The sequence below is a fragment of the Toxotes jaculatrix genome, chromosome 2 (genome assembly GCF_017976425.1).
Source record: "Toxotes jaculatrix isolate fToxJac2 chromosome 2, fToxJac2.pri, whole genome shotgun sequence".
In the NCBI taxonomy this organism is placed as follows: Eukaryota; Metazoa; Chordata; class Actinopteri; family Toxotidae; genus Toxotes; species Toxotes jaculatrix.
In genome coordinates, this window is record NC_054395.1 from 18997709 (window position 1) to 19125436 (window position 127728).

Genomic DNA, 127728 nt, shown 5'->3' on the forward strand with positions numbered 1-127728 from the left:
CTAACGTCATGCCATGACTACAAGTCCCATCTGGCCCTGCGTGAACTTTGGATTAGCCTATACTCGCGAAGGCACGGGGGTGAAAAAAATATTCGTCGTTGTAAACAAGTAACATACAATTAAATTATGCAGTAGCGTAGAATTCAATACATTTTACTCTATGGACACTGTTTTTGAATACTATAGTTGAATAAAAGAACGTAATTATGATAACTCAATCAGGGGGACATATCGGTGAACCCTCTGGGCCGGAATGATGGTTGTGCCTGTAACGTGCACATGTTGCTGCTTTGCTTGGCTTTCAACTGAAATAGAGTGAGGGGAAACGGTTCGGGAACAGCCGGGCAGGCAGCCGTCCAGCGGAAAAACTCACACTGAGCCCGCCACTCTGACACACTTTTCAGTTTGCAATCAACGGCACTGTTGAATTGACACGTTGTTTGTTAGGTTTCTTGCTTAAATACAAGCCGTTTTTAATACTACAGATCAGGCCGAGTAATATCGGATGTGGTAAGTTCTGCACACTTGTGTAAGCTCTCATCTTCGTAATGTTAGCCCCAGCTAGTTGGCTAGCGTTAGCTACTTAGCTAACATAGCGGCACAAGAAGGAAAAAGTCGTTGGGTGGCTAGATAGCTTGAAAGCTAGCTGCACACAAGCTAACAACTACGCAGTCGTTTGATCTGCGTTATTGGTAGTCGTTAACGTTTGTTGCCGTCGGCTATCTGAACAATTTCAGCTCTCAGTCTCGGCTAACCGTAGCTAACAAACCACTGTCACCTAACTGTTAAAGTGAAATTAGCATTTGCACATTTTATGTGCACGAGAGTGCTATGTTAATATTCAGTGATAAATAACGTTAACAGTAGCTGGAAAGCTAGTTGGCTACAAATATTAGGTGGACGTTATGTTGAGAGGCAGTCACTAGCTAACTTGCATCACGCAACCTAGAACATGCAGGGAATATTTCATCTCGATTGATGTATTTTGTTAGGTTAACGTTACGGTTGCACGACAATCGATGTTACCCCAGTAACGTATTATTGGATGGTGTCTCTTGTTAGCTTGCCAAGTTAGGCAGCCTGTTAACGTGACATTGGTATTCATACGTTTCAGCTCCGATAGGCTGGTGGAAAATTTTGTTTTTTTTATCACTTCGCTCTACGGAGATGAGAATGGGGATCCCCTCGACATGTGAACCCGAGAATATGCGGCCCACTCTTTCCTGGGCCTTTGTCATTTGCCAGGCACCCCCTCCCCCAATACTCCTCCTTTGCAAGGAATGCTCACCCCTAACCTCAATGTGACTGAGGGCCCAGACGCTCAGCATCACTATAGCTAGCAAGTAGCCTACCCAGTGTTGTACCTGTCTTAATTATCATTGCAGCACCATCAGACTCAATAAGTCATGTTTTGTCTGACTGAGGAAACCACAATACACCGTTTGTTATTGGAAGTGAGAATGTATCCAATAGGGCTGTACCATAAGATGTTATTTTTTTTGAAAATGCATTGTGGCACGCTTGGTGTAAGCTTTGTATATGCAGCCTACCTCCACAACGAAACGACTTCTCACTGAAACAAAGATGCTGTTATTGATGGATTTCATTCTGCACCGGTAGACGGGCCTTTATTTTGAAAGGATAACTAAATAGTCAGTAGTCTAGACTCTCTTTTCTTGCATTGTGTGCGTTTTTAGAAGAATTGCATGGTGTTTCGTACATGTATTGCTGGAGGTCCTGCAGTTCATTGTACAGTAATGTACATGGCATGCATCTTCTGGTAGCAGGGGCGGGATGAGCGTGCGCTGGCTTCAGCCTCCTAACCAATGAACTGTGCGCCTGGCTGAGCAGCGTGCTCCCAGCCACCCTTTCCTGTTGAATATTTCAGCCCATGCGTCACAGCTCCTCCGCCCCCTTCTCCCCATCTGCCATTTTGGTTTTGTTCCCGTCTGCAGTCGCAAAGCCAGCAACGCAATTGCATAGGAGAGACTCAGCTCAACGACATAGTGACTCGACAATATAGTGCAGACCACCCTAATCACGCATCGCGTTTCTTATCTTCGTACAAATCGTCGAATTTACAATCATCGTTAATACTGACGTCTAGACACTGCGTGAGAGGAGCGGGTTCGCATTGGGAAGGGACCGAGAAGCATTATTGGTAAGGAAAGAGAAATCAATGGGGCACGAGTGTAATGGCTAGTCTTTCATTCGCAAAAAATGCTCACATACAGCGGTAAAGTTAGATGTTGTTGTTTTTTTTGTTAGGTGCTGAAACATGAAACCATATCAATGTAGGTGCTGTGGTAGCTAGCTGTCAAAATAAACCCGCTGCTGTTATTTGCGAGCAGGTTGCAATATAGCTACACCCGCTAGCTTGTAAAGTTGTGTTCCGCACTGGGGTAAGACGGGCCTAGGCCGAGCGGCTAATAGACTGACAGCGGTGTTTTCTTGCCTCTAAGTTATTAATGTTCCGACCCTGTCCCCTTGCCAAATCACTTAACTGATTAGTGCCAACCTACTTAACCGGTTTCCTCTTGGTGGTGTTAACTGACATTTGACTCACCTTTCTTCCACGCTGAAAGCGTTAAAATGGTCAATTGCCGGCTAACGTTATGTATTAGGCTGTGCAAAGGAACTAGCAATAACACTACTTACGGGGGGGCTTAGTGCTTTGCTGTATCATTCCGGATGCCTTCATTTTCATTTTTGACGAACAGCAACATTAAACTGTTAATTTTATTTGTGCCGGTTGTAACGTTATCTGTTAAAATGTTGGTCCAACTCCCTTTATTGTGTGTAGTTGCAGAAAGGTTTTAAAACGGTAAAGTTTGACTTTTGGGGCGCAGTCAAGTTAGCTGCATTGGATGCGGAAATTGTGGCTGATCGTGTTCGTCAAGCGGTGGGAATGTGTTCCAGATACTGCGGCCTATTTTAGTTACCGAAGTGGCGGATTTTGTCCAGAAAATTGTGCTAATCACATTATACTTGGATGTCATTTGAAAAAATATAATCTCTAACAAACGCATCCGTTTTATATTGTAATTACCGAGGATAGTTCAGCCGGTACAGTGTGATCCTTGTGTCCACACCTGCCAGGCAGCGTGAGGTATTGCTCACTTTACCGCAGTGAAGTTTTAATGATTCAGCTGTTTTTGTTGAAAGAATGTTGGCGGTCCTTAAAAACTGGTATAATAAACAATAGAGGCACATGAACAAGCGAGCGCTGTCTCTGAGCATGAAAAGGACTGATAATGCTGTTATTCTTGTCTCTTCCTAGGCTCAGTTCGTTTTCTAGCAGATTTGCGTTTGGCCTGTAGCCAGCCCAGCTGCTCTCTAGACTAGAAATCCTCTCTCTTCAACATGAAGAGGATTAGGTAGCCTTTAGCTTGAATACTCGTCTTAATGGGACCATAGCGATGAATTATATATTTGTCACTCATTTGAATCTAAATTTTAATCTGTCTTTTGAAGCCTTCTCAGTGCAATGCATGCATGTGGCCACCAGCCTGCCTTCAGTTGCTTCGTACATGTAATTGTTGAAGCTGTAAAATTTAAATTCTTTCATGTCATTCACTGTAAATGAATTCATATAAATTGGTAAAGGGGAAATGTGAAGCCACAGTATCGGTCAGCTTGATGTTCTAATGGTGCTGGTTGATTTACAGATGTCCAGCTCGCCGCTGTCCAAGAAGCGTCGCTTGTCAGGAACAGAGACGAAGACGGGATCCCACTGCTCCTCCTCTAACTCTGTCAGAACTGATCTGTCCCACACACCTGCCAACGTAAGTGCCAACACATACACCGTATACCTTTGAACAGAACTTGTAACATAAACTGATTGCACCTCCTGCTGTCTTTCCTTAGGGCATGGCTAAGAATGGCAATGATGCTGAGATCGATGAAGGCCTGTACTCCAGACAACTGTAAGTCTTCTCTCAGTAGAAGTCCAAACTTAAAGTACTTTTTTATTGGACTGGTTGTTAAACAATGCATAGTTGTGCTGATGGTACTTTCTCTCCTTCTGTAGATATGTGTTGGGCCATGATGCTATGAAGCGCATGCAGAACTCCAATGTCCTTATCTCTGGTATGAGAGGTCTTGGAGTGGAGATTGCGAAGAATGTCATCCTGGGAGGAGTTAGAAGTGTCACTGTACATGACCAAGGAGTTGCAGAATGGAGAGACCTCTCCTCTCAGGTGGGGAACATGCACGGATATTCCCCTTTTGCAGTAGTATAGCGATTTATGTATTTATTTATTTTTCAATTTGTTCATGCAGACATTGGTTCACTCAGTCATGGTACTTTATAGGTGATGCCTTTGAGCCTGCCTTTGAGCCCAGTTCCAAAGTGTAGTGTGGCTCTGTTATGAGTCACTGGCTGTGTTGTATTGTTGCCATCCAAAAAGAGTACTGCCGCCACCCCCAGCCATGTTAACCATGGGCTGACCCAGATTTATCAGTGGGTGGCCTCCCCCTGGGTCTTAATAATCATAGTAGAGCTAAAGCCTGTTTTAGAACACCGTTACAGTGGACAGGCTGTTTTGCTATATCAGCCTGAGACCTGGAATTCTGATGTCTATTTAAGGTCAGGCAAATAAATGTGTGAATAGACTGCTCAGGTGTTCAGTCAGGAGGTTCAGCAGAGATTTCCTTTTTTGTGACCTTAGAGAAGTGTATGATTGTTATTAGAGCCATGTGTCAGCTGTATCTGTTATCATCCAATCTGGCTTTAACCTTGTGCTCTCAAACGTTTCTATTTCAGCCACTGTCATTTGCCACAGTGTCCTCTCTCATTCAAGCTGAAATAAAGAGCCTGTGTCACTTAATTGTCATGTCATCCATCCTCTGTGGGAATTTGCCTTTAATCAACCACTGGAGCTCAGACCTTGTCCAAACTAGGCTAAATTTGAAATCCCATCTGTTCTTCCTGATTTGTCATTTCCTCCAGTCTAATAACACCTGTGCAAAGAGCTTTCCAAGAAATCTCCTAGCTGGATAAACCAGACAGTGTTTTACATTTGCATTTTCCTAAACAATGTCATATTCCTGAACATATATGGTTGTGTGCAGTGAATCTCAGTATAGCCAGTTACTTACTGTTACTAATGACCTGCATGACAACTGCTCTTGTAAAAAAATTAGTGAAGTGACAAAAACAGAAATCTGTTATTGCCTCTATTCTGCTTTTATTGCCATATTTAGCACTCATTCACTGGTATTGGTAGTTACTACTTTACTGACTTCCCTTTTGTGTGTTTTGTGTGGTCAGTTTTATCTCCGGGAGGAGGATCTGGGGAAGAACAGGGCAGAGGTTAGCCAGCCCCGTTTGGCTGAACTCAATAACTACGTTCCTGTGACCGCCTACACCGGAGCACTCACTGAAGACTACCTGACCAAGTTCCAGGTATAACTTGGGTGGAAGCCTGTACCCCACACATTTTCAGCTTTCAGACATGAAAGAAAAGTTGGTGTTTAAATTCTCTTTTTGCAACCTAGGTGGTAGTGCTGACTAACTCAACTCTTGACGAGCAGCAGCATGTGGGGGAGTTCTGCCACAGCAAAGGAATCAAGCTGATCATCGCAGACACACGTGGTCTGTTTGGGTAAGATTTTGACCCTTCCTGTTTATTTAATGCTTCTCATGGAATGTATACCCATTTGTGTGTTTGTCACTGTCTAACATTTATGTGCATAATGTGATCTGTTTTGTAGCCAGCTTTTCTGTGACTTTAGTGAAGAGATGATTGTGTACGACACCAACGGGGAGCAGCCGCTGAGTGCCATGATTTCCATGATCACCAAGGTTAGTCCTCAGCCAGTCCTGTTAGTCTTGCTGTGAATGTTTTTCAAAACAGTTGCCGCTTTTCAGGAATCAGGTCAGGCTTCAAGACAGCTTTTATTTTCACACAAAAAGTGACTTATTTTTGGTTTTTCCAGGACAATCCAGGGGTTGTGACATGCCTGGATGAGGCTCGTCATGGCTTTGAGAGTGGGGACTATGTCACCTTCACAGAGGTTCAGGGTATGACAGAGCTCAATGGCTGCCAGCCAGTGGAAATCAAAGTTCTGGGTAAGACCCGTTCCATTTAAGAAAAAGACACATTTTGTTTAGTCTGATTATGGCTGTTCCAAACTGACACAACTTGCTCTGTTCAGGTCCCTACACCTTCAGCATCTGTGACACAGCTGGCTTTACAGATTATGTACGAGGAGGAATCGTCTCCCAGGTCAAGATGCCCAAGAAGATCTCTTTTGTAAGTGACATATTTTGCCATTTTCCACACCATTATAAATGTGTGGAGTGCAAACCTCTTTTTCTCTGTTTCTTTCCCCGTTATTGTCACTGATCACCAAAACAACAATGTCTAAACTTATCACATTATTTGCTGTTGCTGTGACCAGTGGAAAAATCCAGCTCTCCCCTCACTATCTCACATGTTTCCTTTTGCAGAAATCCATCTCTTCCTCCATGGCTGAGCCAGAGTTCGTGATGACAGACTTTGCCAAGTTCGACCGTCCAGGGCAGCTGCATGTGGGCTTCCAGGCTATCCACGCCTTCCAGAAGAAACACAGCCACCTTCCTGCACCTTGGAACCAGGTGAATATCATTCATGATAGTGAAAATACTGTCAGTGGGAATATCACACTGGCTTGAAGTTACTTAATATTACTTTTTTGATTGTTATTACACTTATTTGGAAAGCTGGTGTTATTAAGTAATGTGGGCTCTTTGAATGAAATGAGCCTCTATTATTACATACAGAAAGTACAATCACGGTAGAATTCAGCTTAAAATATTGTGCAGGATACAGTCCTCCAAGTCAGTCTTTTTTTTTTTCTAACATGCTGAGCTGTGTGTGTTTCAGGCTGATGGTGATGAGCTGTTGACATTGGCCAAGGAGGTGAACTCTGCCCAGACGGGATCTGCCAAAGTGGAGCAGTTGGATGAAGCTCTTATCAAAAAGATGTCATTTGTTGGTGCTGGTGATCTGGCCCCTGTCAATGCCTTCATTGGGGGACTGGCTGCACAGGAAGTGATGAAGGTCAGTGGCGTGCTGTGTGTAAATTGAACCTGATGGCCCAGTCCTATCAATATCTGCTGTGATTATGCATTTTTGTATGCTTACAGTCATCTTTTGGTATACTGCTGTGTAAGTCAAGGAAATCGGTTATCAAGATTAGTGTGATTTTACTCTTATCTATGATTAGACATGTTTGGACCTGTACTATACTAACTTGCTCAAAGCTAATCAATTCAGTCTGTCACGAATGCTTCTTTATTTTATTGTTGTTTTTTTTAACGTGTTCTCTGTTCTTTAGGCATGTACAGGAAAGTTTATGCCAATAATGCAGTGGCTGTACTTTGATGCCCTGGAGTGCCTGGCTGAAGAGGAAGGAGTTATGCTCACAGAGGAAGAGTGTGCCCCAGTAGGTGTTCATAGCAATTCACACACGCTGATGCTGAAGACAGTTGCATGAGGGCGATAAACGATGGTGTTAAACCTGTTTTTCTGCCTTCCTTTTCTCCCAGAGGAACAGTCGATACGATGGGCAGATTGCAGTGTTTGGCACCAAGCTGCAGGATATGCTTGCCAAACAGCGCTACTTCCTGGTGAGTTGGCCAATGGGAAAACTTTCCAACACCTCTTCTGGCATCCTGTTGCTAAGGGAGGTTTAAAGGACAAGTCTGGTGATATTCTCTATTCTTATTGTCAACAAATCACACAAAAGTAGCAGATTTGATCCCGTTAAGAAGAATTTCCTGTTTTGCCAAAACCTGATAGAACACATTATTCTTGTACTCATCTGTTTTACAAAAACTCTTAGCATTTTTAAAAAAATTATATTTCTTTGGCAGCAGCCTGGTTTTAATTTTTGTTGGTGATTGTATCAGGATGGAGGCTTGTAGCTGTCATTTATTTTTGTATATACTTGGTCTAAAAGTTAAATATATATAAATACATACGCCTTTTGAAGATTTGTCTTAAGTAAAAACAATAGGCTTAAGGCTGAGGGAAGTTGAAAAGTCTTAAGAGATATATCAACACATCTTGGTTTTGGTCTTTTAATCATGTTTGTTCACAATAGGAGAAGTATAGAATGTCACCACTCTGACCCTTTTTGAAGTCTGTTTATAACACATGCCTAAATTATTTTGTCTCCCCTCAAGACAGCAAATATCAAGACAATGTCCATAAAAATTTCATTTATCTGGAATTGAGTGACACATAATAGAGTACTTGAATGTCTCTACAGAGTAGTGTAAATGGATGGTGATTGATGGTGTCTTTGCAGTGAACTTAGACAGCTTTACTCACTGAGTGACCTCTAATTATTCCAGGTTGGAGCTGGTGCCATTGGCTGTGAGCTGTTGAAAAACTTTGCCATGATTGGCCTGGCTGGCGGAGAGGGTGAGGTCATTGTGACAGACATGGACACCATAGAGAAGTCCAACCTCAACAGACAGTTCCTCTTCAGACCCTCGGACGTTACGGTCAGTATCATCATCTCTGCTCACCCCTGTGTTGTTGGTGGATATGAAGGAGGTAGTGAATACAAGTCGGCCATTTATTGATTGAATTTGATATTTTCCCAGCAGCGCTACATATGGATTTCCTGTTCATTGTAACTGATCCTGAGTGCTCTTAATGTAACCGCTGCTGATGGATGATGTAATGGTACAGCATTAGATGGGGGGCACAGGATGCCTGGGGCTATAATGGCCCGTTCTTGATGTATTAGAGTATTGGTTATTTAATGTAGTGATGAATGAAATGCACTGACCTTTCAAAGTACACATTGGTACTGGAACACTATTATTGCTACACAACATTTGTTTGCCTCACTTTATTCATGGCTGACATTATGTTTTAAAAAAATTGTGGTTGGAGGAACCCACAACTGACAGACGTGCTGTGGGCCATAATTATTGTTGAAATGCCCTTAATGATGGCGCCATGCACAGATATGTTGAGTGTTTTTGTGTAAATAATAGACTCAGTCAAGTAATCAACAAGTATGACCACTATATTAATCACCACTCAGCTGCTACACTGGTATTTGACTGGAAAGTGAAAAGGTCATTTTTATTAATTTGTGTGAATGTGTGATAACAGAAAATGAAGAGTGACACGGCAGCAGCAGCAGTGAAGCAGATGAACCCTTCCATCAGGATCACAGGTCACCAGAACAGAGTGGGCCCCGACACAGAGAGAATCTACGACGACGACTTCTTTGAGAGCCTTGATGGAGTGGCTAATGCACTGGACAATGTTGACGCACGTAAGGGACACAGAAGTTTCAGTTATTTTAAATCTTTTCAACAGTGTTTTTTACTTGCTGAAAAAAACGGAAATAAAACCATATATTTTCTTTTCCGTGCCCTCTGTATTTGAGCTGTGGTCCTCCTTTGCATGTTTGCCCAATGTGCAGGTATGTACATGGATCGGAGGTGTGTGTACTACCGTAAGCCCTTACTGGAGTCTGGTACTCTGGGTACCAAAGGCAATGTCCAGGTCGTGATTCCCTTCCTCACAGAGTCATACAGCTCTAGCCAAGACCCACCGGAGAAGTCCATCCCCATCTGTACACTGAAGAACTTCCCAAATGCCATTGAACATACACTGCAGGTCAGTAGACGCACATAGGCACACGTTTGCACGTATGCTAAACACAGGCAGAGGAGTGAGTGGTGATTTTTTTTTTTTTTTTTTTTTTTAATTGCAATAATTATGACAGCATTCTGTTTTGCTGTGTTTTGCACTGGGTCAAATCTGTTCTTAGGTATTTTGCTAGAGCTCATGTTTTATGTATGATTATTGAAGATCTCATGCGGTAACAGCTTCTGGTAAAAATTTACTTAGTCATTCATTCAGACATGACAACTCAATGCGGCAGTATCTCTATGAAAATTGTCAAAATATGATTAAATGGAGAAATTAGTCATTTTATTTAATTTTTCAGCCCTAAGTGATGCCACTACTTCACTCTGAATGAACAGTTTTAGGTCTCACACACACTGTGTTTCTGATTTGATGAATTGAGTGTATTGTTAATCTGTTGTCAATATCTTCCTCTGTTCAGTGGGCCCGTGATGAGTTCGAGGGACTATTCAAACAGCCACCAGAGAATGCCATGCAGTACCTCACGTAAGTTGCCTTCTTTGTCATCCTAATGTATGTTTGTCAACACTGACAGAACAAGTTCTCTTTGCATTAATGAGCCGAGAGACACTAGACTTACTTTTGTCAGCAGCTCATGATGTTTGTGATCATTGTTCTTGCAGAGATCCTAAGTTCATGGAGCGTACCCTGAAGCTTCCCGGAGCTCAGCCTGCGGAGGTGCTGGACGCTGTTTACAAAAGTCTCGTCACAGACTGCCCCCACAGCTGGGCTGACTGTGTAGCCTGGGCACGCAATCACTGGCAGTGCCAGTACAGCAACAACATCCGCCAGCTACTGCACAACTTCCCTCCAGATCAGGTACACATTGAGCTTTATTCAGTTTCAGCTTATCGAATTTCTGTTCCCATAACATCTTGACAACCATTCAGTCCATTTCAGTGCAGCTGTTTGTGAGTGATGTATAGTTACATGGTGATGAAGCTGCATTCATTACTTAGCAATGAGTAAGCATTGTTCTTGGAGTTTAAATACATAACAATGAAACAAGTAGGTGTTGGACAGAGGAGATTGGGTCTATGACCACTACATTCTGATTGCTTCTGTTTGATTGAGCTGCAGTGAAGCTGTTCTCATTCCTCATAGAATTAAGTTGATTTCATGACTCCTGCATTCGTCACACTGTATTAGAATCTCCTGGACTAATGCACACAACCCTATGTAGAGTTTTGTAATTTTCTGTGAAATTGTACAACACAATGTAATGAACATGGCTTCAGGCCTGCCATAGACTAGACTGATCTGTTGTGAATGGTCTCTAACCTTTTGTCAGTCTGGGATTGGCACCAGCCCCCTTGTAAAGTGTGGTTGATAGAATCAGAGCTCAATTTTGTTTCAGAGATGATGCAAATGTAATGCATGAGTAGGGGGCGCCCTGGTTACACAGAGGTTAAAGTACAGACCATGAACCACAACCGCTTTGCGTCTGGCATCTCTCCCCCCATTTCCTGTCATTTCCTTACTGTTGTTTGTCTATTGAAGACAATGTTCAAAGAGCCCAAGCTTTTTTTTTTTTTTTTGTAAAAGAGGTTTGCATGTTAGTATCTGTAAAGCATAAATTTGTCACCTGTATTTCAGCTCACCAGCTCTGGTGCCCCCTTCTGGTCTGGCCCAAAGAGATGTCCTCACCCCCTAGAATTCAGCACCAGCAATGTAAGTATCCATTCTTAAGGAGCTATGTTTGCCTATTTCCTACTTGAAGCATTATCTACTCTTAACTAATCAGTCCAGTCTCAAAGTAATGACAGAACTTCTTCCCCTTATAGGAGCTGCACATGGATTATGTAGTGGCAGCAGCCAACCTGTTTGCTCAGACATACGGCCTGCAAGGCAGCACTGATCGTGCAGGTGTAGTCAAGATCTTGCAGGAGGTTAAAGTGCCACCCTTTACCCCTCGTTCAGGTGTTAAAATCCACGTTTCTGATCAGGAGCTGCAGAATAGCAATTCCTCTGTCGGTAAGACCCACAAATCTCTACATTTGCAACAAAACATTCAAGGTCACGAAATCTGTTTTTTTTTTTTTTTTTTTTGCCTTGTGTTTATGTGAAAGAATTGGGAGGGGGGCTCATTGTGAATACTTTGAGAAAAATGTAACCACAAATCTCTGGGTGTATAGATGACTCCAGACTGGAGGAGCTAAAGACCCAGCTGCCTTCCCCTGAGTCTTCCCAGTTCAAACTCTGCCCCATTGACTTTGAGAAGGTACGCCATCTTTTCTTCTTTAAATATCTAAATGTCTATACTATCACTGAAAGTCTGCCACTGTCCCTCTGTTTAACCTCACCCTGCACTAATTGTGGTACTGTTTGTGTGACTGGGATGTGCTAACAGGATGATGACACCAACTTCCACATGGACTTCATTGTGGCAGCATCCAACCTGAGAGCAGAGAACTATGACATTCCCCCTACAGACAGGCACAAGGTGGGGCACACATTATGTAGATCATGTTTTAGTCATGGCATTGTGTTGTGATGGAAAAAAACAAAAAACAAAACCAACCTGCAGACTCGTGACCCCTCATGGCAACTGCTCTAGATCTGTTCCTGAAAATCAGAAATTTACTTGGAAAAAATTACACAACTAAAATGGCAAGAGAGCTTTCAAGCCACTAAAAAAGTTCAATATTGTATTTTCTCATTTGTTTTACTGATGTGTTGTTTTACTGCTACTGCTAAGTTAACTCTTAAAATAATAATGAAGTTCCTTTTCTTAATTGCTCTTCTATTCATCTCCATCCAATACAGAGCAAACTGATAGCTGGCAAGATCATACCTGCCATTGCCACTACCACAGCTGCAGTGGTGGGCCTGGTGTGTCTGGAGCTCATCAAGATTGTCCAGGGTCACAAGAAGCTGGAGACGTACAAAAATGGCTTCATGAACTTGGCCCTGCCTTTCTTTGCCTTCTCTGAACCCATTGCTGCTCCCAAACACAAGGTAGGCACCTGCTCGTTTTGAGCTTTTTAGAAATTCAAAATTATGGTGGACTGTACAATGTGTCCCCACTGTGGGAAAATGTTTCCATTAATTCTCCAGTTGCCAAGCGTCCTCTACAAAAGGCTAACCGTACAGACTCACTAGATGTCTTTAGCTCCGATGATGATCCAGCCATGCTAATACTGATGCACCAGGCAGATGCAGTGTGTCTGCCTGGGTGCAAGTGAGTTCAACTCACCTTCTCACGCTGATGGGATCAGTGTGTGCTGAGGAGAATAATTATGTTTTCAAAAGTGTTTATTTTTTAATGACTTGTCTCTTTTTTTTTTATTTTAGCAACAAACAGCAATCAGTAGCTGCTGTTTGATCAAAAAGCATCATGTGTTTGTGACATCTTCATCTCACATTCCCCACTCCTCATCATTTTTTTTTTTTTTGCAGTACTATGAAATTGATTGGACGTTGTGGGATCGCTTTGAGGTCACAGGTTTGCAGCCCAATGGGGAGGAGATGACACTCCGGCAGTTCTTGGACTACTTTAAAGTACGTTCTCGTCAGCTCATCTCTTCAGTTTGCCACTGTGTTGTTTCTGGCTGACAATTAACAAAATCCCATCTTTCTTCTGTTTGGTCATTAGAATGAGCATAAGTTGGAGATCACCATGCTTTCTCAGGGAGTGTCCATGCTCTATTCCTTCTTCATGCCTGCTGCCAAACTCAAAGAGAGACTGGACCTGCCGTGAGTACTCTACTTTCATGAGGCACATAAAATGTGAGCGAGTGTTTTATCCATTGCCATAACTCTATTCTTCTGCGTGTGTCCTGTAGGATGACAGAGATTGTGACTAAGGTGTCCAAAAAGAAGCTGGGCAAGCACGTGAAGGCCCTGGTGTTTGAGCTATGCTGTAACGACCTGTCAGACGAGGATGTGGAAGTGCCCTATGTCAGATACACCATCCGCTGAGCTCCACACTGAACCCACCCACAGAGGAGGGTGGGGATTGCAGGGGGGAGACAGGGGGTGGGTGTTCTAAGCAAGGATTTGAGGTGGGGAATTGGGGGTGGGTGGGTTGATCCAGGTCAGCTCTATTGGATCAATCAGTTTTTTTTTAGGCCTGTGGTTTGTGTAAACCTGTGCCTGAGTGTACATAGCCCCAGTAAGCTGACTTAAGGATACCTGTATGTGTGTTAGGGACCCAGTTGTTGCTCGGCTGTGGGAACAGGGGTGTCACTGGAGGAAGGGAGCATGTATACTGGACCTCCTGATGTTTCTCAGTAGCAGAACTTCTCTGCTCAGTTTAATGCTAAGCCTTAGTGTTCTCTTGGTACTCCATAGCCCAACTAGTGTCCCTCTGAAACATCCTCACACTCTCACTAGCCTTCAGCACTAAAGGAGGGATGATTATTTTTTTTTTAAATTCAGCCGACTGTCTCCCCTCTGCTCTACTTGCTCTTGTTCCTCCTCCAACCCCTGTTTCAAAGACCTGGTCCCACATTACTGTTTTTTCTTCAAAGATGCACCTCATTAAGTAAAGGAAATTCAACTAAGAATCCCCCGAGTAGTGACACATTTATTGAGAATCCACTTTGCCCTAAGGTCATATCACTGCCCTTAATTCTACCTGAGACCCTGGATTTTAAACAGCAGAGGCGCCTGAAGGCACAGTTAAACCCGAGTCAACAGCCTCTCCTGACTGGAAAATAATATCACTCCAGCAGAACAGGAACCCTTGCTGGTTTGAAGCGCCCCTACACCCACCTCATCCAGCGCTCTGTGGCTTTGGAGGGGCTCTTGCACATGACATCAGTTTTCTCTTTATTCTCTTTATATTTCATGTGTTTTGTTATTTTCTATTTTATTTTTTTTGGGTGGGGAGGGGGGGTAAGGGAGTGGACAAAATTTTTGGCGCACACACCTTGTAGATCATAAACTGTCTTCTTTCTACTTTGTTAACTCCAAATGAAATTACAGTGTAAGAGCAAGGCAATGAGATGTATCTTGAAATGCGAGCACTTAGTGTGATAGTGAATAAACATGTAAAAACATTTCTGAATTTGTGTGATTATTTGAGTTTTTGTTAGGCTGTTTAGGTAAAAATTTAATTATATTGCTAAGTAAATCTGTCATATCTGGTTTAACACTAACAAGAGTTAGCTATAGATGTGTTTTTCCTGTCTGACCTGCTTCAGGCTCTTCAGAAGTTTCACAATAACACATATCCGGGAAGCATGGCCTGAATCAGCTAAACGCCTACCTGTGAACTTACAATGAAAACCCGCAATGAGAAGATGGAGGGTTTTTAACAGGATTCAAGTAATCATCTATTTCTAGCTCTTGCTGTGCTAATGTACCTATTGACCTAGTGTCCATAGATCATTAGTTCATTCAAAAGGACATTTGTTGAGTAGTAAATGAGTTAAAAATTTGCTGTCACTTCCTCTTGTCATACAGAATATTTTAATGTGTTCAGTCAGGTGCTCTAGTCTGCAAAGTATTGTTAAAAGCTCCATTAATTGTCAGGTTTAAGAAATAAGTTTAAAGCAGTGTTTTGAACCCTCCTCCCTGAGAAGAGCGGATACATGAGTATGTGCAACCCGAAAGGATGTGGTTGCGTCTGAGATGAGGAAGAAAGTGAGGAGGAAGAAGCGCATGTAACGCTGACAAGCTCTCTGCGAACAAACCGTACATTATTGAAACAGAGTAAAAACTAAATTTGGATTATTTTTCAACGTTTCTCGTTTTGAGACCGTGGCACGATTCTGTGAAGATGCATTGAAGACAAAAGATGGAAGTGGAGGAGACTGGTAAAACAAGGACTTCCTGGTATGATACCTTTTAAATTATCACTAACTGTTTCCACCCTAGGGTGCCACGTACTGTCTATTAATGCTGAGAACTGACTGGGATCAACACACAAACATAATATGCTTTACAGTGTAGGAGGCAGGAATGGTATTTGAAGTTGTTACACAGCTGACACCATGGTGCTAAAATTCAGCTCTTTGTTATCACTGTCCAGTACTCGCTGAAAATGATTGGAACAAAATTCGAAACTTCTGTAATCAATGATGTACATTTATATATCCTGAGTCACAAAAATAAAATGAAAATCTGACAAATCAGTCGCTTCAGTCACTGGTTTCTAAGATCCCATTCAGCTACTCAAGGTGTTTTTTTTTTTTTTTTATTTAAAGTAAAATAACATAACTGTGTGTGTGGATGTTTGCTTTGTGCTCATTAACAGTTTTGCCCTTTTTAGGTCACCGCCAGGAGAGACGCACTCCCTCTTCTGTGACCATGCTGGGGTATGTTACACCATCCATCTTTTTTATTTCACCTCCTTTCTCCTGCCTGAAACCTATATCTTGGCACTCTCCTAAAAACCAAGAAACTCATTTTCAAATAAATTTCTGCTTTTAGAAGAAGAGAAAACAAGACCCAGCTCCTGAACCTGTGATCAGAATCACAGAAGTGAGTATTTTGTCTTATTTGATATGTGATAAGTGTGTGTTGCAGTGCCTCTTCTTCATCTCCTTGCGTCTCTGTGTTTCTCTGTAACTAGCGGAAGTTAGTCAACCTTACCTTTGCGACCACAATGCTGGTTGCAGAGCCGATGAGAGATGTGAACACTGTGTTCTGCTGTGCAGCCACAGACCCACTCTGAATTCACAGACCTTTGCATGTTTTAATATCACATCTTGTCACATTTCAGCCACCGTGATTTTACACTTCCAAACAGTTTTCCTGTTTTTCTCTCATCCTTTTTGTGACCGTTGTCATGCACAGATATGTCTCACTTTGTTACAGCATTAACTACACAGCTGATGTGGTTAGTGTGGCAAAAACAGGCAGACATCTTGTATTTTACTACAGAGGCACAGTTTCAACCTTCTTCCTCTTTGAAAGAGTCACACAGGAAATGAGAGATCTGCACCGTGTAATATCTCACCCCTCTCGATATCTCTCTTTCCTCTCTTCCCCCCTAATTTATTCTGTTATGTTACCTGTTCTGTTTTATCAGAATGAAGAGGAAGAAGAGGAGGATGAAATGACGTCCGACCACATGAAGGATTCAGAGGTGAGGTGTTCCTCTTATGCAGGTGCCAGATGTGTGTTCAGTTTTTTTTTTTTTTTTTTAAAAGTCTTCTAATGTGTAGCCAGCAACAGTTTGATGAATGATCCACCCAGATATGCTTGTGGAGCAGTTTTACACATTTCATACAAGTTTTATTATTGATTTCATTTTAGGAGCCCAGTAATAAAAGGGTCAAACCTGTGTCAAAGTCCAACAGCCTAACAGGTGTCATAACCCCAGTGAAGACCCCTGCTCTGAAACGCATCGGACAGTCCATTTCGGTAACAGTGCACAAACACAAATTCCTGTTGTTATATGAAATGAACAACCAATCGCTTGTGCATGTAGACAATCGCATACTCTGCTCTTTTCACAGCGGTCCATTAGTTTTCGCACAGAAGCTCGACCTTTGACCCCGGCTCCCCTGCGCACACGCACAAAGGCCTCGTCATTTCCACGCCGGCGCAACAGCCAATGCTGGAGTGACACCGTGGAGAGTCATGACCTCACAGCAAAGGAGATCAAACGTCAAGAGGTGCACAGGGGCAGTGGGCTGTGTTAAGTTCATCTGCACTAACTAAAGTCTCTATTTGTGTGTGTAATATAAAGCTATGTGCTTATTTGAGGGTATGTGGGTCAAGCTGTGGGGCTGTGGTTGCAGCGTGGGCGGGTTTATTAGTGAGTACTCCTCATTTCTGTGAAGCAGCTCTACACGGGGATTATGAAAGAGGATGTGAGTTGGCACTGGAGGCTCAACTTCCTTAATTGAACAATCAGCTGTGAAAACTCAGTCTAGCTGTGTTTTAAACCTTGTGCAAGTGTGTGTTTGCATTCACACACTGGTGTCCACAGATGCAACCAGTTGTCCTGTTGTCTTAAAAATGCTGACCGGTTTTGGGTCCCCCCTGTAGGTGATCTACGAGCTGACTCAGGGGGAGAGACAACTTATTGAGGACCTCAGTCTGGTTAAGAAGGTACTTGTCCACCAAACGCCTCCACCTGAGTAGAAACCATTGAATATATTTGAACTTCTCTACATTGTAACCAGTCATTCCAACTTCTCACACCTTCATACTCCTGTTTCTGTACCTCACTTGGTTCTCTCTTCACCTTGGCCTCCTGCCCTGTGTGTGCTGCCAGGTGTACTATGAGCCCATGCTGAAGTTGGACATCATGACAGAGAGTGAGCTTGGGCAGATCTTTGGTACTCTGGACTCTCTCATTCCTCTACATGAAGGTAAATCATCTCTCTGCTTTTGCACTCTCTCTCCTCTTATCTCGATTTCCACCCATGCATCAGCATACCTCCTCATTTCCTGGTAAGGTGTAAGGCAGGTTTAGCTGCACAAAAATTAGTCATTGTCAGTTGTTGAGTTTCAGTGGAATCATATCTATCTATCATATCTATATTATTCACGTTCTCTCTTCACAGAATTCTGACCAAATTAATTGTTCAAAGCAAACAGGAATTTAAGTTCAATACTCTATTGTAAAAAGTAAACACTTAAAAGACTTTGTATCAGCTTATAGCTACAATGCATGTGTTCATAGTCCTTTATTAAATGTATATATATCGCTCATAAATATTTTTTTTGGGGGGGGGGGGTGGTTAAAACATTATACAACTGGGTAATAGTGGAACACAATTCGCTGCTTTGAACAATATTTTATTTGTGAGTTTACACACCTTTGCCATGTGTTGACTGTGTGCAATATATTAATTTTGGAAGTCTTGTGGTTTATATTGTGATATTAATTTTAATAACATTGCCCAGCCCCAAAATCAAGTGTGTAAAGCCACACAGGGAGAGTGTTCATTGATTCACTTGTGGTTACATGTGAACTACACAACAGATGTCGTTTCTTTTTTAGGCACTGAAAGTTTGATGAGTTTAGTCTGATATTTCTGTATCTGTTTTCGAGCAGTGTTAACATCCAGCTCTCAAAAGTCAGTACGAATTTCTTTCTGAATATTCTGTTTTTCATTTCACATCAGATCTTCTGAGTCGTCTTGAGCGGCTGAGGGGATCAGAGAAGACAGTCGGAGAGGTGGGGCCTACTCTCATGGACTGGGTGAGTATCTCCATGGAAACCACAGAGAGAAGAGAAGAAGAGAAAATGGCACAATCCACCTTCACTCTTTCCAGTTCCTGTATTTCCTCTATTATGTTCCTCTCTATCTGGAGTCACAGAGTTCAGTCTGTGTACATCTCTGCTTTGATCTGACTTGAAATTTCTTGCCTCATTGCTCCATCCACCCCCCACCCTCACTATTCCTCTCTGCAGTTCCCTTGCTTGGAGGCCTATGTTACATATTGCTGTAACCAAGTGGGGGCCAAAGCTCTTCTGGACCAGAAAAAGCATGAGAAGAGAGTGGAGCACTTCCTGCGCCTGTGTCAGGAGTCTTCATTCAGCAGGAAGCTGGACCTGTGGAATTTCCTGGATCTCCCTCGAAGCCGTTTGGTCAAATACCCCCTTTTGCTGAAAGAGATACAGAAGTGCACACCGCCAGAGCACCCTGATGAGGACACACTGCCTGATGCTGTGAGTTAGTGTGCTACACATTCACGTACACATGCATACACACGTGAAGGATAATCATAATCATAATCATAATCATAATAATAATAATAATAATAATAATAATAATAATAATAATAATAATAATAATAATAATAATGACAATTGATTGCTGAGTCAAAATGTCCATCCTCTGGACTTGCAGACTTTGGTGTTAGATGCTGCGAAATGTCCGAGGGCACAGAGACGGGAGACGATGAAATGCACAAGATGGACAGTTCAGATTTCGCTTGTTTCCGTGGCTATAACAAACCTCACTCAGGATCTGTAATTTATATCCACACTGGCACTTTATGCAAGAAGTGTGCAGAGTCTGCTGCTTTAGGTGGACCTGATTTTGATGGAGCATGAACACTGACATTTGTCTGTCTGACTCTCTAGATTATAACATATAAATCCAAATCATTAAATCCTAAAACTGTTATTATATGTGTGTGCAATATCAAATATCAATCAGTATCAAATAAATGTTTTACATTTAGGCTTTTAGGTAGTGGCTTAAACAGAGCAGTGTACCCACTGTTCTTTTTCCAGATTATAGGTGTGGGAACATGCAGACATATAAATCTGCCATCTGCACAGTGGCACCTCCACATGGCAGCAAGAGATAACTGTTTTATGAAACATGAACTTCACCAAGCAGTGGTCCTTTGATGTGCTATTAATAACTTGACAATAGTTGTATTCATAAACTTGTAATTACTTTATACCAAAGAACACTCAAGTAATTATAAATGAAAAAAATCTGTTGCTGTTGAGGAGATAGTCTGCCTCTTTCTGTAGACATTTAAGGTTTACATATTACTACATGTGTAATTCACACACATTTTGCTAGTATTTTGCAAGTATTGTGAGAGTGGTATCCTATTTAACTCCAGCCCAGAATTCCCATTTCAACACTATAGTGTCTCAGTTGAGGTTGCGGATGCTGTGTAACACTTTGCTCTGCTCAGTTGGAGCTCATCCAGAGCATTGTGGCGGAGGTGAACAAGAAGACGGGGGAGGCTGAGTGTCAGTTCTACAGGCGGGGTCTTACCTACCTCGAAGAGAGCCAGAGGCTACCAGAGATCCAGCAGTCCCGCTTCCTCTACTGCCATGGAGAGCTCAAGAACAACAAGGGCCAGGTAGCGACTCTCCATTTTTGTGTTGAACTCTTCTGGTTTTGATTTGTTGTCAGGGTGGATGTATATTCTTACAGCCCTTAGGCCCCTCACAGACGTGTTGCATTAACCTTTATTTTGAAAGTGCACTCTGTATCATCTCCTTGATATTTTGATTACAACATTGCTCAGATGTAATTTATAAAAATGCAAATTTTTTTATATGGTCATCCTTATAAAGATGTTACCGTAATATCTGAACAATAGGCTAACATACATTTTAATACAGTGGTAAATATCCTTATAAGGCCATATCACTCACTTTATATGTGTCTGTCTCCTCTGTCAGCGTCTGCACGTATTCCTGTTTGAGCTGGCTTTGGTGCTGACCAGACCCGGAGAGGGAAGTCATGTGTTCCATGTGTACAGACAACCTCTGCCCAATGCCTTGATAAATCTGGAGGAGATCCCAGATGGAGAGGCTAGTGGAGGGGGCACCTTCAGAGGAGCCTTCACTGGTGGAAATGATAAAGGTAACACATACATATAGATACCTTATGCATGTTGTATTAGTTGCTAAATTAGGAAGGCGGTGCTGTAGGGCTGCAACTAACAATTATTTTCATTAGCCTGTGGTTGCATGTGTTTAGTTAATGGATTAATCTATAAATAAAAGTAAAAAATGTCTCAGTACCTCATGTTTCTATAGCTCAAGCTAATATTGTCAAATGGCTTGTTTTGTCTGAAGAGTTGTCTGATCCCCTCAAATATTTAATTTACAAAGAGAGAAGAGCAGCAAGTCATCAAACGTGTGCTTCAAATACTTTATCATTTCATACAGACCTGTGTATTTTATTTCAGGGTTATTTACACTTCCTGTTTCATGTTTGCTTGGTGAAGAGGGGGATAAAAGAGTTAAATTTAGGTTACAATTAAGCCGCTAGATTAAGAGAAATCCGTGCCACGCCACTCCATTAGTTGAAGTGAAACCCACAACCTTGATTGCATTATATTTCGCTCCTTCCCCTCTCTGTCTCTCTCATCTCTTAGTGAAGAACTGTTTCCGTGTGAGCAGCAGAGGGCGCTCCAAAGCTCACCCTTACAGTCTGCAGGCCAATGACTCCTTCAGCAAGCAGCAGTGGATCACCTGTCTGCGCCAAGCGATTGTCCAGTCACGAGACAGGAATGCTCACACCAGCCAGTCGCAGATCTCCCCACACCCTGATCCCGCCCTGTATCACATAGCCGAGCTCAGCCTCAGCTCGGACACAGAAATGGCAGAACATACCAGTCGCTGACTGTCAGACTGATCACCAGGAGGCCTGTGGAGTCTCCACAGATGTATACATTGACATTGGAGAAAATAAAAAGGACTGTTTGTGAGAGATGATTGTGCTTAGACACACATATAGAATTTCCTACATGGATAATTTTCTTTTCTTGCTCTTTCTGATGGATTGTGTGATTGTGGTGATGCGTACTGTACAGCTTGAGAACAGTCGTTCTGAATGTGAGTTTACCATGCTATCATTGTGTTTTGTTTTGTTTTGTTTCATTTTTTTTAATAAACTGACACTTAAAAGTTCATTGAAGTACTTGTAGAAAAGTACACAAAGAAAAGTCTAAGCATAGCCAGCGAGATCTACTGAGAAAAGATTAGAGATGATTATCCTCCCTCCCTCTCCCCTTCTTTCTCTCACTCTCCCTCTGACACTGGTGACAGGGCAGGGGAGAGAGGTAGACTTTCAGTTCTAGCCTACACACACACAGTGAAACAGTAGACGTCCCCTTATGCATTTTTAACAGCTCAGCAGGTGATGGGAACAGTTTGGTTGGGACAGTTTGTCCACAGATAGAGTGACCAAGTGATCAGGTGAGTCCAGACTGCTCTGTTTATTTGCTAATGCTTCATTGTTTTCTAGGAATTATCTGGGAACTAACTTTGTTTGCATAATTTTACCCTGTTACCTGCACTGAACCTGAGTGAGAGTGTAGATTTGGTGTGGATGAGATCACAGAACATACCTTGGTTGTGAGATTTGCATGTTCCATTTTACGGTTTATATAATTGCCTCTTTTAAGTAAATTCAGGCTAGTTTTACGGCTTAATCAAATGACTCGATTAAAAATTAAATTCTCTTTGTAACTATGTGCCTTTAACATTATATGTTGATATCTGGATTCACGGAAGTCTCCGTAAGACAGTGGCTTTACGAGGTGCTCTGCATGCTGTAATTACGAGAGACAGAATTGTGTGCCAGAGTGGATCAAGTCGATCTATTCAAGATAAGGATTTACCTTAAGGGGATGCTCATTCACAAATAAATCCTGTTCTTTTGCCCTCAGCTGTGAATGACGTCTTTCGTCACTTTCCTGGAAAGAAAGGATAATACTCCATCGTACTTCATTCACTGAAAAAGGGCACTCTCTCTCTCTCTTTCAGAGCGTTTCTGACCACATCCTGCTCACCGTTGACCTTGCATGTGAAAAAAACTGTGGTGCACCTTACTCAGTCCAAGGTGCAAACCACCTGGCTTGCGTTTTTTTTTTTTGGGGGGGGGGGCTCTTGAATCTGTCTCAGGATCTCCTTCGGGAGACACTTGTGAGGTTTACCAATAATATAGGATGCCTGGAGCCAGTGGTGTCAACGTGGAGGGGTCTTGTGAGGCCCTGTGTCGAACCCTGGTGTCTCAGAAGGGCCTCCAGAGAGAGACGGCTGACATCTCCCAGTCTGTCCTCTACACCTCACTGATGGGTCTGCTCCTGGTTGCTGACAATGAGGTGTGCAAAACACAGCACCACATAAACCTTTGATTTAATGCTCAAACCTTCAAGTCTGGCGGTCTTGGAAGTTTGTTCTTAATGTGGAACTGATGGGACACTAATGACACAAACGTAAACACAAATTATATGAAGGAATTAATGGAGAGTACATATCAACACACGTGTTTAAGCACCTGTCAGCACTCCTTGGTCACTAATAGGATGAATGCTTGAGGCTGACCTCCTTTTAGCCTCTCTTGTTATGCTAATGAGATAAGAAGACTAAATCTGTCCTACCAATGTTACACACACACTGACATGACGGGGTTAAGGCAGACAGACAGTTGTACAGACAAAGCCAAGGGTCAAATAGTAGGACACATGCAGTGAGGTACATATGTATACTTTTTTTGGACACATTATATACACCTACATATTGTACTTGCAGATTTAGCAGGTCTACAGTAATGCTCAGTAGCTTCCTATGTTCTTTTTATTTTACAGAAAGAACAGCTCACCTTAGGAAGTGGAAGAGTTGGCCTTAGAAACATAGGAAACACAGTAAGTGCTGAGGCGGGAAAGTCCTTGAAAAAATGACTGTACCTCCAGAATTGCCAGAATAATTTTTTGCATTATCATGCTCACCTTCCCCTTTTACTTGGTCTCCGACTTAGTGTTTCCTGAATGCAGTAGTCCAGTGTTTGTCTCACACACATGGCCTGCGGGACTACTGCCTCCTCAAGTCCTACAGGCATGAGAAGTTCTCCAAAGAGGAGGCTAAGCTCATGGAAGGTTTGTCCCTCTCCCCCGATGTTCTCTCCTCTACACGTCCCTTCTGGCTCATAATGTTTGTGGCGGGTTTTTTGTCATTTTTGCATTGTGCCCTTGTCTTCCTGTACCAGCTTTCTCTCAGGTGCTGTCAGGCCTTTGGGATGTAAATGAAGGAGACACAGTTGTAAATCCTCGACAGTTTTACAATATTTTCAAAGAAGCGGTGCCTCACTTCAGTGGTTACAGGTGAGAATATTGATGATTTTTCTCTTTGCCTACATCTTCCCAAGAGACATTACTCAGAAGCTATTCAAAAGTGTTAATCTTGTCAAGTAATGTGCAATAAATAGAATGCAACATGCAGTCCACTTCTGTATCAGCACAACTGTTTCAAGGACAAGAGAAACTATTTCAATGAACTTCCTACTTTGCAAACAGTAGAGATGATACTTTTTGGTTTTATAGCAGTAGCAGCCTGTGACAGTGACATTAAGAAATGTCTCTGTGTCTCTATCTCTCAACCCAGTCAACAGGATGCTCAGGAGTTTCTCAGGTTCCTGTTGGACAAACTGCACACAGAAATCAACCGCAGACCCTACGTTCGACGAACGGGGAATGAGCTTGAACAAAAATATGCCAGATTTAGGTGTGTATATTTATGTGGAAAAGATTCTATCTTTAAAAATGTAATGGCCTTCATGTGACCAAATTTTGTTTTCTCTGTTTCCCCACATCTCTCGTCCTCCTGTAGACTTTCAGAAGAGGCAGTTGCCATGTGGAAGAAGCACTTAGAGAGGGACGACAGCAGAATAGTAGGTGAGGAGGGAAATTCAGTCACAGTCATCTATCAGCATCATCTGCAGCGTACGCTCAGTGTAGGTGACCACTGATGTTTCTTGCCACTTTATCCTTCTGACAGATCTGTTCTCAGGCCAGCTGCGGAGCTCGCTGCATTGCTCTGTGTGCTCCCACTACTCCAACACATTCGATGTGTTCTGTGATCTGTCGCTGCCCATCCCCAAGAGAAGCTCTGCAGGGGAGGTCACGCTGAGGGAGTGCCTGGACCTCTTCTCACAGGAGGAAAAACTGGACAAGGAGAATTCACCAGTAGGTTAACACAAAGAGTGTAAAAGCAATGGACTGTGACACATCAGTGTTTTTTTCTCTGTATGGTCAAAGTTCATTGACACTAACAGTGCAAACTAGGAATGGTTTGATCCAAAACCATATTTTTCTATCCATCCATAACCACTACTTTTTACTAAAAATATTAGTTAAGGGTTACCTTTTCCTCTGTCTTTCTTTAGTTGTTTGCAAAATTAAAACGTCATGGTAAAAGACATGACCTGGGCCTGGACCCAGATAAGCGGCAGATGGTGACATGACATGGTAAAAGACATACAGCGATAGAGCATCAACAGATATGAGCAGGGGAAGAAGGAAACCAAAGGTCTTACACAAAAGGGCCTACCCAAAATACAACAATCAAAAAAACATAAAAGAGGAAACTATCAAAAACAAGAGTAAAGGTTAAATAAGACAAATAAAAGGTTATAAAAGAGCAGGACCTCTATAGTCAGTGGTATCTTCATTTTGAGAACTAAGATAGTAAGTTAAAGAAAAATTCTTTCTGACAATTGGTCTGAGAATTGACTTGCAAAGTGTCAGGTACAAATACATACTTACACATGAATAAATGTGTTAAAAGTATTGACATCAATTTGATTTCCTGTGGGGCAGGGGAGTCATAACTACATGAATTTGTTTTTTAAAGCCTCTTTACAAGATGAAATATTCATGACTAAATAACCTCCAATCAAAGGTAAAGTTTGAAAAGAAAGTTATTCTCCATTACTGTTCAGAAAAACGTATCTATTTTGAAAGGGCTGTGGCAACAGAAACAAACCACCTCACAGCTGTCATCACATTTTGACTCAACTGTTGCTAAATTCTGATTGCAGCATAGATCTACTGGCTTAGCCCCACCTACTTCAAACCAGGAAAAAGGGCACAGACAAAACAATACAGACTGAAATCTTTCATGTGAAATCAAAACAGTTTCATCCTTCATAGAAAATTAAATGTTCATTTAGGAACCCCTCATTCATAATATGAAGCAGATTGAAAATAATATTTAGTAATCAGATCTTGTTGTGTAAAATGTTGAGGTGTGTGTCTGTTCGTTCATGTGTGTTTCAGATGTGTGAGAGGTGCAACAGGCGTACAGAGTGCACCAAGCGGCTGTCCATCCAGAGGTTTCCCCAGGTTATTGTGATCCGTATCCTTGGCAACAACTCCTACTTACTGTATCAACCTTACTAACAAGTGATGTTTATGTGCAGGAAGTTAAGGTGATACTTAACAGTCTCGATCAGATCTGAATCGTTTCACCACATCACGGTGGTCTATCAGTAAAAGCACAGTGTATGTGTCCTTCCCACTCACGAACCTGGACCTTGGACCCTATGGACCTGTTGACTGTGGTAACACTACCAAACTCTTCTCTCAATTTACCCTCGTACACGTCTGATTTATTCCTCCATCCATGCATGATCTACTTTGTGTCATTTAATTTATTTTGGGAATGCAGTGAAAAGTTGAAATAATAAAAATGTGCAGGAGAGGTTAAACAACAAGGAGCTTGTCAAGGTTCTACTTTTTAAAAGAAAGAAAATGAGCCACACATGGGTGAAGGTACTTCATTTTGACAAAAGGAAGCAGATTACCCAATAACAAGAGCTTTGCAAGCTGGCATTTTATTTTGATAGTTGGGAGTTGCCAAGAGTGGAGGATTTAAAAAAAAGAAAAACGATGCCCTCCTTAATTCACAAACTTGTAAAACTGACACAACGTGGTTCTGAATAACAGAATAAGTCATTATATTCATGTATGTCCCCACAGGCCCAGTTCTGTATAATTTATATGCAATATGTAACCATGCTGGGACGGTGAACATGGGCCACTACACAGCCTGCTGTTCAGATGAAAACGGCTGGTGCTTCTATAATGATTCCAGGTGAGACTCACCCTGCACCCAAATCATTTTGTTTGACATACAATGGTCTGTCAACTTCATGTCAAAGACGTTCTGTTTGTTTAAATGGCTGTTTTATCTATGGACCATCTGTATTGAGCTGTTTCTCACGATTGCTCTCCCTCTATTCACCTACAGTGTGACTACAGTCTCAGAGAACCAGCTTCAGACGAATCAAGCCTATGTGCTGTTCTACCAGCGCAGCAACAGCACTGCCACCGTCAGGAAGTAGACCTCAGACTGGTTGAATCCGGCAGCCAATCAGAGCAACTTTACCTCCAGTGTCCATAGAAACAAATAGAAGCAGCAGCGCTGTAACTCTGGCATCCGTGAACTTCTCAATCTCAGTGAGCATGCCCTTAAATAAACTCTCAGGAGGAGGAGGAGAGAGGCCATGCCCACTTTAAGGGGGCTTGAGGAGTTGACCACCCAGCCCAAAACATGAGGATGCTTTTGAAGAGTCTCAGTGAGAGGGCTGAGACAGCTCAGACAATAGCCTTAAGAAGTCTCTGTGCCCTAGTTCTCAGGCAGGCGTGAATGAGCTGTGTATGTGAACATGATGCAGAGCTCTTAATATAAGATAATGGTAATTCATGCTTGCTATCATAAACCCAAACAAATAAAATTGGGTGGAATAGAAATTAGGCAACATTTCATGACAGTTGTGACACAGAAATTGTTCAAATCGTTTTACTGTTTAAATTTTATGATTTGAGTTTTCTGAAAATATACTTTCATGTGTAAATATCTATCCTATGCTGTCTTATCTTAACCTCCTTCCACATGGACATTTAACTCTGAAACTTGAAAACATTAAAATAGGATATATTTTCTTGCTAAGCAAATGATAATTTCCATGTATATATATTCATATGTGTATGTTGTTGTTGTTTTTTTTTTTACATTTGTCTCTATTGCAAAAGAATATAAAAACATTTTGTACATATGGACAAATTATACAACTGAATGTATTAAATAATTGACATTAAATACATTCAGTTGTGTGTATGTATTAAATAATTTATATTTGAAACAGTCAATAAAAAACCTGATGGTTAGACTTGAATGAAGAGGCATGGCTGTTATCATTACTGTCGTTGTCATCATTGATGTTGTTGTTATCAGTGGTGGAAGAACTACTCACATCCTTTACTAAATTGAAAGTACCAATACAGTATACAGTATACAGTATACAGTACAGCTGTTCCAGGTGAAGTAGAAGTATAAAGTAACATAAAAATGCAGTTACTCAAGTAAAGTTGTGCTCAAGGACGGTACTTCACTAAATGTAGTTAGTTATACTCGACCGCAAGTTGTTATGCTGTTTAACATATTGATATGTAATAGATAATCCCACTGAATTAAGTAACATCTAAGGTGAGTGTAGGTGAAAGGTGCCGCAGCCTGCCTACGAATGACGTAAGCGCGCACATGCGTATGAGCGGTGGGCGGAGTGTTCCAGTCGGTCAGGAAGAGGAGAAAGGCGGACACAGAAGCACCAAGCGGTAATCTTATTCGGCAGTAGTTTTTAAACTTTGTCCCGATTCTTGTTTTAGTCACAGAATTATCACGGTTGTGCGATGAAGGCTGTAGATGTAATTTCAGAGAGAACATCTGGAATGACAGAGATCCAAACCATGGGAAACACCGTTAGCTATGCTGCTAGCTGCTGTTAGCTGGTTTGACAGGCCCGGACTACATTGCACAGCCTTTCAGCAGGAATGGGAACACAGCACGGAAATGTTTTCTGTTTACACCCCCTACCCCCGGGGCAGCCTCCTTGTTTGCCATTCGGGATGTTTTGGCTTGAATTTATGTCGTACAAGAGGATACGTTTAATGAAAATCTAAGAAATAGGGAGACCGGTATGCTAGCGTTACCAGCCTTGTATGAGCTACTTCTGCTAAACAGGAGGAACTGTTGATGAAACATACCTCACATAAGTACTGTAATTGCACCTTATACAACACAGAAAGTTGTACGTCTGATTCTCCGTGTTTGAGCATGAGGACACTATTAGTAAAATATTTTTAAGGTGCACTGCTAGTGGCGAGTAGTGACTTTGACTGGATAACCTAAGTATAACCTTGTTCTGAACTTTGTTCAATAGATGGCAGCCATCAGGAAGAAGTTGGTGATAGTTGGGGATGGTGCTTGTGGGAAGACCTGTCTGCTCATCGTGTTCAGTAAGGACCAGTTCCCAGAGGTCTACGTCCCCACTGTGTTTGAGAACTATGTGGCAGACATTGAAGTGGATGGGAAACAGGTGAGACACACTGTAAAACACTGGTTGCAAACTAGGGGCTGGACCTTGAAGAGATGATATGAGTCTCCAGAAAAAACAAACAATAACCGGTTTAACTACATTTTTCTTGTTTATCACATTGTCAGATAGAGCTGCGCAAATTAGTCAATTAATTGGTTAATTGAGTGTCATAAACATATTTGACAGATATTCTGATAATCAAATAATTGTTCTGGTCATTTTTTAAGCCAAAACGCAAAACATTTGCTGGTTGCAGCTTTTAAGACTTTAAAATGCTTAAATGCTTTAGACTTTAATGCTTTTCTGTCTCATATTTGATAGTAAATTCAATACCTTTGGGTTTTGGACTGTTAATCAGAAAAAACAACACACTGGAGCTCTAGGAAAGTATAATGGGTATTTTTCACTATTTTGTGATGCTTAAAAGAGTATCAAAAATTAATAAAAAAAATGCTCTGCTCTATGAGAAATACCAGTTTTTCTGAAATTATCTCTGCTAATGGCGGTTCCAGTTTGACTACACCTTGCTAAAACGTACGATGCATTTGTGCAATGCAACTATTTTCCATCCCTAAACAAAGGCTGTGATACTGTATTACTAATATTGTGAGATTCTCCTTGTTCTTGTTTTTTTCATGTCTCCTTGCCCTATCAACAGTATAGGCATTCTTATTTTCCTCTCTGCTGTCTTCTTATATAAAGAGTAAGAACAATGTAAAATGGGTCAGATTAATTGTGTACCTTAAATGAAATGAAATGGCCTCCTTTGGCACACTTTACAGCACTTCAAATTTTTCTCCATGCAACGTAACTCTGTTTTTATTTTCTCAGGTAGAACTAGCACTTTGGGACACAGCAGGTCAGGAAGACTATGACAGACTGAGGCCTCTCTCCTACCCCGACACCGATGTTATCCTCATGTGCTTCTCCGTGGACAGCCCCGACAGTTTAGGTACTGTCTTTGCAACACCCACACCACACAGTATTGAATACTGCATGATTGTGAAATTGATGGATGTTGCTAATTACTGCACTCTTTCCCTCTACTCACTGTAGAGAATATTCCAGAAAAGTGGACCCCGGAAGTGAAACACTTCTGTCCAAATGTTCCCATCATCCTGGTTGGCAATAAAAAAGATCTGCGCAATGATGAGCACACTAGACGAGAGCTTGCAAAAATGAAACAGGTCAGTTGTTTGCTTTTTCAAAACACACTGGAATGTGCACATTTGTTGGTATAAATCTCAAATTTTAAACCCTCTCTCTGACATGTGTCTCTAGGAACCAGTTAAATTTGAAGATGGGAAAGAGATGGCAAATCGTATCAGTGCCTACGGCTACCAGGAGTGTTCTGCCAAAACCAAAGATGGTGTGAGGGAAGTCTTTGAGATGGCAACTAGGGCAGCACTGCAGGCCAAGAAACGTGGAAAGAAGTCCACCTGCCTTCTGTTATAGGCTCTGGGAGAAGAAGAGGGGGCTGCCCTCAAGCACAGATGGAGAGGGCAGCTTCCACTGAGATTTGACATAGGGGAGAATATTGGGGAGGGCCCCAGAAAAGTTTGCAGATGCTCAATTTCTGATCACCCAGTTATCCTCAGCAAATTAAAGCAGGTCTGAAATGATTTGATAGGCTTCTACACATCAGTCCTTTGTCTATACATTACATTAGGTTATATGCCATTTTGCTTATGTCTATCAAAGATTTTCAGATCTAGAATTCTGTAAGAGGGACGGGTGGAGGGGTGATTTGAAGTTGAGTGGATGTAAACTGACTGAAATGTGCCATGATGGGAATGAAGAGAGAAAAGGTCCTTACCAGGCCAAAGACAAAGGGGACATGAGAGAGGGAAAAAAAGACATTAATATAAAATAGTTTTGAATTAAGACCATGTCTAAGTGGATTTTACACAGTATCGCCTACATGTAGTGCCTTGAGAGCAGCGGTCAAGAAGAGTAAGTTGAGGGGTAGGGATTCATAAGTTAGATGGGGTGTCATTTTGTCATTTGTAGTGTCCACACTTGAATGCTTTCTCCCTGTCATTGGCTTGGCTCCTTCAGGCCCGTATTCTGACTCAGGCGCTATGCAGGGGTATGCCTAAACTAGATTGTATGAGATATGTTCCCATACTGAATTACTTACCTGAACTTCAGAGTGTGTGTCTGTGTGTGTGTGTGTGTGTGTGTGTGAGTGAGTGAGTGTGTGTGGCTGTATGGTGATTTGTCTGTTTTTTTTTTTTTTTCAGTGCAGGTCTGCATGCAGTGAATGTGTGTATATTTGTGTGTGTATTAACATATATGTCTACGTACTGTATGCATGGAAAAGCCTTCTGCGTCACTGACCTAACCCCTTGTTTCCATGCCAAAGTTACCCCTGATGACCACATTTTATGGCTCAGATGGGTAATGGAATTAACAGCTACTCAGAGTGACATAGAAACCTTCACTTTACTGGAATACATTGTACTATAGCTAGAGGCACAATCAGGTTAAACATATTATGAGTTTTTAGGACCTTTTTTTGTGTATACCAGAGATTAATTTGATTGTGTTAATCAGTGGGTCAAATTACGAGTGGTGTAGTTGATAAGTTGAATACTCTTTCATATAGATGATAGGCTTATCTCATTACTATAATGTCCATTATGTACTGTATGTCTTACAAGGCCTTGTAAGGACATGTTAATGATATGTATTTCAAGTTTGCCTTTTATTCAACTCTCCCCATCGACCCTTTTATGATATTGTCATTATTGTACTATAACTTTTTATTGTTGATGTCTCTAATTTTCTTAGTATTTTTTAATCATTATACTTAACCCTGCTGTTATGATCAGTTTATGTCAGTTAAATAATAAGTTGTAACCGTAGTATTATTTCATTTAATTAATTGAAGGTCAAGCTTGGGTGCAAGGTTGGACAGTTTTGGGGGTGGGCTGCTAGAGCAATCTTTTTTTTTTTTTTTTTGTACTGTGACATATTGGGATTTCTGGATTTTTTTTTTCCAAATAAAGCTGGTATTAGGGTTTTCTGTTGTATGGTATTTGTGTTCTTTGATCCATTCATTCATTAAGAAACCCCTTTGCCCTATATTTCAAGCACTAATTTACTTTTTTTCCCAACAAATAAAAACGCTCATAACTGTTCAAAATATCAGATTCTATGATTTTTATACCTAATGTGGAGATAAAGACTGAAACGCAGCCGATGATGCTATGCATAGCTTCTGCCTGTGTGTCTTGTCCAATCACCGTTCACATTAATGAATTGCCTCTCGGAGCACCAATCAAACACCAGAGTGAGGAATTGGCCCCGCCCATCTGAAATGTTGTCTTGCTGTGGCCATTTTACACTTGGATCCTGAGAAATAAAACACCCTTTTCACCTGGGCTTCAACGTGACATTTAAAGAACTGTTGTCGTTTGCATGTGCCGCTGGTAAGTGTTTCTCCAGTTTCACACACAACCGCCGTTTTTGTGTTTGCAACGGCCGACAACCGAGGGAGGCTGCGTCTCTACTTGGACCAGCTAGCCAATCGCAGGCTAAAATAGTTAGCATGTCCGCTAACAGAGATGACCGCCGCACGTCATTGTTGATTACTCCTTTTTGGTTAAGTTTGAGCATGTGCTTCGCGCACACACAGTTAATATCAATTAGTGATGCAGCGTTATGCCTCTGTTTATTTATTTGTTGCTTTTTGTGAGTAGTATGTAAAGCAATGACTAGAAATATAAGTTTAAAGTTAGAGAATTCTGCAGTACCACAAAAATGCAGGCAACCTGGTGACAGAGGTAAGAGGTGGCGCTACCTGCCTTTGTTGAATGCATACTTTGTACATCATTGCCTCGCATTCAGCTTTCTTCATTAAAGTAGGTTCCTAAGTTAAGTTTTGGCTTTGTGTTTCTAAAATACAGGGCATGTGTACAATCAGTCTGCACAGTTGACTGTGATTGTTTTTTCTCTTTGAACCCAGACAGAAAAGGACAAAGACTAGGAGCAGAATCAGTGGATCAGCATGGACTATGAGCGGAGGTGAGTTCACTGTTCAGTTTATACCTTTTCTCCCTAACGTATGCACATCAGACAGGTACCCTCACATTGTCTTTCATGGTCAGCAGGGGTGGACGAGGTGACCGCATAGGTCGCTATGGCAACACCCACAGCGATCACAACTTTCGGGACATGGACTACCGAGGCTATGGCCAAGAGGATGAGGAGGTGGGAACAGGATATGATGTCAGAGCAGAGGGGGACAGACCCTACAGCCGTGACGAGCAGTCTCTGGGTGCCCCTGACTTCTCATCAGGTTGTCTCCAAGATCGCCCGGGGTTTCACCAGAGAGGAGATGGGCGAGGCGACATTGTTCATGAGGGGAAAGGGCTCCCATGGCCCCCTTGCTCTCAGTCGCAGCCTGATCTGGCACTTGCCATGCTCCAGAGAGACGAGGAGGGATCCACGCGGGAGTTTGAGCAGTTACGGACTGGTCTTCAGGAAAGGGGTCGAGGGAAAGGTGGAAGAGGCTTCCTTGAGAATAGTGCTTCTCAATTAGGGAGTAGGGATGGCAACTGGGGTCGTGGTGGTGCCCTTTCTGAACAGATGGATTACAATACAATAAGACAGAGAGAGGAGGACAGGTTCTCTCGTGGGGCGGTGAAAAGGAGGGTAAGAAAAAGAGGGTGAACAAGTCCATCCTCTTTATGGATCTGCTAACATTTAATTTGGCTTTGACATCTCTTGCTGATTTGTGACTGTTCTATCCAGGCTTTTCCAGTGGGGTCAGAGGAGCATGGTTGTGGGAGTACTGGTCCAGACCTGTCCCTTGATGAGTTGGATCAGAGGGACCAGGACTACCGTGCAGATCTAGATCACAACCAGAGGCCCAGCAACATCATAATGCTTCGCATGCTTCCACCCAATGCCACAGCCAATGAGGTAAGTGAATGTCTCCTGGCCATATTTGTCTCTACAGTGGTCTGACAATACATGAGTCTTGTCGTTAGTAAGCTTAAATGGTAATAATGCCTCTGTTTTCACAGATCCGGGCACAACTTCAGGAGCAGGGGATTCAGCCGAGAGAAGTTCGCCTTATGAGGAACAAATCTTCAGGTGAGAACTTGTCCATTGCCCTGATTTTTTTTCTGTTCTTTGCCCTTCCTTTCTCCTTTTGTGTCCACTCATAACTCATAACCCGCTCTGTCATTTTCATTTCTCTTTCAGGTGACTTTCTCTTATCTGCTCGGTCTTCTCTTTCTTATCCATTTTCCTTCTCTCTTACTGTCTTTCTTCATACTCTGACAGCGGAGTAGATAGCTGATGCAGAGAACACGTTTATATTTATATACTTAAATACATTCTTGTGCTTAGATTCCTGCTTTGATTCTCTGGTCTGCCGGCGTCCGTAACCTCGCTTTTGCCCGCAGGGCAACCAAACGCCCATGCACGCTTCAAAGGAGAGCTCTATCTATATTTGCTTTTAAGAGAAGAATGCATGCATACAGCGATAGGTTATAGGTCTTCACTCCATAGCTTTAATGTTTCTTTCTGGCTCTCTTATCGTCTTTGCCCTTTCATGATTCTGCCTCATCCACCCTGAAGTGAGGTGTGTCTGAGTAGAGGGACATTGTTCTCAAACTAACAGTTTCAACTGAGAAAGGAACAGCGTAAACAGAATGTGCCGGATTGTGTTTGTCATTGTAGCTGTTTTTGAGTGTGAGAGTGTCAGGAGTGTTCCAGCTACCCCTCAGCTAGGACAGTGTCATCCATGCCACTCAGAAAAGCTTGTCTTTTTCTAAAGGTTTTCCATTAAGGTCATTGCCTCACTGGCCTCACGTTTGGCTAACTCGCTGGTTGTCTGTAAGGTGTGTCTGACTCGGGCACACTTACAGTCCCCTGCTCTGCTCTGTCTTTCTCACTCCTACATCACTGTTTCTCTGTTTTTAAGACCAATCACTCAGTTTTAAATGTTTAATTGATGACCTTTTGTGACTACACTCAATGTGACACTATACACAGTTTTTTTTAAGTTATAAAACTATATATGTTATATATTGTGCTGTCAGTCAGTTATAGTAATGCATGGACAGGATATGGCGTGTTTAAGATGAAACATTCCACCACAGTGCTACATAGTTCAGGCTGCACTCTGACTCTCAGAGTGGCGGATATACGTGTGTTTGTGTGTGAATGTGTGTGCCTGTTCTGTTGGTGCCTGGGTGCCTCGTCATTCAAAGCCAAAGAGCTCAGACTCAAACTGATGAGTGGGTAGGATTCTTCCTCTCTCTCCCTCTCTCCTTGACCCTGTTGAGTTACTTGACATTGCGTCCTCCCACCCTTGCAGAGGCTTTGACAGTGGCTTTCCAACTGGCTGTCAAATGTGTTATTTCCAAGGGAGAGAGGAAGCAATAATTCATTTTATTAGTGCTGATACAGGGTCTCTCTCTCCTCTGTACATGAAGCACTAACCCCTCACTGCGTTGTTGTTATGTTGTTGTTGTTGTTGTTCGGTTACCATGGCGCTGGGCGGTGTCCAGGTCAGAGCCGAGGATTCGCCTTCGTCGAGTTTAATCTCATACAGGAGGCCACCCGCTGGATGGAGACCAACCAGGTCACTCTCCCCTACACAGACACACATACACATATATATCATGTATACAGTGGGACATGTGGGTTAATATCAGGATAAACATACAGTAACATCAGGTCCTGTCATATGCACATGATGCGTTCCAGTATGGTATAGACACACAGACTGGAGAAATATATGAGGGGAAATTCATCTTTTCTTTCTGCTCTATACAAAATTCCACAAAAAGGAAAATCATGTTACGTCATGCTGACGTTTGTCAGTTTGGGGCCCAGCTGCATAGTTTTCTTAACTGGACCCTCCCAGTCACAGTGATGTCCACTACAAGCCCCTCTTTCTTCAGTGACGTGCTCACTTTCTCTCCTAAGTTTACAGTATCACCTCTGGGATAGTATTGGCAGTATGACTATAATGTCTCACATGGTCTATTGTATGTGGAATCAGAATGAATACAGTATTTCATTTTCTTGTTTTTGAACCTTTCATATCTGGGTCATCTACCATTATTACGTCTTTAAGAAGCTATTGTCTATTTGGGAGGCAAAGGCGGTGACAGTGGGATGGGATGTGTGGAAAACTGAGAAAAGGTTCCCCTTAAGGGGGGAGGGATAACACAATTGAACAAAACACACTGTATCCCTAAAAATGGACACCCACACACTACACATACACCATCTCAGTCCGTCCCAATTTCCCAAAGCTGAAGGTTGCAATTCTCTGGTGTCTTCTTTCTTTCAGCCTCAGTTGTACTCTCTTTTTCTCTCTGTCCCTCTCGTCCCTTTCATTCTCTCTCATCTCTTGTGAGATGAGGCCTTTCTCTGGCATGTGTGGCCTAATTATCGCTGATAATCATTCTTTGTTCCCCCTCCCTCTCTTTCTCTTTCTTTCAGGGAGTGCTGTTGATTCTGGGACAGAGGGTGTCGATGCACTACAGCGACCCAAAACCGCGTGCCAACGAGGACTGGCTCTGCAACAAGGTAGTGTGTGTGCATATGCACTGCAGGACATGAAATCTAAATTTGCATGCTTATATTGCTTGCATGTATATCAGTCACTGTAGCAGCTTGTTCTTTTACAAAGTTGTCTAACAAGCGCTCGTGTAATATTTCAACAGTGTGGTGTGCAAAATTTTAAACGGAGAGAGAAGTGCTTCAAATGCAGTGTTCCTAAATCAGGTAAAATTTAAACTAGACTTTCTAAATATCTTTACTACTCTGTCTTTTACAGTCACACAAGCTCTCTCTCCTTACAGTATCGTATAAATGGCCTGTTGTCTATCCCCAGAGGCTGAGCTGAAGTTGCCCCAGTTGCAGAGGGATTTGCCTGTTGGTCTTCAAAAGGAGGGAGCTCAAGGCTTACTACCCCTGCCAGTACCCTACCACTCTTCTGGTCCTACTGTCACCACAGGACAAGCCACACAACAGGCAGATGTTGCTAATGACAGTAAGGCCATCTCTTGTCATTTTTCCTGTCATGGAAATATTTTTGTCTATCTTATTTTGTTTATTTTATTAAGGGGTTGATTAATGGGCAGTTTTTGAAAGTACTGTTTAGTATTGATTTTTGCAGATGCTTGTACTTTTACCATGTTGTGAAACAATGCTTTTTGACCTAGCTATAGCTTCAACCAGAAGGGGGCGTCATGGGATACTTGGTTTCACAAAACTGTATATTACCTGGTACCTGTATCATGGGTTTTAAAATATATTAATCTCTCACCCTCTCCCTCAACAGCTCTGATACTTAGAAACCTCGGCCCTCATACTTCAGTGGAGGCCATCTTATCTGCCTTGGCTCCATTTGCAACACTCTCCCCTTCCAATATTCGCCTAATCAAGGACAAGCACACACATCTCAACAGGGGGTTTGCCTTTCTACAGCTTTCTACCATAGTGGTGAGATGTAATTGAACAGTCATTCACTTTAACTAAAATTAAAATTTTACTCAGATTAGATAAATCCGTAAACAAAGCATTTTGTTGTTTTTGTGTACTAATGATTTTGAGATATGCTTTTTCCTAAACATACATAGACACAGGCAATTACGCACAAATGTGCCTGCACTTAACTCACAGGTCTCTGTATATTTTAACAGGAGGCATCTCAGCTGCTCCAGATCTTGCAGGCTCTCCAGCCAGCTCTCTCTATTGACGGGAAGGCTATTGTGGTGGAGTTTGCCAAAGGTTCCAAACGGTAAATACTCACACACCCAAACTTGGCAGCAAAAGAAACACGAGTGCCCTGTGCATGATTGGTATTGCACAAGGAATGATACTGTGAGTTCAATTAATATTAACACTCAAATTTGTCATGTGAATAGAGCAAATTTGCTGCCTAAAAACAAGAGAGGGTGTTGTATTTTTGTATGACAAGAAGAGCTGTTGAAATTTTGGTCACCAGCAAAAGATCTAAAATCACTGAAACCCTCTCTGTACCTCTTTTCTGTGCCAGTGATGTGTTCTTGACAGATGGAAACAGAGTGAGTGCGGCTACAGTGGCCAGCACAGCTATAGCCGCTGCACAGTGGGCTGTCACACAGGTAACCTTTCTCAATAACCTACCTCTCCAGCACAAAAAACATGTGGATGCAACACATCTTTAATTTGCAACTGTATATTTGTGATTGTGTTCTTGTGTTTTTCACTCTCAGACTGCTCAGAATGGATCAGGTGGAGGCCAGAGTACAGATACAGCAGTTTATCAGCAGGGGGCAGCAGTAACGTACAATCAGGAAGGGCATGAATACTCGGGGCCAGACAGCACAACTTTCAAGGCCCAAGCAGATGCCAGGGTTCCTGCTCTGCCCAGTGCAGGACCAGCCCTGATGGGGGCATACACAGGAGGAGCCGCTCCAGGTTGGTATCACATACACTAAGTATATAGTGCATATTACACTTAATGATCTGTGTAGCTACATAAATTTTACTTGAAATGAACTTAATCTTTTTGTGTGTGCTTGTCCACGTGCAGCTGCTATTTCATCCGAGGCAGTGACATCTGGAACAGTGGTCGTGCAGCAACCTCTCGCTCATACACAGACTGCTCTCATCACCACAGCTACCGCCATACCGGCCACGCAGGTACATTACTTTTGCATGCTTTTGTTCCTTGCGCTATTTCACCATTATGTTCTTTTTTTTTAAAAGAGCTCTGTCTCTCCGCAGGTTGAGATAGTGGGAAAACCACAACCAGCTGCTCCCAGCCAACCAGCTACCCCAGGCACTGAACACGAGCTGCAGCAATACCGTAAGGCTTTGTGTATTCAGTGTTACCCATTATTTGTGGTGTTAAACCCCAACCGGGATATGCAGACACCATCAAGAATTAGCTTTGTAAATCAATGAATCTTCTCTAAAAACTGTAAATAGATGCTCTTTTGGCCAAGCCACACATTCAAACTTTAAGCATTTTTAAATTTGGTCTCTGACTTTGAGGCAAACGTCCTGTGTCTTTCACTGTAGCTGTGCCAGATGTGTCCACATACCAGTATGATGAAAGCTCTGGCTACTATTACGACCCACTCACAGGACTCTACTATGATCCTAACTCCCAGGTAAAGCGGTGAATGTACTGCAATCTGAATGTTAAGCCAGCCGTTTTTGAAAGGCCAGAAACGTGTCTTTTTCCTCAGCATTTCAGTCTGGTTTTGTGTGCCCTTCCTCTTTGCAGTACTACTACAACGCTCACACTCAGCAGTACATGTACTGGGACGGAGAGAAACACACCTATATTCCTGCTGCCAGCCAGTCAAATGCCGAAGGTCCTTCCGTGAGCGATAGCACAGTCCCCTCAGACTCACTGTTAGCTACCCCTGGCAAGGAGAAAAAAGACAAGCCCAAGAATAAAACTGCTCAACAGGTACTGTACATACTAGATACAAGTTCAAGTACCAGCAGAAACAAAATTTAACTGTCCTATGAATTTCAAAGCTAACCTCTGTTTGCTTTGATCTGTGTTTCAGTATGTATTATTCTATTCCTTCGTTAATTGACAGACTAACAATAATATCTAACAGTATAATACACTTCAGACCAAAATGAACAAACTATAGCCAAAATTACCCGCATATTCTCAACAAAAAAAAAAAAAAAAAACTTCACCATGATGTTATATATTTTGCAGGGCTACTGAGTTGGATTGCATTATATTGTAAAGGTGTTGTTGGGAATGTGGTACCACCTAAGTACAACATTCACAAATTGTAAATCTCCCTTTGCTGAGTCAATTTAACTGGGTAACATATATTTGTTGGTGTTTATGTTCATAGATAGCCAAAGATATGGAGCGCTGGGCTAAGAGTCTCAATAGACAGAAGGAGAACATGCGATCTGTCTCCTCCTCCCCTGCCGTCGGCTCTACAGTGCTGCCTCCTGGCTACACTAGGGCACCTGGCCACAGTCGCCTAGATGACCTCCGAGAGTCTGCTAGTGCTGACGCAGGCTATGCTGTTTTGGAGAAAAAGGTGGATGATCCTTACACAGACACTCATACTTAGCTGTAAACACCAGTGTGCCTTCATGAAAGCAGAGTATCATAGTGAGTGGTGAGAATGTCCATAGGCTTATGCTCCTACGACTATTCATCCTGCTCTGTGCCAATAATAAGAGAATGTCTGCATAAGAAAAGACCTTATTAACTGACCTGGTAATCCCTTTGTATTTTCTGCCCTGCAGGGGGCACTGTCAGAACGGCCTCAGATTTTTCTGGACCAGATTCGACAAAGTACAGAAGTAAGGACATGGTCACCATAATGTACTTGATATGTGTTTGTTTTAATCAGTTTTCTTCATAGTTTTTCTAACACACTGTGTTTTTTGTGTATTTTTCCTCACACATTCAATAATTATCACTGTATCCTTTCGTTTATCTGTTCCTAACTTTGGGTCTTTCATCTGTAGAGTTCCCCTCCTCAGCAGCAGGGTCTGGTCCCAGCCTACAGTGGAGAAACTGACAGTGAGGAAGAAGGAGGCGAGAAAGATGAGAAGGAGGGAAGAATGACAGACTGGGTTAAACTGGCCTGTCTGCTGTGTAGGCGACAGTTCCCCAGTAAGGAGGCCCTCATCAGGCACCAGCAGCTCTCTGAGCTACATAAGGTTGTTACACAAACAGCTTTAATTTAATTTCACACCATCACAAACACTGCATAAATGATGGATAACGAGCATCTGTTCACTCCTGGTTGGAAGGGCAGTATGTTTTTTGTGTATTTTGTTAAATAATTGTTGTCTCATACATTCTCTATTATCTATTATCTAAAGGGTATTTAAGGGCATTTCTCTTTTCATCATGTCTAAACTTTCACATTTTTATCTATCTGCGTTCAGCAAAACTTGGAGCTGAGAAGAACCCAGCAGGAAGCTGCAGGCAAAGAGGTCGGTCAAGCCTCGGGGTCTGACAGTAGGAGTTTGACAGCATTGCATGTAATTGTGTTTGTGGCTGATTGAGTGCAGTTAGTGTTGTTTGATTGTCCTCCTTTTTTTTTCTTTTTTTGTTTGCAGAGACTTCCAGATGGACCTGAACCTCCTGATCCTAAGAAGAGAAAGTTTAACCCAATGTAAGCAGCAGTGAAGTAACAGACTGTGTGTTGTTGACTTACAGTTGTTTCAGGTTTACAGTTGGTGTCAGGAGTGCCAAAGTTGTTGTACTATTTAAGTCAGGGTTTTCTAGTCTATCTACTGCTATGTATGGAGATGCTCTTGTATATAATTGGTTTGTACAGACTGTTATTGAAAGGTCTCTTGCTTGCTTCATACCACACAAAAACTATGCCAATACAACCATTTGCCAGCAACGGTTTATGTGATTTTTATTTGCTTACCATTTTGTGTGTGTTCAACATAGTTCCATTGTCTTTCTCTCCTTAGTGCTGGGATCACAGGCACTAGCCTCGGTGCCAGGATGCTGCAGGGAGGTGTGAAAAAGGGGCTTCTATTACGCAATATGCAAGTGGAGTGAGCCCTCACCCTGAATCCTCATCATCCTGACACAAACAGGACAAGGACAAAGCCCAGTACACAAGACTTAACCATTAACATCATATAGAGATCTATAGATATAAACCTCTTAATTTTGGTTTGACATTACAATTACCTCAACAGTGGTAATACACGCATATGAACTGATCCTGTAGCAGTGGATGTCAGGATATTGCACAGAATGCACCTTTTTTGCTTTCTTCCTGTATGATGCAGTTTTGAGTTCTCCCTTGCTTCAGAGCTTGTGTGTGATAAACAAGCTTTATGTGGTTGGGAAACATTTGCTGTGGCAAAGTGAAAGATCAGTATAGATCTTTATGGCAGCAAATGAGATTTTCTAATATTACTGTCTATGCACCATAGATTTTTTTAATTTAATGTTATATGCCTTACCATTCAGTGAATGACTGAACTGGGCATGAACTGTGTATAGATTTTAATGAGCACTTTTATACCACAGTGGGAGCTAAGAGGCTGTGGCCCCATGAACTGTCAGGGTCACACTAATGCTTCCTTGTAGGTGTAAAGTGTCTCAGTGTATCATACTGCAGGTATGAATTCACAGTGTAATACATACTTATCTCTGGAGAAAGTTATTTTTTATGTCTGTAGTTGTTCAACAATGTGACTGTGTTTCATTAAGCTCATGTAAATTAATTAAGAATAACACATTTTCATCATTATTGATTGTCATCATCATTTTTGATTGATTCATGATTGATGTCTTGTATGGGCAAGCCAGTAAACAGTTCTATTATTTCAACATTTTAACTTGAAATTTCCCAAGTTGTGTTTGTGCAAGTCGGTGGTTTAAAAAAGAGGAATATAATGTAACTCTTCTTATAAGGTCTCTAATGCAACACCTTGACCCACAGAAATTGTATTGATGTTTCAACGCATCTTTTTTTTATTCCTTTAAATTTGTTTGCTCCTTCAGCTGCGTTAACTCAGCTGTGCTCGCTGTTGAGTTTCCATGGCAACATCAGTAAACGCTTTTCTTGCTTCGCTCGTCGGGATCGTCAGACATAAACTGCAGTTAGCTTTATCAAAGGGTTAACGCTTGACTTCTTGTTAAGATCACGCTGGTTGTTACATTTAGATATCATTCTAACTGTTGTAAAGCTACAAAAGTGAACTAAGTTATACATGTTAGCCAGCTACTTTAACTTGGCAGTCATACAGTGCTATTAGCGTAGTCTAGCTAACCCAGTCGGTTGTAGTTAACGTAAATTCAGCGCAGGTGAACCAAGGACTGGTCTGCTGCAGCGACACGCTACCTTATGTGAAAACAAAAGCCAGGATGTCTGAGGTGGATGAAGATTCAGTCTTGTCAGATGTAGAGGGCCAGGAAGAAACGCATCAAGACGGAGTCGGAGAGGACGAGAAGGTAGAGTTAGCTGAGTGAAAACTTGTGCACAATGAATGTACACAACGAAATCACTGTATCAACTGAACTTAAGCCATTTTTTGTAGATAATAGTTAACACTACCTCGAAGTTGGACACTACTGTAGTCATCTTAGTACCGTTCCTTTTTGTTTTTTTTTTTTTTACAACAATGCACCCCACATCACATGATGCAGGTTTAAACAAGTGGAGTAAACTGTCAGTCTACTGTTCCTTTAAACATGCCAGGCCTCGTCCCATTACTTAATCCAAACATGAGGATGGATGGTCGTGTCTTTGATTTGGCTTGATTCCCACACCCCCTCTCCTGCCTCTCCATCTCTGCAAGGCCTCTCAGGGCCCTAGGGTGTAGGCACCATTTAACCCACAACATTACATGAAAGGATGGGATTTCTAGACGGGAACTGTACTATCTAAACCTAAAAGTGCAGTTTGGAGCCATGTACTCACACGCAACCAACTGCTAGGTAAGAGATTATTTTATCAGTGAAGGCTGCCCTTTTGACACCCCGCCCCAAAAGAAAACCCTAGCAATAAAGTACTTTAGATTATGGATTTTAAAGTTTAGAGTTACCATTCATAGGAAGTTCTAGAGGCTCAGCCATACATACACAAACACTGGTGGTGTCCTGAAGTATATTTTTCTCCAGTGTGTCCACTGACAATTTGGAGTTTCTTTCATATCTTTCATATCTTCCCTCTCTGTGATCCACAGGTACAGGGTTGCCATTTGACCCAAGAAACCATAAGTCAGGGCCTCTCGTTACTGTGCCGAACAGAAAATGGACTAGGACATGCATTTGTCAAACTGGACCTAAAAGACAAGTAAGGGAGCAAAGATAAATGCAAAGCAATGCAAACCTCTTCTGATTTCATACACATTTTCCATTTGTTATCACTGCACTCCTCAGGGGACTGAATGACATAGCTGTAATTAGCAGTTATATTCACCTTCGTTTTCTGGATATATCCAACAACTACCTTACTGATCTTTCTCCTCTGGCACCTCTGACCCAACTGCTTTGGCTGAAGGCAAGCAGCTCTCTTTTTTATTAATTTAGAAAATTATATCTCGCTGGCTGTCAGTATCATTCATGTTAACTGATGGTAAATCTTGAATGCACCTCTTCTTCTGCAGGTTGACAGTAATGCTGTGGCATGCTTCAAAGGGCAACCTTTTGCTCAGTTCACCTATTTGCAGTGGCTGAGTATGGCAGCGAACCAGCTGACAGACCTGGATGGCCTTGTTGGGCCTACTTTAGAGAGCCTCAATCTCACAGGTTGGTCTGGTGGTCAGTGTAAGTGGTGTATTCTATGACACCGTGCAAGTGACTGATCCTGAAAAGAGGTCAGTCAAATGAGGAGAAGTTAACTTTCACGGTCATTTGAAATTTGGGGATTGATAACAAGACATGAGAATGGATTACTTATTCCAGAGGGGGTTTGCTATTGCATATGTTATCATTTAGTCTTAGGTATAACAAACTCTTATCCATTAGCAAAACTTTAATCAAATACCTGAAACCTAATGTATATCTTTGGAAGGGCCTTGACATGACATTTTGGAACCTATTTGGCAGGTAATAATATTAAGGCAGTGAAAGGGCTTCAGAGTGGCTGTTTTGCCAACCTGGTAACTTTAGAGTTGAGAGGAAACCGCTTGGATACCACTGATGGCATCAACCTTCCAAACCTGCAGCGATTATATCTGGTAATAAAACTATTGTGATATGATTGATAGCACTAGTATCCATGTAAAAACCACAGAACAGTCTGCCTATGACTAGTCTTGCTCTCCTTTTAGGCCCAAAACGTGATCAAACGTCTGGAGGGTTTGGAGAGGTTAGAGCGTCTCAACACCCTTCACCTTCGAGACAACCAGCTAGATACCCTGGATGGTCTCAGCCCCAACATGAAGTGTCTCCAATACCTAAATGTTAGGTACACAGTTATATTACAGCAGGACAGATCATATTTGACCTGCTGCTCCCATCATTAATTCAATAAAACACTAAATAAAATTATATAATCCCAGATTATATATCCTATTTATAGAGATTACATTGTTCTGTTTTTTCCCCCTTTAGAGGCAATGCAATCTTAGATGAGAATGCCCTACAGTGCCTTGGGCTTGTGTCAAAAACTCTGCGCTCTTTGGTCCTTTCTGAGAACCCGCTGGTGGAAAAGGCAGACTACCGACTAAGTGTCCTGATTCTTGTGCCACAGCTTGAGCGAATTGACAAAGATCCTGTCTCCCCTGAAGAGAAGACTGATGCCTGGGAGAGAATCAAGGTAAAGTCAAGACACATCTTATTTCTGTTTGTGGCATGGTCCAACAGTACTGTTCCTCTGCTGGTTTTTGTGATGGCATGTATATCATTTCAGGAACTTAAAGAAGAGGAAACACCTGAGCCATTAGATTTGTAATGATGTCCGAAATGAGGAAGTGTTTGACTTCCTTGACTTTCTTGAAAAGAAAGTGGATGGGTGGTTTACTGTGATTGCATTTTCTTTATGAGAAATATTGTGTATCTTGATAGAGTATCTTGAATGATGCATCATTCATAAATTTGTACATGCAGGTTGCTTGTGTCATGTTCTCACAACTATTACAACCAATCTACTTTTTGAACAATAAAGTGTTGAAATTGGTTATTTCTGATGCATCCATTAACATGTGCAAATGCAGCAAGTTGTCAGTGACTAAGGAATAAGAAATGAGTAGGTATTTGGACCTTGTATTGCCTCCCCAAACTGTTCTGTTTCCCTGAGTAAGGATGAGAGGGCAAAATCTGCCACCATTTCCCTATTGGCAGCCATCCAGCTGCAGTTTTAAAGGGACAGTGACAAGATGGCTATGTATGGGAAATCAACATGTATCCTGAAGCATTCTATCACCATAAGTAGAGAGTATGCACACTGAATCAGATAACACAGTTGTGTCTGACTAATAGTTATATCTTGAGTTATCAGTGACATTTCCACACCACATCATCATACTGTTGCCACAACCAGGAAGTCATCCTCCCACATCACTGAAAAGATTCCACATTTTATTAAGACTTCAAAGTGGTCGGTGGAATTTCTGTCCTTGTATTCCCCAATAATTTCACATCAAACTCATATAATTAGCTACAGGTCTCCACACTGTGGTTAGTTTTACTGATCATTTTGATTAATTCCTGTATGTGTAGTCCATTCTCTTGTTGCTGATATATTTGTAATTTTATCATTAAATAGGAAATAAGAATAAAATTAACGGATATGTTAAACTTTCATGACCTGGAAGGAATGTATGAAAGCACCAACTTGCCCCACTACTATTCCTCCAATGATTGGATTAGGTGGGAGTGGCTGTTAGAGCAGACATAAGTCGCCCCTCTCACTGTGGTTCCTCCTCCTCCTCGGTCGTACTCACACCGGGCAGATAGCAACGGCGTGGCGCAGCGACGAACCTCTGTCACCGGGAAGCGGCTGTGTGTCTGAAATAACCGAAATTAACTTCTCACGCGGACGCGGCGTTCAATAAATAATCCAGCAACCATGTCTAGTTACCACAAACCCGATGAGAAAACTCTGCAGGGGCTGAAAGATATCGCCAATAAGCTCAGGATCCACTCCATCAATGCTACATGCGCCTCCAACTCTGGGTAAGTTATTAAAAGTTACTCATGTTAGCTGTAAATATGAAAAAAAAAACCCCACAAGGCTACAAACGAGGACATGTGCGTGCTGTAAGGGTTCTGTAGCTAACGCACGCTTCACCTGTGGGGCCTGGCTGCACGTGCTGCAAGATTATCCTCACGCGGTGCACAGCGTAGCCACAGCAGACAGCTAGCAAGTAATTATACACACAGTTTTACTAACGTTTTAAACTAAAGTTTACTCGTGAGTTACAGTTGTGTGAGTCTGCAGTTCGGGCTAAAACTAGCATTAGCTAACAGTTAGTGGGTGTTTTTTTTTTTTCAGACGTTGACAATTGAAAGCGAATGACAGCCTCTGTATCGATAGACGAATAGAGTACAGTCAGTGCAATTCAGCTCAAGAATTTATTCTTAATTATAACGGGTACTTGCAAAGTCACCCGATGAGACTGATATTAGCACTGGCCTGCTTTTACTTGCTAGCAAGAAATCACATGATCATGCGAAGAGAAAGGATGACTCTCGTGGTCAATTTGACGCTTCAGTTTTTAAAGTTGCAGCTGCATCCTCCATTGCCAGAAACATACACAAGTGCACGCTTTCTGTGATTGCCTCAAGGAAATCTGCGTCAGGTATGATAACCACAAAAATGACTAGTCAAAAGGGCACCTGTGGTGTTGCTTCATCCGGAAAGTTAAGAGTTCCCAGAAGCTTTGTTGCAACCTGACGCTTCCCTCTTCACTGTAGGGAATGTCACTGTAGGTTGAAGCGGGAATAGCATTAGTTTGCGGCGTTTCCTTGTTTAAGGGTGCAGCTTTATCGCATCTGTCATCTAAAGGTTGTTCTGGCTGTACTTTGCCTTCATTGTCTTCTGTCAGGATTGCCATACAGTCTATACATCTGTCAACCCATCCAAAACTACAACTACAATTTACTTAGCAAACATCACAAATGCCTGTAATTGGGCTAATGAGTTCAGGATGTCTCTCAATTAACACTGGTTAGCTGTCACATGTACAGTCAGGCTTATCTGTTAGATTTGTGTGGGGAGGACAGTTTTTGACTAAAACATTTTTCTTTGCATATTCTTATGGAGTTAAGTAAGACAACCATTTATGTTTTGTTATATGTAGCATGTTTCAGTCACCTGGCCAGGTACAAAGCCATTTTTAGAAGTACCTGTATTTCAATTGTCCACATAAATACCAGCACAGTGTTTCACTATGTTTGCACCCTCCCAAGTTAATCCGGTATTGCGTAATTTGCGCCTTAGGACATAACTGCAACAACCCAAAAGAAAAGGTTTGTTGACAAACCTGTTTTTATCACTTCCTTATATTATATGAGTAAATAGTTGAGTTGCATCCTAACTGTCCAGACTGTGAGGCCTCTACAAACGTTGATAACACATGTCTCTGTTAACAAAGGAGATCTCTGAGTTTTGACACCATACACATCATCACATGTTGTTCCTCATTATTTAACAGATATGTAACATTACACTTGGAGTACCTGATTGCTTTTGTAATGGCTTTTGTGAGTTTCATTCAGTTTATTTCTCAGCAGGTCATCTCTCAACAAAAGGACAAGGGGTAAATGAATGGAGCTCTGGGTTCTTTTTTTTTTTCTTTTTATAGTAGAATTTAACAGTGCCTGTGTTCTAAGTTTTGAATATGATAACTTGTTGCCAGCATGGTTGAAATTATGCCATTTGTAACTTAACCCACACAGGGAAGCTGAGATGCTGTTGGGTAACATGGGATTTCTAAACATGTCGATTACAATAGTTGGACCACTGTTGTGCAGCAACTAACAGTTTCACAAGTTTGCTTATCTTTATTTTTTTTATCTTTTTTTTTTTTAAGTGCTCTGAAGTGTGATAATATAACTGAGGTGATAATGTTACAAATTAACAATCTATTGACATATTGACAAGCGATATTCCTAATCCTTAAAGGTGGAAGGCTGTCTTCTAAAGCATCATTGTTTTGTCATATCGAGAGTTTGGAAGTTTGCATCAAGCTCTTGTGGAATGACTGGATTGATTTTTGTACTGAAGTGTCTTATTGACTAACTAAAACCACATGGTTTTGATGAGTTGTAACAGGTTATCTTTAATCTGAAGTGTAAGGATTCCTGAACATAGCAACACATGCATGTATGTGCATGGAGCGTGAATTTTCTTTTTGCATGGTGGCATTATTACTGTAGTCATCCTCTAATGAGCTGTTTTTTTTTTTTTTTTTTTCTCTCGCTCTCTCTCTCTCTCTCCTCAGGCACCCCACATCATGCTGCAGTGCAGCAGAGCTCATGTCTGTGCTCTTCTTCCACACCATGCGCTATAAAACAGATGACCCTCGCAATCAGTGTAACGACCGCTTTGTGCTCTCAAAGGTTGGCATAAATGACTTTGTTTGAGAGAGAGAGAGAGAGAGAGAGAGAGAGAGAGAGAGAGAGAGAGAGAGAGAGAGAGAGAGAGTGAGAGTGAGAGTGAGAGTGAGAGTGAGAGTGAGAGTGAGAGTGAGAGTGAGAGTGAGAGTGAGAGTGAGAGTGCAGTTGGTCAGCATGCATTAGATTTGGTAACACCTGTGTCTTTTAAAAATGTTTTTGTTTTTCTTGGCTCTAGGGTCATGCTGCACCTGTCCTGTATGCTGCCTGGGTGGAGGCAGGTTTTGTGAAGGAGTCTGATATCCTCAACCTGCGCAAGATTGACTCTGACCTGGAGGGGCATCCCACACCAGTAAGTGAAGAGTCCTGAATTCCCTTTTGGTTTTCATGTTTCCTTGGAGATAACAAAGAATATGGCATACCTTTCACTCTATAAAAAGTATACTTTTTTCCCCTCCAGAAACTCGATTTTGTTGATGTGGCAACAGGATCTCTGGGACAGGGTCTTGGGGCTGCCTGTGGGATGGCGTACACTGGCAAAAATTTTGATAAATCCAGGTGAGTATGTTCCAAAAACTATGGATTTGTGAAGAGGTTGAAAGACTTCATTTATTCATTAAAAAATGGTATATGGCGATTGAAACATCTTTTTTTTTTTTAAATAGTGCATGAAGTTTAAAGTAGATTAGCTAAGGGCAGGAGTTTTCTGTATTACAATTAGACTGTTTCTGTAGATGAGAAACGTTGTATTCTGAGTTGTCGACTCAGCATTGTCTCAACAAGAGTATTGTTTAACAAGAGTGTAATGCCTTAACTGGTGGCTGGGGAACTGCTTTGCTAAAGTGGTTCCTGATGCACCATAATCTCTTAACTGGATAAATCTGTAGTAGTGTAGTTGTAATTGTGTTAAGTCACTCCCTGGCAGGAGGGTGCAGCAGGGCCAGTTAAGGTGTTTGCACTCCACTCAATATGGAGTCCCTACCCTCCTATGGCCCTGTTCATACCTGGTATCAACATGCATTTTAGGTGATCCAATCACAAGTGGACACATTTGTGTACACACATCTAACAGAATGTGGGCGTATGCTGCCCAGACTGCCGCTAAATATGGTCTCAGCAATCGGATCTCTACTCACACCTGTAATTAGAGCTGTCCACATGAGATTGGATCACCCAAGACATATTTAAATGCCAGGTATGAACAGGGCCTATGAGTTACTATAAGATGCTTCAATCTAACTGCAATTGAATATCATCTTCAACATTAATTCTGCTGTTGATTCTAAGGAAAACTATCACCCAATAGTCTTTGATTCACATGTGAATCTAGGGTAGTTTATATCTGTCAAGCTTCACATAGACACATTTATTTATTTTGTTTTTTAACAAATCAATTATTTAGAGGATTGTCTTTGACCTTAAAATAAATGCTTTCTAGTAATTGCAGAGGGGCAAGCTACTTGCATCAGGTGTCAGGATTCTGTAAGGCAATGGGATGCAATAGTCAACTGTCAACATAAGAGGAAAAGAGAAAGTTGTGCTTCATTGTTTGGAGAATAACACCAATATTGCCATTTTCCCCTTTCTGCATTGTGTCGTAGTTACCGTGTTTACTGCATGCTGGGTGATGGAGAGTGTTCAGAGGGCTCAGTGTGGGAGGCTATGGCCTTTGCCTCCTACTACCAGCTGGACAACTTGGTGGCTATCCTGGATGTCAATAGGCTTGGTCAGAGTGAGCCTGCACCCCTGAAGCACGACATGGAGACCTACCGCAAACGCTGTGAAGCCTTTGGGTCAGTACGAATGCCAACTTTCCACTGATCCTCTTGTATCTAGTTTCCTAGGATATTGGATATGCCTTGGTGCACATCAACCTTTGAAATGTCTCCAGATACACTATTGAATTGATACATCATTATATTATATTTTATTATATTATATTTTTGCATTTTGATAATCAGGAATTACGATACACCAGTTTCAAAATCTTTTGGCTCTTGGGTTGAAATTCTTTTGGCCACTTCTTGCACATCCCCTTTTCACATGCTTGATGGACTTTCTTTACCCTCCTTTGAAATGTTGACCTTTCTATTCTGTCTCTGCTTCCCTTTGCTCTGTTAATAAGTTTGATGCTTAACGTGTTCAAACGATAATACAGCCCTGTGTTTTGGGTTAATATTTGTTGCAAAGTGTGGCATGCTGTTAAAATTGAGCCATGTTTGTGTAGGTGGAACACGTATGTTGTGGATGGACATGATGTGGAGGAGCTGTGCAAAGCTTTCTGGCAGGCTCAGCAGGTCAAGGGCAAACCCACGTGCATTGTCGCCAAGACATTCAAGGGCAAAGGACTCAAAAGTAAATGATGTTTTTATATGGTAAATATTATTTACTTATTTACTTTTCTTGAATTTTTCAGAATTTGATTGTCTTGTTCTTCTCTTGACTGTAGATATTGAGGATCTTGAAAACTGGCATGGAAAGCCCATCCCTAAAGACCTAGTGGGTGACCTCCTGAAAGACCTGCAGGCTCAGATCCAGGTCCCCAACAAGACCCTCTGCCCTGAACTGCCCAATGATGACACAGCACCTGCGGACCTTAGCCCCATCTCTCTGCCCTCACCCCCAGCCTACAAAAAGGGAGACAAGGTACTTTTATTTGTCACTTGTGGTCCTTAATGCAGGCTAGTGTAAGTAGATATTTATTTATTTATTTATTTATTTATTTATTTTGTAAGGGACACTAAAATAAAACCTCATCAGTCAATGAATTGTGAGTAGCGTGAAGGTCAGCGATAACAGCATTTTACCATAAGTTGGCTTGGCTTGTTGGCTTAGTGGGTGGAGGCCTTACCTAACACTGATACCAGCGCCTGAGATAATTTTTCAGCCTACATGTATTAATGACCTTTTTAATCTGTCAATACTTACGTATTTCCTTTTGGTCTTGTCAGATGGCATCAAGGCGAGCATATGGTGTAGCTCTGGCCAAGCTGGGCCAGGCCAGCCAGAGAGTGGTGGCTCTTGATGGAGATACCAAAAACTCCACCTTCTCAGAGACCTTCAAGAAGGCCTTCCCTGAACGCTACATTGAGTGTTTCATCGCTGAACAAAATATGGTACACAATATTTTATTTCCCTCTGGATGATTTAAATACTCTTGATAATGTCTTCTGATATGTAGTTGAGACACAAGCATATGTTGTTTCATAGAGTTCTTGCAAATCTGCATCATTTTCAAAAACAGTTGGAGTCAGTTTGTATAGAAGTCAAACGATTGACTCTGGCTTGTTGAGTTTCATAACAGTTATGAAAGACAGATATATCTGACTCACTGTACCCACTTCACTAGTGTAATCTGCTCCAAATTAGTCTAATCTGTTACTATTCATTCTCAAGCCTAATAATCTCAGCCTCTTAGTGCTTCTTGTCACCTGTGACCAGTTTATGTGAGCCTCCCCACTTAGACTTTTGCTTAATCACATTGACTGTCTTTAAGACTAACCGGTTTTACTAATGTCTTTGTTGCTGCAGGTAGGAGTAGCCATTGGCTGTGCCACCCGTGACCGCACGGTCGCATTTGCCAGTACATTTGCTGCCTTCCTCTCTAGAGCCTATGACCAAATTCGTATGGGAGCCATCTCTCAGACAAATGTCAACTTGGTTGGGTCCCACTGTGGAGTCTCTATCGGTAAGTTGTCTTCTGAAGCTCCACTAGTGTGCTGTTTGGCGGAGTTGGGTGTTTCCCTGTCCCTGATTATTGTTTTCCCCTTCAGGTGAGGATGGTCCTTCCCAGATGGCCCTAGAGGACTTGGCCATGTTCCGTGCCATCCCAACATGTACTGTGTTTTACCCCAGTGATGCAGTGTCCACAGAGAGGGCTGTTGAGCTAGCAGCCAACACAAAGGTTCGTAGGCCACCTCATGATAAAGCTTGTCCATTAAGTGGTCTTTCCAGTGATGACAGAGCAACGTTCTTATTTTATGTTGTGACACATCACTCTGTATTTTCAGGGTATCTGTTTCATTCGTACTAGTAGACCAGATACTGCAGTCATCTACTCTCCAGATGAGAAGTTTGAAGTGGGTGTAGCCAAGGTAACGATCAGTACCGTGATTTTATGCACATTGATCCTTGTACACAAAGTAGCTCTTGGCAACAGAAAAGAGATGTGAATGGACACCAGGGGAACTGACACAAAAATACATTTCTGTCCTTCACCAGGTGGTGCGCCAGTCTGACAACGATCAGGTGACAGTGATCGGAGCTGGGGTTACTCTGCATGAGGCTCTTGCTGCTGCTGACATGCTGGCCAGTGAAGGTAAACTCACATTGCCCCCTAGTGGATAGATGTTGGAATTAGTCTGATGCAAACATCTCAAAACCTCCATCTACAGTTCCAGTCTTTAAGTTGGGGAATGGGGGTCATCAGCTACTCAGTTAACTAATGTGGCCTAATAAGAATCTCTAATGCAATAATTTCTTAATGAATTCCTCTAGGAAAGAACATTAGAGTCATTGACCCATTCACCATCAAGCCCCTGGATGCCTCTACCATTCTGGCCAGTGCCAGAGCCACAGGAGGACAGATCATCACCGTCGAGGACCACTACAAGGAGGGTGGGTTGTTGTCTGTTTTTATGCTTGTGTTTGTGTGTGTGTGTTTGTGTGTTTGTGTGTGTGTGTGTGTGTGTGTGTGTGTGTGTGTGTGTGTGTGTGTGTGTGTGTGTGTGTGTGTGTGTGTGACTATGACTATGATTGCAAACACTTTTAGTGGTACTTGTTGCTCCCCCCCTCCACCCCCACCCCCAGTCTGAATGGCAGTGAGATTTTGAGAAAAGATTGGTAGAGGGGTCTTGACCAGAGATTTTTCTTGAGCTTCCTGTGTCTAATAAAACTGTATCATCATTTCATCTCTTGGTGATTTGAACTAACTGGCTCCTGCTTTGCTGTGCTAGTAAGACATCACTCATATCGCCACACTTATGTACTGATACGTTGCCCGACTCTTTGATGGTCTCTCTCCTCTGTCCAGGTGGTCTCGGTGAAGCAGTTCTGTCTGCAGTGGGCACAGAGCCCGGCATTGTTGTGACCCGGCTGGCAGTGTCCGGTGTTCCCCGCAGCGGAAAGCCCCAAGAGCTGCTCGACATGTTTGGCATCAGTGCCAAGCACATCGCTAAGGCCGTGCGTCAGACCTTTGCAAACTAAGGACTGCACCTGATCTCTCACTTGTTGCTCTGTTGAGTCACAACCAACTTTTCGCCTAACTTGCAGCTCCCTGGCATGATCACGTGAAGAGCTTTTAACTTCTCTGTGTTCAAGTGCCATCTTGTGGCTTTGGCTCTGGCTCAAGTTCAGTGTGCTAACATTGTATTATTACTATCACAGCTCAAGAGAGATGGGGGATAAGAGTGCAGTGTGATCAAAGCCGGTAGTGTTGATAATATTCCCTCCATATATACCCTCTAGAAATCTCTTCCCAGATGGGTCCTGTTCTTTCTGTGATGACATTCCTTTCTTCTATCCTGCATCTTATTTTCAAATGTCTTGGAAGTGGTTCAGGCAAAAGCGTCACTGAATACTGTAAATGTGGTGGTAAATGTTGACAGTCACATTCAAAAACTCCTGTCTTACCAGCAACCCGTCCACATTCCTATCCCATGTGAACTGTCAGGCCACGACTTTTGTTGCATTCCAACCATCATTTTTCCTTATACCTGACATCCTTGTCTCACGTCCTCTCACTTGGCTGACATGGCTATCTCTTTCTAAGAAGCGCTGTTACTGTTTGTTGCAAATCTAACATACTAGTTTAATTTTGTAGTTGTAGTTTCAGGCGCAGTCTTTAATGTGTGAGCTGCGGTAGAGAACTATTAAAGACCAAGTGTGTGTGAAAAGTCTAACCAGCTTAGTTATGAACGGTTGGAACATTCCTCTCATGATTCCTGGCCACATGGGCACCACACAATGTTACTGGCATTCCAGGTCACCTGTCATCCTGTTATTGCTGTGATGTGCTGAATTAAAATTAATTAACCTAATGCCACTTTTTGTCATTTTTGGTTTGTTAGCCACAGCTGTACCATCTACATCCAGACTAAAATATCTCAACCTTTTTGTGGATTGCTGTGAAATTGTATAGACATCAATGGTACCCCAGAGGATAAACCCTAAAAGCTTGTTGGTCTCCTAACTTTTCCTCTAGCACCACCATAAGGGTTGACATTTTTGCTCCTTTGTGAAATGTCTTGACAATTCTTGTTGCAGTTTCCAACAACATTTGGTGCAAACATTCATGTTCTTCTCAGGATGTATTGTAATTACTCTGATGATCCCCTAATCTACTGCTATGGTCAAGTCAAAATTTCAGTTTGTCCAGTTTGGTTTATGACCTAATACTTGTGTTTAGCGGTAGTTAGCAAGCATGTTAAGAAACTAATCGAAGACGGTGCACGTGGTAAACAACCCTGCTATGCATCAATATGTTAGCATACTGATGTTAGTGTTTAGCTCAAAGCACCATTGTGCCTAAGTACATCTCACAGATCTGCTACCATGGCTCTGGATGTTCAGTCTTGATTTAGTTTTACTGAACGTTTTTCTACGTGTGGCTTTTACAAGTGAGTGTCCATCGATATTACAGAGCTGGTGGTGGTTTGCCTGTCTATTCTGAGTGAGAAAACAAGGTAGTAAAGTTGTGGTGAGATGGCAGAAAACGTACAATAGCTCACTTGAGGGATGGATGAAAAAAAAAAATGTGCATTGTGTCTTAAACCAGTAACTGTCACCAGGGAAGTTGGTTATGTGTTTATGTTGGCACTCTTTGACTGTTGTACCGTTCTCTGCAGTGGAAATTGTTAATCCAGGGTGTTGTCAGACTGAGGTTAAGGAAGGGGTTGAATGTGGTCAGTGGATTACTGCATGTTCCTGTCAAGATTTGAATGAATATTCCTTGGACGACATCACTGTTTACCTTGGAAGATCACATTAGGACCCGAGTGTTTCAGTGTTTACTGTTAAGTTGTCCAGTGTGCCATTTGGAATATGTCTGGGTTCTACTTTCGTCTCTGTCTCATCAGCTGACCTCCATTTACAGTAAAGCAAAACCCTACATAAGTGATGCATAATTTTGCTGTCCTTTTCAAACAGCTGATGCTGTAAATTAATCTTGTCACTTACAGAACTGATTGTCTTGGATATAACAACATCCAATACACATTTCAACAGATTTAGTGTGTGCATGTGGAGTTACTGAGCAAATAAAGAGGGGCTGTCAGCAGCTTTCAGCCCACAGTGAAAATTCCAGTTTGGCTCAACACTCAGCCAGTGGCACCTGCTTGGCTTGGCTCTGAGTGTGAGGATGCCCACACTCCAGTGTATGTCTATAGTGTATATGTACAGAATGTAAAGCTCATTGTTCATTTCTCAGAGGTCGTGTTGGTTTTCATGCACAGATGCTACTGGAGCTTAGCCAAAGCAGGTTGACTCCGACCTGAACTGTCTACCGACCCCGTCTTTTGTTGGAAAAGGTCCAAGATCAGCAGACACTACTTGAATCACAGTCTGATTCAGTCAGGAGGAAAAAAAAAATACCCACAAAACTGACAGTGGATCACAAATTCATGTGTCAAACCACATTTCCAACTAGAATCTATCACAGGTGTATGAAAATGTATTGTGTTCCAGTTTCTATCTTTTGCTCCCTGTCCATCTCTTATCTCCTCTACAAACCTCTGTCTTTCCACCGAGTGTTAGCAGACAGTTATGAAAAGGAGAGGCGACAAGGAGGAGCAGGGCGGGTCTGTGTATTTCATGGTACGTTGAACGAGGGCCCTTATTAACAATGTGAGAGTTTATTTTTTTCTTTACCTCTCAGCCTCCGAGATATTCCTTCCCATCCTCTCACTCTTTCCTCATTTCTGCTTTCACTCAGAGAAGGGGGCAGGTGCAATACGTTTTAGTACTGCTTTAGGCTGAGTCACGACAGAGAAAGTTTTTACTCCCAGTGTTTATGGTCTGAAATTCTAGAGTTTTCCATCTTCTTTTGTAAACTGTCACATTGACTGTTACTTGTTTCCTTTGGCGTATTCATCTGCACTTTTTGTGGATTTACGTCTTCCTCGCTTCAGGCTTGAAGTTCTGAAAGTTTTGGACATTTTGATTTTAGTACGCATCCAGTAATGGAGACACCAAGGACGTGGATCGTGTTCCTTTGTCTGAGTGGCACAGTTTTATCAGGACTAAGCTTAAACTCTTGGCATGACGCTGATGCATACTTTGAAACTTCTATTGAGGTACCTGAATTTGAAACTGCAGCTATTCTTCCACCAGGAAATGATACAGCAGTGGCTTTGTTAGATACACATGTTTCAAGTGTAACCCTCCCTGCTGGTAAGTTATTCTTTTTGTCTGCATGCTCTTGGATAAAAAAAAAGTTTTAGTAACTGAAATTCTCTTAAGGTATTCAGCTCATACTTCAGCTTGAAGAACAAGTTTTTTGATTTGTCCGTAATTACTTTTTTCTTTTCCTTTTCTACTCTGTTTGGTGTCATTTCTGTGAAGAGGAAAGTGAGGACGAGCATCTCCAAAGGGAGGCAGAAGATGAGATGGAGCAGCAAAGAGTTGATTTCAGAAAGCTTGAGGCTGGTAGAAGAAGGAGGGGTGCCTGGGGGAGGAGGAAACACGCAGCTACAGTGGAAGCCAATGCATATAGAATAGTATGACTAGACAATCACTGAAATCCACTGTGTGAATACAGAACAATTTCTTAACATCTCAACATTAACTTTTCACCCATGTCATATTCTAGTCTAAGACTGTGTTTGCACTGTGCACTGATTTATTCCTTGTCTTGGCATTTTCGTGCTCACTGTAGGCAGGGTTGGGACGACCCCTGATGGGCTGGAGGAAGCGTGGGAGAGGAGAGGACGGATCCAGCGGTCTCATGGCTGTACTGAGGGATCTTCATGCTGAGAAGAAGAGGCTGATGAATCAAGAGAAAGAACAGGAGGAGGAGGAGGAAGAAGAAGAAGAGGAGGATGATGATGATGACGATGACGATGACGATGACGATGATGATGACGAAGACGACGACGATGATGACGATGACGATGATGAAGAAGAGGAAGAGGAGGTTGTTTTTTTTTGGGGGGGGGGGGGGGGGGGGGGGACCATAGTTATTTTCAAGTTATTTGAACCACGTAGTTGAATTAATAAAAGTAAAAATTTTCTGTCATGTGATTCTTTTTTATTTTCTGTGTCAGGAAGAGGAAGAAGAGGAGGGGGAGGAGGAGGAAGAAGAAGAAGAGGAAGAAGAGGAAGAAGAGGAAGAAGAGGAAGAAGAGGCAACTGAGGCTCCGAGCAATCAAACAGAAACGCACAGCAACTTTACAGAGTCTTCCCTCGGCGAGTGTCAGACTGCTGACAGAGAAATCAGCTGCAGGGGCATCGGCATGACTCACCTGCCAATCATTCACAACCTGGAGGCCACAAAGCTGGACATGGCAGGTGTGTGTGTGTGTGTGTGTGTGTGTGTGTGTGTGTGTGTGTGTGTGTGTGTGTGTGTGTGTGTGTGTGTGTGTGTGTGTGTGTGTGTGTGTGTGTGTGTGTGTGTGTTATTTAGGATTAGCTTAAACACTATTAGTGAATTATTAAGTGTTGCTTTGCCTCCAACAAAGTTCACTGACTGATTATATTATTTGCATGAATGTCAAAACAAAAGTTTCACCACAGATATCTCAACATGACATGACCTCTGAGTCAAGTAAAGTTCAAGTGTACTCCCCTGTTACATTCCTGTCAAAAGACTTTACAAGGCATATTATAGACTTCCACACACCACTCATAAAACATATATGGTATATGATGTTTTATGCGTGGTGTGTGATTTATGTGATTTATGTAATTTATCTTTAAAGAGAACAACATCAGAAGCCTCACACCACAAGCTTTCTCCGGCCTGCCGAACCTTGACACACTGGACCTCAGCAAAAACAAACTGGACGATGAGTCATTCAGCCAGAACCCCCTGTCTGTGAGTAACACTGCTCTGTGGTGCATATCTCATGCTCATGTGGTGCAGCTGTCTGCAACATCATGGTCAGTTGAGGACTTAGCTGCAAATACATCACACTTATAAAGCTGTATTCTGTATACTTAAGTATGTGTAAATTTACAACTCTCAACCTCTTTAGAGTTCTGTTAAGGGATGTCTGTTCTTGCTTTAAAACACTTCAGTGTTACATGGTGCATGTGCCATGATACAAAGTCACAAGGGCACATGGTGTTATTGATGCATTGCACCCTGAACCAGGTCCATCCAAAATCATCTGAACTGCAGAACTGCTGCAACGCTAGCAGTGCAAAACCTGTAGTTCCAGTTCAGCCTGCTCTTCCTGCAGTAAATTTGTTTACAACTGTACAACTGTTATTTTTGTTGTTGTTTTTTTTTTATTTCTGCTCTTTGTGTGTGTTTGGGTATTTTATATTTTACATCTTGTGTGTGTGTAATGTTAAAGTACGCATATTTTCTGACAAATACTGAGTGTCATTGCGTGTCTGGTCTCCTCCACAACCGGTGAGAGAAGCAGGGGGTCCTAGCCTGACTTTATTTGTCCAAAAAAGAAAAAAACAAACAGAAGAGTCAGAGCCCAAAGGAAAATAAACAACAAATAAGAATTTGCAAGTTACATTTACCAAGTTCCTCATTGTTAGTGCAACAAATTTGAATTGTGATGGCGTGGTTGAAATCAGTAAACACTTTGGCTCACTTGGTGGTGAAGTGCCTGAAACACTTTATGTTACACTAAAGAAAGACAGAAAGAATTGTGTTTCTATTAGATTGATTGTTAAATATCCACTGTAAGTTAGAGTGCCACAATAACGTTAATAATGTTACAACAACCATTTTCGCCATTAGCTGTTCAGTGTTACTGCAAGTATAAAACCTCACCACAGATGGTGGAACTGGTCTTAACTGCCCCTGCTATTATCATCCTCTCCTATAGGTGGTATAGGTTAATGTGTCTTGAACTGATCTGGTATTGACATGACAAGCTTCTTCTTGTGGAGAATCTGCAGCCTGCTACTTGTGAATGAGTGAATTTATGAGATACAAGACAGTTTTAAAAGTTACTTTGCATCTAATTAAAATAAAAAGCAGACTACATCCTGTGTGATTACAGTAATAAAAGAGCACTGAAATTGCATTAACTAATCCTTTCTAAGAATAACCTCTGGTCTAACCTCTAAATGACCACAGGCCAAACACAGATCCTGACCACACTGAGGCAGCCTACCACACTCTGACCAATCATTACACACCACCATCGACATACTCTCACAGTATTGGCTGGATAAACCTGTTGGAAAACAGCTGCAGCCAATGATGTGGAGAATAAAAGGAAATTATTTTTAGAGATAGATTTTTTTTTTTCTTCAATTTCTTCTCCCATCCCAGTAATGACAGAGGACTGATGGCCTGGCTAGAGGGATACTGCAAAAGATGCAGTCCACTGCTTTTACTTGACACACACCAACCACAGCAGCTTCCACTGAGGAGCCACACAGAGTGGCTTTACTAAAAATACAACATGATAGATGACATGGAGAAGATGCACTGATTTGACATTTTCTCATTTGGTGTATTTCTGTAAACTGTGATTGTGTCCTGCCTGGCAAGTCGGGATGGAAAATTATGGATTTTGAGAGAAGTATCCATTTTGTGTGGTTTACCTCCGGCCCGTGCTTTTTACTGTGTGTCCTGTAGAATTTGACCTCTCTGAAGAAACTGAACCTAGATGGCAACCAGCTTACCAGGATCCCGGCACTGCCACCATCTCTCGAGGAGCTCAGGATTAACAACAACAAGCTTAGTACACTCACCCCTTACTGTTTCAAAGGTAGGAGTCATGTCAGTGTACATCAAGGAGAGAAAAAAGGTACTGTGTCAAAATAAAGATAATGATATTTATTATTCCTTTTTAGGTCTGATGAACCTGTTGAATCTGGAGTTGGAGGAGAATACTCTTCATGAGGGCAGCGTGTCACCTCTAGCCTTCAGACCTCTGGAAGGGCTTCTGAACCTCCAGTTGGACAACAACCACTTCCGTTCCATCCCTCTGGGCCTGCCTCCCTCTCTTCAGGTGCTTTGTTAGAACTTTACTGAAACCTGTGAGGAAAATCCTCCTCCTTAAAATGTTAGGATCAGCCACAGGACTCATCTAGGACCTAGAATTGTACTCAGGGTAACTTCAGAAAGCCAGATACTGACACGAAGACAAGAGCTATGCTGCCTTGATGCCCCGAATCAGAACTCTGTTTGTGTCTTTTTTCCATGTAGGAGCTGGAAATGAACAAAAATCTCATTGAGGAGGTGCCAGAAAAGGCGCTGAGGGGCTGTGTCCATCTAAGAGTCCTAGACCTGAATCACAACCTGCTGCATGAGCAGGGCATTGGTAGCCACGCCTGGACCCATCTCAAGTATGTCCATGCATGCATCCATCATGAGCCTTTCACTGAAAAAAAAGTTCTGCAGTCCCTGTATCAGCCACTAGAGGGTAGACTGATGTTGTTTTGGAATCTGAAAACTTTTAGTTATCGTTCTTGATATTGAAGTGGTTATCATTTCATGGTTGTGGCACTTAAAAGGTCTGAAATAGCACATTTCCATCAAAAGCAGATAGATCTTCTGCTTGATCAGATTATTATTTCAATTATTGATATCAATATCTGGGGCTCACACTGTGACTCACAAGCAGTCATGCATGTAAACACACTCCCACACAATCCAGATCAGCACTTTTAACTCCTTTAGCATGTGTGGCAACATTATCAGTATCTTTGGCTGACATTCAGACTAGCATACACAAACATGGACATTCTTCTTCTCTTTTCTTCTTCTTTCTCTCTCACGCACACACACACACACACACACATACTCAAATACACAAACAGTCACAGAAGTTATGACAGCTGACCCTGTGTACTTAGATGAGCAGACGTGTGAAGGAGAGCTTGAGGGCAATGGTGCGCCTGTATGTATGTGTTTGCGTAAGTCTCAATGTGTCTAGTTGGTGTGTGTGTGTGTTGTTTAAATATAGTGGATTCCAGTGGGTTTTTCTTTGCTCCCTGGGATCCTTGTGAACCACAGTGGGAGCTTCAGGGGAAAAAGCAAAAGAGAAAATGCAAAAGAGCGAATGAAAGACAGGAATGTGCAACTGGGGAGACTATGGATTGTACTATTGAAGTTGGAAAATATAAAGTTGGGAGAATATTTTCAGGGGAAATTTGACTGAAGAGATCTTGTCGTCTCAGAAGGAAAACCCAAACCTTGTACAAGAGTGGACAGAGCCTTCATTTGAATTCTGACTCGAGTATATTTAACGCCTGACACTTGACCTCATTAGTGGTGAGAGCAGCAGCATTCCCATTGACACTGCAGTCTTATTGGTTCAGCTCTGCAAAGAACAGAGAGCGAACAAAATTCAACTATACCTGAACACCACTGACACCTGCAAGGGAAGATACCTTAAGGGGCAGAGGTCATTAGTGAGACTCGAGTGACATAATACCTCTCAGTAGGTGGATTGTGTGTTTTTCTGCAGATAATGATTAAATCCACATTGAAATATACTCGTGAGGAAAAACAGACAGAAAGCAACATAACAAAAAGTAAATTGCCCAATGATAAAATAAACTGCAGTGTGCTGGTTCTGGTTAGTGGAGCGCCTCACTTCCATGTCACATGGAGTCAGTGTTATTGCTGCCTCGTGCTGGGGTTTAGGGATTGGAGGTATGAGTGGGGGATATTGGAGGTTACAGGGAGCTGGGGAGTGTAGCTTGGACGTGAGATCTGTCTCACACCAGACCAGGCTGACAGCCAGCATCTTACCTCATTACGTAGCTTGTTAATAGTGTTCATTTAAGCTATGATCACTTTGTGTGTTATAACCTCTGAATTTAGCTAAGAAATGTTGATTTTCTGTTTCTCATAACCATATTTTTTGTATTCAGTAAACATATCCCAGCTCTGTCTTTAGTTTGTGTCCCTCAGGGTGTGTTTACAATTGCTGCCAATGTGAGGACATCATGCAAATATACACACATGCTTTACAACTGGTGGTGGAATCTAACTGAGCATATTTTCCTCATTTGATGTACTAAAGCACATGTACTTGGGCTCTTGTACTGTACTTCACGTGAGTATTACCTCTATATAGTACTCTGCTACATTTCAGAGGCATTATTTGTACTTTTTACTCAACTACAGCTCTAGTTACAAGTTACTTTGTATACTTAGATTTTACATGTGAAGATCTGAACTTATTTGAGTTTAAATATGAAATATGAAAACAATAACATGTAGCTTATTGCTATAGGTTGAACTGACAGTATAAGGGGTTAATCTCAGCTCCATTTCAACCAGCTACTACAACAAGTAAAATGTTTCTTACACATTAAAGCATCAGAAATAATGATTAAATAATAAAGTATGTAGTAATATAACTCCCATTAGGGTCATTTTTTGCATAATATGTGTGAGTATTTTCAAAGTACTTCAAGTGTATTTTGCTGATAAGACTTATGTATTTAAGTGAAATTTTTGAAAGCCTGACTTTTATTTGTCATTTTGTCCATGTTTAGTGTTTACACAGGTACACGTGTGTTATGTAACATGCATCTGCAGTAGCACACAATTAATGCTGTTGTACTACGAGCCATGTTGCCTCTCCTTAGGGGCACAACTTGCAGCTTCCGTTGTTAGACACACAGATGCACTTATTTAAAAAAAAAAACCACACACAGATACACACACACCTGCTTGCCATCTTCTCCTGGCTCTTTATGAACCTGTCAGCTCATATAACAATCTTAAATCTGCTTCCATATCTGCTCTTCCTCAGGTCGCTCAAAACAGTGATCACATCAGAGCTGCCAGCCAACAGACCTGACTCTTAACACATGTTCACTGACAGAACCAGAGCATGTTTTAAATTACTTTCACTGATTAAAGCTACATAAACATAAGTAATTCCAAAAGTCCAAAATAATAATATTTTATGGGTAATATGTTTTCAGTTACAGTTTTTAAATTTGTGCCATCAAGCTTTTTTATTGGGAAAATGATTGCAATCTGGATTTCTCTGCATGTTCTGTAGCTTAACATAATAGCCTTATAAATGTGTCATTAACTTCAATAACCGGTTTAATATCCAGTAAAACTACGCTGGCAGTATTAACCAAAAACCTAAGTGACACATAAATGGCGTGTTATTTTGTTTGATTTCATGTTTAAACAGAAAGCAATTTTGTGCTGATTGAATTAAATATATATATTTTCCATTTGCTTTTCATTAGTTATGTCATTTTGACAGAGAGGCTGTAGTTGGTGAGGATCTCTGTTTAGATTTATCATTGCTGCGGGCTCAGGCTCAGGCCGCCTGCGTGGAGGTGCAGGTTCAGTGATTGTCTTTTATCTTCCGACCGGTTCAAATTGGTTTTGTAATAAGCTTACATAAATGGGAAAACAAGCACACATACACACACCACTGCACAAAAACACACCAACTATATGCTAAAGCATCGCACTCATGTCAAGTGAAAACCTCTGACTTTAATTTAAGTGATCTTTGGTTCACGTTTAAAGGTTTCCTGTTTGGTTACAAGCACATTATATTGGGAGTGGCAGCCTTTTCAGTCTGACACCGCAGTATGTACACTAGAAAGGCATACATATACTCACAGTAGATGAACAGTGTACACTAAGTACTGCCTCAGTAAATTATTAAAGTCATATTCAGTATTTAAATGAATCCAAATGTGCCTCAATCTGTATTCAACAGATGTGACAAACAGCCTAAAATACTTCCAGATATCAGCCTATGCTAATAAATTCAGTGCACACACAGAAGCCTGCACCAAATGACACGATATATCTGTAGCTGTGCTCTGCCATCCATCAGACTGTTTTTAAAGTCAAGTCTTGGTCTGTTGCCTGCCCGGCCTGGCTACATTACCTATCCTGGTGAGGTTTCCAACGAGTGTAAGCCAGCTTGTGTAGTGCTAGCACGGTGGGCTCGGCACAGATGGAGCTGTATTGTACTTGTGCTTCTGTATCTACGCGTGTTTAGAAGAATGAGACAAATGGCTCCGTGTGCTGGTTCCCATTAGAACCCTACACCCAGAGGATGAGCAGACCATCAGCTTGATTACTGCTGGCCATGCTTTGTGCAAAAACATGGACACACACACACATTCATGTACACAAAAATCTTTGGTTTTGTGTAATTGGAGTTTGCCTCTCTATAAATATTTTAGAAATGAAGTAATTAATCTTGAAAAGAGAGTGTGTGGAGGCATGTGTGAGCCTATTTGTTTTAATATATGTAGAGTATTGTGAAATAGCATTTGAAAATTCATTTGTTTCTGTTTGTACACACATGTCCTGGGTGCATCTTTGTGTCTACAAGCATGTTTATTCATCTGTGTATGAGCTAGTCTTTCTTCCTCACATCATGTTCCACGAACAGGGACGTGCATGTGCGTTGGCGTGTGCGTCTCTGTGTAGGTGCCAGTAGGTGGGAGTGTGGAGGGTGGAGGACTCTGAGAAGAGAGGAGTGTGTGTCCCTCTGCTCATTAATACCATGTGGAGCTCTAAGCAGCAGTGGACTGCCGCTGAGCTTCCTGGCAAAGATTTAGAATACAAATCAACAGCACACAACTGGTCTAAACTGGTACTGAGAATGGATGCAGCAATAAATTTGAGGGTCGAGACACAGAAACACATTTCGACAGCAATCCTTAACTGCCACAGTGCGTATAGGTTAAACAAAAGGCCTGCTGAGCGTTCAGTGAGTGTTGGCTTGTGCGTTTTGAGTTAAATCTGTCATTCTGCTCATTCCCCTGTGTCAGTAAAACATTTATGGTTGTACTGATGTGATGTTTTATGACACCTCTGTTAAGCCGAGAAGCATATAACTAACCTCAGGTTTCCTGAAGCCCACACTGTTTGACCAAACTGAAGGAGGAGAGACTAACTCTATAAGAATATCTTCTCCTGTGATACTGACAACTGATCAGAAATGTCTTAATGGACTAACGGTTTGATTGATTTAAGGATTTCAACCCTGTGTCATTGTCTCACATCATCTGTCTCATGGAAAAAACACCGGTGATGAATGTGACCTGGGAGTTGTAAAGGGAGGAAAGTAAATGCTGAGGTCTGACTGGATGTCACTTTTACAAGTAGCAGAAAAACTGAGGTACTGAACATCAGTCAGTCAGATGCCAATCCAAGCGTCTCCCACATCCAAAACCCTCCACTCTCTCTTCCTCTGTCATTGGTCCTCATTTTACTTCATAGTGTGGTCATTGGTTGGCCATGTGAGGATGTTCTGAGCTCATTGGGTCTTCAGTGTGGTCTGTGAGTGGCGGAAGAACAGGAAATGAGGTTCCTCTCCTGCTGTGAGCTGTGCTGTAAACTCACAACAGCTGTGTGGGATCTTCCAACAAAAACACTGAACCCTTGTACTGTATCTTCGCTTCAGACCCCTGAGATCTGGTCCTCCCTCTATGGCCGTTCATTCCTTTTCCCTCAAACCAAACATTTGCATACCCCTTATCGGCCACTCCACCACAAATTCCAATCTGCCATGCTCCCTTACAATGCAACCCCCCAGGCCCTATTATTTTTTTCCCTGCTGCTGCCCATGTCTCCCCTGCAGCTTAGACTTCCACACTGCACCCCTGCCTCCCTATATCCCTACCAGTGCCATGCAGGAGTCCAGAAACTAAGAGCATAAGGTACTGCAGTGAAAAGCCTTGGGATCAGAGTGGAAGCCACTGGCAGGGTTAAAAATTTCTTCTTATATGTATCTATCATCCAACTGAGATTCATGATTCTTCTGTGTGTTTCTTCTCCTCAGGTCCCTGGAAGCCTTGGACCTGTCCTACAACCAGTTCACCTCCGTCCCAATAAATTTGCCTCGTCCTCTCCGTAAACTGGCCCTCCAACACAACCACATCAGTCACATCCCCGCTTTCACATTCCGTCACCTGCGGCCTGGCCTACAGTCCCTACACCTATCCCACAATGCCTTGAGCAATGAGGGTATAGAGCAGTTCTCTTTTGTTGGAACATACCGCTCGCTGGGTGAGCTCCTTTTGAACAGCAATCATCTGGGAGGGGTCCCTGGCTGCGTTCGACAGTTTAAGAACCTGCAGGTGCTGAGACTAGACAACAACCAGATCAGGTAGAATCACACTTACCACGAAGTCAGTTTTTTTTTTTTAGGAGTGAAATGTGATTTTCAAAATGCAAGGATAAACTCAGTGTTTACTGGCTTGTTACCCAATCCTCTTCTAACACCATTAGCTCTGTTAGTTCTGCTCCTTTTGTAAATTACTCTAAGGGGTTTGGCAAAGGACCAAAGAAGGATACGGTATTCAGTGTCTCATACAAATGAATTTAATCAAACCAACATTGCAACAGTCCTTATCAGCATAAAGATGAAGATAGTAACTTTTGTTCTCACAACAATTTCTTATTACCCTGTGAACTGTACCAGACACTGTTTCCCCTTTGATCTAACACAGCAACACTACTGACCAAAGCAACAATTACGATGTACTTGACTTTGTGTTTGTTATTGTGGTCAAAAGCTAAACTCAATGAATGTACTTCAAAGAAAAAAAACCTGGCAAAAGTCAGTTGGCGTTCGGCTGCAGAGAAGTGTAAGAAGGTTGATTTTCTCGCTTGGTTCACAAAATTTCCTGAAGTGATGTAAGAACCAGTTTTAAAGTGAAGCTTGAATGAAAGTGGAAAGTGGAATTGCATCCAGTCACAATACCTGCTTTGTCAAGATACTCAGGAAATCCTGTATCATATATTTAAAAAAATTTATAATTCTGCTAAAAGCTGCACTGAGAGATGAATAATGGACAACACCATTTCAAAGACACATGTGTGTTGCACTTACACAACTTCGTCCACTTTTGGGGCAACCAACAAATTGCGATTGCAATTGTGCTCGGAAGGTGCAGAATTCAAACACATTATACACACACACACACACACACACAAAACTGGTTCTTCACTACCTTCTATTTTTTCAAATCAGTTAAGCTATTTAATTTCTAAATTTAATTTTTAATTTATTCCATGTACCCTGTGGCAAGTGAAGAAGTGCCCCTGGTTGGGAGTCACTGAGATATAGAATTCAGTATGCAGTGTATCTGAATGTAAGTGTTGTTGTTTTATGTTGTGGTTTCAGGCTGGTGAGGAAGTGGGGAGTGTGCCACCCCCGTAACTCTGGCTCTACCTTGGCTTCGGTCCACTTGGAAAATAATCTGCTGGAGGTAGAGAAGATTCCCCAAAATGCCTTCTCCTGTCTGACTGATGCCCAGGGGCTGGTCCTCTATCCACAGCAGGGGTACACTTATGACCAATAGGTCACATAGATATAAAAACAAAAAAACACACACGTGCAACATCATAACGTACAACTGCACAAATCTCTCTGGTGGTTTCCTGTGTCCTTCCTTTACCGCTCGTCTCATTTGTGCGTCATTATAATCATCTGGAAATAGCTTTATCATGTAGTTTTCTTAGTCAGCCAGAGCTTTCATTTTAACATCACCAAACCCATCTTTTTCTTTCACATCTCATCTTTGATTTGGAAAATGATTGTAATGTTTTGGTGGGTATTAAAGCCAATGTGTAATTTAGACGGTAATGGAACTGATTATTATATAAAATGGTCCTGGGTGTGTAAAAGGATCGTGCATTACAGTGGAATCCGGATCTGCTCAAAATACAGGTTTAACTTTTTCATTCTTTTCATTAAAGTATGTGATACTTTGAGAATATGTTGACTGAAAAGGATTAACCCATGTCTCTAGTCTGAGTCTGCGGTGCTCACAGGACTTACAGGAGGAGCCTTTGTTCATGGGGAGTGGAAATGAAACGGGTGTTTGGATGTGCTCAGGGAAATGTAGGGACTGCAGGATGGGGGTCCCTGAGAGAAAGTGAAAATGTCTGGTGACACAGTGTGAACTTAAGGAGCCCATTAGGAAGGAAAACATAAACACGGTGCAGGTTCTTGATCACCAGATGAGCTCCAACATAAACATCTACCTCCAGCCGCTCAGTAAAAATGTGTAGGGTCACCACAACTGTGAGCGGGCCCCAGTCAGAGCCTCCAAACATGTAGAGGTAACATCACTCACTATAGGATTGTGTACAGTAATTGGGGTTCAAGTATGTGTGCGTGAGAGGAGTGGGGCAGCCCATTACTTGGGCTAGCAGCAGGGGAATCAGGAAAAAGGTGATGAACGTGTTAGGGCAGAGTGGAGCTAGGGGACAAACAACAAGCTGGCTTTTAAGGAACAATACAGCGGTTGTTCTCAGAAAGTCTCTAAGCTGATCGGTGAAAGATGAGACGAGTAGCAGTTCATGTCTAGTTGAGTCCAATAAGACGTGGCTTGAAGACAGAGAGAAAATGAGATTTAAAACAGAGAGAGAGGGTAAAGGGAGGAAGGCAGAGAGCTGGAACAGGTTCAGAGCTCTTTTCCCATTTGGGAAAGAAAGCCACTGGAGTTCTGGTGCCCTGCCAGCCTTATTGACGAAGCGACTTCCCAGATCTCAATGTTCTCTCTGTCTCTTTAACTCTCTGTGCATCTATCTCCAATCTCGTATCTCAGTGTTCATCTTTCCTGCTGTTTGTCCCTGCACCAATTTTTTTCTGTCTCAGCATATCCATGATCTTGGACCCTTTAGAGATGCTTTGAGCTCTGTGATGTGAGTGAGAGTCTTGCCCACATCAGTTGTGTGTTAGTTTCCCTGAAAGCAGTCATGATGAGAACATAACAGAGCCACAGGAAAAACAACAAACCCTGTTGCACCCTCTGTTATTGTTTTCTCAGAGACAACAACTCCATTGAAGTCTTTATTTCCTTTTATTCCTCTCATCTCGTGTTAACATCCATAACTCATTTGAGGAACATGAATTGAACGTGACATGTAGACAGCTTGATTCACATTGTAGTCAGCTCCTTTACACCAGCTCCTGCCGCAACAAAAACGATATGTGTATTTGCAGTCTCACTCAGAAAAAACAGCAAACTAAATATTTTATGAGAGCTGATGCAAGCGCAGGCAATTCGGCAGTTCAGCGCTGAAGTCTCTATAATTTGTTAACCAACTTTGTATCAATTGGAGTAATGCACATAAATGATAAAATGTTGAGTCGTGCTCAGTGTATGAAGTTGTAATGTTACAGGCTGTGCACTTGCTGTGTTGAGGAGCTGGCTCCACGTACAAGGTTTCAACAGAGGCTTGTGTTTCTGTGGCACTGAATGAAGAGCAGAGGGTCCCCCGCAGATGCTAGAGTTACAAACACACTCAGGAAGAGAGGAGGGAGAAAGGCTGAGGCAGAGCAAAACAGATGGTTAATAAGAGAGACAATAGAGATTATTCAGGGGCCACCAGCTGACAAGTCAACAAGTTAAAGGAGCAATATGTAAACATTTTAATTTAAAACATTCAAAAATTAACTCAGATTATAAACATAATATGGAGAAATAACAGTTTTGCCATATGTCAAAGATGTCACATGTGCAAGATGTGTATTGTGTTGCAGAGAAATCTACTGAAGTTAGCATGCTAATCAGCTAGCCCCGATTCGTCACATCTTGTAATACCACTTTGTGCCTCAAGAGGTGATAGTCAGTTGCTGTAGCGTCCAGGCTGCCCTCAGTCCAACGTGAGAGGATGAAGAAGTAATAACTGTGAGTAGGCCATAAACCTGCGTTGCAGCCATCCTCTCTCAGTGACATTCATCCACGCTCTCCTAAAGCTCCCTCGCGCTTCTCTCGTGGCTCGTCCTCCACTCCTGCCCCCACTACATCTTCCCTGAGTGCAATTGCCATAAAAATAAAGTGGAGTGGACACACCCCAGCTTTCTAGTAATATGCTGCCCCCTATTTGCTTGGAGTATGAATTTGACAGTTGGCCAATTCTTACACATTGCCCCTTTAATGAGAGCACAGTACATATATAGTCTGAATATGTAATATGAACAGAGGCGCACACATATATTTATCCTTTTTACTCTCCCTGCCTGGGCGTGTAATCACATGTTAGATCTCTGCTCTCAGACTTGTGCATGTGGTGCAGTCTTCATTCTCCATAATTGTACAGTCATTTTGCAAACAGCACATTACTGTCTAAGAAACTACACATTCAGATTTATACTGCAGTTCCTGCACATACAAGCACAGCAGAAGCTTTCCCCAAAGACGACCAAACTGCATCAGTTCTCTTTTTACACTTTCCCATCTTTGTAGTTTAGCACAGATGGATTCTTTGGCTTTGATCTTTAATTTTTTTAACCTCCCCTCCAAAGCCTGTCACATGGGGTATTTTCAAATTTGACAGGCTTGCCATTTCAGTGCCATCCATCATTCTGCGTGTGACATGACTAAACTGTTAAAACGACATCCCATCACACCCAACAGATGTTTAGTATCCCGTCGAGCTGAGGCCGGAGTTCATTTGTAAGAGGTTGACCGTAGAGCCCTGTAATCCTTTTCTTTTCCCGTGTACTGTCTGTTCTACCCGGCGACAGCAGCTTCCTGTGTTTGTTATTGGAGGATGGGGGAAGTGCTGGCTGATAAAATAAAAAGAACAGTACACCGAGAGAATAGCAGCAAAAGAATTCCTTGTCCTGACTCAGGTGGGCATCAGGGACAAGCAGATAAAGCGAAGCATGGTAAAAGAGGATGGCTGGAGGGTGCACAAGTGAGAACAGCTTCTTTGCTAGAACATGAGATTGAGTTCCAGTGTTAAGGGTCAGCTATTTGGGATCGGCAAGAATGTGCTTACTGCAGTGTGCAGGAGAGCTAACCACTCGGCCATCAGCCCTGATGTTCTTATTCTTAATAGCCAGCAGCTTTAATGAGCATGAAATAAACTTTTTTTATCGAACTGAATTTCAAATCCAAAAAAACAAAGAGAACACTTTCATCAATATTGTTTTCTTTTCTCTCCTGCATAGAAAGGCACACGCACATGGCAGCACCTACGCAAGAGCTAACAAGTGGGTGTGCTAATCTCTGGAGACACTTAAGTTGAACACTAGTAGGACAAAAAGAGTTTAATTTGGATGCCAAGCCCTCTAGCTACAGACCAACACCATAATCAACTGAACCACAGCGAGAGAGAGTAAGAGCGAGGCAGACTGTGAAATAAAGAGTGAGAAACGGAGAGGAAGGCTGAATCTTTAAAATGTGAGAACGATAGGAAGTTGAGAAACGAGGAATGTTATCTACAAAAGCCTTTATCAAAATTCCCTTCCCTGCCAACACTCCTGCAGGGCATTGATCTGGTCTGCATGCCTTTTCCACCACTGTGGATACTGCAGTCTTTAGGACAAAGAAAGACATACATCAGAACAGTGTCACTGCCACCATCCATTATATGGATGATAAGATTGGCACTGTTCATCCATTATATTGATGATGAGGGAAATTATTATGATTTAATGCTCAAAGTCAAAGCTGCAAAGCTCATGGATAATGTGTAGATAACTGCACACATTTGTGTGGCTGACTTTGTTCGGGGTCGGAAAAGTTCCCAGATGGTGTGGCTTGCCAAACTTGCTGCCTCGCTCTGGGTGCTGGCAATATAGAGAGGAAATCAGAGAGTCAGTGAGAAAGAACACTTCATCCTGCCAAAACAAAATTTAATAGAAAACTGTGAGAAGACACAAAATCATACGTTTGATAATCACAGTCCTCGAAATACATTTGCTGCCTGATTTTGGTGGAGCTTGGTAGTGTCACCATGTACTCTCCCAGTACTAATCAGAGACAAATGTGTGACTCTGGGATATGCACTTAAATAGTGGTTGATTTAAAAAAAAAAAAACAACACAAAAAGAGACTCAGCAGCCATCATAAACACATACCAGTTTAGGACAAAAAAAATCCACTTAACACTTCCAGAGGAGGATTTATAGCTCAAACGCCCCTGGAAGTCTGACCTGGTCTTTATACAGACCAACTATGTGATAACAGTTTGGATGTATACAAGAAATATACACCTTTAAAGTTTCCATTATCCAAAAATACTGTACATCAACCACACAATGTAAATGGTGTTTAAATATTTTGTTTATTTTTTTATTCGGCTCTCTGCGAACTCCCTGACAAGCTCTTGAAGACAATATGTTTTAATACTTTTGCATGATGACCCATTTTTGTTGCTCTCAGCTGTAATATTTCATTATAGATACCACAATAACAGTGTATTTTCCCTCATGGTGCTACTGTATGTTGCAACTGCGAAGCAGTGGAGTTTCAGACAATGCCATGCTTTAGCTTGTGTTTTAATTGGCAGTGCTAAAATTACAATGGCTTTTCTCTAAATTGTCTTCAAAAGCAATTAAATATGGCAATGACAGACCTCAGACACAAAGTTCAAACAAAGTGCATTGTCTGCTTCGTTTTCTTCTTGGAAATGAAGGAAACATCACGAAGATATTCCTACACGGAAAGTGGATTTTTTTTTTTTTTTTTTTTTTTTTAAACTGGCAAAATTTACGTAATTGTACAAAAACACAACAACACTCCATAATGTAATGAAATCCAGCACATTACATTTACTCATTTGGCAGATGCTTTTATCCAAAGCAAATTACTAGTGAGGCAACTTAGGGTTGGCCAGGGACAATTTGGCACACGGACAGGAGGAGCTGGAGATCAGACTGCCAACCCCGCAATCAATGGACAACCCCCTCTACCATGGCCATCTTTGGTAAAGTCAATTGATCGGAGAACTTGGACATAATTTGGAAAGGCACACATCTGTCTATGAAAGGCCTCACAGCTGGAGCAAAAACCAAGCCATGAGGTCGAAGGCACTGCCCACGTAGCTCAGAGACAGAGGCACAGATCTGGGTAAGGCTCCAAACAAACCTCTGCTGCTTTGAAGATTCCCAAGAGGCCTCCATAATTCTTAAATTCTTAAGTTTGGAACAACCAGGACTATTCCTAGAGTTTGAGCAATCAGGCAGGGGAAAGGGGCTTTGGCAACAGAGCTGACCAAGAACTGAATGGTCAGTCTGGCTGAGATTCAGAGATCCTGTGTGGAGAAACTTCCAGAAGGACAAACATCACTGCAGCACTCTGCTGATCTGGGCTTTAAAAAGCACCTAAAGGACTCGCAGACTGTGAGAAACAAGATCCTCTGCTCTGATGAAACCAAGATTGAACTGTTTGGCCTCAGTTCTGAGCATTATGTCTGAAGGAAACCAGGCACAGCTCATCACCTGTCCAATACCATCCCAACAGTGAAGCATGGTGGTGGCAGCATCATGCTGTGGGGGTGTTTTTTCAGTGGCAGGGACAAAGCGTCTGGTCAGGGTTGAGGGAAAAATGAACAGAGCAAAGTACCAAGATATCTCCAATGAAAATCTGGTCCACAGTGCTCAGGACCTCAGACTGGGCCGAGGGTTCACCTTCCAACAGGACAATGACCCTAAACGCACAGCCACGACAATGCAGGAGTGGCTTAAGGGCAACTCTGTAAATGTCCTTGAGTGGCCCAGTCAGAGCCATGATTTCAACCCAGCTGAACCTCTCTTGCCATCCAACCCGACAGACTGGCAGAAAATCCTCAAATCCAGGTGTGCAAAGCTTGTCACATCATACCTAAGAAGACCTGGGGCTGTGATCGCTTCCAGAAGTGCCTCAACTAAGTACTGAGAAAGTGGTTTGCAGTTTGTCATGCGGGATATTGAGTTTAGACTGATGATGGAAAATTAAGTGTGAACAAAATGTGAAAAAAGTGAAGCGGTTTGAAAACTTAATATAATACTGTAAAGTTCTCTATGATATTTGAATGGAGTCACAAGAAAGGTTATCACAAGAATACTACTAATGTTAAAACTATAATACAGCCAGTTGTACTGTAATAGCTACTGTAATAGCACACAAAATACTGTACTCAGACCGCCCCCCCCCCCAATTCTCCTCCTCCTCTTTCCTCCATCCAAAAAGGGGAGAAAGGAGGCAGGCTTGTTAAGTTCATGTGCTCGACCCCCCCGTCTCTCAGTCATTTCCTCGGTTTGGAGTGAAAGGCGCACACACGGTTCCCTGACACGGTTCGCAGTGGCAGACGGTGGCGGAGGAGCTGCGACTGGATGTCAGAGGACCGCAGGGAATTACAGCAATTATCCCTAAATGTGATGAAAATATAGGACATTTCTTTTTAAATCTCGAGGATAATCTGACGCACAGAGGGAGAAAACACCCTTCAACCATTTTTGGGAATTAATTTCTTATCTCTGTCCAAAAGGTAGGGGAGTTGGGTTATTTTTATTATATATGATGTTTAATCTTCTAATTTGGCCTCGGGGCAACTTATTTGAACGGGACAAATTGTACAATGAACGTGATATCTAGAAAGTTTTATGCTGTTGGAATATTGTAGTGAAATCAACTGGATTTAAAATATAACACACAAAGTAGCTATAAACTCTACTTCTGCAGATCTGCTACAACTTGTATTTGGCTACTCTTGTCAACTTTTATGTTTCAGTTAAAGTTGTCATATTTACATCGTTTGCACTCTATTACCCATTAAATTTAAATCTTAATTATTTATTTGTGTTTAATTATCCCTCCAGTATAATGTGAGACATTGTCCCTGTTATCTTGCAATTTGATCATGCAACCTGTTCCATCACGCGCGGCCCATCTGATGCTGTAATTTTTTACTCCAGAGTAACACTAGATGGCGCAACGACTCTCCAAAGACCTCACTGGCAGCACTCATCAGAGGAATAGATAATAATTAAGCGAACCTTTTTATTTCCACTCACATTATCCTGAGATCAGTGCACCCTTATTCTCTCATCAGGCTCTAACTGTAACGCATGGCATTTATAGCAGGGATTTTACGTCCATCCGTGCATCATCATTTAGGGAGAATAATTATAGTGAAACGTGCCAATCAAGTCTGGTACACAGGCCTGCACTACCCTCAAATTCAGCCTCTGTATACACACAGGATTCATGCTGAAATGTGTTGAGAGAACTGTGGCCTGAGAAACTTTATTTGGCAAGAAGATTATTATGGCTTGCTCTTTTCCTCGCTATATTTTGTCACATAATATGATGCAAACAAATACACTGTCCTTCAAGGAAGCACTTTTTCCCCTCTGTGGCCCCATTCTGTCTTGTTCTGTTGACTTCATGACCAGTAATAGTTAACTACCACGTATGAGCCATTTATACCAGTGTATTTAACAGAGTTATTCTTACTGTACAAAGGCAGAGCAAACAGTCTGACTCCGGAGCCAACGGGCAGACAGTCAAAATGATGGTCTGAATCTGTTTCCTGACCTTCTAGCCTGACTGCCTATTAGCCAGCCTGTGGGTTGACCACCCCACACCTGTTCGTCTGTCTGTTCTGTGATTCTTTCTGCCCGTCTGTCCGTCCACCTGTCTGTCTCAACATTCATCTCAACGTTTTATTTCGTTTTCTTCTTCTCTGTCTAACTTCAGACTCACAGTTCTGTGTTGTAGCTCCATGTTCCTCGCTGTCCACCCTCACTGATCAGTTTTAGTTTGATGCCAAATCAGTGGTTACATTTTCCCTTACTCTTACAATTTTTCAGTTCAAGTTATATTTAAATTTGTGCTTTGGAAATGCTGTCTTTGCCACGCTTTGACAATAAAATTTGCTGATTTTTCCATTCTGGTTTTTCAAAAAGCAGCCATTGTTTATAGTCTCTATTCATAGCCCACTTATAACTGGCGCAAACCTTGGAATACTTCACATACTTCGAATGAGGCACATCTGCCCACAGGCATGGATGCTCAGGTCAGCTGTCCCCCTGCTGTTGACTGATTTGAACCTTTTTTTGTTGTTCTGCGTTGCTCTGCTCTCTGTTCTGCTCTGGTTAGGCCTTGTCTCTGAAACGTTGTGCAGCTCTCCACCACATCCAAGCTTGGCGGCAACAGAGAAGCTGCCAAACAGTTCCTTTTTTTAGGGACAGCAGTCACCAAATTACAGCCGCTGGGGCAGTTAACTCCACCCGAACGCTCCTACCGGACCCGCCTAACACTAACAGCTTGTGTGTCTGAAGTCCATGAATTTGACTCTCTGTATGTGTGTGTCTGACTGTGTCTGTCTTTTTATATGTGTTCTACATGTGTGTAGAGTGAAGGAGACAAGGATGATGAGGGGGTCCGGCAAAATGACCAAATCATTTTGGACCTGGACTTCAGATTTTGACACTGAAATATATAGATGGTTTGCAGTATGTGTGCTCATGTGTGAGTACGTGTTTGAGTCAGCTTGCATTCCCACAAGCAAACATTTTTGTGAGTTTTTGTGTTTTTTTTTTAGGGGTCAGAGTTTATTGCAGCTTAGATCCTGCTCAGAATAACATGATGGGTTGAGAAAAAAAAACACTTACTGAAAACAAATGAACATCCCATGAAGTGACTCTCTTCTGTGTAGATTTATTCTGTGTAACACAATACTGAGCCATGTCAAATATTTTGTACTCACTCAGCACCTTGATTAGTTTGAGCCACCATGTGATGGTAATCGGCACTGAGTGTTGACGTGGTGGCTGCCAATAAACCAGCGTTGTGGTGCCAGCTGGCACTTTTGGTGAGCTCTCTGCCCCACCTTAACTCTGCTCACACAACTGCCAACACGCCCTGAGGAGCTGATGCACTCCAAAGAATGAATTACACAGATAAAATGAGCCAGCATTTGATGTCTTGATCCATATCGTAATGGATTTTTCAGCTTTTAGAGTTCATGGCAGTGCTAACGGCACCTAAAGAAGACACAGGCAAGAACAGCAGCTGTGAATAAAACGTGTGGCCATAAAAAGGGATTGTGAGTATATAAAATTTGATGATTTTAAAGTCATACCAATTAAAACTTTCTCTGCTGACCCAGAGAGAAAAGGTGGCAGCAGTTCATGAGAGCCAAAAGAAAATCGGGGCTGTGTGTGTCTAGGTGGGATATAAGAGTGATTGCCTTTCTCTCAGCTGTGGTCATGGGAGAACAAACACTATGTGTTGTATTATGAGGAGATGATTATTCTTGGCACCACAGAGAGCATATAGCTTAAATATATGTTTGTTTAGCTTGACAAGGGCAAAGGCTGCCTTGTGGGAACTCTAGTCTCATCAAAGTAATTGCGGTGCATGAGAGGCCTGACAAGTACCCAGCACTTGATGGATAGTGCATATAGGAAATGTAAAGCTAATCTCAGACGCCCCGTGTGGGAAACTCAAACAAATGATACACTTGTCGGGTGGATTGTTCACCAGATGGGACTTTCAGTTACAATGCTGCTTTTTATTATTAGTCAGTATCTTTCCATCCATGTATCCAATTCTATGTCCTTTCTCATATCTTCTCTGTTGCTCTGTTTCTCTTAATCCAATCTTCACCTTTCTAATCCAGGCGTAAACCACTGGAATTCTTATGTTCATAAAAGTGTCTGTCTTCTGTTGCCTGTTACAACAGCTTCAACTACATTTAGAGCTTCAGACAGTCATAATGTGTGTGTGACACACCTTTGACTTAGAAGGGGAATTTCCTCTTGTTTCTTCTGCTCTGTTTTACTGAGGGAAAAGAAGCATTGCTGTAGAGGAGAGACAGCATAGCAGCATAGTAACAACGTTGTTACTATGCTGCTGTTACAGCCTCCATTCGTCTAAAAAGGCTTTTCACATGATTTCGGAGCCTGGCTGCAGGGATTTGCTTCCATTCAAGAGCTTTAGTGAGGTCAGACATTGATGCTGAGTGATACAGCCAGGCTCACAGGTGTTAGATGCTTTAGTGAGAGGCCTATCTTAAACCCAGACCCATAAAAAGTGTGTAGTTTTACATGGGTATCCAAATACTTCTGGCCATATAGTCCAGCAGAGGTGTTACTGCAAAGATAGTACTGCTTTGTTGTACCTGTGATGCAGCCACCCCCGCCCCCCCAACACACACACATATGCTCTCCACAGCATCTCAGAGACAAACAGTGAGACAGGAATAAACGCCCATCCATCCATTAAACCACTCTTTGGATGGGAAGAGAGCTGAGGCAACAACAATTAAGATTGAAGTCTTTGGTTTGTTTTTGTCTCAGACCGGATGTTTGATGGCTCACAGTTTAACTGGAGGGAGAAGAGAGGAATTCAAACACACAAGGGCCTGATAAAAGTGGTTATTACAGCCAGAGAGGCTGCTTGATTGTAGGATGTAGTTTAGTCTTATCGTCATGTTGTGTTTACGGTAGCCTTACACGTCATTCCTGCATGATGATAGGCTGTTCTTGTTCCTGTCTCCTTTTTTCTTTTTGCCTCAGTCATCATCCTCAACACCTCTGTCTGTAAATCTCCATCCACTACCGCATTGCCACAACTTGCAGACGAATCACTGGTTTGAGCAGTGAAAAATGGCTCCACAGATTAGAGTATTGTGTCACATTCTGAGATTTACAATATATACTTGTTATACCTCCCATAATGTTGCACGGCAAAAGTTGCAGAAATTGTAGGTGTATAAATAAGTCTGGTGGTGTCTTCTGTGTATGTTCCAGCTCTCTTGTGCATCTTTGTGAGTTGCGTGTCATTGTGTGATGCTGTCTATATATGCCCTAGCTGTGTCCTCTTGGCTGCATTCTTCTGGCCAAGCCAAGGCCAGTGGGGTTTTTATTTTCTGCAAAATGGTATAATTTGGCAGCTATTTTTATTGCAGGGAGCAGACTGCAGGGGCCAATTCTTCCAGGCCAGGTCCACATTATGCACAACTTCTTTGTTTTACAGATTTTAATGTCCCTAAATAATATTTTTTCATTTCCTTGAATAGAGTGAAAATGTTTCACAGCTGCAGAAGATTGCATCAGCAACTTTAAAGTGCAATGACCGAACGGGGACTGAATATGAATAATTTTCTCATGCGTGCATGTTGTATATAGTTCAGGGCTTAGATGTGAATTGTGTTTGTGAAGTTATGGATGTGGTCAGTAAATGCTTAAGTTGAATTGATCAGCATGCGTTGTTGATCCATCACCCATAACTGTGATGTAGTATCTCCTTGGATTTAATTTCTTAAGGCTCTACATTTGTAATTTAAAGGATCAGGATCAGCTTAGAGAACATTTTTATGAAGTGTGGAATGAGAAGCATTTCCCCAACATTAAAAAGCTCTTGAAGCCCCTCAACAAGCTTTATTGTTACAGTCTCCCTTTTAGGCTATTGAGAGTCTTGTGAACACTCAGTGCTACTATAAATATCCTGTGGCATTTAGTGAAATAGCCAGGGCAAAGATCAAGGTGATCAAAGATCAAAGTGTTTGAATGGTGTCACATTTAGTAGAAGAACAGAACTGAGAGAATTTAGCTCAAAAAGACAGACATTTCACTTTAAAACCTCTGCTAGATAAAAATGGCCTTTATCCTTTTCTTTTCTTGCTCTCTTGTATTGTCAGTCTCTATTTTAACCTTCACCTCCTTTATTTTTCCTCCATCAATCACTTGGTCCTATTAATGCTGGAAGGCAAAATTTGCTTCCCTCCTGCTTCCAGTGAAAACCTGGTCATGTTGCGACAGATCCTTAAACTTCTCTGGAAAGTACACTAACCATTGGCATCAATACTTTCCACCACTCTGTAGGATTATGGAGCTGGGGATCGGAGCTTTTTTAGAGATTATGGTGTTTTAGGTCACCCCAGGGTCCAGTGCAGGACTGGACTTTATTTCATAGGATTATCTTCAGGTCAAAGGGGCAGTAAGTAGTTTAGTTTAAAACATTTAAAAATTAACTAAGATTATCAACTGACTGCGAAAAATAACAGTTATGTCAAAGACGTCTGTGTTACAGAGATGTCTGCTGTTAGCATGTTAACAAGCCAGCCCTGCCAGTTCGAGTGACATTATCAGAAGGTATACCTGTGTGAAAAACATTATTTACCAGTCCATGCAGGTAGCATGACAGGTGAGATTTATTCAAGCTAACGTTAGCTCGATGTGGGCTAACGTGGGGCGACAGACCAAAGAGGACATTTTGCTTGTTTCTTATAGTAGAAGCAGATAGCCCAACTTATAACCATTTAAGGGACACAAACTTCTTGCTGTAGGGATCAATTGGCCTGGTAATAATTTGTTTTTCTAGGAGTTAGATTTTAGGATGACTTACTGCACTGAAGTGTTAGTTAGGTCAGTGCAGGCAGGATAAAGCAAGCAAACAAACACAGACACACATGCTCGCATGTCTGGTGACCTCAATTACCAGGGAGTGTGTGCACAGCTATGACATCATGGAGTCTGTGTTTCATGACATGCATACACACTAAAACACGTGTACATGCACACATACCCATTTGCACTTGGTTTTGCACACCCAGTTTCCCCTGTACATGAATGGTGGCTTTGTTTGACTTTTCAGTTGCAGGAATAAAGTTTTCCACCGCTGAGGTGATGTCCTCTACACTATCTGATTGGCCAGTGAGAAGAGACTTGGTCTCTTGGGAATCGGCTTGGTGTGCAGGAAGCAGACACTGACATTTTGTCAGTGTGGTTTAAGTAACTTTCATTCCCAGAGTCGATTCCTGGCAAGTCTACCAAGGGGAATGAGTGCATTTCTCCTCGCCAGCCTTCAGTTCCTGGTGTGCCTGTGAGGTGTGGTGTAAACAGTAGGGCTTTGTAATTAAGAATAAGCAGACCATTTCATAACATTTCAATGTCCATTTATATTTGAATGGTGTATGTAGTGTGTGTAGCAATTAATTCATAGCTCTCATGCACATGGTTGTGCATGAGTTAGTTTGCTGTTGGGCCCCTGCTGATGCTGCCACCATACCTGCCCTCTGTGCATTGTGCATCAACTCTGCCTCCATGTTCTCATTAACTGCAGTGCACAAAGCTGACTACTCATGGCAGCATCATTATTTTGCTTGAAAACAAGTACTTCTGCACTGGAATAATACAACCTGCAGTGGGCTTTTTGTGTGTATCTCAGTTTTTGATAATTTTGAACACTTAGGTATTAATTTATGCAAGATTCAAGCACAATATAAAGTAAAATAATGCTGGATGCACCTTAATTGATCGTTGACATGGTGGAGCAAATGTCCAAACACATTTCCTGTTAACACAGTAACCAAAAAAATAAGTTGACACACATTGAACTTGGGACTTTTGGGGCCCCTGGGGATCTGGGGCTGCTTGGGGTCTGGGGCAGTCTGGGGCTTGTAATCCAGCCATGCTCATGCAATTTTTCTTTCGTTTTTTTTTTTGTTTTGTATTTTTCTCATTCTACAGCATCCCATATACATATTCCCATCTGCCCTTATGAATATAAATGATGTGGATAATAATGCAATACAATTCAAGAGCACCAAATATTGCAGCCTCCAAACTGATCATACAGTTGATTTCAACACCTCCCTAAAACAAATTAAACAAAAAAGTAACCTTTAGTAGTGTAGGATTTATTGCAGGGCTGTTGCATTTGACTGCATTCATTTTAGTTAGGAGTACCCAATAAACTAACAACTGAGTGTACACATTCATGTCCAATAAAACTGACGCTGCTCTCCTTCCTCCTTCTGTTTTCTCAGGTGCGTAAGTAAAAAATGTTGCCACATTGCTCCCTCCTGCTGTTGCTATGTGTGGCCCGGCTTCTCTCCCCCTCCTCGGCTCTTCCCTTCGAGCAGAAAGGCTTCTGGGATTTTGCCATGGACAGTATGGACAGCGGCGGGATGATGACAATGATGAGGGATGAGGAAGAAGGTTCAGCCACAGAGGAGCCCTTCCCCCCTGACATGCCCATGTGCCCCTTCGGCTGCCACTGTCGGCTCAGGGTCGTCCAGTGCTCTGACCTCGGTCAGTGACAGTGTGCAAACAAACAACAGCGATGCATGTTTGTGATGCTTTGTCATCATTTCTCAGAGTGTGAGTGTGGCAGGAGGTTCAGACATAAAAACAAATGGGCTGACTGACAGAGTGAGAGAGCATGACCTGAGCCTTGCATGACTTTCATAGCTCCAGAGAATAAAGCCCCCCTTTGGTGTATTATCTGAGGGAGGAATTTCTCCCTCGGGGATAATGCTGGTGTATTTTCATAAGGGAAAGCATCTCTTTGAGGGATTTTGTGTTCCAGACTTTGTGTGTACACACTGGGTGGGAGAGGAAGAGAGAAATGGTTTGAGCAGAAAAGAGGAAGGGAGTAAGTCAGGGGAAGGGAGGGAAGAAGAGAAAATAAGACATGAAAAGGGATCAAGAGCAAGAAGGAGGGAGTTAAAGAAAGGCAGAGAAAAAGACGGTAGTATCCAAAAAAAAAAGAAAAAAGCGAGAGACTTTGATGGGAGGAGAAGAAAAGTTTATAATATCCTTACTGTCTTTAAGAAGCTGTTTCATGTTGTTTTTGGGACACAGACAGGATGTTCAATGCAACCCCAGAACAGGAAGGGAGGATGGAAGGAAGAATGAATTAGTCTGAAGGGTTTTAACGATGAGAGGGTTAAAAGAAATGCATCACAATAATAGAAAGTGTTTACTACTATGATAGAAAAATATTCTGCTCTTTCCTGAGAAATAAAAAAAAAAACACAACCTACCTCAAATTATGATGCTTTTACAGTCTGTGTGTGTCATGTTTCCATATAAACATACACTACAATTTCCTGACTGTAGATAAGTGCGTGCTTCTCTTATGTCTTTTCTTACAGGACCAGAAAAGTCTTCTTTGTGGATATAATGATTCCTCACATTATATTGGCTATATAACTCTAATAAGCTGTCTGTGTTTAGACATAATGGTTTTGTCGAATCATCATTTTACAAGCTCTATATATTTACTGTCCCCTGGTCTTTCTGCAGTGGGTAAATGTGGAAGCGTATAATTTCCGAGATGTCAAGTGCTTATTTAGAACAGATGTATTTTGGCGGTGGCGTCTGTCTCCTCTGAGTGTTCATCCCAGCATGATGTTGGGTATTTGTGTTGAGGGGCGCTGGGGTTTAAGAGGGTGCTAGTTTTGTCAGTTTGTGGTAAAGGCTTTGAGATTTGTGGCAGATATGGGTGAAGCGTTGTGGTTTGAGGGTTTTGAGGGTTTAGAGATTCAGTTAATCATGGTGTTGGCAAAAGTTTTTTCAGGTTTGTTGATGCAGGTATACAAATTCAAAGGTTTCCAGCTGGCAGGAGGCTTGTCAGAAGCTGCAGGTGTTGACTGGAGGGTAAATATTTCCAACCACACAAAACCACCTGGTAACACTTTAGAGTCATATTGCTCTCGCAGCAGCCGTAATAACTTTATTACAGTGAAGAGAAAGTGAATCACAGAGACAGAGCCTGCTATATATAACATAAACAGTAGGGCTGGAACTTGATCTTTCACCCACAACTAATAAATTTATTTTGCTGTTTAATTTCTTGGATAAGGCTACATCATAAAACCCCAAGCCTCATCTGCCTCTGCACCAGATCTCTCAGCACTGCGTGGACATGGTTTGAACAGAATGCCAGAGGGGAGCTGTTGAGGGTTTGATCCTGTGTGGTGACATGGAGGGTGTGGCACAGTACAGCCAAAGCCATATATCTAAACTTAACTCTAGATGGACAGCTCTGGGTAGAGCCGTGTGGGTCAGATGTGGTTGGTGGCAGACTGGATCCCAGTGGGACAGCTGGCGCTCTCTCACCAGTAGGCCTGGTTGCATCACGGTCGTGGTCCAGATGAGGTCGACCCTGGTAGAAGATTCGCTTACTGTGGCCTGTCTGTACCACTGACCGCATCTGATCCACATGTCCACGTGGCTTTGTGATGTGGTCTTGTTAATGATCATTGGTTGCTGTGTTTGTGCGTGTGCTGAGTCATTTTTCCAGAGAGATCCTTGAATGGAATAATGCAGGTGTATCTCTTAACGCTGTCCACTCGTTGTAACCCATTCTTAGCCTGTATGAATTTATTGCTTGCTTAACAATATCCATGGGCAACCCTAACCATAACAGCTTTTGGTGTTTATGCTTGTGACTGATGTTGTTAACCCCAAATTTTCACTGCTTTTCAGCAGGTGTTTTCTGTCACAGCAAAGCCAAAAGTGAGACAGCCAATGTTCTCAAATGCAACTGCAGCTTCACCACTCACACATTAACGCACACAGCTTGTATTTCTCTGTTTGTATGTGTCTGGGTTGTTCCTGTCTCCCTTTTTGATGTGTGATTTTGCTGAAGGTATTTAAGTCCCATCCTTTGTGACTTCTGTCAAAATGGAAACCAGATGGAAAACATCTGGTGTCCCCATCTGGTGTGAGGTGGAATTTGTCTTTTGTGTGTGTGTGTGTGTGTGTGTGTGTGTGTGTGTGTGTGTGTGCATGTCTTTGTCAGTGAGAAACTAGTAACGTCAGTTGTGGCTTTGACGTCTGAGTGTGACCTCCATGGTTGTGTGTATGTCCACCTCTCATTAAAATAATAGATGAGGAGCTCCAAAGTGCTCATTTGAGATTGTGTGGGAGTGTGACTGGTTTAATTTTTAGTCTTGATGGAGGTTTTAAAACACACACTGACTATTTATTTTCCAAAGTCTATGTCTGACTAAGATATCCTAAGACTGTGCCCACTCAAAACAAACTGTTTTTAGGGTGTTGGTTCACAGTTACCCATGGCAGCATTTAATGGAGTATGATTCCCTTCTGTGTTTTTATTGGTCTTCAGGTCTGACTGAGGTGCCAAAGAATATTCCTCCGGATACCAAGTTCCTGGACCTGCAGAACAACCGTATCACTGAGCTTACAGAGAATGACTTCAAAGGCCTTACTAACTTATATGTAAGAGACACACATCGTCTGGAGCTTGGTCACATTCATAATGTCCCTCTCAGCATCAGCTCAGCACCTCTCGACTCGAGGATGTGCAACTGATTCAGCTCAGCTTGTATTGGCTTTGGTAGTGTGAAATATGATTATGACCTTCCGTTTCCTCAGGGATTTAAAGGTTCATTTCCTTTCTTGTTCTCCCTCCACCACCCTTCGCTCTGAGAGCTGTAATTGTATTAAAGTTTTGAGCCCGAAGCTAAATGGGAGTATTCAAGCTCTCTTAGCAGAAAGGCTTTGCTCACTCTTGACCCACATTCAAGAGCGCTGACCAAGAGCAATATTAAGTCTGGCAGCTTAGGAAACTCCCGACATGACATTATACAATAACATCTCTATTAAAGTCTGTTTACCTCAGCCTACATCTGTCTCGATCTTTCAGCCAGTGCAGGTGGAGAGACAGTCTGCTGGGTGATGGACTGCTGTGAACTGTTGCTGGATGTGTTTTAATTAACTAGAACACATACAGTAGAAACAGAAAAAGCAAAACAAGCAAAAACAAGCCCTTGTGTGTACGGATTTTTCTTTCTTTCTTTTCACTTTCTTTCTGTTTGGGTGCTACTTGTGTTTTCCCACAGATCAGATAGCATTGGTAGTGAATCTGGATTCTTCTTGGTTAATTTTGTTTTGTTTTGGGTTTTTTTTTTTTCTTTTTTTTTCTTTTTTTTTCAATTTCAGGGTCTGTCTCTGAGGAATAACCTTATTTCCAAAGTCCACCCCAGAACATTTGTCCCTCTGAAGCACATGCAGAAGCTCTACTTCTCCAAAAACCTGCTGACCACTATCCCGAAGAACCTGCCTGCCTCTCTGGTTGAGCTGAGGATCCATGAGAACCGCATCAAGAAGGTGGCAGCTGGAGCCTTCGCAGGACTGGGCAACATGAACTGCATAGGTCAGAAATGCTGATGTCTTCAACAAATCTAGCTTATACACTGTGGTTCTCACCACTGCTTTTGCCCCTTTATAGCATTGGCATTGGATGTTGATGATTAAAGGGTCTGTATTTTGACATGCCACAAATATTCCCTTTATCTTGCAGAGATGGGAGCAAACCCCATCCAGAACAGTGGTTTTGAGCCTGGAGCCTTCAAGGGACTGAAACTGAATTATCTGCGTATATCAGAGGCCAAACTGACTGGGGTGCCAAAAGGTAACACCGCCTCTGCTTGGCTAAAATGCTAACATATTTACAATCACACTGTTTTAGGCTATCTTTAAAGGAATTACATATTTTGGGAAATACACTTATCAGGACTTGAGAAGATCACTTTTACCAATTCAATTTGTGGGTGGTTTTGTGCTGCACTATTTCTTGGTTGGGGTGACTTCCTGGAGTCTTTGTTTGTTAGCAAGCAGGCAACTAACGGAGAATCTATTTTACAAAGTAAATGAATGATGTTCTCTATAAAATAGAGTAAAAAAAAAATAGATTCTCCGAAAGAAAGCGACTAAGCACATTTCACAAAACGTTAAACTATCCTTTTAACTACTTTTAACTAGGATGCAAAGAGTCCATGTTCCAAGAAAGAGTAAATGGTAGAAGACACAAAGAAAGGAATAGAGAACCATGGGACAAAATCAAATCTCACCCTAAAGTGGAGACTTACTGATAGAGTGTCTTTCAGATCTCCCAGAGAGTCTCAATGAGCTTCATCTGGACCACAACCAGATTCAGGCCATAGAACTGGAGGACCTGAGCCGCTACAAAAACCTTTACAGGTACCTTCCACACTTCAACACCATACTCATTTCTAAACATAACTGATTTCTTGTACCTCGAGGGCTTTGCTTGCCTACCTGTAAAAAGTCATCCCATAGTTAAAAAAGAAGAATATGCATTACCAGTCAGCAGTGCCCCTTAGGGGTAACAAAAATGAACTACATTGACATGCCACTTAAAGGTAGCAGGATAACACACACTGAGAATTCACTGAATGCCTGTGTGTGTGTTTTCCCACTCCAGTCAAAATAGCAGCCTCTGTAAAATCTCCTAATGTGGGATAAAAACAAGCACCACGACAACAAGAACCTGAAGACATTATCTCCATTCAATATAGACCATTTTTTCACTTCAGACATTTTGACTTGTAGAAAATGATCAGCTGTTATTAATAACATAATTGGTGCATCTGTTCTGTTCAAGTTTCCCCGTAAGCCATGGCTGCGTGACAGCGATCCAGCATGAACAACACCATGAACACAATGGAATTCAGCCATTATTTATTTCATTATTTGCTCCTGTGACATGTCAGTCACAACCTTCAGACCCACTTTTAATCTCTAAGGGGATTATTTATGGTCACAGGTGCATTGCCGGGCTGCTGGGTTTTATATCACTCTCTTGCGGTGATAATGATTAGTTGAGCTTAGCAGTTAAGCATTTTTAAGGTAACGTACCATGCAGTGTTCTGTTTTCTGACTATTTCACATTTTCCCTCCTTTGCTCCCTTTTTCCAGGCTGGGCCTTGGCTTCAATCATATCCGGAACATTGAGAATGGCAGTCTGTCCTACCTCCCCAGGCTGAGAGAGCTCCATCTGGACAACAACCGTCTCACTCGTGTTCCCAAGGGCCTCCCAGACATGAAATACCTACAGGTGAGTCTAACTTGCTCAAACATCTGTGACTGAATGTTTAACACTCACACTCTACTTTGCAACTCCCGTTTTCTAGGTGGTGTACCTGCACTCCAACAGCATCAGCCAGGTCAGTGTGGATGACTTCTGCCCTCGCGGATTTGGGATGAAGAGGACGTTCTATAACGGCATCAGCCTGTTTGCTAACCCTGTCAACTACTGGGAGGTGCAGCCGGCAACGTTCCGCTGTGTCAGCGACCGGCTGGCCATTCAGTTCGGCAACTACAAAAAGTAAAGACAGGGTGATGCTGAGAGATGGAGAGAGTGAGGGAAAGGTGATGGAGGACGAGCAGATAATTTAAATAATGAAAAAACTTGAGAGAAAAGGGAGTTCGTATTGCAGAAGATTATTTTTTATTATTATTATTAATTTTTTGGAGAGAGAGAGGGAGCGAATGATGGAGAAAATGGGCAATAAACTGATGAAATAGGAGGAAAGGTCAAAAATACAATAACACAACTTGAAGGGAGTGGAAGGCAAAGTGCTTGCAGGACTTCATCTGATTTTTTGCATTTTTTGAATTCAAGGTTTTAAAGTTTTAACATTTGAAAAGGATGAAACAGAGGAGACTGTCCGAGAAGAATGTTTTCCCCAGTCTAAATCAATGAAAAAATTAGTACTGAGAACTTGTGAAGCATTTCATTCCATTTTTTTTTACACAACAGTGCTTATTGTGACAGAATTCATTTTTGTTTTATTAACATTTTGGTTAAGATTATGAGTAAAAAATAGAAACGCAACGCTTTATAGATTGTTTTTATATATATATAAAAAGGTGCTCTGTATGACTTTCTGTGTGTGCTGATTTGGGAGGTCCATCACATTGTCCCTGTTTCACTGGTTTGAAGCCATTTGGTCCTCAACTCTGTGATTTAATGATACTGTATTAATAAACAACTGGTCACAGAACTGGGGCTATTTTCCACCATTTACAGACACAAAAACAATTGCACAAAAAGTTGAAACTTCAGTTCAAGTTTGCCACCAGCTAAACAACATTTTTGTAAATATCATGGCAGTTGATTTTATTGAAAGACCAATAGGTACAGTTATATATTCCCCTCATCAGAGCCAAACATCTTTTCTTACTCACCTGAGGTGACTGTACCATCAGAGTGCCTTTGTAAAGAGTTTGTTCTGTGCCTTTACTAAATATTACGCTGTCTGTATGATACTTTTAAACAGTATTCCTGGAGGGGGACACTGAGGTTGTGGGGTTTTTTTCCCCAGATAGAGGAAACACACATCCGCTTTGCTTTGAGTCAATGAAGGCAGTGTGTTCACATAGTGCTACGAACAATAGTAGTGTTGATGCATTGTTTTGCACAATTTTTCTGTTATGCTTTATCTGCTTCAGGGTTACTGGGGGGTTAGCCTGTTTACATTGGCAGACCTTTGTGGAACTACTTTAGCCATAAGTATTCTGTCCTGTCTCTGTTCTGTAATCTGACAAGCTACTGCTGCATGTGAATAAAAACATTTTTAGCCTGCTACATTAAGCCAGTCAACAACTGATGCCCCTAGGTTGGATGCTGTGTGAGAAATAAAGAAGATAAATCAAAAACAGAAAACACTTGATAATTTACACTTTGTAAAGGTAAAAAAAAAAAAAGTAATCAGAGAAATTTATAACACTCGAACACAAACATGTTCAACACGGTCACATTACATGCAACGTGACAACAACTGATTCTTTGAACATTTGTGGGATTCAGACAAAAGTGTTCATGATATTTTGATTCAGTGGACACGATGTCTTCAATTCAAATTTACAGTTATGTTGACCTGAAGTCATGAGTTTGCATCACTCTCAGCATTTCATATGATATCCTTAAAGGGAAAATAAAGTATTTAAAAAAAGAAATTTTATATCAGTGTACACATACTTAAGCTATCTTCAACAGTGACGTAATTATAAAATGTGTTCAACTGATGCTCTGTGGTTTTTAGATTTTAGTGTGTGTGTGTGTGTGTGTGTGTGTGTTTGTGTCCGAACTGTATTCAGCCACAACAAATGTCTTGACTGCTTGTACCACAATTTCTTGACAGATTCCTACTGTATTGTGAGACTTTGCTTTTGTCACTGCTGTGGGATTCAGTCTCACAATGTCATTCTCCTCTCCTGGAGTTCTTCAGTGCAGTGCTTTCCCACTAGACTATCTTCAGCACAAAGGAACACACACACACACGCCCACACAGAAAAAAAAAAACAAAAAACAGAAGAACAGCAGGGGGAAGGAGAAAATTCGCCTTTATGAATTTGCACAGGAAAAAAAACACTTTCAAAATAAATATACTGTGGACATTTTAAGGACGTCTTCAACATTTTCACACTGACAAAATCATGTAATCCTAAATATGACAACATGCAAATGAAAATAATGTGGAGTGATGTTTTAGTGACTGAGGATTTCCATCCTCCACACCGGCTTTCTTTACTTAATTTGCATCCAGATAAATAACAAAAGCTGCTGGTTTTTATACAGTCAAATGTTTATGCATTTATCTATCAACCATCAGTGTCTACATCACAAATTCATTTTTAAATATGCCGCCCAGCGCGTCACCGCGATGCGCCTCAGCCCCATCTGGCACAACGACGGAGCCGCGCTTCGATGAGGCAGAGGCGCACTTGCCTGTGTTGACACTGGACGGATATGCGGCGATGCTCTTGCGTGTGAAAGCGTCTGCATGGCCCTCTAAGCACCTACGGGGAGATTTCGCCTCGGATGAGAGATTAGGAGGTGGAGGAGGAGCCACCAGCATCAGAGAGGAAGAAACAAAAACGGTGTCTTTTGCTTTTGGTCCATCGCGTCCACTCGTCGGTGGCAGCGGCCCGTCGATTCTCAGAGGAAGCCGGGGGCTGGATTTGAAATGTCGCAGGGATGTGCTGGTGAGTCGGCTGGTGCAGCAGAGCTTGTACTAAGCCAAGAATTTAAAAAAAATCTCAGAATTAAATCTCTGAATTAAGAAACACATTGAAGGTAGGGATCCTGTAGAATGGATTTTGTACGTATTTTGGCTTTAGTCATGTAAAAATGATCATGATTTCCTGCCCAGGCCTGACGATAGATGGTGATAGGGCTAATCACCTGGATGGAGAGCAATCTGTACTGATAACCATGGCGCTGTCTCTCCTCCGCGGTGATCTGTTTTTATTTAATTATTTAAAGAGCTATGAATTCCTGTTTCCTGTCTCGGGAAATTCAGCAGCACCTCCACTGATGAATCCAGTCTCACCAGACTTGCTATAGCATGTAATTGTTTTGGACAAACAGGAAAGTGTGATGTAGGATTAATTTGATCCGCAGGCATCAGCGTCCCTTCCCCACACACGCCCCATGGAATGTCACCGCTGAAAATAAGCCATTCTAAATAAAGAAGCCGACATGACATTTGTTTGTAGCTGCTTGTCGTTCCCCAGCTTATTTCACCTCACATTTCCACTACACAGCACCACTGAGACAAATCTGCTGCTGCATTGTTACTCACTCAGGTCTTTTCATTTTCTCTTTCAGAAAGCTTGATGATGCAAGGAGGAAGTGGAGGAGAGAGGTGGAGTGAGCCCTTCAAGGCCCGGGACAGGTTTTAATTAGACCCCCCCCCCCCACCCCATTGCAAAATCAGGTACCCTGTATCTAGACTGATGTAATGCAATAACGGTACGAACAAGCAGCAACTGTCAGTGACAAACAATCATTTTCTTCTTTCCTCTCAGTGACGTCTATGGTCAGGAGGTGATGGCAGTGCTGACTCAGTTTCACCACTACTATTACCCATACCTACAGATGGATACCTGCTACCTGCACGTCTGAGCCTGCACCCAGCACTGCCCCCCCACCTCCCCACCCCCACCTCTCCCTGCTCATTTCCTACCTCTTCCTTCACCCTCCTTATACAGCTACCACTTGTCTCTCCCCCACCATTTCTCCTCCTATCCCTCCATCCAGTTTCCCCACCTGGAGTTTCACTGTGTCTCTGCAATCGTACTTTATTATGGCGTGCTGTGGGCGCTCTCTGGACTCCCCGTGCACACTAGCCTTGCTGGTGGGCTTCCAGTTTGCTTTTGTCCTCTACTTCTCCCTTGGGGGCTTCAGAGGTTTGGTGTCTGTCCTGGTGCACACCACAGAGCCGGAGTTTGATTACTCTCGCCCTCACGATGTCTACACCAACCTCAGTCATCTGGGAGTGCCGCCTCCCCCGCCTCGCAACTCTGGCACTGGACCCCCTGTCACAGGACCACCGCTGAGAGACTGCCAGATCCCCTCCCCGCTGCTGGGTAAGAGAGCGAGGGGTTAAATGTGTGCTGTTATATGTATGACATGCATGTACCGTGAAAGGCTCAGTGAATATTATTGGTGTATGGTTTTCAACTACGTGGTGGTTCAGGCAAATGCCAGACAGCATCACTAAAACGTTTTTCCTCTCCTTTCCTTTCTCCCCTCCAGTTGGACCTGTGTCTGTCCATCTTTCCTCTCCTCTGTCTCTGGAGGAGATCAGACAGAGGAATCCATTAGTGTTGCCGGGCGGACGCTACCGGCCTCCAGACTGTGAACCCCGCCACCACACAGCGATAGTGGTACCATACCGGAACCGGCAGACCCACCTCCGTGCCCTGCTCTACCACCTCCACCCCTTCCTGCAGAGACAGCAGATCCACTACAGCATCTACATAGTGCAGCAGGTCAGGTTATGGATGAGTGTTTTTGTGTGTGCAGGCTGGTTTAAAATGCTACTGTCAGTATGTTTTTTCAGTGTGGTTGTCGATAGCTTGCACTATCTCCTTCCATGTGCAAAAGTAGACTGTGGTGTTGGTGTAATGTTGGTATGTTTCTTGTGTAATACTGATGCAATAATGGTGTGATGCTGGTAAATAGCTGGTGTTTTATTTGTAAAACACCAGCTTTATAAATATTCCTGGATTTAATTGTATCATTATGTACTGGTGTGAATGGTGTATACTAATGGTAATGCTGGTATAATAATTGTATATCACTGGTGAATTAATATTATGTATTACTACATAATAGTGGTGTAATACTGGTGTACTAGCAGCATATTTATAACATTGGTGTACTGCAAGCATTTACTGGTGTATTACTAGTGAACTACAGTGTACTCCGTGGGTAATACTGATGTGGAGTTGGTGTATAACCAGTATGTGGTTTAACACTGCTATACAAATTATATTAACCAAGTATTATAATTTAATCAAGTAATCAAACATTTTATTTATTTTTTTTAAGATACGTGTCTTTGAGCTTTGTTGCAGTACAACAAAAATCACACCATTATCAACCATTCTTATGCCAGAATATTATTATTCAGTTATTATATAAGATCTTTAAAAAAGAAATAATCTGTTGTTCTGCAGTAAAACACCTTAGATGGTGTCACACGCTTTGCTTGTTTTAAAATAAATACAGTCATATGTAGCTAAGTGTTGCCCCTCTGCTTCTGTTCCTGGCTTCAGTGGGGGAACAGTACTTTCAACCGAGCCAAGCTGCTTAACGTTGGGGTGCGGGAGGCCCTCAGAGATGAAGACTGGAGCTGCATCTTCCTGCATGATGTTGACCTGCTGCCCGAGAATGACCACAACACCTACACCTGCCACAAACAGTTCCCCACACACCTGTCTGTGGCCATGGACAAGTTCAGATACAGGTAAAAGCATAGTTTGTGTGTATGTGTGGATGGATTTATATATATACATATATATATAAATGCATTGTGCTGGGACATTAATTTCACGAGTGCATTGGTAATGTGACTCTCCCAGGCTGCCGTACCCACAGTATTTTGGTGGGGTGTCTGCAGTGACCCCAGACCAGTACATGAAGATGAATGGCTTTCCCAACCAGTACTGGGGCTGGGGTGGAGAGGATGATGATATTGCTGCCAGGTGAGGAGGCTGAATGTGGCAGAGACCCACACCCTGCAACCACATGCACGGCCATTTAAACCTCTTTGCTTCTCATACTTTTTCACTATCTTTTGCTTTACTTATTCATCTTTTTTCTCATGTTTTACATTTTCATTGCCACGTTTCCTTTTGTTTGACTTTTATTTTGTGTGTCCTAACATCATCTTTCATCTTCACGTCCCCTCCCACTGCTGTGGCTTTGCGGTGTGTCTCTTGGAGTGGGCTCAGTGAGTAAGTTCACATGGACTAGCTCGCAGATTTGGGCTGGGCTGCGTGCTTGAGCGTTTTCAGGAATTCTTTATCTCATTTCCATGCTATGGTCCCCTCTCTCTACTCTCTGGCTGTTCTCGCATTTGCCAATCTGTTACAAGAGGCACTGAATGCAACAAAAAAAAAAAAGATTAAAAAGCTCACACAAATTGTAACATGAAGCAAAACTACTATTTCTCTCCTACTTTTAATAATATTTTGGTGTTTATGCATGCTGTTTGCAACTTTAAAAAATGAGTATATAGAGGACATTCAGAACATTAGTTAAATGTTTTGATCGACTTAGATGACTGGAGTGGCACACAAGCACCAGAGATGGAAAAAGGGAACCACAGTGTTTTCCACCGCCTATAGGCCATAAAAGTATGTTATTCTCATACGTCATCCACAATTCAAGGTTTGTTTTCTTTATTTTTCAGTTTTTAAATGTATCCCATAGAGACTAGATGCACTTAGATTCAGTAACATTCAAGCTTTGAGTAATAGAAAATAGGTCTGATGAACTAATATTATCCTGACTCTGAGATTTCCTCCAGTTTTATTCTTTTGATTGAGAATCTGCTGTTCCCGTTAACTCCTCTTGTGTGCTGCCTATCCAGAGTACGTCTATCTGGCATGAAGATCGTGCGCCCTCCAGTGGCCATTGGTCATTACAAGATGATCAAGCATAAAGGAGACAGAGGCAATGAGCAAAATCCACGCAGGTACAGATGGAGACATACATAAAAAAAAACAACTGATTTTTTTTTCCCTTCATCTGACTGGTGTATCTGCCCCTTTTTAGTGGGATGGTTTATGAAATAGCAAATTATAGTTAACTTACAAATGCACTGATCAGCTGCAGCAATGGAATGGTTTTTATACTGCGGCTGATCAGTGTAATCATTCACATTGTACCACTAATATTTGTACGGGCTTCATTTCCATTGCTATTATGTTGTCTTTCACTTTTTGTCCAAACTTGTCCTTTCTCCAACCCCTCACATTGTTGCATTTTTACAGTATTGGTTTTTTCTTTTCTTTTTTTTGTGTTGACATGCTGTTTTGTACAAGGTTGGCATTTTCCTTTCCTCGCTTGTGGTGCCAACAATTTCTACTGCCTCAGGCAGCATACTCATTGGTTTTGTGATTTAAAAAATCACTCATTTTCTCCCTTCCATAATTCTTTGGAAAGATTTTCTTGATTATAAAGACAAGCTTTTGCAGATCAGCTGTTGCGCCACAAGTCTCATTTACATGGGAATATATCTCAAATATAATTAAGACTAAACTTTGTTCTTTAATGTCAGAAGAACTTTATTAACTTTCATGGAGAGATCTTTCTCATGTGGCATTGTTAAAGGAGTAATTCAACATTCTCGTGGTTTTCTTGCAGAAAATTAAATGAGAAGATTGATGTCACTCTTCTGATTGAAAGGGATATCAATCTTCTCATCTAATTGTTGGCAAGAAAATATATTAACAAATTTACCATTATGAAATACATAGACACGGACACACACACACACACAAACACACATACACACACACACATACACACACACAATCCTGTGATATTATATTCGTTTTTCTAGGTTTGACCTTCTGAAAAGGACCAGACTCAACTGGCGCTCTGATGGCCTCAACTCTCTGACCTACGAACTTCTTTCCAAAGAGCTGGAGCCTCTCTACACCAACCTCACAGTCAACATTGGAGAAGACCCCCATCTGCCCCAGGGGAAAGCACCCATCCCTGTGAAAGCAACATCCCCTGTCCACCAGCGTGGCACCAGCAAGACCGAAGACACAGCCAAACAACAAAAGAGACAACAGAGCAAAGATTCTGTGGTGGCAAATATGACTGTTGCCAAGCCAGTCGGTGAAAAGACAGAAGCTGCGCGGTCAAAAACGGTAAATCAGACAACACGGGAAGAGACTGGTGTGATCAAATAGGATGACATGTATATGAGGTCTGTAATAAAAGGACCCATCACATCTGTAGCATAAAGTGGCTTCGCCCTTCGTTTTGATCTGAAAGACCAAATGGAGGACAGCAGTGTGAATCTGTTCAGTTGTGGGGACTTCAGGTAGACCAGCTTTTTATGCTCAGTGCAGGTTAGGGATAGTTATGCAATGGATCAAATGAAGAAGCCACTTTTGTCTACAGGGGTGCAATCAGGCACACGACTGAGTCCCCTCTTGGTTTCTCATCCACCGAAATGTGACTCCGGCTCTCACGGCTGACGTAAGTCAGTGGTCACACTCATAACTAGGAGAAGAGCGGTGAACGACTCGGTCATATCCACATAGAGGTCCAAAACAAAATAAATGAAAATGAGACTGCAAATATATAAATCTCTGCTCCTTTCCAGACATCGCAAGTTGTACGCAACCCATCTGCTGCCAGCAGACCTGCAGCTTCATCAAGTCTGCTCCCAAAAAAACTGCTGTCAGTCCACCCCACTCCACAGTGGGTTTGTGTTTCTGTGCCTTCTATCTTTTATGCGCATTTTATAGACTGGTATAGTTGCTTTTAGACGCTGACCTGGGGTTAATTTTACCTTTCCTGCCTCGTGGAAAAACGTTAAAAAGCAGGGAGAATGAAGCTGATCCCAGATCAGAACAAATAATTCGTTCCAGGACTGCCGTTTTATATTTGTGTGCATTGATCAAGCGCTGACCAACTCCATAGTTATCAGACAATTCTAGAGTTTATATTTATATAGAGACTTCTTTATTTGTTTACTGGTTTGTTTTACTTGTCCTTCCTTACGGTCTGGTGCCTCTCTCTCTTACGTTTAGTTTCTAGACAATCAAAAGATAGCTCTGTATCCAACCACATAACAAAGCGAGGAAATATTATCATGACTATCTTTAAGCCTGTCAGATAAACATAGACTTGGCATGATAGTTGTTGTTCTAGTTTGACTATACTCTTGATACATGGATAGGCCTGTGCTTCTTATCTGTGGTTTTTATAATTTTTCTTTTAGATTAAGTCAGGTAATGGGGGGCAAAAGGCTAACGTGATTACACATTTGCCAGTTTCAGATTGTGTTTTAATAACAAAAGTGTTCATAGTTACCATGAAGCACTGTGTTTAGATTTAGACGAGGGTCTTTCAGTATGTTGTGAAAGACTTCAGTGCATCTAAAAGCTATAAGATGAGTGTCTGCTTCTCCTTGTCTTTCTTCGTTTGCTAGAACACAGCTTGTGTGTCTCACAGGAAAGGAAACAAGAAGAAAACTCATGTATTAGACAGAAAATTAAATCGTTTTATCATGAGGAGGATGCCAAAACAGAACATACATTTAGTCAATTTTTGTTGACAGCTCAATTATCATCTATTTGCGTGATCAAAAACCGACTTCATTTTTTGGCATTCAGTTTTTCTTTTTCATATCAGCCATTTGGAATGTATTATTTTGAGTGTTCATCCTACTTTACCTTTTGTGAAGGTTGAGCTTATCAGGTGAGGTGCTTAGTTTGTGGGTGGGGGACTTGAATCTGATCACCGGTAGGCTTTTGGATTTCTTGCTGCTATTTGTCCAGGGGAATGGTTAACTGAACAACTAAACAGCTTGATTTGTTTTATCATACTAACAGGTAATGTATTCCTTATGCTAATTTGAATGTATTTATGGATTTATTTATTGTGTCACTGATAGAGCTAAATGCACAGACTTTTAAAGTGATTTTGCAGTGTGAATGCATTTTAGGGCTTGAAACACCCCTCTCCACTGTAGGGCAGATTAGTACCCCTTTATACCACATCTCCATGTTTCCTATGTTAACATTGTGCCTCATGAAATAAGTCCATAAGGATTGAAGGTATACTGCTGTGTTATATGTGAGCGCCCTCAAGTGGCACAGTCTGGCATAGCGCCAGCTAAGAGAAACCAAGTACTGAATGAAACTGCAGTGTTGTGACATGAATGTTAATCATTAACGTCGGCCATTCACAGGTTTCAGCCAATCAAATCTTTTCACTGCTCTGTATGGAGGGTTTCTCGTTTGCGTTGTGTCACATGATTGATCGTGCCAGCTTAAAGGTATAGAACAACTCTCTGAACTTTACTGGTTAATAGAACCAAAAACTACTCGGTGTTTGTTTTATGAATGGGTATAGTTTTGTAGAAGGAAGCTGTGTTTATCTAAAAAGAAAAAATACCAGATTTAAACAGAGAGTGCTGTGCAAACAGATTTTCTTGACGAAGTATGTAGAGAGACAATAAGACCTAAGTTCTAAGCTTTAGACAACATAAGTATTTAGTTCCATATCAATAGATAATATATCCACCATTTATTATATCGCCTGGGACAATGTTTATATGAGATGATGCGGTGACACACTGAAAGCTTAAGGGCGTTATGTAATCTCAGCAGATTAATCATCCAACTGTGTGCTTACCTGGAGATTGTTACTATATTTAATAAATAGGCTAGTTTTTATAAAGGATGTGTCGCATAGGTATTGGAAATATATACTGTGTAGTTATATGAAGTCAATGAACAGGGTTGGGACTTCATTGTAATTTTTTTTTTAATTCAAAAAGTTTAATTTTATCATGAGTTACTTCTGATGCTAAACGTTTGAGAAGTGTAAATGCGAATGAAGAGAACCACCTGACTAGAGAGATGGGAGGTGTATGCATTCCTGGCAAATGAGATGAGATTAAAACATTATACCACTTATAAGGAAGGATCAGAATATTTTCACCCGTTGATGCCTGTCATCATCTTAGGTTGCCTTATTTACTGACCTTGTCTTGAAGAAGAAAGATTGTGTGTGTGTGTGTGTGTGTGTGTGTGTGTGTGTGTGTGTGTGTGTGTGTGTGTGTGTGTGTGTGTGTGTGTGTGTGTGTGTGTGCGTGCGTGCGTGAGCGTCTGTGTTCAAGTGTTGGCTCGTGTGGGGAGCATGGTCAGCAAAAAAGGCAACAAAAGCTGTGAACAAGGATGGATGATGTTGTGACAGATAGCAAATATGTATACAAATAAAAACCCATAATCCAAAACATGATTCTTTCCACATTTTCTATCACTGACCTGGAACCACATGTGCTTAAATACACTTTATACTATATATACACTTAAATACTTAGGGTGAAGCACTTACCCTCCCACAACACTTGAGGCCTCTTAATGAATGCAAGCTTTAGCATTCTGATTAATGCTGCTGCAGCTTAAACATTGCAGAGATCAGACGCTCATGCTCGCAGCTAGATTAGCAGCCATATATCAACACATTCTGTAGAGCGATCTAAAACTGCATTACCCCATTACATCACCCTGTGTATTGCAGGCCTTGGTGTTCTATGTGGGCATAAAGAGCAGGATTAAAAAGTTGGATATGAGATCATACCTATAAATAGACAGTAACCCTCAGCTCTGTATGTTCGATCTGTTTCATAATCTAAAATGCTGTCGGCCTATGACTCACCAAGAGAGCACAAAACACAGACTCATGAAATGGGTGGACAAAAAAGAGCACCTTACAACCAATCCCAATGCAACGCCAACGCAGACTACAGCCTCAAACATGGCTCTTAAATGCTTCACAAATTCAGTATACTAATTCAGTATAATAGTGCAGAGCTATTGCGTTTGATAATATTAAAATGTTTTTTATGTTATTTTGTCCCCTACTGCATGATTGTTTATTTACAAAATTCACTGCTTGAAACTAGGCTGACTAAACTGACTCAGTGATGACAGAAATATCTGTCTAAAGCTGGTTAGCATTAGCTAATGTAAATCTGCAGCAGCCAAACCTTTGAGTGTATTAAATTGGCCAAGGCTGCGCTTATTGTCCATGAACTTTTCATTTGCAAGATTGGGTTTAACAAACGTTTAATAAGACCATGGTAATGATGAGATAAACTGTCTACACTAACCACCCATACTGGTGAACTGGGTGTCTCACGGTATGTGATGCTGGACCTAATGTTATGAGACATCATAGCGTAATATCTTCTTTTAAAGTCATCACACCTGGGTGTCATCCTGTGGGATGTTTGTCGATGCTGTCACTCTCTGATAGCAGCAGTGACAGTCTAGTTTGCTCTTTCCCTCCAGTAGACTGACACACTAGCCTGCCGAAGTGACCGTGGCAGGCAGACACAGAGGGCTGAGACAGCCTTTAGTCACCTCCTGTTACTGTATGGCCTAGGAGACACAGCTGACCTCTTATATGCTCAGCAATACTTTAGCCCTCTTAGCACAGATACACACACACACACGAGTGAAGCACATGCACACAGAGTGATATATATAGTCCTATAAACCATTGCACAAGGATGCACACATAAGTGAGCCATATTAGTTGCACAAAAATAGGCACACAGTGCGAGAGATGAGAGAAAAGAAAGAAGAAACCTTACTGGTGTTAAATCGTTGTGCGTTCATTTAGTTAATTCAAATAATCCTTCAAACAATCAGGTAATTGCTATGTACAATATATACAGATGAAATCCAGTGTCATTTTTTCACCACTTAAATGTCTGTCCAGTGTTCAGTGGAAAGGTAAAACATAATATAATGATGGAGGCTCAACTATTTTAGATTAAAACTGGTATAGAGGAAATTTTAGGGTCAGAAAAACAACAGGAAGAGTCTGAAATTCTGCAGTCAGTATGAATCACTGCCACGCATCAATGTGAAAATCAACCATGATAGTAGGTCACAACATTTAGTTATATAACCATTCTTAATGTTGTGCTCTGAAAATCATCACATTACCGGATGTGGAAATAAAATATATGAGAGGATGGTATCAAGATCCTGAGGGCGTCTCACGCATGGGGGGCTGAATAATGAGGAGAAAACAGGATCAGAGTCAGGGTCGTCAGGGCTGGACCCTCGTTCCCGTCTCATCCCACGGCAGCTCAGCTGCTCCTGTCATCCATATTTGCAGCCTCAGTGGACAATTTCCTCAGCTGCAGGGCCTCTCAGTGCTCACAACAACACATAGATCAACTGAATTAATTCTGCTATTGTGGCAGTGCACTGAGGATCTAGGTCATGCAGTCATGGCTCAGGTTTTTTTTTTTCCTCTGTGGCCGCCTAAAGTCATGTCAACATCCTCCTATCCTCCTACACAATCTGACCTTGACATTCCCAGGTTATTTTCCACAGAGGTGTGTGAGTGTGTCTGCGAGCCTGCTCCTGTGACAGAGTGCGTTTGTGTGCTCAGACGTGTGTGCCAACATGTGTGTAGATACATGCGTGAGTATGCGTGTCTACATGTGTACTAGAGGGTAGCATAGGTATGATGAGATGTGTTAAGCAAAAGAATGAGCTGCTGTCTATACTTAGGGCTTGCCTGCAGCTATGTGTGCATGAAAGAGAGGAAGAGAAGATAGAGAGCACAGGAGTGGATGTGGGAGGGTGAGCAGAGTGAGAGAGGCAGAGGGAGGATGACAGAGAAGGGAGTAGGGTGGGAGGGAGAGGAGGAGAAGAGGGAAGGTGCAGTGGGGGGGGGCTGTGACGCACACTGATCGGCTTTGCTTGCTGCTGATTGGCCACACTGACTGCCAGTCAGAGGAGCTGGGAGTCAGCCTCTGCTAGGAGAGCAGATTATGAAGCGGAGCTCAACCAGCAGCAGTCTCCTCTCATTGTCTCAATGGCTGCACACGCATTCCTCCTCTGCTCCCTCGCCTTGCTGTGCGCTCTCAGCCGGCCTGGGCTCTCCCTCTCTGAGGACGAGTTGCAGCCGGGACTCATCTATGAAGAAGTGCCTGAAATCCTGGACAGAAGGTAAATCAATCCTCTCTATAGCTGAGGACAGAGGAGGGATGTAGGGGAAAGGAGGAGGGGGGGAAGAGGGGGGGTATAGGGAGATGCATGCAGGGATGCTGATGTATTCTCTAAGGGTCTTTCTTTTCTCTTCTTCACCTCCCTTCCCTTCTTCCCATCCCACCTTGGGTGTATCACAAATCATGAATGCAGGCAGTATTGGTGTAGCAGAGGGAGCTGAGCTGAGAGGCTTTTGTTTGTCTCAGTCTTGGGGACTGCATCAGACGCTGCTCATCGATCACGGATGGGGCTGTTGTCTCTGTACAGTAGTGTTGGTCTGGTAGGAGCTAAATAAGGCTGGGGCAGTGGGCCTGCAGGAGAGGAGCAGAGAGAGAGAGAGAGAGGGGAAAGGAGAGAGGAGAGAAGAGGGGGAGCAGCACGGAGGGAAGGTAAACAAGGATGGGACAGGGAGGAGAGGAAAGGATGCATCAGGGATGGTCTGTTGGGGTCTGTTTACTGATGCAGTCATTGAGAGAGAGAGAGAGAGAGGAAGAGAGAGGGGGAGAGAGAGAGTGGAGAGGGGAATTCAAGCCGGCCATGTCTGCATAATGCACATGCAGTCCTGCAGGTCAAATCTGGATAAAATATTCAGGGCTCAAACCTGGGGGCACTCACAACAGTGTCACAGGGACGGGGACTGAGCCGGTAGCCAGGGCCTTTGCTAGCACCAGTTACTGACTGTTTACAGAGACATCAAGGCAGAGACCTATAATATTGTGCCAAAGCCACGTAAGGCTCTTGAATCTATGCCATGCACGATGGCTCTCACAATCCTCTATAGCAAATGCTTCAAAGCCATGATGTGCTGCGGTTTCTGACACAATGCTCTTCAACCACCGTTCAGACAATTTGTCCTATTGTTACATTTTCAGAACAATAATACACTTGAATCTTTAGAGAATAAAAGATTATGACTGTCATGCCTTCGTTTATTGCAACAAACAATCTTATCTGCACACATGTTCATATGTTCGACAAATAACTTGGATTTAGAATTCAGTATACTAAGTCTCATGGGATTGCTCTCATTCCAGCTCAATCTAATGTTGGTGAAACCCTGACAGAGCCCTATCTTAACTTTTCGCCGCAGTCACTCCGATGGAGAATGGCTGCATTAATTTCTCTTGGGGTTTTGAGCCTATTCCCTGGATCAAACTTTGTGCGTAACTCTGCAACGTAACAGTTCCGGTCCCCAGTCACAGCGCTGTTCTCAGCTCTGACACACTCCAAGATACTGTTATATAAGAGCAGCCTTTCATGGCTTTCATTTCATCGGCCTTGTATGGTGCATAACATTGGTTGGAAATGCAGAGGGAAAGGTACAGAGAGTTAGAAGCCTCTACTGCTGAAAGACTTAGGGATGCAGGAAGATAATGAGGCATGTACGCTGCTATGAAAAGCTTAGAACTTTACAACATGATTAAAAATACTAGCCAGAAAGAACCTACTGCATGGTACTATTTTTTTGGCCTAACAACCCTATTCATCATCATCCTAGGAAATTACGCTAGAAGTAAATTTTTAGAAATAGTTGGGTCTCTCAAATAGAATTTTGCCTGTTTAAAACAAATTAACTTCAGTTTAAAACATCATCAATAATTTGACAAATTTGCCATGTTTACACATTTTTATATAACTGTAATAATCTCTGTGGTACCAAACCAATATTTGTAAAACAATCCAAGCATAATACATCTGCTGAAAATGAATGTGATCCAAATGTGCAGATTAGGGGTCAAAAGACTAAGTTGTAATTTTGGAAATGACCTCTTCACTCGGCACCACAGGCAAAGATAAAGCATGAAAGGAAAACTACTGCAAGATGAGATTTTGCAGCTGTAGTTTACAGTTGTTCTAGTAAAAAAAAAACTTGCCTTTGTAAGCTTTTTTATTGCAAGACTCTGAAGAAAGCAGACAAATAAAATGGATGTTGTACAAAGCTGCTCACAAGTGTTGTAAAGAGTGGCATGAACTTCCAGAAAAAAAAGTGTAGATGGTATAGATTTTAATTACAATAAAAAACTTTGTTTCATAAAACTACCAGTGAGAAACAGTGTTAAGTAGTAAGTAAGTAAGTAAGTAAACTTGGCTTAGTACATTTTTCAAAGAAATTTATATTATTAAGTCAATTGGGTATGACCCAATTTCTTCGAGGACACTCAAATGGCATTATATCATTCCCCTAGCCAATGAAAAATGGTCACTGACACATTTACAAAGACTAAATGGGGTCAGCACTGTAACACAAGAATCGTTCATCTTTCCATATTAAGTGTAGCTCATTCTCAAGCATCCCGTTTGTCGATCAGCTGTGCAACATAGTGGCACGTTTATGTTTTATGGAGTATTTTGTCTGCAGCGTTAAAGGTTTATCCGTCAGAGTGTAGCCAACATGTGCTTAAATTTATCTCTAAAACCTTTAAAGACTGCCAAACTTACCCAAATATAGACACAGATTAAAGGTCAAAGTATTGGAATTCCAGTGGAAGGTTGTTCAGTGACCCCCCCCCCCCCCTTCAAAGAAAGATTAAAGGTTTAGAAGACCCCTAGCCAATTTTCAGCAACATTCACATTTTATTTAACTTACTAAAAAAAATATGCACAAAGTTTTATTTTACAGATAGACAGAGTCAGAAACCAGGCAGAGTGAGAAAAGACCAAGTAAAAAATGAATACTTATTAAAATATGTGTTGCATTCCCTGTTTGAATGCAGTCATTCCGCTGGGCTGTACACTCCAGCACTGATGCATTTGATCTCAGAAGCGTAGGAGGATTTAGACAACTCTAGCACTTGACCTAAGGTCAAATTTGAAGCTGTAATCAAAGCTTCACTGAAATGGCAGCAGGGCTCTGAGCGGCATCTTAGTAAACTCCTAAAACTTAATCTCCACTAATAAATCTATTAATAGGCCAGCACCTGCACAGTGTGGGATTAAGGCATGTTTTCCTGGGACACAGTCATTTACAAAACCATGAAGTACTTTTTAATGAATGAAATTAAAATATACATTTTACATATGCCCCCCAAAATAATACTGTCTCACATCGTATTGCAAAATTTGTTCAGCCTGTACATTATGAAATACTATCATAGCAGGGTTTGAAATTTCATGTAGGCATAATACAAGGAAATATGAGTGCAAGAACACATCACTATAGTCTGATACACTATTGATATACACAAAGACAGTGGTTCTAGAGTAAAAAACCAAAATGTAACAGCTAAAGGTTCACATTTATTTGATAAAGCTTAACCTTTTGTGTTCTTGAAATATTTTTTAATGAAAACTGCGGTTTGCAGTGAGCTAAGTGAACCACACAGGAACTACACATACAGAGGCTTTGATGGAGTGATCCTGGTGGACAGAGAGTGAGTGCAGCGCCTCAGTGGCAAACGGGACTTGTTTACAAGTTTGGGGAGCAGGCACCACACCTTCTCTCTGCTCAGCAGCACACAGCAGAGGCACAGAGGAGGGATGACAATCAGCTATGAATAAGGATGTCTAGCGAAAAAAAATACAGAGACAATGTATTTATCAAGATGCAATCAGTAGCATAGCCAGTTTTCATTGTTGTTGATATTTACATTTACTTATCGAAAAATGACTGTAATCATAACAAACAGCATTATGTATTCCGTTTAATCTTGTACTGGTAATTTGGACATGTGTTGTGTTTAGGTGTGTGTATGTACACTGGGGTGCACACATATTTAAGGATATGCAGAGGTGAGCCAAGGAGTGGCTCTGGCGTGGCTTTGATTATATAAAGAGCCGTGTTCAGCACCCAGGCACCGTGTGACAGGCTGAGCCAATGATGGGGCCGCAGCAGTCCTGGGTTGCTGACCTCGCGAAACTGGCACAGGAACAAACGGCCAGGCTTTAGTTAGCACTCACACACTCACGCTCGCACAGACTCCTCTGGCCCCTTTCAGCCAGCTGAGGCCTGGGTAGGTGCAGAGGAAGGAGTGCTTTATCACTTGTGTTTGGGATGGGCAAAGGGGAAAGGGAGGGGGGGCATACGCAGTTTGTTTACAACGACACAAACAGTTGTTAATCACCAACTAGCTGTGCACTGTTTACATGAACTCATAAATATGTAAATCAGATATAAGAGTGATTTTTAACTTTGATGTTGTTCTAAGACTTAAGGTTTCACATATCGGTGAAGGTGATAAATAAGCAGAGTCCAAGTATCTACCATGCTTCTGAGGTTTCAGTCACAACTGCCAGCTGCCAAAGGCAGAGAGCATTTGGCAGCTCTTTCATATACAAACATGATTACCCAGCATTCACCTGGGCTAATGTAAATATTTGGATTTACCATACACATAAACTGGCATATTGTTACTCATAGAATAGTACAAGTTGAGATTACATATAAGTAGTTTTATAGGTACCTAACCCTAACAAAACAAATGCACACATCTCAGGGAGTTTGTAATTTAGCCAATCATAATGTCCAAGAAACAAGCCTAATAAAATAAAGGGAGTAGATGTTTAAAATCTGTTATATTTCACAAGGAAATACAGACTACAGAAATGTACCTAAATAACCTTAAACTAGTATATTTGGTCAGTGGAACTTCACTCAATTACAATATAATGACCATGGTCAAAGTTCAGACCCACTGGATGGGTGCACACGGAGTCACAATTTCAGAGTCAGTTCAAATCTATTAATTAGCGCTTGAACTGTCCAGAAAGCCGCAAGCTCTGACATCATGCCTTAATCTCTTTATCTTGTTCAGGGACTACGTCTCTCCATATTTGGGCTCCAGTGGACCTGACCTGTGCTTACCACTAATCCTAATCCATCTGGCAGTAAACTATACAATATTGCCCAGGTGCAAACTGCACCAGACGGGTAGATAATTGCTTCAGGCTGCTGGCATTGATATTGTATGTCTGGCAATGTACCCTAAAACTGCAACTTCCAGTGCAATTAGAAACGGAACCTGTTAATTGCTTTTCATTTGCTAGTCTGCTCACCTTTTTTTAACACTCCTTGACAACAGTAGTTGCAACTATTGACTGGTTTTAGTGTGTTTAAATTTAGTATAAATATTCAGGTCATCTTCAGTCTATCTTGTGTATGTTCCAAAAAGGCATTTCCTAGACGATCACATCATTACTATTCAAGTAAAGATAATAAAGATAATATCAATGACACATGAAGTTCTTTACAGACATTGCTTTTGTTGTGCTGCAGTTCATAAAGTTGGTTTGAAGTATCTATGTCCAAAGCTGAGAGATAAACTGAACTGAAGTGAGAACTGGTAACGTGACACACTTATTTGTCATGTCCACTCCCACAGATCTTAGGGTTTACCTTTTACAAGCCCATTATAACTGGCTATTGTGTGGAGATTAATGAGTCTGCCCAGATGATCGCTAAGGACAGGCCAGGACAAATCACGCAGTCAGAGCAATGGGTGGACCATCACAACAAGCAAAACTGGCCATGTCAGCGCCGCTCAGTAAGCCCATTGCTGCCGCATTACCTGTTTGATTAGACAGTTAAAAGGATCAGGATTAGCTTCAAGAAGTCCAAGGCTATGCGGGGTTTAGTTACACTGAGAGCCGAGGAGCTAGGGCAGACACGTGAAGGAAAAGGAATGGTTTGTCCTCCGTCCCTTGTGCACTATATAGGTCAGTCCCACATCAAAGATCTGCCGTTTAGTAAAAGCAATACACCACACAGAGACTGAGTTCCCACAACAAGGACACCAAGCAGACCTATTGACTTTGTGAACTACTTACAAAATTCTGTGGGTAAAGAATAATGTGTAGCTGTGCTCTGTGCAGTCTCTTATGTTAGTATGTTTCAAAATGTGTAATTAAGTCTATAAATCAAAATATCTTGTAAGCATTTTGTGAGGCATGCTTTCATTATTATGGTCACTTCTACACATATTTATTAAAACAAATTCTTACAATGTGTTTATATGTGGTAGTTTAGTAGCTAGTGTTTAAAGGCTCAGTTGCCAGTTAATTAGGTACACCTAGCAGTCTAATACAACAGTCCTGTAATAAATCCTCCCTTCATGAAAGTCAAAATGTTCAGTTTCTGTTGAGAGGTGTTTATTCACCTTTATGATCATTTTGCTGCAGTTTGTGGTGCTGTTGAATTATAGTGCGAGATGCGGGCACGTATTTCTATAAATTTTTTCCATCCGTATGAATAAGAGGAGGCCAAATAATAAAATATAAACCCCTCTTTATATAATGCAATAGAGGTCAACAGCAGCACTAACTACTGCATCATACAGTTGCATCAACACATCTCTAAACTGTTTCAACAAAAAACAGAACACTATAACCTTCATGAAGGGAGGAGGGATTTTTTTTTGGACTGTTGTAGCTGACTGCATTGGTTTTAGCTGAGTGTACATTTATTGAGTGGTACTTAACTTCAAAAGCATACAGCTTAGTATGTGCTAATAAAAACACTATGCTACACTCATTTAGAAGCACACAAGTACAGTAAAATGTTGTATAAAATTTGTATGAAAGGGGGCATAATCATTTGTGGCTTTGTATACCAACATGGATTAGAAACTCTCATTTTATAAGTTTATAAAGTCCATTTTACTACATATAATGTTCTAAGGGCTTTTAAAAAAAAACAACTATAAAAACTATTCTGCAAAGCTGTTTTTCGTGTCCCTGTGGTGTTTGCTGCAATGAACTTTCCTGTTCAAGGAAAAATGCTAAACAAGCATCCTGTACACATTATGGAACATTATCAAAAAAAAAAAAGAAAGAAAAGAAAAAGCTTAAACACTTCCCTGCATCTTGTGATCACAAGACCTCATTGTATCTTCTGTCTTTTCCACAGCAAAGAGAATCCCAAACAAGCAACAAGAGTCACATCAAGTGAGTAACAAATCTAGTGTGACACAAGGCCTGATTCAATCAAACCTGCCATGGTAATTTTGATGCTGATGTGTTGGATAGATAGTCCTGACAAATGCATTTCATTCCAAATGCTGGAGACATCTTGGCTACACTGTAATACAAAAAAGATTTTGAAGAGACAGATCCATACACCTCAGTGGAAATTCATATGCGTGTCTATATTTAGGCCATTTGACTAAAAGGCAGAAAAAAAAATGATGGAGACATTCCTTAAAATTATATGACGGCAAATCATGTGTTTCTGGAATGAGATGAACAGTATTTGTAAACACTGAACAATACTACCGTAGCTGTGAAATAAACTGCTGATGAGTCACTGTGATGACGCAAAACAACTGGAAATAGATAGGAGCTTGAGCACCGAGGTGTACACAGAATCTCTTTGTGCTTATGTTTGTGTGTCTGTAGTGTGTGAAATCGGCTGAACTTTTATGATTATGTTGCAGTCTGCAATGCAGCATCGCAATCAGCTTAATATGTATACTGATATAATCTTTCATGGCGCAGTAATGTGTGTATGTGTTTTCAGGTCAAGATGGTGGGTACGGCTTAGAAAGTGAAGAGGTTATTTTGACGCCTGAAGATGAAAACCCACTCAGGAGAATACTGCAGGTACACACACTCTGTCTATTTTTCCCACACACACACACACACACAGGGATGCCAGCGAACAAAACAGAGAATACTCACTAAGCCACACTGCTTGACCTTGGATGTAGGAATATTGTTTTCACATATTGTATTCACATTCACCATAGGTAGAACATCCTTGCCACCCACACACATAGGACCCCCTGACTAAAAATTCAGTGAAACCACATACTGTATCCAGGCAGGGTTACATGGAGTAACTGATTCCCTGCAGTAACCTTCTCCTAAACTAGTATTCTAGCTTTTAAATGTTTTGGAAATTGTAGGTGCTGGTACCATAACTTGCATTTCTTGCATATGAATACTTTAAGCAAACCAATGGTAATAATTCCATAGCCAATGCGACTGCTACTTTACATATCTTGTAAAATAGTGCTGGATTAGCCCAAATGCCCTCCAATGAGATCTGGCCTCTGAGTGAAGAGATTAAAAAGCTAGAGGGGGCAGTTTCTGTCTGCACAGTGCAGAAATGCAGTCCAACAGCCAACACACTATTATATGCAAATTCAGAAAGCTCCTGTCTTCTACAGAGAAGACAACACTGCTCCTTCCTAGTTTGAGATTCAGAGGTGGTTGGAACACTGAACTTTACACATGACTGACATTTTATTATCAGAATGGTAAGCTTAAAAAAGCTTTCTTTTTTTTTTTAACTTGCCCTTTGAAGTGAAATGAAACATCACAGCATGCATAAAAGGGAGGTATAGTAGACTGTGCACCAAAGCAAGCCTGGATCATTTGTGGAGAATAAATGGGCTGACGCACTGATGCATGTTGTATAAGAATAATGATTTGACTGAAATGGCTACATACTGTATAAGTTTAATGTATGGTCTCTGTTCAGTGGCTGGATTCTCTAAACTCTGCATTTCTACGCTCAATTCCTACTAATTTATCAGTTTGCCTCTTGATTCAGTTTATGATTGGTTTTGTTTTGGCCGTTTGAGGTCAGCTTACTGGCGATAAACTTAGAAATGTTTTATTCAACAGCCAAATACCATGGCACAGACGCATTGTTTTAGTCTTTGTGATGCTAGATACTCTAATTTAAAAATGAGCAGCAGGATGATCAAATCCTTCAGGGCTCACACCTTTTTTGGGCCACCTTCTAAGTATTCAGTCCCTGAAATGGGGCACAACTTACGTGTATGTGTCTGAATATAAATCTGATCGCCCTCAAGAGGGCAAAGAATGAAAAAGTGCTGCTGCCCACACTTTGGTTGCCAGTTTACTGCAGTTTTTTTTTTGTTTGTTTGTTTTTTCACCCGCAATTAATTCCTTGCCTCATATGTTTGCAGCCTTTTAACTGGCATCATCCAGGGATGTCTCACAGTAAGAGGAAGCTTCTCCAGTCTCTGATGGGGCCTTACGGCCCTCTGAGTGTGTCTTACAATGGGAAGACCTGCATTCTGTTCAAGGCAAAGCGCCTGGCAATCCGCTACAGAAACCATACCTTTATTGATCTGACCGAGAGGGTCTTTAACCCCAGCTCACCTGTGGACACTAAAGGATCCATCTGCACCAAGGAGAAAGCTACGTAAGTCAAACCAAAATGTGGACAGATAGAGTCCGAAGTAGTACTTACGTTCAAAGAATTTGGAAGGGCACATGCTGTGTGCTAGACAAATATAACAAAGCTCAGTTCTCTACACATACAGCCACGGCATCAGCATAGGTTTGCTACCTTTTTATTATTAGACATGGAAACAAAAATAAGATGATCAAAGGAAATGTGTTCAGTGCTATATCTAGAAGAAAGTAATTGTTTAATGTTTACTGTGGTCAGCTGCGAATTTCTCTGAGTTGCTGTTTCAAAACAGATATTTTTAATATTTGTGGTTTTCTTTTGCAACAGGCTGTCATTAAGGTTTGGTGATGTCGAGGATTTGCGAGGTCTAGTAATCAGGTAAAATGCACATGCTTACTTCAAATATTTTCACTGACCAACATCTTAAAAATGTATATCTGCCTAAAACATTTTCTTTATCACATTGACTGTTCTATTTTGTATTAAAATATACAGTATATATCTTGTGCACACGTGTGGGCCATGTGTGTAACTAACTGCATTGTCTCTTATGTCAGGCTTCAGATGTCCAACACTTTTTATGAGGCAGCTGGTCAAAACTGGTTTACACTAGACAGCGTTCACATCCACTACAACTGGACCCAGGAGGCTACATTCAACGCCAGCGAGGTCTACGCTCCTGCCACTTCATCCTATCATTGCCAGCACGTCAGCAGCCTGCACAAATATGACACCCTGCTAGTGCCCAGCTCCCACACTGACACATCCGCTAACTGGCACATCACTTTCACTGATTTCCAGGTACACTTTACCACAAGGGGCCCAGCCTCTGTTGTGTAACTGTTCTAGTAATGTCTGCACTATCACTGTTATATCATGGTCTTTCTGCCATTTCTTATGTGTGTGTGTGTGCATGTGTTTGTTTGCTTTCCAGCCATTTCCTTTTGTGTTCCACCTATTTGGCTGTCAGTTAGTCAGTTAGCCTGTTTACTGTCTATTTGGCGTTCTGTCAATCTGTCTGTGCACTGTCTGTTTAGCCATCTGCTAGGCCGTCTCAACCTGTCCATCTGCCCAGTGTTTCTATGCCTGGTAAGCCCAGTAAGAGCCAGTTGTCCTCTTTAGTTCAGCCTAATCTGATCTTTCCGCCTTCTCTGTGCTCTTGCAGATACAGGCCTTCAATGTGCAGTCAGACAAGTTTGCGTCAGCCAGTGACTGTGCCACTTTCCTGACGCCAGCCATCCTGATGGGCTTGGTGACATCTTTGATCCTGCTCCTTGTCTTAGCCTATGCCCTGCACATGGTGGTACACCTTAAGCACATTGACCGCTATGAGGAACACAAAGCTACTGTCTACTTTCCCCGTAGTCCAGAGGCCGAGTTGCCGGACAAGAACAGCCTGTGAAGGAAAAAGAAGAGCTGGAGGACAAAAGGGGAAGAGAGGGAGAGAGAAAGCTGAGAAGCAAGGCTGAGGGGAGAGCAAGTGAATACAAGAGTGAAAAAGTATCCTCCACTGAATATTTGTTCAACAAAATGACAACTTTGCCTGTTCATATGAAAACCTTGTAAGTCTTAACTACTTTAAGTAAATGCAGACCGTGGTTGGATACTTTTTCTTCTTTCCTCATTGACCTGCATCTTATTATAAGGCCTTTGGATGTTCAAGCCTCTCTCTGAGAGATGGTTCCTGATCCTAATGTCAGAGGTCAAGAGCATCCCCAGGGCCCTGAAGGGCAACAACGTATACAGGCCTTTACCCCAGCCAGCCATTAAAACCACAGCAGGCTAGCAACTGTAGCTAATACAGCTAACATCAGATGCTCCTGATTAAATGTATGTATTACATGGCTCACAAGTGTCATATTACGAACTTTCATCACACACATTGTCCTTCCAGCTTTCATTACAGTGTAGTTTGTCCAATACTGCTGCAAGAAATATATACTTCAAACATCCAGTTTTATAGCTGAAATAGCCGTATTAGCTGCATGCCATAAAAGCCTGGTCTATGGGCTAGATCAGTGTTTCCTAGTAATAAGGATTACAGGGAGTCTTGCATGAGTTGCCATTTAAAATAACCCAACATGGCACAAAGTAGAAGGAGCTTGTAAAGCTTTTGAGTGTAAACAAAGGGAAATATCGGGAATCACTGGTCTAGCATCTGGCTGGAGTGAACTGACCAGCACTACTGGCCCTTCAGAGCCTCTGGCGTCTCTCACCTCACCCCTGAACAAGACTGCTGCTTGGGACTTAACTGTGAAACGGCCTTTTACAGACCAGCCAGACGAAGAGGGGTTCTATAAACTAGCACAACATTGGTTAGTTGCGAAAGCACTAACAACAAACTATCAAAGACTATACAAGGAACTATGCTGCACAAGATGGCCCATCTGAGGGCATGGCAGGAACGCGGGTCTTGGGATGACTGACTCTCTAAGAGTCAAGCATTTGGACAAGGGAGGTCATGGATCCTCCATCCACACCACTGGATTTGACTGCCAAAGTGAAGCTACAAAGGAGTTGCCATAAAATATGGTGAGAAACGGAGTGAGACAATGTGAAAATGAAAGCTAACCATTACAGCTATGTACAAAACAAAAAAAGAAAACACATACATGTACAGAAATGTCACTCTGCGGAGGTCTTTTTTTATATACAATGTAATCATGAAATACTATTAGGTACAGGATGACTATGCTAATCCTCATAACCAAAAGGATAAACAAAGCTGTAGATACATTAAGATCTCTATACGATCATAGCTGTTTACTATCTTCAAATATTGCACAACTAATAAACATAGGTACAAGTAAGACATTGTGCTATGAGGACTGGTGAAAGTATCAATGCATATGATTTTTTCTACAAAGTATTAACATATTACACTGTCTGTCTATTTGTTTTAAGCTGGGCCAGACAATGTAAGGTCCAGTTTCATCTAACTGTAAATTACAGTACAAATTCCTACCATAGAAGGACGATACTATGGAATGCCGTCCACCCACTGGGACTTATAGATGCCATTATTATGCCAGAAGCCACACTAGCAGCAGTAACAGCATCAGTAAGTCATTACTACTGATAAAAACACTCAGCATGACAGTAAATAGATATCTTAACATTCGATATGGCAGTTCTGTCAATCTGTAGCAGTGTGAAATGTGTTCTTTGGTCATAAATGTATCCTACAAACTATGAAATGAGTGGAGGCGGTTTGTCCAAGGACCAACTGATGTAGATTGAACAATAAATGATATTCAGAGGAAAAGGTGTGCTGTGTATATGTTAATATGTTAGTGTTATGCTGGATACACAGGCATACTGACCACATATTCTACTAGGTTTCCCTTTTGGTAATTAATTTAATTGCATAATGTGTTTCCCAAGATTTTGATCATGTTGTTTAACCCAGCTTTCCAACCCAGTGTCTAGGTCTTCTGCCAGCTCTGTCTCCCCTCCTGAGTGCCATCTGCTCTCTCTTCTCACCTCTCTCTGCCCTAAAATGTCAGTGCTCCTGACTGGGACAGTTTACCTGGCTGTCTAATCAGACACCTTCATACATACTTCATAGGAAATCATATTATAATCTCAAACCTGTGCCCCAATGTCATCTCCCTTCTGCTGGTGATAAGATACATCTGTATCCAAGACCCTGCAGAGTTTCAACAAGACACATTTTTATTTTCACATCAGATTTCAAAAGAGTTTAGACCAACACACCTCACTCAAATACAATATCATACCACATGTGCTCTAGTCCAAGCTTTGTCACTATTTTTATTCTGAGATATGCCTGGCTTATATGACACGGCATACAAGACAAATATTGTTCACAGCTGCTGACATGGATCTTTTTCAACTTAACAAACAGGAGTGGAACTTGATAAAATTAATAATGATAATGTGACATTCACAACCCATTAAAACTTTGCAAAAGTTTGTCCACCCTGGGAAATTTTGGTTAATCTTTGAAGTCAAAAGAAGTAAATACAACCTCTGCACCAAACAGACATAAAAAAATATGACCCTTTCTTCAAATGTGTTTTCAATGTCTGCTTGCTGCAGACACTGATAAGACATGTTTGTGATCTACAGGGACATCTAGTGGCAACAAGTGGTCTTAGCAACGAGCACTGCACCGTGATGCATGTAATCGGTGTCAGGCTGTTGAATCATCGATAATGTGATAACTTTTTTCAATAAAAGGTAGAGTGGTAGATGTAAATAATTACAATTGGAAAAAAATCCGAATAAATATTACAGATAAAATTGCAGTTGGCTCTGTTAGTTTGACATTTATGGGGGAGGCAGTCTGTTTGGACTTGCACTGAGGTTTGATCAGTTTCCTCTCTCGGCGTTCGGCTGTCAGTTTGGCCGGAAGTCTGGGGAAGCGGTTGGCTTCCGCCCAAAGATGAGGAATACGTCTACAGGTAACTCCAAAGTTATCCTGTTTAAATGTTGTGTCTTTTTAGCTGGCTAGCTCGCCACTGAAGCACCTGAGCTTTGTTCAGTCGGTGAAACCCGCTGCGGCATTGTGTGAGAAGAGGACTGCTGTGCTTGTTCATGTTAGCCCCATGTAGCTCCATTGGTGAAATAAAGCATGGCCGGATTAACCTCCGAGGGAGGGCTGGGCTGGGGCAAAAATTAGCTGTTGAATTTCCTCTACATGGTAGTTTCATTTTTTCCCCCACACACCCAGAAACCAACCAGTACTCTACAGCTGAAATGATAAGTTAATTAATTAATTGGCAACAACTTTTGTTGTTCTTTTATTGTCACTTTTTGAGCAAAACATTTACTGGAACCAGCTTCTCACAAAGTGAACTCACTTTGTGAGAAGCTGGTTCCAGTAAATGTACCCTCTGTGATTGTAAACTCAGCATCTTTAATTTTTTTGACTTTTGATCAGACAAAACAGAGCAATTTCAGTATATTAACTTTGGCTTCAGGAAGTAATGTTGGGCATTTTTCTGAACAATCAAATGATTATTAAAGAAAATAGTTCTTTAGCATATTGATACTGATACTGTAATCACTGGTTGCAGCTTTATGGTTCTTCTGTGATGGAACAGTACTACCTTGCTTGAGGTTCATGGCTGTGAATAACTTGAATAAATTGACCTAAAGAGGTCACAAGATGGATGTTGGTGGATTGGTCATATTTGATGTTGTGCTTTAGTGGGGCAAATTTCTAACAGATTTTCTTTTAATCAAATTATGTCGATAGAAAATTATATGGAAGAAATTTAGAGCATTTGGGCCTCTGGTGGTTTGGGGCCTTAGGGCAGTTTATCAGCCTTGGATGTAAGCACTCCGTATGTTAGTCTATCATGCAGACCATATATGCAGCATCTTACGCAAACCATATCTCGAGAAATGAGTTTTGAACTGACCTGCTGTAGCACAGTGGCTTTTATCTTTAAAGATACCCTGGAACTATAAAATATTTGTCTGAACACAAGTAGTGTAACTAACTACTTCTGCTCTTGATTGTCAATGGCAATGAGTAATTGCTGCCTGTAATATATGGTAGTGATTAATGAAACAAAGCTTTATGAAGCACTGAATTTCTATGATGCAATTCTGTTGAAAATGGCTCACTAGTTGATACAGAGAGAGTCCTGACATCTGCTGGTCAGATCCTTGGTGCTGAATTTGTATTTGGATTAAGTCAAAGACCACAATCTTTTTGTTTCCTTTGTTAGAGGTTTTAATGCCCTCATTACTGTCATCTTCTTTAGTGATGCTTGTGTTAGAAAAACAGATCACTTTTAAACTCAGTTTACACCTCTGTGTTTAAATACTGTGGCAGAATGAGAATCACAGTTCAAATTCAAAACACCCCTCTGAAAATGACTTTTTGAATTGTAAAGCAAGGCAACAAAACATCTTGCCGCAATACTTCTGCTTTGAAATTTCTGTGTCACATATTCCACCTTGACATCTCTAATATATGATGTGTTCAGGTGGTCAGTAGTTTTGTGGTTGTCTATGCATTGCAGTATTGTGGAATGTTTTGTTTAATGTCCCTGATGTTGTGAATGTCCAGGAAATTTCACAGAAATCTGGTCATTAGTTTTTGATTCACTGTGTAGAGTGCATAATTCAATCTAAATGAAGTTGCTCAGATACGTTGCTGTGGACCAAAGTACTGAACAGTCATTCTTAGGGATAACCTATTTTATGATGTGCCAGAGATAAGTTTGGTTGTTAACTTGCACAGATGAATTGTAGCAAACTGACATGTCAAGTTGTTTTCTATTACAAAATATACAAAAAAGCAGGAGGATTGTAGTTGCTTGTATGACTATTGCATACATTGATCATGCAGTTTTATGATACATCCACTAGAGGTCAGTATAACAATGCTTTCAGTAATGTGCAGTTAGAGAAGAACTATGCATCCTCATCTACCAGACACGAAAAAAATGTACACTGCTCAAATGTCAGTGAGCAGATACAGTCAGTATTAGTAGCTCAGTCTTTAATTTTTTGAACAACGAAATTTAAGCTAAATTATCAGACTTAATTGAAGAGTTTTATTTAATGGTGAAAAATCAACATTTTGTTTGTTTCTCAACTAGTCACAATTAAAAACATAGGCCTGTCTTGCCCTGAATGTGCCTCTAATAGTTCTATTTGGTCTCACATCTGTACTTAGAAAGTGTTACTTAATGTAACATCCTCTAGATGTCAGTGTTTGCTCATGCGTGCTTGAGTTTTTGTCGGCTACCTCTGGATATGCTGTAACTCTTGATAATTTATTTATGATGCATTAGGATTTGAACCTTCTGAGACCAATTATGTAAGCCAAATTAAATACAGAATTAAAAAGGTTTTTTATTTGTTGCAGAGTACTCCACATCATATTGAATGCCAGTAGCTTTGTGAAATGAGAGAGCTGGAGCTTCATGTCAAATGGAGCAAATAATGTACATAAATGTTTGAAGACGAATAAAGACGATTCATCAGAAGTCTTTGAACAAGAGGGGCAAAGATTCTTTGTGTTGACAGTGAAGCCAGAGAATTTTATTTGACCAAACTTTCCTCAGTGATCCATAATTTCCCTCCCTCTCTGAGACATGAACAGAAGAGTCATGTTTAGTGTTTGTTGTTAATCTCTCCCTGTGCAGAACTCCAGAGCGAGGATCCTCAGAGTGCTCAAAGCTGGGGATTCGGACTTTGTGGCTGCAGCCTGTGTGCAGACAGATAGGCCTGCCTGTTTTATATGTAAAGCTGCCAGCCAGAAAGCACAGGCCCGCAGGGTACTCCGCACAACTCCTTTGTTGCAGCCAAACTGTGGCGGGGTCCCACTGTCTAAGCTGCTTTGCATTCTGGGTGCACAAGAGATGGGAAGGACACTAAGGATGGTAGGTGGGTAAAGTTGGACCTTTTTGGAAATCCATGTTCACACGCTTTTTTCACAGCTGGCTGTGGCCTGGATGGCAGCATCCTGTTTAAGATAAGACTGGCAGAAGACAAGACTACGCTCCCCCTCTTCCTCTTTTAGGCTTCAACCTTTTGAGTTCTTCCATTTTTCTTTTTATAGTCCTTGTTTGGTGTGTCCATAGTGGTAAATAGTTCGAGATAATATTGCTCAGCCTTTCACTGCCTGGGATTATTCTGCACTGTCAATCACTGATTTGGCCCAATGGGGCACTTTGATGTGTGTTAGGACTCGGTGAGTCGACTATTAATTGAACATCACAGTTGAGCCAATCGCAGCCTCGGAGTTTCTCATCCTCTATCAGCACAGCTGCAGTGAATGGCCTCATTTTAGCCTCTTGGGCATGTTATCATTGCAAATGAGTTGGTTATCAACAAGACAGCCTAGACTATGGGGCTTAAACAAATAAACATTCCAAGGGTGGATCAGAGGAGTTCCGCTATGTGCTGCTCTACAGTAGCTCAGCCATTTTATTTAGAGACGTGCTTGGTTATTTTATGAATATGTGTATTTCGTTTTGGTTTTTGGGTACAGATTGAGTGCTGTATTTGCACTTATGAAAGGCTTTAAAGTAAGTTGTTTTGATGATTGTGCCAAGTGCTTGGACTGCATTTCCAAATCTTAAAAAACAATGATAAACTGTAATGTCATGACTTAGAGTATACAGCGTTTACTTGCTTGATTTGCAGCTGTCTCACACAATGTCGCCAAACCAATCCCGAGAAAGCAGCCTGCGAGAGAGAGGTGGGCTGTCTGGTTCTGCTTAGTCTCACTGTAATTTCCTGTAACATGGGGCATGGCTCTGGTTCTCTAGGCAAACAGTTTGCCTTTGAAGAATGATTTGAAAATATACATTTTAATAAGGTGCAGTGAGGCACGACCAACGAGACACAAGAAAAAGATAAAAAGGAGATTGCATATCTGAAATAAGCTGATGATGGGAGGAGGAAAATAAAGGAGAGACAAAGAATAATAGGGGTAAGGAAAGGACTTGTAACAGCAAGGTGTTTTTTCTTTAATTGAAGTGGCTGGGGAATGTAAAACGGAATGGGACGCTTTGGGCAAATCAATTGTGAACATGTTGTGAATGTAGAGCACTTTAGAGCCATTTTTAATCTGCTACACAAAATAATGCAAATATCACAGACATCTTCTCTGGCTGGCTGTTATTTTTCCACATAATGAAGCCACCTCTCCCATCAAGTCTTTTCTTTCAGGCAATCAGACAGCTGCTTGAGTCATTTCACACTGTTTGTTTGAAGATGGAAAAGAAAATTGACAAGTTTACTCTCTAATGCAAAAGTCTGACTATCCACACAATTTGTCCATGGGATTTTTTTTTTTTTACTTAATTATTGCCATGGACACCCCTCCGCCCTCCATCACCCCTCTCTATCTTTCTCTTATTTCTTACTCATCTCTTGTTTCTACACTCTGTCTTTCCCAGTCCTCTATTTTTGGGTAGAGTGCCTTTAATTATTCATGGTGTCATAGTGCTTTTAGTATTACTGTCATTTATGAAGATGGGCGTGTCTCTCTCACAGACAGCACAGTCCCTGCTTTATGCTTGTTTACCTGGTTTGCTTTGCATCTGAGCACAACTCCAGCGTGAGAACACACTGTAAAGTGTAAGATATGAGACGCTTTGGCCCTCAGGAGACCGGTGTTTTTCCTGCAGTCAGGAAGAAGGGAAAAGGAGTCAGACTGGATAGATTATATGTGTGTTTGTGTGTGTATGCATGCATATCTGCATACATACCCAAACACATTATATTCAGACAGTAACACACTGACATCTGGGTGGCCTTTTGTCAGACCTGATGTAGTGATCTCTTTATTTCTGTGAGTAAATTATCCAAAAATTAGTCATAAAACGTGCAAAATAATTCTTTGTGGATATCGGTGTGCACCCTGAGTTAGCCGAGAAGTCAGCCTGGCTCTTCTGTTTCCTCACAAGCCCAAAGTGTGGAGAGCCATGCTGAATTGTCACCAGGATGACATTCACTGATTTCAAACGAGACGCACTCTTAAACACCAGATTATACGGTCCAACAAATCTTCCTCTTTCTCTGCCTCTGTCATACTGCACTCCCGTTGCTTTCAGTTTACTGTCTTTCTTTAGCGTCTTCCTCTTTCTCTCCTCTATGCTGTAGCCTTTTAAAAGCAGATGGCTTCCTCCTGTCTCTTCCACTTTCTCTCTGTGTCTTCCTTTCACCTGTGTTCTCCCACGCCATTGTTTTTTTTTCTCCTTTCCCCTATTCGTCCTTGTTTTCCCCCTTCCTCGGTAAACGCTATCCACCCTCTTTCTCTCCTGCTTCTTTCATCTCCTCTCCGACCATCTCCGCCCCTCCTCATCCAGGCCCTCCATTGTTTTGATATATGACCTAATTACTTGGCTAATTGAGGTTCTTGTAGCTGCCACACAGTTTGGCAGTGGGGAGGTATCACTTATTGCCTTTACAATATATGTGAAGGTCATGGTCGGTGTGATTGTTTGCCAAAAATTCTTGCTTTGTGCTCAGCCTGGGTCACAGGCAAAGGTACAGTTACTGCCTAAACACACAAGCGAATGAGTTTCGAATCACACAAAATGCACATAGATTATCCCGAGAACAAAATATCACGCCAAGTATTTCTTGGTTTCATGATGTTCTTTGTCAGTTACTGTATAGTGGGTCACCACTACCACAGTTCCCTTGGTCATTATGGGACTTGCAGTCTTCCTCCAGCTCATTTCTCTTTCATAAACGGCTCAATGTTCTAATTCTTATCTCTGAGGAAAGGAAATGACTGGTGTATAATTGCTTTTAAACACAATTATGTTCACTAATATCCATCGCATTTTGTAGATTTTTTTCAATGACAAATTAATCTTTGGTGTCCTTTAAGGAAGCCTGGAGCGCTCATTTCACCCTCCTCTCCTCCTCATGCTTTTCATAGGACATCTTCCCCTCTTTGTTTCCCACTCTTTTCTTTTCTTTTGCTGAACAAGCCGTTTCTTTCTTTCACTATTGACCGCTTGTCAGAAGACGCCAGGTGCAGGACAGTGCAGGTCTGCATCTCTTCCCTAGCTGTCTCCCGTACGGGAGCACGTCTTTACTCTTACATACTTGCTGGTTAATTTAGTCAGAACAGCTATGTTGATACTGGAAGAATTTGTCTATTCTGACTTTACAGGTTATCACGTCTCTTACTACATTACTGATTTATGTATTGTTTCACCTTTAAGTAGAATAAAAATTTAGATGTCCTTTGAAGAAGGTCCGAACTACCGAATTGTCATCAGTAACTTTAAGTAACTTTTTTGTGATTAAGATATTTCACAGACTGTATTTGAGAAGCTGCTTCTTTCATAGCTGCACAGCATGAAGATGCCTTGCAGGATGTTAGTGTTTTACAGTCTCAAGCCATGTGGTTCCAAAGCAAGACATTGATTTAACTGAACTGTACTTGTTCAGTAAAGTTCACTAAAGTGCAAACATAAAACAGTAAAAAAAAAAAAAGAAAAAGAAAAAAACATAATTATTGATTTAATTGCCTAAATTATTAAAAAAAAAAAAAAGTGAATGGGGGACTTCAGATTTAAAATTTGCTCCTGAGGGCTTTGGGGCCCTAAGCAGCTGCTATCTGTGTTCTGCTTATGCCTCAGGCCAGCTGTGCAGATATTCTCAGGTGAAACACTTAGAGAAAATGGGAACATTAGCAACGATAGATAGTCTCTTGCACCATTTATCCAACTTTTATCACTCAGGAACTACTTTTCATCTTAAAAAACTAAAATGTATATGTATTCATATAGTACCTATTTTATATTCTTGATTAGGCTGTTACATATCTATATATGTATATAGATGTGTATAGATTTTAGATTTGACATGATAAATAATGTGCAGTTTCCCAAATGTGATTAAATGGTGCTCCGTAGGGAAAATCTTTCTCACTTTTTCTGAATGTGTTAAAATTGCATCCAAACATTCACAGCAATTTTCTGAAGAAGAGATGCCAGTCTGGAAAATTAGGCTACCTTTCACCAGCACCGGAGGAATCTCTAAAGAATCCGAGCAGTCTCCAAGCATTAGCTTTTTAATCATCTATTCAAACCAGTGTACTGTGTGTTGACAGCCACTGTTGAAGAGGATTCCTCCCAAAAGCCTTTGCTCGCCTTCCATCTGCTTTAACCTTCCTTTTCAAATAACTTACTTGTACAAGCACAGTCAGCCTTTGCCAACATTAGAGATCAAATGTTTAAATCAAGGACACCTTCCAGTAAGGGAGGAAAGCCCAGTAATCATTCATTTTCCCTGTTTTGATTTCACAGGTGCCTCACCAGGCAGAAGCTCACCCCTCTTAGGTTAAGGCAGCCACCGCTCCCTGCTGTTCGCCATGGCAAGCTTGGCGCACTTTGTCCTTGTTTTCGGAGCCCATGAATCTTACATGCAGTGGATATTTTGATCCGTGACAGTGCATATTCTACAAGCAGCCATGTTCCGACTCATCAAGTACAGTCGTCTGTTTCTCTGCCAGTCCTGATGGAGGAAAGTCTTTGGCATCTCATTATTAATTGAATTAAGCATGTATTTCTGGAGCAAGGTGAGTCCTGAGCCCGGTAACAAAGAATTATTTATGGTGTGCTTTGAAATTCACAGCCACTAATGGGAACGGAGCCCATCACTGTCTATACAGATTAGAACATCAATGCTCACCGACAGACACAATCTGCTGCCTCCTGCCTTCTAGTGTAAATACAAACCAGCCTGGACATAGATGCTTTGGCTCTGCAGTAGCTAAAAAAAATATTACAAACTCGCCCCATGATTCAACACATAAAATATACAGTATGCTACTGGATTTCTAATAGGGATTGTTTTTGGACCTGTAGGATGGAACAGTGGCAGTTATCTGGTTATGATGACCATAGTTGGAAATTCCCTGTCACTCTGATCCTAAAACACCACCTAAATGTGGGTAATATACTCTAAAATTATCTTTTAAAAAAGTTGGCAGTGCATAAAATTATCAGTAATTTAACTGGGTTAAAATAGGGAAACAAAAAGATCTATTTATGTGCTAAAGTCTCTTTTAATAAAATTATATTGCAAAAAAAAAAAAAAAAAACTTAGCATGACTTGTGTCATTTGTAAAGGTGTGTCACTATGGGATAGAAAAGGAAGTACACCATTATAAATGTCAGAATGATTTTTTTCCCCTTTTCGGCTACAGTAATGTCAGGCACAGCCCAGTTACCACCAGCTTAGGTACACTCTGCTCTCCAAAATCAGGTGTGATTACAGCATTCAGAACCGAGGAAATGGAGGGTTAGAGGGGGTCGTGGGCGTGTGAAGATGGGAAGGAAGACTGGGTCATTAGTCTTTGATGTTCTTTCCTCTGATGTGACCCAAGACTAATCCCACTCCACATTTTTTACATGATGCCAGACTTTATTATCTATGAATATATTAATAGAACCATCAATAAATTGCATTATTTTGTTTTTCCTCTAATAATTTCAGGTCTTGCTCACCGCATTAATAACCTCATCCCCATGGCGACTGCATGCTCTGTACTGGTTTCAAGGTTGACTGTGTACAAAAAAAAAATCCCTTACTAATCCAGACTTTGGCCTCCTACCTCACCACCCCATCCATCCAGAAAATCTCCTGGGACTTGCCTCTGGCCCACGTCCATGAATCTATCATTAGGAATTTTCTGTAAAAGTGTTCGGCTCTTAGGTACTTACTAGATCTGATGTGTTTTACATTAATGAATAATATCACTGGAACAATGTTATTCTCTCTCCAAACCAGCTGTGTCTTTTGGGTCATGGATTGAAGCTATTATAACAACAGACTGGAAACCATGAGGGAGTAGTAGGATGACGTATGGTGTCCCATGGGACATGAGTAGGATGTTGTCTCAAAGGGGGTGAGATAGAAAGAAACGAGTCTTGGGAATAGATAAGAGGTATTTATGTTCAGTAATCTTATTAACATCTGACTTATGTTTACTTTAGAGTTGCTTAGCATTTACAGTTATTTGCTCAAACTAAATTCAGGAAATTCGTTGTATATGAAGCAGTCAGATTATAGGGGTGGTCTAATGGAAATGCCGTTACATTATGTTGTGCATTTAAAATGACTGTTTAATCCTAAACCTACCCTTTGTGTGTAACACTGTAATACTCAACATGGTAAATAATTACATGTCATTGAAACAAGATCACAAGTGAAAGAGATTTTTGGATCTGACAACAGCAAAAGGACCAGGATGGAATGAAAGTAACAAAAAAAAAAAAGAACCCAGGAAGAAAAAAGGAATTATCCTTGTCACCCTCTACTGTAGTCCTGATACTGAAGAATTTCTTGAACTGAAGTGCACATTTGTCTTTCTTTGTCCCATACTTTACGTTGGTTTTTGTTTGGTCATTCACTCCGCTTATTGCAGCTGCAATTATTTAGACCACGTCGTATTGTCAAGTGAAATGGCCCTGCTTTACTCAGTGATATTCTTTTACACAATAACACTTTGCACTTGGGAAGTCTCAGGGGAGACTTTGGCCTTGTGGATAAAACTCCCATTCAGCCCAACAACCATAGCTGATATTTACAGCTTTCCGGGAATAAAGACACTTGTCTTAAATGCTGTATATCGTGTGTCATCTTTTTACCTCAGGGGAGATGATGGTGAATTGGTCGTTGACTTGGCAGTCCGCTCTCCGTGCTGTATGACTGCCATCAGACGATACCAGATATAGTATGAACGTGCTGAGGCAGAAACCAAAGGAAGAGGACATGATGAGACACAGAAAGGTAACTACCATAGAAGGAGCTGTCCATATAACTTCAGAGTTTCTCTTATTACTAATACACATAGATATGTTTGTGGATTCCAACAATGATCACAGCATCAGTTTCTGTCTTTGTCAATGCTTTACAGTTAGTTTTAAAGCAGTGTACGACTATTTAATACTTAAAATGACTAAAATACTACCACAAAAGAGCAGTATGGAAACAGAAGATTCAAAACTGAAGCAGTAAAAGCCAAGATATACTGACTTTAAAACTCCAAAACTACTGGATCCCTCCTTCCCATAAAGCAACAGGATAATGTTATTTGTTTAACCTGCCACACCTGGTAAATGCCCACCTCTTTCAAACTCCATACTCCCTGTGGCTAATGCAGGTGTTCTGAAATCTTCTTCTAGAGCCACAGAATTATACAATTACACAACCAGAGGCCAAATATTTCTCTCCATGACAAGTAAACCGGTCACTGGTGTCTTAATTTACTGGTTTGAGCCCCTCATTAGTAAACAGTTCAGTAGCGTGTCATGCTGTTGTCAGCTGGGTTTCACACACAAATGTAATGCTTCATATGTAGTTTTGAAAGCGTTTGCTCTGCTCTCAGGATAAAGGTGGATTACAAGCACATAGTGCTAAGGTGAATTGCTAGTGGTAGTTTGTGTTTTCACTGTCTGAGGAGGCTTTTTGCTTTTAACCATAAAACATAACGGGGCAGCAACTGTTTAAACTTATCACTTAGATTTACAGCACAAATCTGATGGACTTTTACAGCCTGTCACTGTCAGACATACGCTTCTTTCACTGAGCTTGCTTCATTGTATCTCCTATCCCCACACTGTGTTTCCGCTGTTGACTTCATTACAGTCTCATCTTCATTATAGTCTCATTAGAGTGGTCCATGCTTGTTGGTTTGGAAACCTGGGAGCTGTTCCAGTGACATCAAAGTACTGGCCACTGTGGGAAAAAGCAGTGAATGTAAGGGCAATAACTGTTATACAAAAAATCTGGTGATGGAAAAAATTTTGTTCAGTTGCACTTTCTCACTTACCTGAGTGCATTTTAATGTCCCATGGCAATATGACTGGCTACCATAGGTTTGGCACTAATACCTGAAATAATTTTGACAAAATTCGTCTGTGCATTTGGTATAAAGGCTCTTGTGACAGGTTGCTACCCACTATAGTCGTTCAGTGGGATTGACTAACCCAAACCAGCTGTTTCAAACTTATGTTTGACCCACATATGTCAAAGGTGAGTCTTCCAGTGCAAAAAGGGTAGGTTTGTAATCAACAGGGCACCCCTTCTGGAGCAGTGGAGATAGGCTGTTCAGTCAGTGTTGATCCCCTTACAGTGCTTTGCCAGAATCCTTCCAGCTCCATGTGAAACGCGATCTGTCACATGGGGTCTGTTGCCTGGGGTGCTCTCATCCTTTTTCACAACCCATATGCCCACACACTGCCAGTGCTACATCACTGCTGCAAAGTGCATTTAATTGACATGCTTTTATTCAGCACAACTGACTTATCTCCTGGTCCTTCCACCAAGAGGCTGGACACCCCCACTTCCTTCTGTGTCTTTTTATACACACACACACACACACACACACACACACACACACACACACACACACACACACACACACACACACACACACACACACACAGACTTTCTTTTCTCTTCTCCCTCT

The 127728-nt window shown here is 41.6% G+C and overlaps 11 protein-coding genes and 1 non-coding gene across 17 annotated transcripts; all 12 read left to right on the forward strand.

The window, feature by feature from the left end:
- Positions 1–325: 325 nt before the first annotated feature.
- On the forward strand, positions 326–14668 carry uba1 (ubiquitin-like modifier activating enzyme 1). 3 transcript variants are annotated; one of them, XM_041049886.1, is made up of 26 exons: positions 326–510; positions 3669–3785; positions 3868–3926; positions 4031–4199; positions 5273–5407; positions 5500–5606; positions 5716–5806; positions 5941–6073; positions 6160–6257; positions 6455–6601; positions 6870–7046; positions 7324–7431; positions 7535–7615; positions 8345–8497; positions 9120–9285; positions 9436–9632; positions 10087–10151; positions 10289–10484; positions 11262–11336; positions 11450–11639; positions 11801–11886; positions 12016–12108; positions 12432–12623; positions 13065–13166; positions 13261–13361; positions 13451–14668. In XM_041049886.1, exons 2-26 carry the CDS (start codon positions 3669–3671, stop codon positions 13584–13586), a joined length of 3174 nt encoding a protein of 1057 aa, XP_040905820.1. In that variant the 5' UTR covers positions 326–510; the 3' UTR covers positions 13587–14668. The 3 variants fall into 3 exon arrangements, with proteins under 3 accessions (XP_040905820.1, XP_040905829.1, XP_040905812.1); XM_041049878.1 differs by lacking the exon at positions 326–510 and adding an exon at positions 1934–2161; XM_041049895.1 differs by lacking the exons at positions 326–510; positions 12432–12623; positions 13065–13166; positions 13261–13361; positions 13451–14668 and adding an exon at positions 1931–2161 and having other exon boundaries at positions 11801–11938; positions 11969–12067.
- Positions 12778–12879, forward strand: LOC121177346. Its single transcript, XR_005893225.1, has one exon. It is a non-coding gene; the product is annotated as a small nucleolar RNA U6-53/MBII-28 (small nucleolar RNA).
- A 559-nt stretch (positions 14669–15227) lies between the features above and the next one.
- Positions 15228–21963, forward strand: arhgef3l (Rho guanine nucleotide exchange factor (GEF) 3, like). Its single transcript, XM_041050145.1, has 13 exons — positions 15228–15446; positions 15883–15928; positions 16044–16094; positions 16645–16701; positions 16872–16979; positions 17075–17233; positions 17610–17672; positions 17839–17935; positions 18695–18771; positions 18985–19242; positions 20232–20402; positions 20728–20911; positions 21429–21963. Exons 1-13 carry the CDS (start codon positions 15409–15411, stop codon positions 21674–21676), a joined length of 1557 nt encoding a protein of 518 aa, XP_040906079.1. The 5' UTR covers positions 15228–15408; the 3' UTR covers positions 21677–21963.
- A 144-nt stretch (positions 21964–22107) lies between these two features.
- usp21 (ubiquitin specific peptidase 21) lies at positions 22108–27817 on the forward strand. The gene is made up of 11 exons (XM_041050232.1): positions 22108–23159; positions 23646–23702; positions 23816–23933; positions 24044–24158; positions 24439–24558; positions 24664–24728; positions 24832–25019; positions 26112–26190; positions 26288–26395; positions 26814–26928; positions 27085–27817. The coding sequence occupies exons 1-11, from the start codon at positions 23004–23006 to the stop codon at positions 27176–27178; spliced, it is 1215 nt and encodes a 404-aa protein (XP_040906166.1). The 5' UTR covers positions 22108–23003; the 3' UTR covers positions 27179–27817.
- Positions 27818–28400: 583 nt separating this feature from the next.
- On the forward strand, positions 28401–58767 carry LOC121189968 (rho-related GTP-binding protein RhoA-C-like). 2 transcript variants are annotated; one of them, XR_005894914.1, is made up of 6 exons: positions 28401–28451; positions 29057–29212; positions 30044–30164; positions 30269–30399; positions 30494–31396; positions 58710–58767. XR_005894914.1 is itself a non-coding variant. In XM_041050464.1 (5 exons), the coding sequence occupies exons 2-5, from the start codon at positions 29057–29059 to the stop codon at positions 30665–30667; spliced, it is 582 nt and encodes a 193-aa protein (XP_040906398.1). In that variant the 5' UTR covers positions 28401–28451; the 3' UTR covers positions 30668–32355. The 2 variants fall into 2 exon arrangements, 1 of the variants encoding a protein (XP_040906398.1); XM_041050464.1 differs by lacking the exon at positions 58710–58767 and having other exon boundaries at positions 30494–32355.
- Positions 32523–42450, forward strand: rbm10 (RNA binding motif protein 10). 2 transcript variants are annotated; one of them, XM_041049958.1, is made up of 23 exons: positions 32523–32646; positions 33183–33241; positions 33325–33871; positions 33971–34141; positions 34246–34315; positions 35740–35813; positions 36683–36769; positions 36907–36967; positions 37077–37235; positions 37527–37687; positions 37888–37985; positions 38244–38331; positions 38443–38647; positions 38763–38872; positions 38957–39038; positions 39254–39345; positions 39462–39650; positions 40060–40254; positions 40466–40522; positions 40691–40885; positions 41117–41164; positions 41291–41346; positions 41657–42450. In XM_041049958.1, the coding sequence occupies exons 2-23, from the start codon at positions 33225–33227 to the stop codon at positions 41745–41747; spliced, it is 2853 nt and encodes a 950-aa protein (XP_040905892.1). In that variant the 5' UTR covers positions 32523–32646; positions 33183–33224; the 3' UTR covers positions 41748–42450. The 2 variants fall into 2 exon arrangements, with proteins under 2 accessions (XP_040905892.1, XP_040905900.1); XM_041049966.1 differs by having other exon boundaries at positions 33328–33871.
- Positions 43068–45600, forward strand: lrrc23 (leucine rich repeat containing 23). Its single transcript, XM_041052509.1, has 8 exons — positions 43068–43154; positions 43889–43998; positions 44085–44205; positions 44312–44453; positions 44754–44884; positions 44978–45114; positions 45261–45465; positions 45559–45600. Exons 1-8 carry the CDS (start codon positions 43068–43070, stop codon positions 45598–45600), a joined length of 975 nt encoding a protein of 324 aa, XP_040908443.1.
- On the forward strand, positions 46562–55241 carry tktb (transketolase b). The gene is made up of 14 exons (XM_041050052.1): positions 46562–46823; positions 49094–49211; positions 49444–49557; positions 49666–49763; positions 50807–50998; positions 51433–51560; positions 51655–51851; positions 52157–52321; positions 52737–52893; positions 52979–53109; positions 53216–53299; positions 53427–53523; positions 53703–53822; positions 54238–55241. The coding sequence occupies exons 1-14, from the start codon at positions 46717–46719 to the stop codon at positions 54408–54410; spliced, it is 1881 nt and encodes a 626-aa protein (XP_040905986.1). The 5' UTR covers positions 46562–46716; the 3' UTR covers positions 54411–55241.
- Positions 58495–68927, forward strand: si:dkey-32e6.6 (extracellular matrix protein 2). The gene is made up of 7 exons (XM_041050276.1): positions 58495–58709; positions 59120–59235; positions 60970–61102; positions 61188–61345; positions 61543–61682; positions 67127–67453; positions 68474–68927. The coding sequence occupies exons 1-7, from the start codon at positions 58655–58657 to the stop codon at positions 68649–68651; spliced, it is 1107 nt and encodes a 368-aa protein (XP_040906210.1). The 5' UTR covers positions 58495–58654; the 3' UTR covers positions 68652–68927.
- Positions 68928–75332: 6405 nt separating this feature from the next.
- Positions 75333–90650, forward strand: bgnb (biglycan b). Of its 2 annotated transcripts, none has more exons than XM_041050866.1 (8): positions 75333–75558; positions 82849–83113; positions 85938–86050; positions 86774–86987; positions 87135–87245; positions 87721–87814; positions 88553–88691; positions 88768–90649. In XM_041050866.1, exons 2-8 carry the CDS (start codon positions 82864–82866, stop codon positions 88963–88965), a joined length of 1119 nt encoding a protein of 372 aa, XP_040906800.1. In that variant the 5' UTR covers positions 75333–75558; positions 82849–82863; the 3' UTR covers positions 88966–90649. The 2 variants fall into 2 exon arrangements, with proteins under 2 accessions (XP_040906800.1, XP_040906808.1); XM_041050874.1 differs by lacking the exon at positions 75333–75558 and adding an exon at positions 77943–78120 and having other exon boundaries at positions 88768–90650.
- Positions 90651–91379: 729 nt separating this feature from the next.
- Positions 91380–99884, forward strand: b4galt3 (UDP-Gal:betaGlcNAc beta 1,4- galactosyltransferase, polypeptide 3). Its single transcript, XM_041050854.1, has 8 exons — positions 91380–91624; positions 92250–92358; positions 92450–93010; positions 93180–93415; positions 94205–94395; positions 94511–94633; positions 95524–95628; positions 96499–99884. Exons 3-8 carry the CDS (start codon positions 92728–92730, stop codon positions 96854–96856), a joined length of 1296 nt encoding a protein of 431 aa, XP_040906788.1. The 5' UTR covers positions 91380–91624; positions 92250–92358; positions 92450–92727; the 3' UTR covers positions 96857–99884.
- A 2640-nt stretch (positions 99885–102524) lies between these two features.
- On the forward strand, positions 102525–113199 carry atp6ap1lb (ATPase H+ transporting accessory protein 1 like b). The gene is made up of 7 exons (XM_041052522.1): positions 102525–102658; positions 109539–109576; positions 110148–110230; positions 111568–111806; positions 112125–112175; positions 112355–112598; positions 112963–113199. Exons 1-7 carry the CDS (start codon positions 102525–102527, stop codon positions 113197–113199), a joined length of 1026 nt encoding a protein of 341 aa, XP_040908456.1.
- The last annotated feature ends 14529 nt before the right edge of the window (positions 113200–127728 follow it).

Coding starts and splice junctions, on each gene's coding strand:
- lrrc23 (XM_041052509.1), top strand. CDS start 43,068: ATGTCTGAGGTGGATGAAGATTCAGTCTTGTCAGATGTAGAGGGCCAG. Junction 43,999..44,084: donor AAACTGGACCTAAAAGACAA/GTAAGGGAGCAA, acceptor TGCACTCCTCAG/GGGACTGAATGACATAGCTG. Junction 44,206..44,311: donor CCCAACTGCTTTGGCTGAAG/GCAAGCAGCTCT, acceptor CTTCTTCTGCAG/GTTGACAGTAATGCTGTGGC.
- usp21 (XM_041050232.1), top strand. CDS start 23,004: ATGCCTGGAGCCAGTGGTGTCAACGTGGAGGGGTCTTGTGAGGCCCTG. Junction 26,396..26,813: donor CTATGGACCTGTTGACTGTG/GTAACACTACCA, acceptor ATGTCCCCACAG/GCCCAGTTCTGTATAATTTA. Junction 26,929..27,084: donor TGCTTCTATAATGATTCCAG/GTGAGACTCACC, acceptor ATTCACCTACAG/TGTGACTACAGTCTCAGAGA.
- rbm10 (XM_041049958.1), top strand. Junction 35,814..36,682: donor GCTGGATGGAGACCAACCAG/GTCACTCTCCCC, acceptor TCTTTCTTTCAG/GGAGTGCTGTTGATTCTGGG. Junction 37,688..37,887: donor TACAGCTTTCTACCATAGTG/GTGAGATGTAAT, acceptor ATATTTTAACAG/GAGGCATCTCAGCTGCTCCA.
- b4galt3 (XM_041050854.1), top strand. CDS start 92,728: ATGGCGTGCTGTGGGCGCTCTCTGGACTCCCCGTGCACACTAGCCTTG. Junction 93,416..94,204: donor GCATCTACATAGTGCAGCAG/GTCAGGTTATGG, acceptor TCCTGGCTTCAG/TGGGGGAACAGTACTTTCAA. Junction 94,396..94,510: donor ATGGACAAGTTCAGATACAG/GTAAAAGCATAG, acceptor TGACTCTCCCAG/GCTGCCGTACCCACAGTATT.
- tktb (XM_041050052.1), top strand. CDS start 46,717: ATGTCTAGTTACCACAAACCCGATGAGAAAACTCTGCAGGGGCTGAAA. Junction 49,212..49,443: donor ACCGCTTTGTGCTCTCAAAG/GTTGGCATAAAT, acceptor TCTTGGCTCTAG/GGTCATGCTGCACCTGTCCT. Junction 53,110..53,215: donor AGCTAGCAGCCAACACAAAG/GTTCGTAGGCCA, acceptor CTGTATTTTCAG/GGTATCTGTTTCATTCGTAC.
- atp6ap1lb (XM_041052522.1), top strand. CDS start 102,525: ATGGCTGCACACGCATTCCTCCTCTGCTCCCTCGCCTTGCTGTGCGCT. Junction 109,577..110,147: donor AGCAACAAGAGTCACATCAA/GTGAGTAACAAA, acceptor ATGTGTTTTCAG/GTCAAGATGGTGGGTACGGC. Junction 110,231..111,567: donor CACTCAGGAGAATACTGCAG/GTACACACACTC, acceptor ATATGTTTGCAG/CCTTTTAACTGGCATCATCC.
- bgnb (XM_041050866.1), top strand. CDS start 82,864: ATGTTGCCACATTGCTCCCTCCTGCTGTTGCTATGTGTGGCCCGGCTT. Junction 87,246..87,720: donor ACTGACTGGGGTGCCAAAAG/GTAACACCGCCT, acceptor AGTGTCTTTCAG/ATCTCCCAGAGAGTCTCAAT. Junction 87,815..88,552: donor CGCTACAAAAACCTTTACAG/GTACCTTCCACA, acceptor CCCTTTTTCCAG/GCTGGGCCTTGGCTTCAATC.
- uba1 (XM_041049886.1), top strand. CDS start 3,669: ATGTCCAGCTCGCCGCTGTCCAAGAAGCGTCGCTTGTCAGGAACAGAG. Junction 11,337..11,449: donor TAGAATTCAGCACCAGCAAT/GTAAGTATCCAT, acceptor TTCCCCTTATAG/GAGCTGCACATGGATTATGT. Junction 11,887..12,015: donor GCCCCATTGACTTTGAGAAG/GTACGCCATCTT, acceptor ATGTGCTAACAG/GATGATGACACCAACTTCCA.
- LOC121189968 (XM_041050464.1), top strand. CDS start 29,057: ATGGCAGCCATCAGGAAGAAGTTGGTGATAGTTGGGGATGGTGCTTGT. Junction 29,213..30,043: donor TTGAAGTGGATGGGAAACAG/GTGAGACACACT, acceptor TTATTTTCTCAG/GTAGAACTAGCACTTTGGGA. Junction 30,400..30,493: donor AGCTTGCAAAAATGAAACAG/GTCAGTTGTTTG, acceptor ATGTGTCTCTAG/GAACCAGTTAAATTTGAAGA.
- si:dkey-32e6.6 (XM_041050276.1), top strand. CDS start 58,655: ATGACTCACCTGCCAATCATTCACAACCTGGAGGCCACAAAGCTGGAC. Junction 59,236..60,969: donor TCAGCCAGAACCCCCTGTCT/GTGAGTAACACT, acceptor TGTGTCCTGTAG/AATTTGACCTCTCTGAAGAA. Junction 61,346..61,542: donor GCCTGCCTCCCTCTCTTCAG/GTGCTTTGTTAG, acceptor TTTTCCATGTAG/GAGCTGGAAATGAACAAAAA.
- arhgef3l (XM_041050145.1), top strand. CDS start 15,409: ATGGAAGTGGAGGAGACTGGTAAAACAAGGACTTCCTG. Junction 16,702..16,871: donor ACCACATGAAGGATTCAGAG/GTGAGGTGTTCC, acceptor ATTTCATTTTAG/GAGCCCAGTAATAAAAGGGT. Junction 16,980..17,074: donor GCATCGGACAGTCCATTTCG/GTAACAGTGCAC, acceptor CTCTTTTCACAG/CGGTCCATTAGTTTTCGCAC.